The sequence below is a fragment of the Pelophylax lessonae genome (assembly GCF_965119305.1).
Source record: "Pelophylax lessonae genome assembly, chromosome: 8".
Classification (NCBI taxonomy): domain Eukaryota; kingdom Metazoa; phylum Chordata; class Amphibia; order Anura; family Ranidae; genus Pelophylax; species Pelophylax lessonae.
The window spans coordinates 277,563,531-277,707,709 of record NC_138775.1 but is presented as its reverse complement, the minus strand read 5'-3'; the positions used below and the strand labels follow the sequence as shown (position 1 = coordinate 277,707,709).

Here is a 144,179-nt window from a genome sequence, read left to right as displayed (position 1 = left end):
CTTAGTTTCTCCTGCCTCAAGGGATGGCAACATAAAAGTCTAAAGCTGGTGATACATTAAATAAATTTTACTTAGTGGGTGGCCCTGTCAGCATCCTCCCACCTGAAAAATCGAAAAAGTCAGGAAAGTTGTCAGTGGCATTTGAACCAGAACTGAAGTTACAATACTGCCCTAAAGAGGGCAGTATTGTGACTTCAGTTCTGCTTTAGGTTGTAACAGAATAGATCATAAGAACTATATATAGGCAAAGCTTAAGAAGGAAGCTTGTCCAGGGCCTGTTCACACTGCAAATGTATCCCACATCATTACACAGGACCCCTTCCCCTATATTACCCCCATCATTACACAGGACCCCCTCCCCTATACTACCCCTATCAATACACAGGACCCCCTCCCCCATAATACCCCAATTATTACACAGTACTCCTCCTCCATACTACCCCCATCATTGCAAAGGACCCCGTCCCCCATGCTGCCCCCATCATTACACAGGACCCCCTCCTCTGTACTACCCCTATCAATACACAGGACCCCCTCCCCCATAATACCCCCATTATTACACAGAACTCCTCCTCCATACTACCCCCATCATTGCAAAGGACCCCGTCCCCCATGCTGCCCCCATCATTACACAGGACCCCCTCCTCTGTACTACCCCTATCAATACACAGGACCCCCTTCCCCATAATACCCCCATTATTACACAGAACTCCTCCTCCATACTACCCCCATCATTGCAAAGGACCCCGTCCCCCATGCTGCCCCCATCATTACACAGGACCCCCTCCTCTGTACTACCCCTATCAATACACAGGACCCCCTCCCCCATAATACCCCCATTATTACACAGAACTCCTCCTCCATACTACCCCCATCATTGCAAAGGACCCCGTCCCCCATGCTGCCCCCATCATTACACAGGACCCCCTCCTCTGTACTACCCCTATCAATACACAGGACCCCCTCCCCCATAATACCCCCATTATTACACAGAACTCCTCCTCCATACTACCCCCATCATTGCAAAGGACCCCGTCCCCCATGCTGCCCCCATCATTACACAGGACCCCCTCCTCTAAACTACCCCTATCAATACACAGGACCCCCTCCCCCATAATACCCCCATTATTACACAGTACTCCTCCTCCATACTACCCCCATCATTGCAAAGGACCCCGTCCCCCATGCTGCCCCCATCATTACACAGGACCCCCTCCTCTGTACTACCCCTATCAATACACAGGACCCCCTCCCCCATAATACCCCCATTATTACACAGAACTCCTCCTCAATACTACTCCCATCATTGCAAAGGACCCCGTCCCCCATGCTGCCCCCATCATTACACAGGACCCCCTCCTCTAAACTACCCCTATCAATACACAGGACCCTCTCCCCCATAATACCCGCATTATTAAACAGTACTCCTCCTTCATACTACCCCCATCATTGCAAAGGACCCGTCCCCCATGCTGCCCCCATCATTGCACAGGACCCCCTCCTCTGTACTACCCCTATCAATACACAGGACCCCCTCCCCCAGTAATACCCCCATGCTGCCCCCATCGTTACACAGGACCCTCTCCCCTCCCTCCAGAGACCAGTGCCATCTTAAGAGCATTAAAGGCCCCCGGGCAATGCAGTGCACTGGGGCCCCGCCTACACAATCACCCATGAGAATAAAGATGCAAATTATCGATAAGGCGATGTTTATTGGTACAGCAGTGCCAGGCTAATGACAGTTTCCAAGTTTGGCGGCTGGGTCTGGTGAACACGCACACGCACACACACGGACGGGAGTCAAACTTGCCTGTTCCCGTAGAGGCGGAAGGTATTCCTACAGTTGTGGGCTCCCCCTCTACGGCCCAAGTGGCCTGACAGCAGAGCAGGGCTGACAGGTTTTTGCCACCTGCTAAGTTCATTGGCGGGATGCACATGGGAATCTGAACTAATGCTTGCCTGGGGCTGGGTCGCTGGGCAGGTGGGACCCCCCAGGCAACTGCCCAGCGTGCCTATTCGGTAAGATGGTCCTACCAGAGACCCCCTCAAACACTCTGGCGAAGAAGTTCTTCAGCTGGCTGATGGTGTGTGGCTTGTCAGACATGGTGAGAGAGAGGGGGTCAGTGTGACTGTGCCCTGGACTGACAGGCACTCTCCCCAGACAAAGTTTACCCTACCGAGTTGGCTAATTACCGCACAGCACAGGCTGCAGACGTAACACCCAACCAATCACCAGCGCCCCCAACATTCAGTCCCGCCCTCACCTCCTGAGTGATATCCAAATCCACTTATCAACTATTTGAAGGCAGCGTGGACTCAAGAGGCAGCTGCTTTTGGCCCCACAACAAAGACTGGGCCTGGGGCAGCTTCCCCCTTTGCCCCATGTTAAAGACAGCCCTGCCCCAGCTGCACTTTGTGGTTTACTCTGACGCCCCCCCCTACATCATTACAGGACAAAGAGGTTGGGAAAGGAACCGTAATACATAGAAGGGGATCAGGCATCTGACATATCGGGAAGTATACTGGACACAGAAGGTCTTAAATAAATAAATTAACTATTAAAGCAGGGGCGTAACTACAGGGGTTGCAATTGCAACCGGGCCCCATGCTCCAGGGGTCCTGTGCGGCTCCCCTGTACACCTGGATAGGAGGGGCGGCGGGGGCAGCATGTAGAGAAATCACTGTCCTCCTTTTTCCTCCTGTAGCTGCAGGAGGAAAATGGAGGAGATTGGTTCCTCTGTATGCTGTATGCCACTCCTCTCATCCAGTTCGCTTGTGTTCTGCTGCCTCTGGGCCTCTGTGTGCTCCCCTGGTTCCCCCCCTACTGTGCTGCCCCCCCCCCCCCCCACTGTGCTCCCTTCCCTCTCCTGCCGGCTGCTGCAGGGGGTGTCACAATCAAGAACCAGGAAGAGGTCGGTAAATATGTAATTTACCAGCTCCTTCCTTTTCTGAATGGACAGAGTCATAGTCAGTGACATTGAAAAAAAAATAAAATAAAATAATACAATTAAAATACCAAAAACTAAAAACTACTGACACCAGTGGGTGAACTTCCAGGATCGCAAAGGTCACACTTGCGACTGGGCCCTGGCATTCCACCACCGAGTGGAGGCCTAGATCTACGTGATTATGCGCAGCCTAGCCGCCCTGCCGCAGTAAATCTACATGGGGCGGTCGTCAAGTGGTTAATTTCAGAGCTTACCCACAGATCTAGAGCAAATGCACTTGAAGTGCACAGTATATTTGCCTTTAGTAAATCAACCTCATAGTTCATCTTTACTGTGCAGATTTTACCAAAACTGAATAATGTCCTTGCTATAAGTGTAAGTGGAAAACTCTCAGGACATTGCTAAGAACGTTGCTAAGAGAGGTCCAGCTGTTAATGTTCACCTTCACCATCACAGGAGTAATTTAAAGCCCCTCACATGCGCTTTCTCACCCCCTGTGCAGTAGCTCTGAGCTCAGCATTTTAGAGATCACTCCTGTCAGGTATTGGAAGGCCAATAGTTTAGAAAGTACTGTAGGCAGAGGATCAACATTACAGCTAGCCAACTAGTTATGAGCATCTTAACCAGTGGTGTCCAAACTGCAGCCCAGGGAGCAGACTGCAGCCCTTTCCTAGGCTTTATCCAGTCCTTGTTGTATTATTCTTGCCACTGACACAAAGCACTATTGCTCTCACTGACACCAACACTAGGACAAAATTCTTCAACTGATACCAGCAATAAGGCACTACTCCACCCACTGACATCAGCAATGGGACCTTATTACTCTCACTGATATCAACATTGGGCAATTTTTCCTCCAACTGATACCAATGATGGGGCACTATTCCTCACACTAATACCAACGGTGGATACTATTCCTCCCACTGATACCAATCATGGGGCACTATTCCTCCCACTAATCCCAACGATTGATACTATTCCTCCCTCCGATACCGATGGTGGGGCATTATTCCTCCCACTGACACCAATGACGGGGCATTGTTCTTCCCACTGATTCCAATGATGGGGCACTATTCCTCCCACTGATACCAATGATAGGGCACCATTCCTTCCACTGATACCAATGATGGGGCATTGTTCTTCCCACTGATACCAATGATGGGGCACTATAACTTCCGCTGACACCAATGATGGGGCACTATTCCTCCCACTGATACCAATGATGGGGAACTATTCCTGCCACTGATACCAATGATGGGGCACTATTCCTCCCACTGATACCAATGATGGGGCATTATTCCTCCCACTGACACCAATGATGGGGCATTTTTCTTCTCACTGATACCAATGATGGGGCACTATTCCTCCCAGTGATACCAATGATGGGGCACTATTCCTCCTACTGATTCCAATGATGGGGCATTATTCCTCTCACTGATACCAATGATGGGGCATTATTCCTCCTACTGATTCCAATGATGGGGCATTATTCTTCCAACTGATACCAATGATGGGGCACTATTCCTCCCACTAATCCCAACGATTGATACTATTCCTCCCTCCGATACCGATGGTGGGGCATTATTCCTCCCACTGACACCAATGATGGGGCATTGTTCTTCCCACTGATTCCAATGATGGGGCACTATTCCTCCCACTGATACCAATGATAGGGCACCATTCCTTCCACTGATACCAATGATGGGGCACTATTCCTTCCACTGACACCAATGATGGGGCATTGTTCTTCCCACTGATACCAATGATGGGGCACTATAACTTCCGCTGACACCAATGATGGGGCACTATTCCTCCCACTGATACCAATGATGGGGAACTATTCCTGCCACTGATACCAATGATGGGGCACTATTCCTCCCACTGATACCAATGATGGGGCACTATTCCTCCCACTGACACCAATGATGGGGCATTTTTCTCCTCACTGATACCAATGATGGGGCACTATTCCTCCCAGTGATACCAATGATGGGGCACTATTCCTCCTACTGATTCCAATGATGGGGCATTATTCCTCTCACTGATACCAATGATGGGGCATTATTCCTCCTACTAATTCCAATGATGGGGCATTATTCTTCCAACTGATACCAATGATGGGGCACTATTCCTCCCACTAATCCCAACGATTGATACTATTCCTCCCTCCGATACCGATGGTGGGGCATTATTCCTCCCACTGACACCAATGATGGGGCATTGTTCTTCCCACTGATTCCAATGATGGGGCACTATTCCTCCCACTGATATCAATGATAGGGCACCATTCCTTCCACTGATACCAATGATGGGGCACTATTCCTTCCACTGACACCAATGATGGGGCATTGTTCTTCCCACTGATACCAATGATGGGGCACTATAACTTCCGCTGACACCAATGATGGGGCACTATTCCTCCCACTGATACCAATGATGGGGAACTATTCCTGCCACTGATACCAATGATGGGGCACTATTCCTCCCACTGATACCAATGATGGGGCACTATTCCTCCCACTGACACCAATGATGGGGCATTTTTCTTCTCACTGATACCAATGATGGGGCACTATTCCTCCCAGTGATACCAATGATGGGACACTATTCCTCCTACTGATTCCAATGATGGGGCATTATTCCTCTCACTGATACCAATGATGGGGCATTATTCCTCCTACTGATTCCAATGATGGGGCATTATTCTTCCAACTGATACCAATGATGGGGCACTATTCCTCCCACTAATCCCAACGATTGATACTATTCCTCCCTCCGATACCAATGGTGGGGCATTGTTCTTCCCACTGATTCCAATGATGGGGCATTATTCTTCCAACTGATACCAATCATGGGGCACTATTCCTCCCACTAATCCCAACGATTGATACTATTCCTCCCTCCGATACCGATGGTGGGGCATTATTCCTCCCACTGACACCAATGATGGGGCATTGTTCTTCCCACTGATTCCAATGATGGGGCACTATTTTTCCCACTGATACCAATCATGGGGCACCATTCCTTCCGCTAATACCAATGATGGGGCACTATTCCTCCCACTGACACCAATGATGGGGCACTATAACGTCCGCTGACACCAATGATGGGGCACTATTCCTGCCACTGATACCAATGATGGGGCACTATTCCTCCCACTGATACCAAAGATGAGGCACTATTCCTCTCACTGATACCAATGATGGGGCATTTTTCTTCTCACTGATACCAATGATGGGGCACTATTCCTCCCACTGACACCAATGATGGGGCATTTTTCTTCTCACTGATACCAATGATGGGGCATTGTTCTTCCCACTGATTCCAATGATGGGGCACTATTCCTCCCACTGATACCAATGATGGGGCACTATTCCTCCCACTGATACCAATGATGGGGCACCATTCCTTCCACTAATACCAATGATGGGGCACTATTCCTCCCACTGATACCAATGATGGGGCACTATTCCTCCCACTGACACCAATGATGGGGCATTTTTCTTCTCACTGATACCAATGATGGGGCACTATAACTTCCGCTGACACCAATGATGGGGCACTATTCCTGCCACTGATACCAATGATGGGGCACTATTCCTCCCACTGATACCAATGATGAGGCACTATTCCTCTCACTGATACCAATGATGGGGCATTTTTCTTCTAACTGATACCAATGATGGGGCACTATTCCTCCCACTGACACCAATGATGGGGCATTTTTCTTCTCACTGATACCAATGATGGGGCACTATTCCTCCCACTGATTCCAATGATGGGGCACTATTCCTCCCACTGATACCAATGATGGGGCACTATTCCTCTCACTGATACCAATGATGGGGCATTATTCTTCTCACTGATACCAATGATGGGGCATTGTTCTTCCCACTGATTCCAATGATGGGGCATTATTCCTCCCACTGATACCAATGATGGGGCACTATTCCTCCCACTGATACCAATGATAGGGCACTATAACTCCCACTGATACCAATGATGGGGCACTATTCCTCCCACTGATACCAAAGATGGGGCACTATTCTTCCTCCTACTAACCACAGGCACTAATTCTGTGTGTAATATAATTCTGTGTAATTTTCTTTACTCCTTCTGACCACTAAACCTAAGGCTTGTTTAGTCCCACTGATGATGGGACATTTTCTACACCCATTGGCCACAATCTGGCCACCGTGGCCCTAAAGTCTGAAGGGCAGTAAAAGAATCATTTGTTTAGAAAGTTTGGAGACCTTTGACCTAAATGTAAAAGAAAGTTAAGATTTGCTATAGTATAAGTCACATCTAAAAATTGTAATTTTGCATACGCAGAACCCTGATAAACCAACCTAAAAAATAACAGTGCACTTCCTGTATTGTAGTCTCATAGTTATATTTCTGCCGGATACAATCATGTATGTCACTGCAGCCACTGGCTTATAGTCTCACCAGTGTAAGACTAGTGAGGTGACCTGAACAAAATAACGGGGTGGGCAACTACATGGCAGATGAGGTTTAATGTTGAAAAATGTAAAGTAATGTACTTGGGTGCCAGAAACCAGAAAGCAAGCTACTCACTAGGGGGGGAAGCTCTGGGTGAGTCTAGGATGGAAAAGGACTTGGGGGTACTGGTAGACAACAGGCTTGGCAGGGGCATGCAATGCTAAGCCGCTGCAACCAAAGCCAACAGAATACTGGGTTGTATAAAAAAGGGGATTCACTCCAGAAATAAAGAGATTATTCTCCCACTCTACAAGACTCTGGTCCGGCCACATCTGGAGAATGCTGTCCAGTTCTGGGCACCGGTCCTCAGGAAGGATGTGCTGGAACTGGAAAGAGTCCAGAGAAGGGCAACAAAAATAATTAGGGGAATGGAGGACATCAGCTAAGAGGAAAGACTACAAGCACTGAACTTATTCTCTCTGGAGATGAGACGATTGAGGGGGGATATGATATCAATGTACAAATACTGTACCGGCGACCCTAGCATAAGGAACAAACTATTCAGAGAAAGGGAATACAATAAGACACGTGGCCACTCACTAAAACTAGAGGAAAGGCGGTTTAACCTTAAAGTACGTAAGGGGTTCTTCACTGTAAGAGCGGTAAGGATGTGGAATTCTCTTCCACAAGCAGTGGTATCAGCAGGGAGCATCGATAGTTTCAAAAACTTATTACCGTAGATGGGCACCTTAAATACCACAACGTACAGGGGTATACAATGTACTGTTAACAGCAAACACACACTCACATCATAGGTTGAACTGGATGGACTGATGTCTTTTTTCAACCTCACTAACTATGTAACTATGTAAGGTTTGGCGATGTCACTACTGAGCTGCTCACTGTTCCCCTTGCTGGAGAGGAAGCTGTACTTAGGGACCTGTAGTGCAAGGATCTCTCTGCTTCTTCTTTATCCATTCTGTGGATCAGTGTTTCCACCATCTCTCGGTCTGCAGGTTGATCATTACCTATATAGACAACACTGGCAACTAGTCCTCTAATTACCTTTTTGGACACAGCTTTTACAGTACATGCCCTCTTTAAAAATAAATTGTGTTTGATTCATATGTTGACTGAACTGAGCCAGCTTGTACATAGGACTTACTCAAACACACCTAGAGCAGTTGTATGTAGTTGGTGTTGTTGACAGATGCACAATTAAACACATGTTGCATGGGCAGGATGCTGTGTTCCAGGAAGTTGTCGGTTGCAGTGTTGACTTCTCTCACAGACTTTCAGCGAGCAGAGACAGCAAATAAAAGAAAAAAAAGACATATTTAACATTTACACTTATGAATTATGATATTAGGATAAGGCTTTTTATAGAAATAACCTCACAGGATATTAACAAATTAACCCATTTACCTTTAATCTGAAATGAAAGGCGACCCCAACCTAAGCCAACCCTTAACCACTTAAGCCCCGGAAGATTTTACCCCCTTCCTGACCAGGGCCTATTTTGCGATTCGGCACTGCGTGACTTTAACGGACAATTGCGCGGTCGTGCGACGCCGTACCTAAACGAAATTGACGTCCTTTTTTCCCCCAAACAGAGCTTTCTTTTGGTGGTATTTGATCACCTGTGTGATTTTTTGATCATGCGCTATAAACAAAAAAAGAGCATGAGCCTCGGTTCACATTTATGCGAGTGCGGGAAAGCTGCGAATCCGCAGCCTGTTCCCGCATCGCACAAGCACCCCCGGCAGTTCACACTGCCATATACGATACGCTGGGGGTGTCAATGAAATCTTAACGACACCCCCGGTTTGATCGCATATCGCAATGCGATCGTGCAGTTCGCACAGGATCAAATCGCACAAGTGTGAACCGATGTGCGATCCGATCCTGATGCGGCTAGAAAAAAGGGTCCTGTGCGTGTTTGGAGCGGCTGCGGTGCGAATTTAGCCTTACAAACTGTATGGCTAAACTCGCACCGCACAGCCGATCGCATGTAATGTCGGAGCAGTGCGCTCCGACATTACATGCGAACCCCGCACACGCACAAGTGTGAACCGGGGCTAAATTTTGCAAAAATAACAATATTTTTCACATTTTTTTATATGAAATTCCCCCCAAAAAAATGTAAAAATCTAATTTTTTAACATTTTAGGCCAATTTGTTTTATGCTACATATGTTTGGTAAAAAAAAATTGCAAAAAGCGTATTTTGATTGGTTTGCGCAAAAGTTATTGCGTTTACTAACTAAGGGAAAGATTTTTGTCATTTTTTTTAACGAGTAATGGCGGCGATCTGCGTTTTTTTTTTTTGCGGGACTGCAACATTGCGGCGGACAGATCAGACCCTTGACTGACATTTTTGACACTTTTGGGGTTACCAGTGACATTACTACAGTAATCAGTGCTATACATATGCACTGTTACTGTAAAAATTACACTGGCAGGGAAGGAGTTACCTTTATTTGAGAGGGAGGGGTTAAGTGTGTCCCTAGGGGCGTGCTTCTAACTGTGATTGGATGTGGCTTGAGCTGTAAGAACAGAGATCAACGGTCCTACATAGCAGGACCGTATGATCTCCATTCTTACACAGGGGAGAATGACAGGTGGCTGTGTTTAGATTGGCCTCCTGCCTTTCTCCCGCTGTAACGGACAATCGCGAGTGCCCGTCGGACATCGGGTCCGCCGGGCACACCCGCGGGGGGGGGGGGGGTCCGTGAGCGAGCGGGAGCACGCCTCCAGGTGCCTAAATCGTCGTTAGGCAGTCGGCAAGTGGTTAAAGCAGTTGTAAACCACTGGACATTTTTGTTTTTTTCTTACCATGCAGGGTTATGTCATAATGTGCTAGTATGCAACACATACTAGCACATTATGTTAAACCTACCTTAAAACAAAGTTCTTCCAGCGCCTAGGTGTCAGAGCTGCAGGTGCTCCCATCTTCACCCATACGTCTTGCTTCTTGGTTCGTGGACCCTGGCTCTGTGATTGGCCAGAGGCGCAATGACGTCACTCCCGCGCATGCGCGCAGGAGTCACCTTTTACAGCACAGAGCTCTGATATAATGGCATGGGTGGCCATGGCTGCATGTAAAGTAAATATCTCGTGATGAAAGTTTACTTCCTCTTTAAGCATAAATCCCTAAATCAATGTTGCTTTTGTAGCACCGTCCTAGGTAGGTGCTAGCGCAAGAGTATAGTGCTCAGTATATGATTAATCTGGTCTAGGGAGTGTTTCACACTGGTTCAATAGGGAGGCATATTGGACAGTGGAGGAAATCTGAGCAATGGGTACACAGGCTTTGATACAGCCCCAGTGATTGGAACAGACTGATTGTCTCGGTGCATTGTGGGGGTGTGGTATAAAAGCTAGGAGCACATGTGCTGAGGGGTTTTTGGCTGGTGAGCCCCGGAGGGAGGGTGGCGGCTGCCTCCTCCTCTGTAGCAGTGGCACGCGGTCACAGGCAGTCGGTCTGGGGACCGGGTAGGAAGGAGCTGAACCCAGAGGTCCATGAGAGCTGCCTGAGGGGGTAGAGACACTGGAGACCCTCAAAAAACATTATCGTGAGTACAGGGGATTGTGTCTAGGGGCCTGACCTGAGGGGGGCCACCCCGGTGTAGGATAGTCAGAGGATGGGTATCAGCAGGTCAAGTGAAAGGGGGTACTAGGTGTGTATCCCGAAGATAATTCATCCTAACAAGTAATCCTAAATTCAGTGGCAAGGTGAATCAGCAGCCTGGCTGCATCTTCTGACAGGAGTCCTAACCTATTGTGAATAGTTCAAGCTGGAGTATCCCACTCTTCCCATCTCCCATTCCTCCTTTAAATAAAACCACAAAAACAACTACATCCCCTAGACTGTTCCTTGACTGAGCCAGAGAGTAAAGAGTTAAATTGTGCATGCTGTAGTTGATAATGGTAACCCAGGGGGATCCTAAGGTGAACAATCCAGCAGTCCTCAAGGGGGCAGTGCTACATTTTGCTTTAACCACATAACGACCGCCCATCGCAGATATACTGCAGCAGGCAGCCGCTGCTGGGCAAAGTGACGTAGAGGTACGTCACTCACTCAGCCGCCTGTAGGGGGCGAGCATGCGCCGCCGGAGGCGCGCTCCCGCCCCCGCTCGTTCACAGGCATCCCCGAGCGAGTGACCGGCAGCTCCGATGTCCGCGGGTCACTCGCGATCTCCTGCAGGAGAGGGAGAAAGGCAGACGGCTGATGTAAACAAAGCCGCCTGTCATTCTCCCTGATGTAAGTGCAGAGATCATACGATCTGTAGGATCGTATGTCTCTGTGGTTACATCACAAGCCACGCACCCCCACAGTTAGAATCACGCCCCTAGGGACACACTTAACCCCTTGTTCACCAATAAAGTTAACCCCTTCCCTGCCAGTGTCATTTTTACAGTAACAGTGCATATGTATAGCACTGATTACCGTAGTAATGTCACTGGTCCCCCTAAAAGTGTAAAAAATGTCAGTCAGGGGTCCGATCTGTCCGCCGCAATGTCGCAGTCCCGCAAAAAAAATTGCAGATTGCCGCCATTAGTAGTAAAAAAAAAAAACAATAAAAATGACATAAATCTTTCCCGTAGTTAGTAAACGCAATAACTTTTGCGCAAACCTATCAAAATACGCTTATTGCGATTTTTTTTTTACCAAACATATGTAGCAGAAAACAAATTGGCTTAAAATGTTAAAAAATTTAGATTTTTACATTTTTTTGAGAATTTCATATAAAAAAATGTGAAAAATATTGTTATTTTTTTTTAAATTGTCGCTCTTTTTTTGTTTATAGCGCAAAAAATAAAAATTGCACAGGTGATCAAATACCACCAAAAGAAAGCTCTGTTTGTGGGAAAAAAAGGACGCAAATGTTGTTTGGGTGCAGCGTCACACGACGGCGCAATTTTCAGTTACAATCACGCAGTGCCGAATCGCAAAATAGGCCCTGGTCTTTGAGCAGCCAAATCTTCCGGGGCTTAAGTGGTTAAAGAAATGACTTTACTGCTATTCAAATGTAACTCAAGCAAGGCATACCTGTAATAGAAGACAATAGCTAAAATTTTCACGTCTCTGGGTGTCATGCTTGTGGCTGTCAGAGTCTTGCTATGCCTCATGGGACTTGTAGTTCTGCAACATCTGGAGGGCCACAGTTTGCATATCCCTGATCTACATTATCTTCAACGCACTCACTGTCATCCCCTTGACTGACACCCGTCCACTGACCCCTCTTGCTGAAGGGATGGCCCTCTTAAGACAGGCTCTACGACACAGATCTGTACTCACTGTCGGCAGAATCAGATCCTTTCCAGTGTCTCCCTTCCAGTCAGTACTGCAGGACCTCAGGGTTCAGCTTCTCTCTAACTCTCAGGCCCTCTACTCCCTCCAGGACCCCGTTCCCCAGCTGAAAGCCCCCGAGCACATATGCTCCTGGCATTTATACAGTATCCCAGCATGCACTGATGCACTTTCCTCTTGCAATCACCAGGGCTGTAGTAAATGCCTGTGCACTCATTTGTCAGGTTTCCTACCACTGTCCAATATACCTCCCTATTGGACAGCGGTAGGAACTAGTTACACCTGAGCATTATGAGCAGACCTCACTAATAGATCCAGCTCGCTGATAGGCAGGGAGAAATATAGATTTACCTGTAATCTCTCTGGTAAGCAGAAAGACCCAAAAACAATACTCTCTTTTCTAGCACCTACTTAGGAGGGTGCTACATGCAGAACAAACATCATCCCACACTGGACAATCAAGGAGGCTAAAGATCGGCACACGTTTACAACAAAGTAGAAAAAAATATGCCTAAAGTATATCTATATCTATTTTTTTTCAGTTTTGGATAGAGTAAGGATTAGAGCTCCTGACACTTTATTATTTGCTGTCTTTGTTCTGTTGGGAAGTACCTATTTACCCAAAAGTGATTTTTAAGCCACTAGTCAGACCCCTAAGTCTTGGTCCAACAATAAAATCTCCTTGATTAAATTCCCTAATTTTTGGTGTTCCGGATCTTCCTGGTACATTCTCATAATAAAAACGAGGATGGTGGGAGCCTTCCATAATCAGTGCCAGGACTTAATCATCCAGTGCCCAGGGCAAAGATGCCAAACTGTGCCCCTCCTTCCTTATGTGCGAGCCTATGAGGAGGAGGGGGAGAGAGAGCACAGCCTGCACCTCCACCCGTCTCTCTACTCATCTTCTTGCCACTTCCAGCACTGGGCTGACAGAAGTAGTGATGTCACTGCTCCTGTCAGCCTTAAAGTTGAAGGAACTTGCGGCGCCCCCATCTCTACAGTACATGCAGGGCCCGTCCTACCATGGGTCCCACTGGGTCGATTGGACCCAGGCAGCACTTTGAGAAGGGCAGCAAATTGATGCCCAAGATTTTTTTACCAGCAGTTTTGTGTGTCATCAGATTGTGGCGCATTATGGGCGGCATTTCCCCATCTCATACTGCCACCCGTAGTGCAAACTGATGAGTATGAGGAGGCGGAGCATCTCCTCTGGGGAACGTTCCTTATGTGATTGTGGTGTGCGCAATAACGTCACACATTCAGACAAACAAAATAATGCTGGAGTTTGTGGTTTGGAATTGAACATAATGGTATGTCCAGTGTTGGGCATGTAACTTAACCACTTGCCTTCTGTGCACTTAAACACCCTTCCCATCCAGGCCAATTTTCAGCTTTCAGCGCTGTCACACTTTGAATGACAATTGCGCGGTCATGCTACACTGTACCCATATGAAATTTTTATCATTTTTTTCACACAAATAGAGCTTTCATTTGGTGGTATTTAATCATCTCTGGGTTTTTTATTTTTTACAAAAAAAAAGAATAAAGACAAAAAATTTTGAAAAAAAAAAAAGTTTTTCTTATTTTCTGCGAGTAAATTTTGAAAATACATTTTTCTCCTTCACTGATGTGCGCTGATGAGGCGGCACTGATGGGCACTGATGAGGTGGCACTGATGGGCACTGATGAGGTGGCACTTATGGGCACTGATGAGGTGGCACTTATGGGCACTGATGAGGAGGTACTAATATGCCGCACTGATGAGCACTGATAGGCGGCACTGATAGGCGGCACTGATAGGCGGCACTGATGAGCACTGATAGGCGGCACTGCTGGGCACTGAGAGGTGGCACTGAGAGGTGGCACGCTGGGCACTGAGAGGCGGCACTGCTGGGCACTGAGAGGCGCCACTGACGGGCGTCACTGATGGGCACTGAGAGGCGGCACTGATGGGCACTGGCGGATGGCACTGATGGACACTGACGGGTGGCACTGATGAGCACTGATGGGCGGCACTGATGAGCACTGGTGGGCAGCACCATCAGTGCCCACACTCAGTGCCCATAGTGCTGCCAGTCAGTGCTCATCAGTGCCTAGATGAGCAGGCACTGATGGGCACTGACTGGCAGCACTATGGGCACTGATTGTGGGCACTGATGGGGGACACTGATGGCGGGCACTGTGGGCACTGTTGGGGGCAATGTGTGTATGTTTTTTTACCTTGCAGTAATCAGGGCACTGGTGATCAGTGCCCTGATTACATGTCTCTGTGTCCCCAGCGCTGTGAGGCTCCCCCTCCTTCCTCACACTGCAGGCTCCGTGTGAGGAAGGAGCGCCGGCGATGAGAGATGATCTCATATGTTTACATATGAGATCATCTCTCATTGGATGGTCCGACCACGTGGTGAATGGCCGCTGTGATTGGCCATTCACCACGATCTGTGATCGGCCGTGTCCAAGGGACACGGCCGACACAGATTCTCCCCGATGCGCGCTCGCGGGAGCGCGCGGGGAGCCTGCTTCTGGGAGGCCGTTTAAAAACGGCCTCCCGAAAATTCGAGTCCGCGCTGCAGCCGTATATAGGCTGTAGCGCGGATGGGATGTAGTTAAAGCGGAGTTCCACCCAAAAATGGAACTTCCGCTTTAGGTATTCTAACCCCCTGACATGCCACATTTGGCATGTCATTTTTTTGGGGGGGGAGCGGGTACCTAGTTTTGACAGGTACCCGCTCCCACTTCCGCTCGGAGCGTCGCGGCGCCCTGAACGGAAGTTCTCCTCTCCCCCTCCCTCCCTGCAATCTTCTGGGACACGTCAGAGGTCCCAGAAGATTGCCGGCCAATCAAGACGCGCAGCGCGACTCGCGCATGCGCAGTGGGTACCCGGCTGTGAAGCCGCAAACTGTCACAGCCGGGTGCCCACAGCAGTGATGCCGAGGGAGAGGATCAAGGCTTCGGGCGGCCGCATCGCTGGACCGCTGGACAGGTGAGTGAAATGGCTGGAACTCCGCTTTAAAAAAAGTAATTAGTTATAGTTACTAGTTACTTCTCACAAAAAGTAACTGAGTTACCCAGGGAAAGTAACTATTGTGTTACTTTAAAAAAAATAATCAAATATGTCAAATAACTTGTATGCCCCCAATATTAAATATGTTAAATGAATGAAATGAACACTAAATAGAAGCAATTATTATTATAAAACATTTTACAGTAATCTACACTATTTTAATGTTGCTGTGGGACAATGAGACACCTATGTGGTGAATCCTGATTTCTGAGTGGTACCTGCATGGTATTTGCTGAGTGGTACCGGCTGTGTGGTACACTGGTACCTGAGTGGTATTTGCTGAGTGGCACTGGTGGTACCTGAGTGGTATTTGCTGAGTGGTACCGGCTGCATGGTACACTGGTACCTGAGTGGTATTTGCTGAGTGGCACCGGCTGTGTGGTACACTGGTACCTGAGTGGTATTTGCTAAGTGGCACTGGTGGTACCTGAGTGGTATTTGCTGAGTGGCAATGGTGGTACCTGAGTGGTACCGGCTGGCTGTGTGATGGTGGTACACTGGTACTGGCAGTGGTACCTGACCTGAGTCCTGAGTGACTCCTGACTGAGTGGTATTTTATTTATTTTTTTTACTCAACTGGTACTTGCTGCTGGTGGTGGTGGTGGACTGGTGGCGCTGGTGCACTGGTGTCTGGTGGTGTGGCACTGGTGGGGGTACTGGTGAATGGCAGTGGTACCTGACCTGAGTCTGAATCCTGAGTCCTGACTGTGGTATTTTATTTTAATTGTTTTTGGTACCTGCTGGTGGTGGTGGTGTGGCACACTGGTGGGGTCTGACTCCATCCTCCTGTCTGTGACTGTCTGTGCTGTCCCTCCTGTGACTATCCTGACTCCTGAGCAGAGTGCAGTGGCTGTGGACGGTAGTGGTGGTGGTATGTATCGGATCGCCGGGGTACCTGCTTGCTGGCGCACTGTTAACTCCAGTCTCCAGGCCTCCTCAGTCTCCAGGCCTCAGAGAGGAGTCAGTACTGCGAGGAGTGAACCGTGGCAGGGCCATAGAGGAGTAGAGGAGTTACTACTACCTTCTAGTGGTGGTAGATGTAATTGCAATAACACTGCTTAAGTAACGGGAACAGCGTTAGGGCTCTTTCACACGGGCGTTCCTTTTTTTTTGCCCGATCAGGTCCTTTTTTTTTTTTTGTAACGGACACGGATGACACTTGTGTCATCCGGTCCGTATGTCCGTTTTTCATCCCATCCGTTTGCGGATGAAAAACTGACATAATGCATGTCTATGTAAAAACGGATGTCTGCGGATGACACCACTGATATCCGTTTTTGCTTCAGTTCCGTTTTTTGAAAGGAAGAAAAAATAGGGTTCTCCTCCGTTCAAAAAAACTGAACTGAACTGACAAAAAACGGATGTCAGAGGATGATCATCCGATGACATCTGTATTTACATAGAGATACATTATGTCAGTTTTTCATCCGCAAACGGATGGGATGAAAAACGGACATACGGACCGCCCGTGTGAAAGAGCCCTTACTGCGGAGGGAAAAGTAATCAATTAGATTACTAGTTACCCACAAAAGTAACGCTGTTTACATTTAACACTGTTATTCCCATCACTGGGTATGTCATATAATTGTGCATTTAGACAAGGTGCTGTTGCATATTAATCTGACTTCCTCATACATTTAATTTTAGTTTTAATTATCATGATATAAAATAAAAATTGTGTGGGCCTTTTGGTGGGCGTGATTTTTTTTATTTTTGGGGGGGGGCAGCATTTAATTTTTGGACCCAGGCAGCACAATGCCGTGGGCCAGCCCTGAATACATGCTGTGCCCAGGGAAGCCACCCCTTCTGGCCACCCTTTGTCCCAGCCCTGCTCATAATGGAGGCATCAGGTGTGCAGAGCTGGGAACTCAGCACAGATATCTCACCAATAGAGTCCACAAGAGACCAAAGAGATGGGTAGAGGGTTTAACTTTCCAGAACCCAACAAGCACAGTGACCATCAGCTACTATGATCAAAGAATCCAGAAAAAAATAATTGACAAAGCAACGATTGTCTGAGGGTCCTAGAGAAGGCACCATCTCTGTAAATAGGGTGCTACTAATGGACACTCCACAGTGAAAGGCTTTATCTGGCAAATTCAGAATTTAAGCCCATTTTACCCACAGTGCATAATGTACCCTGCCTTTATTTCAGTATCCGTGTCATAAGAATACATGGGCTCATTTATAATAAAATATAAGACATTTCTGCAGAGTAACTCCCTCACCCAGGCCGCAGGATTGACAATACATACAGTAAAAAAATATGCACATTTTTCCACACTTGTTTACTTATGAATTTGGGACACATTTCTGTAAAAGGACACATCCGCTGCAGCTAAGCCAAACTGTATTTCTCTAAATAGGACAGATTTCCATACAAATGTCACATGCCCTGAGGTAAACACATCTTTATACTTCCATCTATGGAATCTATTGAAATATACATTCTGAGATGATATTTGGAACAGATCTCTATAGGATTGTCATGTGTAAGGGTCTCTGTAGGGGACGGGAATACATAGACGTAGAGGCTCTGAGGTAAAATGACCTTAATCTCTCGATATGGGTCAGATGTGTATGGAAATATTGAATGCACCGAAGTGAAATGGAATTTTTTTTTTTTTTTATACGTTGGATGTACATAGATATCCAGGTAAATTATTTTTGTTTGGTTATATGGGATAGCTTTACATTAAAGTACACTATAATACCAAAAGTATTGGCACGACTGCCTTTACACGCACATGAACTTTAATGGCATCCAGGCCCGGACTGGGACAAAAAATAGGCCCGGGCATTTTGGACTGAGCAGCCCGCGAGGGGGGGGGGGCGTGGCGGGGCGTGGCGTTTGTCAGGATGGTTGATGACAGGATTTAATGTTCCAGGATGTGTGGATTCGATTACGGTTCCTTTTTTAGTTTTAGACTGAGTACATGATACAGTAGATGGTCAGGGACTGCAGACGTGATACAAGAGATGGTCAGAGACTGCGGACACGATACAGGAGATGGTCAGGGACTGCAGACGTGATACAGGAGATGGTCAGAGACTGCGGACATGATACAAGAGATGGTCAGAGACTGCGGACATGATACAAGAGATGATCAGAGACTGCGGACACGATACAGGAGATGGTCAGAGACTGCGGACATGATACAAGAGATGGTCAGAGACTGCGGACATGATACAAGAGATGGTCAGAGACTGCAGACATGATACAAGAGATGGTCAGAGACTGCAGACATGATACAAGAGATGGTCAGAGACTGCAGACATGATACAAGAGATGGTCAGAGACTGCAGACATGATTCAAGAGATGGTCAGAGACTGTGGACATGATACAAGAGATGGTCAGAGACTGCAGACATGATACAAGAGATGGTCAGAGACTGCAGACATGATACAAGAGATGGTCAGAGACTGCAGACATGATACAAGAGATGGTCAGAGACTGCAGACATGATACAAGAGATGGTCAGAGACTGTGGACATGATACAAGAGATGGTCAGAGACTGCAGACATGATACAAGAGATGGTCAGAAACTGCAGACATGATACAAGAGATGGTCAGAGACTGCAGACATAGTACAGGAGATGGTCAGAGACTGCAGACATAGTACAGGAGATGGTCAGAGACTGCAGACATACTACAGGAGATGGTCAGAGACTGAAGACATAGTACAGGAGATGGTCAGAGTCTGCAGACATACTACAGGAGATAGTCAAGAGACTGCGGATGTGATACAAGAGAAGGTCAGAGACTGCAGACATGATAGAAGGACACTAGGGGGGCCGGAGAGCACAGGGAAAGCACATAGCACTGGAGGAGCTGAAGGGCAAGGGGGGGGGGGACTGGAGAGAATTAAGGGGGGATTTGGAAAGCATTGCAGGGGGGTTGGAAGGCGCAGGGTGGGGATAGCACTGGGGGGGGGGGGGTGGGCAGGGAAAACCAGGGGGATGGAGAGCATGGGGGGGAACTGGAGAGCACTGGGGGGGGGAACTGGAAATCCCTTAGGGGGAGCACAAGGGGTGGAGAGCACTGGGGGAGCCAGAGAGCATAGGGGGAGATGAAAAGCACTGTGAGCAGGGGGGGCTAAAGAGCGCAGGGGGGAGCCAAGATCACTGGGGGGGGGAGCCAAGATCACTGGGGGGGGGGAGCCAAGATCACTGGGGGGGGGCGCCAAGATCACATGGGGGGGAGCCAAGATCACTGGGGGGGGAGCCAAGATCACTGGGGGGAGCCAAGATCACTGGGGGGGAGCCAAGATCACTGGGGGGGGGGAGCCAAGATCACTGGGGGGGCCAAGATCACTGGGGGGGAGCCAAAAACACTGGGGGGGAGCCAAGATCACTGGGGGGGGAGCCAAGATCACTGGGGGGGGAGCCAAGATCACTGGGGGGGGCCAAGATCACTGGGGGGGGGCCAAGAACACTGGGGGGAGCCAAGAACACTGGGGGGGGGGGCCAAGAACACTGGGGGGGGGAGCCAAGAACACTGGGGGGGGGAGGCGCCAAGATCACTGGGGGGGAGCCAAGATCACTGGGGGGGAGCCAAGATCACTGGGGGGCAGTAAAAGAGGTTGAATAGGAGGGGGATGGGACAGCTCAGCTGCATATAGAGAAATTGAGATTTCCATAGTTCTCCTGCAGCCGCAGAATGCCTGCAGAAGGGAGGAGAACCATCCATCCAGCGGCAGCAGGAGCCAGAATAGGGAAACGTCAAGATCAAATCCTCTAGTCTATAAGCAGCCGAGCCGCCCCATCCCCCTCCTATTCAGCAGTCTTAGTCTATAAGCAGCCGAGCCGCCCCATCCCCCTCCTATTCAGCAGTCTATAAGCAGCCGAGCCGCCCCGCCCCCCTCCTCTTCAGCACACACGGCCGGAGTTCCGTGAAAAAACCCTAGGCTGCACTGCAGGCACTTACCTTCTCTCCCCGCCGCCAACCCCCGCGAGCTGCCCGGAGTCGGACTGAAGGAGCTCCCAGTCCCATCTGCAGCTTCATGTCGATGCTTGCTGAGCTGGCCGCGCCGGGCTCGGGCTGGACATCGGCGGCCGCGGAAAAGAACACACTGACTATTTGAATTCCGGGCCGGCTCCGCGGCCAATCAGCCTTCTGCTCAGGGGGGTGTGACTCACATCCCCCCTGAGCAGAAGGCTGATTGGCCATGGAGCCGGTGTAGCTAGCCTGGCAAGTACACTACACCGGCCGGCGGCCGCAGTGAGGGAACTTCTACTGTCTCTGTGATGAGCAGCCTGAGTGAGAGCAGCGCTGCGGCCCACCGGGACAATGCCCGGTCTGCCCTATGGCTAGTCCGGGCCTGATGGCATCCCAGTCTTAGTCCGTAGGGTTCAATATTGGGTTGGCCCACCCTTTGCAGCTATAACAGCTTCAACTCTTCTGGGAAGGCTGTCCACAAGGTTTAGGAGTGTGTCTATGGGAATGTTTGACCATTCTTCCAGAAGCACATTTGTGAGGTCAGGCACTGATGTTGGATCAGAAGACCTGGCTAACAGTTTCCACTCTAATTCATCCCAAAGGTGTTCTGTCGGGTTGAGGCCAGTCAAGTTCCTCCACCCCAAACTCGCTCATCCATGTCTTTATGGACCTTGCTTTGTGCACGGTTTGGTGGAAGGGGGATTATGGTGTGGGGTTGTTTTTTTAGAGGTTGGGATTGGTCTCTTAGTTCCAGTGAAGTAAAGCGTCAGCATACCAAGACATTTTGGACAATTTCATGCTCCTAATTTTATGGGAAAAGTTTGGGAATGGCCCCTTCCTGTTCCAACATGACTGCACACCAGTGCACAAACAAGGTCCATAAAGACATGGATGAGCGAGTTTGGGGTGGGGGAACTTGACTGGCCTGCACAGAGTCCTGACCTCAACCCGATAGAACACATTTGGGATGAATTAGAGCGTAGCCTGCGGGCCAGACCCTCTTGTCCACATCAGTGCCTGACCTCACAAATGCGCTTCTAGAAGAATGGTCAAACATTCCCATAGACACTCCTAAACCTTGTGGTCAGCCTTCCCAGAAGAATTGAAGCTGTTATAGCTGCAAAGGGTGGATCAACTCAATATTGAACCCTACGGACTAAGACTGGGATGCCATTAAAGTTCATGTGCCTGTAAAGGCAGGCGTCCCAATACTTTTGGTAATATAGTGTATATACAGTGCATTGCGAAAGTATTTACCTTTGAGACTATCACAGTGCAGGTGCATTTATACGGAGACTTAAATACATACAGGAGGATTCTATGTATCATCATTAGTCATTTAGGTCAACATTGGGTCATTCAGAGATCCTCACTGAACTTCTGGAGAGAGTTTGCTGCACTGAAAGTAAAGGGGCTGAATAATTTTGCACGCCCAATTTTTCAGTTTTTTATTTGTTAAAAAAGTTTGAAATATCCAATAAATTTCGTTCCACTTCATGATTGTGTCCCACTTGTTAATTCTTCAAAAAAAAATACAGTTTTATATCTTTATGTTTGAAGCCCGAAATGTGGCAAAAGTTCAAAAAGTTCAAGGGGGCCGAATACTTTCGCAATGCACTGTACATGGATGATTTTTATCTTCCAGTATGGTACCAACCAATATGCAAAAATGTATTGTATACTTCTTATCATTATTATAATACAGGATTTATATCGCGCCAACCGTTTGCTCAGCTCTTTCTCATATGCAGAGATATCAGCCTGGGAGAACAGATAGCATTGTGTGATAAGAAGCAGTTGGTGCAAAGAACGGATGTTTATATCTATAGATAAAGTACAGATACATTTGAAAAATGCAGCTAAAGCAGGCTATACATGAGTCGAATGAGAATTTTCTTTCTAATTTTGCATCATTAGAGGGTTGCAGCAATGGGCAATTTTCTTGTGGTCATCTTTTTGGAAAAATTAACTAATTTTTAATCATTGATGGGAGAATCGTGCAAGAAATATCATTGAAAAATAAATGTGCATGAGCTGTGACCTGAAAAAAAAGAAGATTCCTGGCCACAAAAAAATATTTTCTGTAGCAACATGAGGTGAAATTGAAGGCTTGGTTGGTTGAATTTCGAATGGCCGAATCAAAGGTGGCACCATCGGATCACAAAATGCCCAAAATTTCGGTTTTTCGAAAGACAATTTGCTTGGAATTCTACCCAAATTAAGGCCTTGATGCTTTTGCATTCACAGGGGCTTAGCCATAAGGCCTGCTTATGCGAAGTGCTTCAAGTCATTAGCTGATTGTACGTATCTGTGTTTTTAACCTCAGTGCATTACATCGCTGCTCCAAATGTCTCCTGTGGGCCTAAACTTTCAGCCTAGACATAGTTAGGACATGAGGTAGCGGCTACAGGTGGATGGACCTAGGGCCCTAGCGTAGCGATAGCAGAACTATTTATTTTCATGTAAGCAGGGCTTTTTTTCTCAGAGAATAGGTACAGGAACTCCCCCTTCTAAGTTACTTTGTGTCTCCGCCCTCTACCCACCTCCGAGCACTAACCCTTGGTTCCATCCCTTCCAACCTCCGAGCACTGACCCTAGGTTCCACCCCTTCCAACCTCCGAGCACTGACCCTCGGTTCCACCCCTTCCAACCTCCGAGCACTGACCCTTGGTTCCACCCCTTCCAACCTCCGAGCACTAACCCTTGGTTCCACCCCTTCCAACCTCCGAGCACTAATCCTTGGTTCCACCCCTTCCAACCTCTGAGCACTGACCCTTGGTTCCACCCCTTCCAACCTCCGAGCACTGATCCTTGGTTCCACCCCTTCCAACCTCCGAGCACTGACCCTTGGTTCCACCCCTTCCAACCTCCGAGCACTGACCCTTGGTTCCACCCCTTCCAACCTCCGAGCACTGACCCTTGGTTCCACCCCTTCCAACCTCCGAGCACTAATCCTTGGTTCCACCCCTTCCAACCTCCGAGCACTAACCCTTGGTTCACCCCTTCCAACCTCCGAGCACTGACCCTTGGTTCCACCCCTTCCAACCTCCGAGCACTGACCCTTGGTTCCACCCCCTACCCAGCTTCCAGTACAGCCCCTTTTAGAGAATATAGAGCCAAGTATAATTTTGTATTGTAATGTATAGGATTAGGTTATGATAACAAGAAAAGCAATAAAATAGATCCCCCACAGCCAGCAGCAATAGACCCCCCCCCAGCAGCAGCAAAAGATCTCACAGCAGCCAACATCAATAGACTCTCTAGCAGCCAGCAACAGTGGACCCCTCCCTAAACAGTAGATCCCTTCTAGCACCAATTAACCCTCAATATCAAAAGATCCTCCACCAGCAACAATAGATGGCCATGCAAAAATAGATCCCCCCAGCAACAATAGATCTCCCAGCAGCCAGCATCAGTAGACCCACCATTACCCATTGGAGGAGCCGGAACTGCGTTCCCCCGTGCTCCCGCTGAAAAAAAAGCCCTGCATGTAAGGCTTAAAATAAAGTGGCATGCATTGTGTGGCTAAAGAGGTATGGCCTAAAAAGTGGTACATGTCACTTTTCCGACTCATGTCGGCAGGCGTTGGTATCCTGCATTTGAGGTGTTTTTGGAACACACCTAAAGTGCAAGTCAGCAAAATCCCCCTGACTTTAATTGAACAGTACGCATGGCAGTTCAGAGGCTGCATTTGACCTACTTTGCATTGCAACATATCTGATTAAGGTGCATTTGAATGGAAGGCAAAGCAGGTCAGGCGTAACCTTTTCTTGTCAAACACTACAAACTTACAAACATTAATTTGACCATAAATGGCCAGGTTGGGCAAGGGTTTTCTGATATCAGTAGGCACTTTAAGAACAGTGACCATCAGCTGCTATGATCAAAAAATCCAGAATATAATTGACAAACCAATGATTGTCTAAGAGTCCCAGAGAGGGCACCATACATGGTGTGCTGTGCTGTGCCCAGGGCAGCCACCCCTTCTGGCCACCCTTTGTCCCAGCCTTGCTCAAAATGGTGACATCAGGTGTGCAGAGCTGGGAACTCAGCACAGATATCTCACCAACAGAGTCCACAAGAGACCAAAGAGATGGGTAGAGGGTTTAACTTTCCAGAACCCAACAAAACACAGTGACCGTCAGCTACTATGATCAAAGAATCCAGAAAAAATTAGTGACAAAGCAACGATTGTCTGAGGGTCCCAGAGAAGCCACCATCTCTGAAAATAGGGTGCTACTAATGGGCACTTCATACTGAATGTTTTTTTCTGCCAAACTCTGCCAGAATTTAAAGCGGAATTCCGGCCTGAAAAATAAAATTTGTTAAAAATACCCCCGGGACAGTCAGGGCTAGTGCATTTCAGCAATGATAGCCTCTGAACTGTCCCCTGATTCACTTACCTTTTAGAAGAAATACTTACCTTGAAAATTTCTTGTCCAGCGCTGTCATCTCAGGTGTGGGCAGCTGAAGCCAGGGCGTCCTCTTCGGTCCCAGAATGCCCTGCACCGGCCCCGCTCGTCAGTTCCGGCGCAGGCGCGTCATCCCTGCACAGCTTCGGTGCATGCCCAGAAGCTGTTTAGCAAAGAATGACACGTTTGCGCCAGAACTGACGAGTGGGGCCGGTGCAGGCGCATTGATTCCTGGGAGCAATGACGTTTAGCTCCCAGGAGCCAACGCAAGAAGGAAGTGATGGCGGCGGCCGTGTCCGCAGAGGGAGGAAGAGGAAGTAAGGTAAGTATATTTTCTTTAAAAACAAGGTAAGTGAATTAAAAAAAAAATGAATTATTTAATTGTTTTACAGGTAATTAAAAGCAAGCGGACAGGGAAAAAAATTATTTCAGGGTGGAACTCCGCTTTAAGTCCTTTTACTGACAGAGCATAATGTATCCTGTCTTTATTTCAGTATCTATGACATAAGAACAAACTGTATGTGGTCATTTGCAATAAACAACCAAAAGATTTCCCAGCACACTTACCAGCCAGCCTGCAAAACAACCAAATTGACCCTGTCTAACAGAGCGACCACAGTATATACATTGACATTTGTCTTTTTTGCATATGTGGTCATCGTCATGTCAATTACCACATATATATGTATATATATAATTTTTGCTTTAATCTACTCAGTGGTCTGACATGACGATTACGTATCCTTTTTAAGGTTCACATTTATATATTTGAAATAAACTTAATAGACTTGTTCAATCAAGATGCTAAGTATACTTTATACTAGTTTGGAAAATGTGACTATTTGTATATTTGGTATCCTTAATATTATTATACATATCATTTTTTCCAATGCTCCATTTAGACAATTTTTCTTAATTTTCTCTTTTTTTATTGTTCTTCTCTTCTAGTTTTTCCAAAAATTTATTTATGGTCTTTATTTAGCAGGGCAATGATATTTACAACACTTATGTGTTACTACTGTATGTTGCCTTAGCTATAGTATTCATTGATTTTGAGAGTTATTCATTTATATTTAAAAACAGGTATATACTGCGCTAGATCAAAGAAAAATAGTGTTTTGATATTACCAGCTGCTGGCATAAGAAAGTTGTTGTACCTCAACCCAGTAGAATGAAAACAAGAGTATGCAGCGCTTGGTGGAAAACACAAAAAAATGAGCAATCTATATTAGATACATAGTGTCACAATATATCAATGTACACTAGAAAAACAGTGAAAGAAGAGTCCGTGGAGAGGAAAAACGTCCAACAGGAAGCTCAGGTGGTGTGTTGAATAGATGTGACCTTCACCAAAACACCCAAAGTAATAGCCTCTTACCAGACTTATATGATCCCCATGACAGAGATCATATAGCGCTTGCAACAAGGGCTCATCACACTCCACAGCACTCCTCGATTCTTGTACATGTAAAGGATCACCTCCAGCAAAGAACTGCCTTAGTACCATCAAACAATATCCTCTCGTGGGGACATATAGTCATGTCACATGTAGGAAAAAGAGACCTCGCATGGTGTAATACGTTCAAGATATTACTTTTAATAAGAAGTAGATATTACACTCACATGTGAATCACGACATATAGGCATCAAGTTATGGTCTTGCGGGGATCTCCAAATGAAATGTGCGGTAGCTGCAGCCCGGTCTCCTGAGTGAAGTAACAGGACACTAAAGGGTGTGCATAAAGCAGACGATCACCGGTCCCCTACCGGTTTCATCAAAGTATGACATCGTCATGGGGATCATATAAGTCTGGTAAGAGGCTATTACTTTGGGTGTTTTGGTGAAGGTCACATCTATTCAACACACCACCTGAGCTTCCTGTTGGACGTTTTTCCTCTCCACGGACTCTTCTTTCACTGTTTTTCTAGTGTACATTGATATATTGTGACTAGGGTTGAGCGGACACCTAGATGTCCGTGTTCGACGGGTTCGGCCGAACTTTAAAAAAAAGTCCGGGTCCGTGTCCCGGACTTTTACCGAACTTTTCCCGGACACCGAACCCCATTGAAGTCAATGGGGACCCGAACTTTAAGGCACTAAAATGGCTCTAAAACACCAAAGGAAAGGGCTAGAGTGCTGCAAATGGCAGCAAAACGTAATTAAGAGCATGGCAAGTGCTCTGCAAACAAATGTGGATAGGGAAATAACTTAAAACAACAAAAAAAAACAGAAAAATAAAACAATGTTCTTCTTCATCTCTGAAGGACGAGGCCCATATGGAGTAGGAGGGAGGTTGAGGTGGTGGTGGATGTGGCGGTGACATAGGCGTGCGCACAGGGTGTGCTGGGTGTGCCTGGGCACACCCTAATCACCTAGGGCACATAGCATTGCCAGTGAGGAGATGGGAAAGATCTCCCTGGGACCTGCTCTGCTCTATTTCTCCTTGCCTACAGGTACATGGCCCCGATACATTACTCTCCCTGCTGGCAAACACATGCATGTGTATTTCAACTTTGGGGTGCACACCTTAATGCAATAGGCTGCGCACACCTATGGGCGGTGTAGGTGGAAGCGGCGGTGGAGGAGGACCAGGGCCGGATTAACAGCATCATGGGCTTGGTGCTGAGGATTTTGAAGGGCCTTAAGGGCCGTGCCTTGCCATGCACCCAGAGGAGGAAGGGTGCAGCCATGCATGCCTAATTCAACATGGGATGCTGTCTCTGAAGCCCATAAACACATCCATGCATCGCCAACTGTCCCTCCTTGTCCGGCCTTCACGCTGTGTGGGGAGGTTCTGAGGGTGCTGCCTGGGGAAGCGAGCATAGAAGCCAGACTTCTGTGTTTACAAGTGACAGAAGAGCGGTAACAGTGAATATGGCCAACCCGGGGCCTATATAAAAGGTAGGGGCCTGGAGCTGCAGCTCCAATAGCCCCTACATTAATCTGGCCCTGAGGAGGAGGACGAGGTAGCCAACACTGCTTCTTTTCAAAAATTTTAAATGAGGGTACACCCCAAAAGAGTGAGAAAGAGCAAAAATGGAACAATGGGTGGGTAAGGTCGGTATCCATTGCTATTCTGCATAAGGTACGGAAAAGTCCCGTGGGATCCATGCCTGGTTCATTTTAATGAACGTGAGCTTGTCCACATTGTCTCTGGACAGGCGGCTGCGCTTGTCTGTTATAACGCCCCCAGCCGTGCTAAATACCCGTTCAGATAATACACTGGCTGCAGGGCACGCCAGCACCTCCAAGGCGTAAAGGGCAAGCTCAGGCCATGTGCCCAATTTGGAGACCCAGAAGTTGAAGGGGGCAGACCCGTCATTCACTACATGTAGGCGTGTGCACACATACTGCTCCACCATGTTGGTAAAATGCTGCCTCCTGCTAAGACGTTCCATCTGAGCTGCTGGTGCTGCTGTTTGTTGTGGCGTGCTGACAAAGCTTTTCCACATTTCGGCCATGCTAACCCTGCCTTCTGAGGTGCTGGCGGTGCCCTGGTTGCGTTGGCGACCTCCTCCTCCTCCTCCTCTGCCTTGTGCTTCCACTGTGGCCCCGCTGTCAGATGGGAATGCCAGCAGCATGGCGTCTACCAGCGTGCGCTTGTACTCGCGCATCTTGCGATCGCGCTCCAGTGAGTGAATTAAGGACGGTACGTTGTCCTTGTAACGGGGATCCAGCAGCGTGGCCACCCAGTAATCAGCACAAGTTAGAATGTGGGCAACTCGCTCATGTGTGCCAGGCTGCCCAGAGGCAACGAAAGGCTGTCCTCTGTGGGAGGTGTATCGTCCGTGTCCTCTGTATCCCCCCAGCCACGCACCAGTGATGGCCATGAGCTGGCCTGGGTGCCACCCTGCTGTGAACATGGTTCCATCTCCTCCTCCAGCTCCTCCTCCTCCTCATCCTCCTCATCCTCCAGAACTGTGCCCCTGCTGGACAATTGCGTCCCTGGCGTTTGCGTGTGCAGGAACCCACCCTCGGAGCCCCTTGCGAATGACTGCCCTGAAAGCCTTGGAAATGTTACCTCTTCATCCTCCTCCTCCTCCTCATCCTGTGCCACATCCTCTTCCATCATCGCCCGAATTGTTTTTTCAAGGAGGCATAGAAGTGGGATAGTTAAGCTGAGAACGGCGTCATTGCCACTGGCCATGTTGGTGGAGTACTCAAAACAGCGCAACAAGGCACACAGGTCTCGCATGGAGGCCCAGTTATTGGTGGTGAAGTGGTGCTGTTCCGCAGAGCGACTCACGCGTGCGTGCTGCAGCTGAAACTCCACTATGGCCTGCTGCTGCTCGCACAGTCTTTCCAGCATGTGCAAGGTGGAGTTCCACCTTGTGGGCACGTCACATATGAGGCGGTGAGCGGGAAGGCCGAAGTTACGCTGCAGCGCTGCCAGGCGAGCAGCAGCAGGGTGAGAACGCCGAAAGTGCGCACAAACGGCCCGCACTTTCTGCAGCAGCTCTGACATATCGGGGTAGTTTTTAAGGAACCTCTGCACCACCAAATTCAGCACATGCGCCAGGCAAGGGATGTGCGTCAAACCGGCTAGGCCCAGAGCTGCTATGAGATTTCGCCCGTTATCGCACACCACCAGGCCGGGCTTGAGGCTCGCTGGCAGCAACCACTCATTTGTCTGCTGTTCCATGCTCCTCCACAACTCCTGCGCGGTGTGTGGTTTGTCCCCCAAACAGGCAAGTTGTAAAACTGCCTGCTGTCGTTTACCCCTGGCCGTGCTGAAGTTGGTGGTGAAGGTGTTACGCTGTCCGGATGAGGAGGCGGTAGAGGATGAGGAAGCGGAGTAGGAGGAGTTAGGAACAGGAGGCAAACTGAAGCGCCCTGCAATCCTCGGTGGTGGAAGGACATGCGCCAAATTGCTATCCGCCTCAGGCCCATCCGCCACTGCATTTACCCAGTGTGCCGTTAGGGAGATATAACGCCCCTGACCGTGCTTACTGGTCCACGTATTCGTAGTTAGGTGGACCTTGGCACAGATGGCGTTGCGCAGTGCACACCTGATATTTTCCCCCACTTGGTTGTGCAGGGAAGGGATGGCTTGCCTGGAAAAGTAGTGGCGGCTGGGCACGACGTACTGTGGGACAGCCACCGACATAAGGTTTTTAAAACTGTGCGTCTCCACCAGACGGAATGACAGCATTTCAAACGCCAATAATTTTGAAATGCTGGCATTCAGGGCCAGGGATCGCGGGTGGGTAGGGGGGTACTTCCTCTTCCTCTCAAGTGTTTGGGAGATGGAAAGCTGAACGCTTCCACGGGACATTGTGGAGATGGTTGTTGGTGACCCAGGTGGTGGTGTTGCTGACAGATCGTCTGTTTGCGGGGTGGCAGGTGCCGGTATCACTACAGATGTGGCTGGAGCGGCCGAGACTGCAGCAGAAGAGGAAGCAGGATGAGCCAGAGACGTTTCTTGGTTTTGAAGGTGTGTACTCCACTGCAGCTCGTGCTTTGCACTTAGATGCCTGATCATGCAGGTTGTGCTCAGGTTGAGAAGGTTTATGCCTCGCTTCAAGCTCTGATTGCACAGGGTGCAAACCACTCGTGTCCTGTCATCAGCACATTTTCTAAAGAACTTCCACGCTAGAGAACTCCTTTGAGCTGACTTTGGTGCGCTCGTTCCCTTGCTGCGTTGGGCAGTAGCGGGCGTAGTGTCTAGGGCACGGCCGCTCCGCTTCTGCACCCTGCTCCCTCTTCTGCTGTGCTGGTGGCTCTGTGCGACCACCGCCTCTTCCTCCAAACTACTCAGGTCACCTGCATGACGTTCATTCCATGTGGGGTCGAGGACCTCATCGTCCTCCACATCATCTTCCACCCAGTCTTCACCCCTGCCCTCCTTGTCGGTCTCCACAATGCTGAACGCCGCAGCAGTTGGCACCTGCGTTTCGTCATCATCGGAGACGTGCTGCGATGATCCTTGCATGTACTCATCTTGAGAAATAAGTGGTTGGGCATCGCTGCACTCAATCTCTTCCACTTCTGGGGCAGGGCTAGGTGGATGGCCCTGGGAAACCCTGCTGACAGAGTCCTCAAAAAGAATAAGAGACTGCTGTATGGCTTGGGGCTCAGACTGCTGGCCTGATTTGCAAGGGGGTGAGGTGAAAGACGGTTGGACATTGGCTGCAGGTGCCAACTCTGACCTTTCTGCAGTAGACTGGGTGGGAGACAATGTGAAGGAACTGGAGGCACTGTCAGCAGCAAACCAATCTACTATCGCCTCAACTTGTTCTGGCCTCATCACTTCTAGGGGCGTTTGATGCCCTACCAAATACTGATGCAGGTTCTGTCGCCTACTCACACTTGAGGAAGGTGTTTCACTTGTGCGTGTAGCTGGCACAGATCGACCACGTCCTCTCCTTGCAACAGGAGCTCTACCAGCAGCACCACGACCCAGGCCACGGCCCTTATTTGACGGTCTCCTCATATTTCTGTAATTTAAGATCTTGCCCTAGAAAGGTTTTTATTGAATAGCGGAATAGGAAATATGATCCAAAAAAGTGTATGTATCTCGCACGTACAAAACCACACTAGGCCCCAATTACTATTGTTTCTACCCCTAAAAGGATGGATGAGGAGTAGGAGGAGTATGGAACAGACAGCACCCTCAAATCTTCAGAAGTATGAGATGAACCCCAAAAACTTGGAAAGGTGGATCTCACACGTACCGACACAGACTATCCCGCAATTCAATTGATCCTCAAAGGTTTTTATTGAATAGCGGAATAGGAAATATGATCAAAAAAAGTGTATGTATCTCGCACGTACACAACCACACTAGGCCCCAATTACTATTGTTTGTACCCCTAAAAGGATGGATGAGGAGTAGGAGGAGGAGTATGGAACAGGCAGCACCCTCAAATCTTCAGAAGTATGAGATGAACCCCAAAAACTTGGAAAGGTGGATCTCACACGTACCGACACAGACTATCCCGCAATTCAATTGATCCTCAAAGGTTTTTATTGAATAGCGGAATAGGAAATATGATCAAAAAAAGTGTATGTATCTCGCACGTACACAACCACACTAGGCCCCAATTACTATTGTTTGTACCCCTAAAAGGATGGTTGAGCAGTAGGAGCAGGAGTATGGAACAGGCAGCACCCTCAAATCTTCAGAAGTATGAGATGAACCCCAACAACTTGGAAAGGTGGATCTCACACGTACCGACACAGACTATCTCGCAATTGAATTGATCCCCAAAGGTTTTAATTGAATAGCGGAATAGAAAATATGATCAAAAAGAAAGTGTATGTATCTCGCACGTACACCACCACACTAGGCCCCAACTACTATTGTTTGTACCCCTAAAAGGATGGTTGAGCAGTAGGAGGAGGAGTATGGAACAGGCAGCACCCTCAAATCTTCAGAAGTATGAGATGAACCCCAAAAACTTGGAAAGGTGGATCTCTCTCACACGTACCAACACAGACTATCCCCCAATTTAACTGATCCCCAAAGGTTTTTGATTAAATAGCGGAATAGAAAATATGATCCAAAAAAAGTGTATGTATATCACACGTACACAACCACACTAGGCCCCAATTACTATTGTTTGTACCCCTAAAAGGCTAGGAGTAGGGGGAGTATGGAACAGGCAGCACCCTCAAACCTTCAGAAGTATGAGATGAACCCCAACAACTTGGAAAGGTGGATCTCTCTCACACGTACCAACACAGACTATCCCCCAATTTAACTGATCCCCAAAGGTTTTTGATTAAATAGCGGAATAGAAAATATGATCCAAAAAAAGTGTATGTATATCACACGTACACAACCACACTAGGCCCCAATTACTATTGTTTGTACCCCTAAAAGGCTAGATGAGGAGTAGGGGGGGTATGGAACAGGCAGCACCCTCAAACCTTCAGAAGTATGAGATGAACCCCAACAACTTGGAAAGGTGGATCTCTCTCACACGTACCAACACAGACTATCCCCCAATTTAACTGATCCCCAAAGGTTTTTGATTAAATAGCGGAATAGAAAATATGATCCAAAAAAAGTGTATGTATATCACACGTACACAGCCACACTGGGCCCCAATTACTATTGTTTGTACCCCTAAAAGGCTAGATGAGGAGTAGGGGGAGTATGGAACAGGCAGCACCCTCAAACCTTCAGAAGTATGAGATGAACCCCAACAACTTGGAAAGGTGGATCTCTCTCACACGTACCAACACAGACTATCCCCCAATTTAACTGATCCCCAAAGGTTTTTGATTAAATAGCGGAATAGAAAATATGATCCAAAAAAAGTGTATGTATATCACACGTACACAACCACACTGGGCCCCAATTACTATTGTTTGTACCCCTAAAAGGCTAGATGAGGAGTAGGGGGAGTATGGAACAGGCAGCACCCTCAAACCTTCAGAAGTATGAGATGAACCCCAACAACTTGGAAAGGTGGATCTCTCTCACACGTACCAACACAGACTATCCCCCAATTTAACTGATCCCCAAAGGTTTTTGATTAAATAGCGGAATAGAAAATATGATCCAAAAAAAGTGTATGTATATCACACGTACACAACCACACTAGGCCCCAATTACTATTGTTTGTACCCCTAAAAGGCTAGATGAGGAGTAGGGGGGGTATGGAACAGGCAGCACCCTCAAACCTTCAGAAGTATGAGATGAACCCCAACAACTTGGAAAGGTGGATCTCTCTCACACGTACCAACACAGACTATCCCCCAATTTAACTGATCCCCAAAGGTTTTTGATTAAATAGCGGAATAGAAAATATGATCCAAAAAAAGTGTATGTATATCACACGTACACAACCACACTAGGCCCCAATTACTATTGTTTGTACCCCTAAAAGGCTAGATGAGGAGTAGGGGGGGTATGGAACAGGCAGCACCCTCAAATCTTCAGAAGTATGAGATGAACCCCAAAAACTTGGAAAGGTGGATCTCTCTCACACGTACCAACACAGACTATCCCCCAATTTAACTGATCCCCAAAGGTTTTTGATTAAATAGCGGAATAGAAAATATGATCCAAAAAAAGTGTATGTATATCACACGTACACAACCACACTAGGCCCCAATTACTATTCTTTGTACCCCTAAAAGGCTAGATGAGGAGTAGGGGGGGTATGGAACAGGCAGCACCCTCAAACCTTCAGAAGTATGAGATGAACCCCAACAACTTGGAAAGGTGGATCTCTCTCACACGTACCAACACAGACTATCCCCCAATTTAACTGATCCCCAAAGGTTTTTGATTAAATAGCGGAATAGAAAATATGATCCAAAAAAAGTGTATGTATATCACACGTACACAACCACACTAGGCCCCAATTACTATTGTTTGTACCCCTAAAAGGCTAGATGAGGAGTAGGGGGGGTATGGAACAGGCAGCACCCTCAAACCTTCAGAAGTATGAGATGAACCCCAACAACTTGGAAAGGTGGATCTCTCTCACACGTACCAACACAGACTATCCCCCAATTTAACTGATCCCCAAAGGTTTTTGATTAAATAGCGGAATAGAAAATATGATCCAAAAAAAGTGTATGTATATCACACGTACACAACCACACTAGGCCCCAATTACTATTGTTTGTACCCCTAAAAGGCTAGATGAGGAGTAGGGGGGGTATGGAACAGGCAGCACCCTCAAATCTTCAGAAGTATGAGATGAACCCCAAAAACTTGGAAAGGTGGATCTCTCTCACACGTACCAACACAGACTATCCCCCAATTTAACTGATCCCCAAAGGTTTTTGATTAAATAGCGGAATAGAAAATATGATCCAAAAAAAGTGTATGTATATCACACGTACACAACCACACTAGGCCCCAATTACTATTGTTTGTACCCCTAAAAGGCTAGATGAGGAGTAGGGGGGGTATGGAACAGGCAGCACCCTCAAACCTTCAGAAGTATGAGATGAACCCCAACAACTTGGAAAGGTGGATCTCTCTCACACGTACCAACACAGACTATCCCCCAATTTAACTGATCCCCAAAGGTTTTTGATTAAATAGCGGAATAGAAAATATGATCCAAAAAAAGTGTATGTATATCACACGTACACAACCACACTAGGCCCCAATTACTATTGTTTGTACCCCTAAAAGGCTAGATGAGGAGTAGGGGGGGTATGGAACAGGCAGCACCCTCAAATCTTCAGAAGTATGAGATGAACCCCAACAACTTGGAAAGGTGGATCTCTCTCACACGTACCAACACAGACTATCCCCCAATTTAACTGATCCCCAAAGGTTTTTGATTAAATAGCGGAATAGAAAATATGATCCAAAAAAAGTGTATGTATATCACACGTACACAACCACACTAGGCCCCAATTACTATTGTTTGTACCCCTAAAAGGCTAGATGAGGAGTAGGGGGGGTATGGAACAGGCAGCACCCTCAAACCTTCAGAAGTATGAGATGAACCCCAACAACTTGGAAAGGTGGATCTCTCTCACACGTACCAACACAGACTATCCCCCAATTTAACTGATCCCCAAAGGTTTTTGATTAAATAGCGGAATAGAAAATATGATCCAAAAAAAGTGTATGTATATCACACGTACACAACCACACTAGGCCCCAATTACTATTGTTTGTACCCCTAAAAGGCTAGATGAGGAGTAGGGGGGGTATGGAACAGGCAGCACCCTCAAACCTTCAGAAGTATGAGATGAACCCCAACAACTTGGAAAGGTGGATCTCTCTCACACGTACCAACACAGACTATCCCCCAATTTAACTGATCCCCAAAGGTTTTTGATTAAATAGCGGAATAGAAAATATGATCCAAAAAAAGTGTATGTATATCACACGTACACAACCACACTGGGCCCCAATTACTATTGTTTGTACCCCTAAAAGGCTAGATGAGGAGTAGGGGGAGTATGGAACAGGCAGCACCCTCAAACCTTCAGAAGTATGAGATGAACCCCAACAACTTGGAAAGGTGGATCTCTCTCACACGTACCAACACAGACTATCCCCCAATTTAACTGATCCCCAAAGGTTTTTGATTAAATAGCGGAATAGAAAATATGATCCAAAAAAAGTGTATGTATATCACACGTACACAACCACACTGGGCCCCAATTACTATTGTTTGTACCCCTAAAAGGCTAGATGAGGAGTAGGGGGAGTATGGAACAGGCAGCACCCTCAAACCTTCAGAAGTATGAGATGAACCCCAACAACTTGGAAAGGTGGATCTCTCTCACACGTACCAACACAGACTATCCCCCAATTTAACTGATCCCCAAAGGTTTTTGATTAAATAGCGGAATAGAAAATATGATCCAAAAAAAGTGTATGTATATCACACGTACACAACCACACTAGGCCCCAATTACTATTGTTTGTACCCCTAAAAGGCTAGATGAGGAGTAGGGGGGGTATGGAACAGGCAGCACCCTCAAACCTTCAGAAGTATGAGATGAACCCCAACAACTTGGAAAGGTGGATCTCTCTCACACGTACCAACACAGACTATCCCCCAATTTAACTGATCCCCAAAGGTTTTTGATTAAATAGCGGAATAGAAAATATGATCCAAAAAAAGTGTATGTATATCACACGTACACAACCACACTAGGCCCCAATTACTATTGTTTGTACCCCTAAAAGGCTAGGAGTAGGGGGAGTATGGAACAGGCAGCACCCTCAAACCTTCAGAAGTATGAGATGAACCCCAACAACTTGGAAAGGTGGATCTCTCTCACACGTACCAACACAGACTATCCCCCAATTTAACTGATCCCCAAAGGTTTTTGATTAAATAGCGGAATAGAAAATATGATCCAAAAAAAGTGTATGTATATCACACGTACACAACCACACTAGGCCCCAATTACTATTGTTTGTACCCCTAAAAGGCTAGATGAGGAGTAGGGGGAGTATGGAACAGGCAGCACCCTCAAATCTTCAGAAGTATGAGATTGTGTTCACTGTACCCCACAAAGATTGAGTTCACTGCACCCCACAATGATTGTGTTCACTGCACCCCACAAAGATTGTGTTCACTGCACCTCACAAAGATTGTGTTCACTGTACCCCCCAAAGATTGTGTTCACTGCACCCCACAAAGATTCTGTTCACTGTACCCCACAAAGATTGTGTTCACTGCACCCTAAAAGGATGTTGTTCACTGCACCCCACAAAGATTGTGTTCACTGCACCCTAAAAGGATGTTGTTCACTGCACCCCAAAAAGATTGTGTTCACTGTACCCCCCCAAAGATTGTGTTCACTGCACCCCACAAAGATTGTGTTCACTGCACCCCAAAAAGATTGTGTTCACTGTACCCCCCAAAGATTGTGTTCACTGCACCCCAAAAAGATTGTGTTCACTGTACCCCCCCAAAGATTGTGTTCACTGCACCCCACAAAGATTCTGTTCACTGTACCCCACAAAGATTGTGTTCACTGCACCCCAAAAAGATTGTGTTCACTGTACCCCCCCAAAGATTGTGTTCACTGCACCCCACAAAGATTCTGTTCACTGCACCCCACAAAGGATTTTGTTCACTGCACCCCAAAAAGATTGTGTTCACTGCACCCCAAAAAGGATTTTGATCACTGCACCCCAAAAAGGATGTTGTTCACTGCACCCCAAAAATGATTTTGTTCACTCCACCCCAAAAAGATTGTGTTCACTGCACTCCACAAAGATTGTGTTCACTGCACCCCAAAAAGATTGTGTTCACTGTACCCCCCAAAGATTGTGTTCACTGCACCCCACAAAGATTCTGTTCACTGTACCCCACAAAGATTGTGTTCACTGCACCCCAAAAAGATTGTGTTCACTGCACCCCAAAAAGGATGTTGTTCACTGCACCCCAAAAAGGATGTTGTTCACTCCACCCCAAAAAGATTGTGTTCACTGCACCCCACAAAGATTGTGTTCACTGCACCCCAAAAAGATTGTGTTCACTGCACCCCAAAAATGATTTTGTTCACTGCACCCCAAAAAGGATTTTGTTCACTGCACCCCAAAAAGGATGTTGTTCACTCCACCCCAAAAAGATTGTGTTCACTGCACCCCAAAAAGATTGTGTTCACTGCACCCCACAAAGGATTTTGTTCACTGCACCCCAAAAAGATTGTGTTCACTGCACCCCAAAAAGGATGTTGTTCACTGCACCCCAAAAAGGATTTTGTTCACTGCACCCCAAAAAGATTGTGTTCACTGCACCCCACAAAGGATTTTGTTCACTGCACCCCACAAAGATTGTGTTCACTGCACCCCAAAAAGATTGTGTTCACTGCACCCCAAAAAGATTGTGTTCACTGCACACCAAAAAGGATTGTGTTCACTGCACCCCAAAAAGATTTTGTTCACTGCAGCCCAAAAAGATTGTGTTCACTGCAGCCCAAAAAGATTGTGTTCACTGCAGCCCAAAAAGATTGTGTTCACTGCAGCTCACACACAGAAAAATGGATGTGGATCACTGACACCTGCCTATCTCCAATCCCACACCACACAGCAATATCGATTGTAGTTTGTAGAACACAGTTTCCCTAAAATTCAGCAGACTCTGTCCCTAACAGGATTGAGAAGAGATCGTAGATCAGGATTGAGTGCAGATTCACCCCACCCCCCACACAGCAATATCGATTGTAGTTTGTAGAAGACACTGACCCTATAATTCAGCAGACTCTATCCCTAAAATGCCTACAACTCGCCCTGCCTAAACACTCCGACCTGTCCCTCAATTCTATCCGGACACAAATGGTTTTTTCCTGCCTATCTTTCCCTAATCAGCAGCCAGCACATTGATGTGTGCTCTGTCCCTTAGCTAAGCAGCAGAATGACGCTGCTGCGGCGGCTGCCTCGAACTTATAAAGACTTGGTCACATGCTTCAGACGGCCAATCACAGCTACTAAGACATTTGCAGGCATGGCTGGGATGGCTTAAGGCACACCAGTTAAACGATTGTTGATTGGCTGTTGAAAGCCCGCCATGAAAAGAGCGCCAAAGCATGCAAAACCCGGAAATAAAACGACCGAACACGGATTTTTACCCGAACATACAGTAAAGTGTCCGTGTCCGTGTTCGGGTAAAAAAAATCCAATTATTCGGTACGAACACGAATAATACAGTCCGTGTTCGCTCAACACTAGTTATGAGTTAAGCCTTGTACACACGCACCGATTGTTGGCCGCGAATTTTCGGCCAACGTCCGATCGGCCGATTGTCGGCTTGTTAGTATGATGATTCCGACGACCGACTGCGACTTTTCGGCCGAACAAAATCTGGTGTGCATGCTAAAAAATTTTTGCTGGCCGTCACCACAACGGCTGATTTTTTCGTCAGTCAGTACAGATTTCGGCAGACAAACATCAGATGAGCAAGACTGGGCATGCTCAGAGAAGAAAAAACACACGGAAAGTTAACCAGCACATGACATCACTTCTGAAGTTGGTTGTTGTTGGCCGAGAAAATTAGTGTGCAGTCTAGAGCACATTTCAACCAACACAACAACACTGGACAAAAGACGTTTGATCGGTGCGTGTGTACAAGGCTTAAGCGATTATCTACATCGTGAAACGCGTCAACCTGACATGTCTGTCATGCACTGTCTGTGTGAATTTGTCTATGAGGAATAAAGGATTTTATTCATTGATTTCAACATCTGCCTTGAGTGCCGTCTTACTTTTGGATGTTCTACTATTTCGGACCACAGTATATACAAAGGTTAGGACCGCAGTATACACAGAGGTTAGGACCGCAGTATATACAAAGGTTAGGACCGCAGTATATACAGAGGTTAGGACCGCAGTATATACAGAGGTCCCTTGACATGGGCTCTGTGGCTTACACATATATTTGCAAATGTGTGCAAACAAAACCCTCTGTTTTCGACGTGAACTGTACAGTAAAAATTATGCGCATTTTTCCACGCTTGTTTACTTATGAATTTGGGACACATTTCTGTAAAAGGACACATCCACTGCAGCTAAGCCAACTGTATTTCTCTAAATAGGACAGATTTCCATACAAATGTCACATGCCCTGAGGTAAACACATCTTTATACTTCCATCTATGGAATCTATTGAAATATACATTCTGAGATGATATTTGGAACAGATCTCTATAGGATTGTCATGTGTAGTGATGTAAAAAAAAAAAAAATCCTCTATATTTCTCTGTATATGACAGGTATGCAGGTGCATCTCAAAAACATTAGCATTTCATCAAAAAGTTATTTCAGTAATTCAATTCAAAAAGTGAAACTTGTATATTTTATATAGATGCGTTACACAGAGTGTAATATATTTCAAGCATTTACTTTTTAAAATTTTGATGATTATGGCTTGTTGTTGTTGTTCAGTCGTTTGGGGTGTCCGACTCTTCGTGACCTCATGGACCATAGCATGCCAGGCTTTTCTGTCCTTCACTGCCTCCTGGAGCTTGCTTAACTTCACGTTCATTGTTTCTGTGATTCTATTTATCTTGTTTTCTGTTGTCCTCAGTGCTTTAAGTGGGCCGGTATGCACTGGTACTCAGTACCGCCACTTCCAAATATGGCTCTTGAGCATACCGCCACCTCTCCGTGCGCCTTAGCGTACCAGTACACTCATTTTGGACATCTGCGCCCTCAATTGCCCCCCCCCCCCCCAAGAATATTTCCCACTCCAGAGCCAGACCAGTCACCACCAGTGAGTCCCCCTGCTCCGGAGTCCCAGCCCAGGCCTGGGGGGTGCTCTGTGGGGACCCTGATGTGGGATGGGGGGGGGGGCGACAACATTTATAGGCTATAATAGAGTACCGGCACCTCTTTTGGGCCACTTAAAGCACTGGTTGTCCTCTTCTCCTTTTCCTTCCATGTTTTCCCAGCATCAGGGTGTCCAATGAGTCTTCTCTTCGCATTAGGTGGCCAAAGTATTTGAGTTTCAGCTTCAGGATCTGTCCTTCCAGTGAATATCCAGGGTTGATTTCCTTCAAGATTGACTGATTTGATCTTCTTGCCTTCCAAGGGACTTTCAAGAGTCTTCTTTAACACCATAGTTCAAAAGCATCAATTCTTCGGCGTTCAGCCTTCTTTATGGTTCAACTTTCACAACCATAGGTTGCTACTGGGGATACCATAGCTTTGTGAAAGATAGGAGATCCCCCCCATCCGTGAATAGTGATGAAATGTTTGAAAATATGCCACCAGCCTGTGATTTCACACCACGCTTACCCTAATGCATGGACCCCCTAATAAGGCAGGTCACATTCACTTTGTTAAAAATTGGGAGCTGAATCCAAATCACCAGGAAGATGTTTCCTCAATCAGACGTGACATCATCAGGTCCCGTATGACGAAACGCGTTGGATTTAGCTACGCACACACGCTACTACACATGTGCAGTTGATGTCGGCCATCTTAGTTACTGGACAGAAGGTTGTCATTACTACATGCTTCTCCCAAGGCTTTTATATGTGAGTGTTTCTCTTTTTTTGCACTTGTAAAATGTTAAACGAGGTTATGCTATGTGGGCAGTTGTTTTTCCATGAATCCCTGGTCATCTGAATGCTCCTTGGCGTAACTTTCATGAAGTAGGGACATGGATGCTGCTATATTGTGTTTGGTGCCGTTCATCGGATTGAGGGAACATCTTCCCAGTGATTTGGTTTTAGCTCCCAATTGTTAACAAAGTGAATGTGACCTGTCTTATTAGGGGGTCCGTGCATTAGGATCAGCGTGGTGTGAAATCACAGGCTGGTGGCATCTTTGCAAAGCTTTCACCACTATTCACGGATAGAGGGATTTCCTATCTTTCACAGTGTTTGATGGGACTATTTATATGGACTTTTATTTTATGCATTCATTTATTTACCACTTATAGCGCTGAACTTTAGTTATTCGTGTTTATATAATTTGGTGTCTGGATTGTGCACAGCTTCTGAATATTTCATATATTTTTATCATTTGCGCAGATATATGTTTTTTTTATAGAAACCATAGCTTTGACTATTTGGCACTTTGTCGGTAGGGTGATGTCTCTGCTTTTTATAATATTGTCTAGGTTTTCCATTGCTTTCCTCCCAAGAAGTAAGCATCTTCTAATTTCATGGCTACAGTCACCATTTGCTGTTATCTTGGAGCCTAGGGAGATAAAATCTGCCACTGTTCCATTTCTTCTCCTTCTATTTGCCAAGGAGTGATGGGTCCGGTTGCCATGATCTTAGTTTTCTTAATGTTAAATTTCAGGCCCGCATTTGCGCTCTCCTCTTTCACCCTCATTAAGAGACTAGTTCTTCTTCATTTTCTGCCAGGGGAGGACTAGTCCAGAGGGCAGGGGGGAAATTGCCCCCTGGGCCGCTCTGATGATCTGTAAAAAGGCTGCACTGCTTCTGCCACAGACATGCCTAAATAATTCCTGGTGAAGGGAAGTAAAAAGTCCCAGCTGCTGACCTACTGTGCAGAATGAAGACAAGGACAGAGCGCAGCTCCCCGGTGCTCTCAAACCTCCTGTGCTCCCAGACTCCCCCCAGTGCTCTCCACCCCCCAGTGCTCTCCGGCCCCCCTGCTCTCAGACCCCCCCAGTGCTCTAAGGCCCCCCATTGCTCTGTGGTCCCCCTGTGCTCTTGGTCCCTCTTGTGATCTCATGGCCCCCCCGTGCTCTCAGACTCCCCCCAGTGCTCTCTGCCCCCTGTGCTCTCCACCCCCCACTGCTCTCTGACCTCCCCTCTAGTGCTCTCCGCCCCCCTGTGCTCTCCGACCCCCCTGTGCTCTTGGTCCCTCTTGTGATCTCATGGCCCCCCCGTGCTCTCTGACCTCCCCTCTAGTGCTCTCCGCCCCCCTGTGCTCTCCGACCCCCCTGTGCTCTCCAGCCCTACCCAGTGTTCTGTGCCCTCCTCTGTGCTCTCAGGCCCCTGTGCTCTCAGGCCCTTCCTAGTGCTCTCTGGCCCCCTGTGTTCTCCACCCCCCATGCTCTATCCCCCTGTGCTCTCTTGCCCCCCCCGTGCGCTCTTGGCCCCCCATGCTTTCAAATCTCCTCTCCCAGTGCTCTCCTGCCCCCCAGTGCTCTCCATCCCCCCAGTGCTCCCTGACCTCCCTCCTAGTGCCTCCCCCCCCCCCAGTGCTCTCTGGCCCCTCCATGCTCTCCGCCTCCCTCCCCTGTGCTCTCTGCATCCCCTGTGACCTCTGGTCCCCCCTCATGCTCTACGCCCCCCCCCCCCCCTCTCACATGTGCTATTTCCCTGTCCCCCTCACCTCCGTTAGGAGGGAGAGTGGGGAAGGGACTGGTAAGTATGTCACGGACTGCTCAGTCTAAAATGCCCGGGCCTTTTTTTTGTCCGTCTTGGCCTGGCATCAGGGATGTGCAGCCGACAAATCTGCAGCAACGGTAGGAAGCCATCATGTTACTATGGAGCAAAATCTGGAATGTTTCCAACACCTTGTAGAATCTTTGCCATGAAGAATGAGTCCTGATTCACAGTTGTGCGATGCGGGAAGGCTGCAAATTCGCAGCCTGTTCCCGCATCGCATCCGCACATCTGGCAGTTCACACTGCCATATGCGATACGCAGGGGGTGTCAATTAAATGTTAACGACGCCCCCAGTTTGATCGCATATCGCAGTGCAATCTGACAGTTCGCACAGGATCGGAACGCACAAATGTGAACCACTGTGCGATCCAATCCTGATGCGGCTGGAAAAATGTCTCCTGTGCGTCTTTTGTGCGGGTGCAGTGCGAATTTCAGCCATACAAAGTGCATGGCTGAATTCGCATCCGCACATCCGATCACATGTAATGAAGGAGCAGTGCGCTCCGATATTACATGCGATCGCCGCACTCGCAATAGTGTGAACCGGCCCTGAAGGGAAAAGAGGGCCCAACCCAGTACTAGCAAGGTGTACCTAATACAGTGGCCGGTGAGTGTATATACTGTATACGGAGCAGAGGTATACCTAATATAGTGGCCTGTGAGTGTATATACTGTATACGGAGCAGAGGTGTACCTAATATAGTGGCCTGTGAGTGTATATACTGTATACGGAGCAGAGGTGTACCTAATATAGTGGCCGGTGAGTGTATATACTGTATACGGAGCAGAGGTGTACCTAATATAGTGGCCGGTGAGTGTATATACTGTATACGGAGCAGAGGTGTACCTAATATAGTGGCCGGTGAGTGGATATACTGTATACAGAGCAGAGGTGTACCTGATATAGTGGCCGGTGAGTGTATATACTGTATACGGAGCAGAGGTGTACCTAATACAGTGGCCGGTGAGTGTATATACTGTATACGGAGCAGAGGTGTACCTAATACAGTGGCCGGTGAGTGTATATACTGTATACGGAGCAGAGGTGTACCTAATATAATGATCAGTGAGTGTATATACTGTATACGGAGCAGAGGTGTACCTAATATAGTGGCCGGTGATGGTATATACTGTATACAGAGCAGAGGTGTACCTAATATAGTGGCCGGTGAGTGTATATACTGTATACGGAGCAGAGGTGTACCTAATATAGTGGCCGGTGAGTGTATATACTGTATACAGAGCAGAGGTGTACCTGATATAGTGGCCAGTGAGTGTATATACTGTATACGGAGCAGAGGTGTACCTAATATAATGACCAGTGAGTGTATATACTGTATACGGAGCAGAGGTGTACCTAATATAGTGGCCGGTGATGGTATATACTGTATACAGAGCAGAGGTGTACCTAATATAGTGGCCGGTGAGTGTATATACTGTATACGGAGCAGAGGTGTACCTAATATAGTGGCCGGTGAGTGTATATACTGTATACAGAGCAGAGGTGTACCTGATATAGTGGCCGGTGAGTGTATATACTGTATACGGAGCAGAGGTGTACCTAATACAGTGGCCGGTGAGTGTATATACTGTATACGGAGCAGAGGTGTACCTAATATAATGATCAGTGAGTGTATATACTGTATACGGAGCAGAGGTGTACCTAATATAGTGGCCGGTGATGGTATATACTGTATACAGAGCAGAGGTGTACCTAATATAGTGGCCGGTGAGTGTATATACTGTATACGGAGCAGAGGTGTACCTAATATAGTGGCCGGTGAGTGTATATACTGTATACAGAGCAGAGGTGTACCTGATATAGTGGCCAGTGAGTGTATATACTGTATACGGAGCAGAGGTGTACCTAATATAATGACCAGTGAGTGTATATACTGTATACGGAGCAGAGGTGTACCTAATATAGTGGCCGGTGATGGTATATACTGTATACAGAGCAGAGGTGTACCTAATATAGTGGCCGGTGAGTGTATATACTGTATACGGAGCAGAGGTGTACCTAATATAGTGGCCGGTGAGTGTATATACTGTATACAGAGCAGAGGTGTACCTGATATAGTGGCCGGTGAGTGTATATACTGTATACGGAGCAGAGGTGTACCTAATACAGTGGCCGGTGAGTGTATATACTGTATACGGAGCAGAGGTGTACCTAATACAGTGGCCGGTGAGTGTATATACTGTATACGGAGCAGAGGTGTACCTAATATAGTGGCCGATGAGTGTATCTACTGTATACGGAGCAGAGGTGTACCTAATATAGTGGCCGGTGAGTGTATATACTGTATACGGAGCAGAGGTGTACCTAATATAGAGGCCGGTGAGTGTATATACTGTATACGGAGCAGAGGTGTACCTAATATAGTGGCCGGTGAGTGTATATACTGTATACAGGGCAGAGGTGTACCTAATACAGTGGCCGGTGAGTGTATATACTGTATACGGAGCAGAGGTGTACCTAATACAGTGGCCGGTGAGTGTATATACGGTATACGGAGCAGAGGTGTACCTAATATAGTGGCCGGTGAGTGTATATACTGTATACGGAGCAGAGGTGTACCTTATAACGTGGCCGATGAGTGTATATACTGTATACGGAGCAGAGGTGTACCTAATATAGTGGCCGGTGAGTGTATATACTGTATACAGAGCAGAGGTGTACCTAATAACGTGGCCGGTGAGTGTATATACTGTATACGGAGCAGAGGTGTACCTAATATAGTGGCCTGTGAGTGTATATACTGTATACAGAGCAGAGGTGTACCTAATAACGTGGCCGATGAGTGTATATACTGTATACGGAGCAGAGGTGTACCTAATATAGTGGCCGGTGAGTGTATATACTGTATACGGAGCAGAGGTGTACCTAATACAGTGGCCGGTGAGTGTATATACTGTATACGGAGCAGAGGTGTACCTAATATAGTGGCCGGTGAGTGTATATACTGTATACGGAGCAGAGGTGTACAGAAGCGACACCTGTGTGGAAGGTAATGACAGATTTATTCATGCTAGGCCTCATCCATATGGGTGCTGTGGTCTGTGAATGGACTTTTCTCCCTCAGTACGGGACATATAGAGGATATTATATATATATATATATACTAAAGTAGAATGACCCTCAGTGCTCTTTGTATATTTATCATTCCCTCTGGGAAGAGACATGGAATGTTTATGAATTATTAAGGTGAGTGTTGCCCTCACAGGACTCATGAAGGAGCAGCTGCTGTGTACATAGTGACTTAGTGACGTCACACAGGGGAGGAGCCATGCCAGATCTCAGTTGAGGCGGGAAGCCGTGTGAGGAGGAGGAGCCAGTTAGGGGATCCCAGGTGAGGGGAGCCTGGCCCTGAGTGACAGGCGGGACGGAAGGAGGAGAGAGGGGCGGGGATATGGGCGTGGCCTCCCTCTGCTCACACACCGCACTCACTCACACCGAGTAAGTCGCAGCAAAATGGCGGCGCTGGGCACCGGGCTCCCCCTCCGCTCTCCCGCGGGGCTGGGGGGCTATGGCCCCCCCGGGGTGCCGGCACTGGATCCCGGGGAGATGAAGAGGAGGCTGGAGGAGACTCGCTGGGAGCTGGAGAACCGGAGGAAGATCCTCGTCAGGAACCTGCCGCCCGACTGCTGTAGCCAGGTGATTGGAGGAGTGTGAGGCCGGGGGGGGTGATTGTCCCATCACTGAGGGGGGGCTGGGATCTGAGTCAGGGGACCGGAGAGAGGACTCTGCGAGAGGGGCCCCCGAGGAGTGACTGACCGACCCCTGAGTGAGGGGGGGGAGGATATGAGGCTGTGCTCTGAGGGGAGGGGGGTATGGAGGGGAGGCTGTGCTCTGAGTTGGGGGTCCTGAAGTGGGGGGGGGGGGTATGGAGGCTGTGCTCTGAGTTGGGGGTCCTGGAGTGTGGGGGGGGTACGGAGGCTGTGCTCTGAGTTGGGGGTCCTGGAGTGTGGGGGGGGGGTATGGAGGCTGTGCTCTGAGTTGGGGGTCCTGGAGTGTGGGGGGGGGGGTATGGAGGCTGTGCTCTGAGTTGGGGGTCCTGGAGTGTGGGGGGGGGGTACGGAGGCTGTGCTCTGAGTTGGGGGTCCTGGAGTGTGGGGGGGGGGTACGGAGGCTGTGCTCTGAGTTGGGGGTCCTGGAGTGTGGGGGGGGGGTACGGAGGCTGTGCTCTGAGTTGGGGGTCCTGGAGTTGTGGGGGGGGTACGGAGGCTGGGCTCTGAGTTGGGGGTCCTGGAGTTGTGGGGGGGGGGGTAAGGAGGCTGTGCTCTGAGTTGGGGGTCCTGGAGTTGTGGGGGGGGGGGGTACGGAGGCTGTGCTCTGGGGTGGGGGTCCTGAAGTGGGGGAGAATACGGAGGCTGTGCTCTGAGTTGGGGGTCCTGGAGTGTGGGGGGGGGGGGTACGGAGGCTGTGCTCTGAGTTGGGGGTCCTGGAGTGTGGGGGGGGGGGGGTAAGGAGGCTGTGCTCTGAGTTGGGGGTCCTGGAGTGTGGGGGGGGGGGGGGTAAGGAGGCTGTGCTCTGAGTTGGGGGGGGGGGGGTAAGGAGGCTGTGCTCTGAGTTGGGGGTCCTGGAGTGTGGGGGGGGGGGGTAAGGAGGCTGTGCTCTGAGTTGGGGGTCCTGGAGTGTGGGGGGGGGGGTACGGAGGCTGTGCTCTGAGTTGGGGGTCCTGGAGTGTGGGGGGGGGGTACGGAGGCTGTGCTCTGAGTTGGGGGTCCTGGAGTTGTGGGGGGGGTACGGAGGCTGGGCTCTGAGTTGGGGGTCCTGGAGTTGTGGGGGGGGGGGTAAGGAGGCTGTGCTCTGAGTTGGGGGTCCTGGAGTTGTGGGGGGGGGGGGTACGGAGGCTGTGCTCTGGGGTGGGGGTCCTGAAGTGGGGGAGAATACGGAGGCTGTGCTCTGAGTTGGGGGTCCTGGAGTGTGGGGGGGGGGGTACGGAGGCTGTGCTCTGAGTTGGGGGTCCTGGAGTGTGGGGGGGGGGGTACGGAGGCTGTGCTCTGAGTTGGGGGTCCTGGAGTGTGGGGGGGGGGGGTAAGGAGGCTGTGCTCTGAGTTGGGGGTCCTGGAGTGTGGGGGGGGGGGGGTTAAGGAGGCTGTGCTCTGAGTTGGGGGGGGGGGGTAAGGAGGCTGTGCTCTGAGTTGGGGGTCCTGGAGTGTGGGGGGGGGGGGTAAGGAGGCTGTGCTCTGAGTTGGGGGTCCTGGAGTGTGGGGGGGGGTACGGAGGCTGTGCTCTGAGTTGGGGGTCCTGGAGTTGTGGGGGGGGGGTACGGAGGCTGGGCTCTGAGTTGGGGGTCCTGGAGTTGTGGGGGGGGTACGGAGGCTGGGCTCTGAGTTGGGGGTCCTGGAGTGTGGGGGGGGGTATGGAGGCTGTGCTCTGAGTTGGGGGTCCTGGAGTTGTGGGGGGGGGGGTACGGAGGCTGTGCTCTGGGGTGGGGGTCCTGAAGTGGGGGAGAATACGGAGGCTGTGCTCTGAGTTGTGGGGGGGGGGGGATACGGAGGCTGTGCTCTGAGTTGGGGGTCCTGGAGTGGGGGGGGGATACGGAGGCTCTGCTCTGAGTTGGGGGTCTTGGAGTGGGGGTGTATGGAGGCTGTGCTTTGAGTGGGGGGGGGGTAGGAGGCTGTCCCCCAGGTGGGGGTTTTCGAGGGGGGAGGTTGGAGGCTGTGCCTCTGAGTGTGTTTTGGAGGGTTATGGGGGCTGTGCCCCTAAATTGGGGTTCGGGGAAGGGGGTGGGCATGGAGGCTTTTCCCCTGAGTGGGGGGGGCGTAGAGGGTTTGCCCTACATTGGGGTTCTGGGGGAATAGTGGCTGTTCCCTAGGTGGTGGTACTGGGGGGGGAATGGTGGCTGTCCCCTGAGTGGAGTCCCTGGAGGGGGTGACTGCTCTTCCCTGGGTGGGCCTCCAGGGGGTGATGGCGATTGTCCCCCTCAGGTGCTAAAGGGACTGGTTTCCCCTGTGTGTGAATGTCAGAGGGGCACCTGCCCCCTCATTGAGGGGTCCAGAGGGGTGACTGGGTGTCCTATCAGCAAGTGTTCCCTGAACAAGGTGTGAGAACTGTGGCTGCTCTTTATCCTTTGAGTGTCACAAATTCATCTTGTCCCTGACTGAGGCCCCCCAGACTTGACTGTCCCCTAACTGGGGGTCCTATGGCTGACTCTTCTAATGAAGGGTATTCTGTTATGTGAATGACGTTTCTAGAGAAGTGACTGTTCCTTGAGAGTCCTGGTATCTACTTTCTGTTCACTGGGGACCCCAAAGAGACAATGGTCCCATCCATGAGGGGCCCCATAGAGGCGGTGGTCCCCTGGATGATTTGGACATCCTGGAAAAATTTTGCCGATCAGCTGCAGCGACTGCTGATCAGTGTTTTCTGGGGGGGTGACAAGTCCTGCTGTCAGAGTGCAATGTCCTGCTTGGGGATTCCTCCAATTACCTTGCTTTGTGTGGATGGAGGAATCTGTCCTCTCTGTAGTATTTGCCAGGATGCCAAAGGCAAAGATCACTGCTGTAACAACTTCCTTCATTGTGCTTTTATCTGTCACTATTGTTCTTCCTAATATAGCAGGAGGAGAAATTCTTAATTGGATTTCACTCTCCGGGTGCTGCAGCCAACGCAGATAAATGATTCTGGTGAGGAACATTTTGGCTGCTTGGCTTCCTGTGCTGAGTCTCTGGGATTTGTGTGCCAGGCAGAGGAGTTCTATATGAGCTCTGCCTATGAGCTCTGCTAGAACTGAGCTGTCTCTGCTCATTGACATAGAAGGGAGGAAACTTCTCTACAGTGGAAAATCCTCCCGCTTTCCTGGCTCTGTTGACTTTATTTACCAGGACATGCAATATATCTGGAGCTGTCAGAATCCATGAAGTGTTTGATATTTGTTTAGTAGTTCTGGGAAGGTTGATGAGAGGCCAATCCCATCATTTTTCTTTATTCACTTTGTGTGAGAAAAGTGTTTGCATCAGCAGAATATACATCCATGAATGCTGTGCAATGACAGGTCTACATGACACTAATTCATTTGAGTTATTGTATATTCATGAATCAGAAAACACACCAGGCAGTAATACTGATCTGAATTTTATTAGTAGAATAAAAAGTTAATATTTAAGCATTTTTTTGTTTCCAAAAATAATTTTTCTTTGTAATGGTAAGCCTTTGGCAGGACTGGGAGCACCGTGTATAAAGTGGTTCTACAGCCAAAATGTGGTTGTAAGCCCTTCCATATAGAGAAGTGACTGGCCTCAGGTGAGAGGAAACCTATATCCTGTGTAATGCCCCGTACACACGTGCAGATTATCTGCAGACTTGCCAAAACCATATAATATGAGGTCAAACCTAAACGCTTTCAATTTGTATGCAATCCGGCAGGCCCTTGCACTACATAGAAAAGGTAAATCTGAAGACAAAAGTCTTCAGATAATCTGCACGTGTGTACGGGGCATAAGTTGTACCTGTTTATCTGCAGTCTTCTCTTCTCTACAGTTGTTCAAAGTCAAGAATCTATAAGGCCCCTTTCACACTTGTGCGACTTCAAATTCGCACGATTTACAGCGATTTTTGATACGGGTTTGAGTGGGCTTATAATAAGGGATGCACCGATCCGATATCTGGATCGGATATCGGCGCCGATATGGCCATTTTAGATGGATCGGGGGGATCGGTAACATTGACCGATCCACTGGCCGATCCGGTTTTTGCTTGGTAACGGCTCAGCCATCCCTTACTAGGTGCAGTAGTATTATCTGATATCACTCCGCCTGTGAATGGAGGAGCCGTACACATGAAGCAGCGGTTTTGCTCTGTACTGCAGCCGCTTGCTTTGTGTGTAGCTCCGGATCGGTTCCGGTATCGGCGATTTCACAACGCCAGATATCTGTATCGGGTCCAAAAAAGTCGGCTCGGTGCATCCCTACTTGTCCCTGCAACTTGTCTTTTCCTCAAAATGCCTCAAAATCATGCCTAAAGTAGTGCAGGGACTACTTTGAAGTTGGTTCGACTTGAAGTCGCACAGATATGAATGGGGCTCATTGGAAATAATGAATGACTTTTCATGTGATTTTGCAGTACCAAATCGCATGACAAGTCGCACAAGTGTGAAAGGGGCCTAAAGCTTGTCCGAGCATTCAGTATAAATGAGGCAGAGAGCTGAAGAGCTCAGTGAGGAGAGAGCTGATTGGAGAAAAGACACCCCCCCCCCCTTTGCGCACACAGCTGAGGCCATCAATCAGCTGGAGCTCTTTCCAGTCACCATTTCTTCTCTTGGTGTCAGGAAAACATGTCGGAGGCGATTCATGTTGTTGGCAGAGGAGAAAGACAGCAGACAGGAATGACACTTAGTGCTCTGGATTGCGACAAACGCACAATAGAGCAGTGGTCTCCAAGCTATGGCCCGGGGGCCAGATGTGGCCCTTTGCTTGCCTTAATCTGGCCCATGGGGCACCAAGGATGGGGCACCATTCCTCCTCTGGGCACCAAGGGTGGTGGGGCACCATTCCTCCATTTCTTTACTCTCTTGCACCAGAACATGTTCAACTCCCACTTGCCTGAGTCAGGCTCTCTAAAGTCTGTAGGACTGTAATCTGGCCCTTTGCTTAGAAAGTTTGGAGACCAATGCTATCTACGCGATTACATGCACGCTGTCTCGGCGGTACGCTCTGCCGCTGTGATTAGACACAGCGGGAGGAGCGAGCTTGATTGCCGCCGGCCTCCCGTGATCTTCTGGGAAACTGATAGGCGAGCCGCCTGCCTATGAAAACAAAGCAGGCGGCTCTCCTGTCAGACACAGAGAGATCATGTGTCTCAGCTAAGCTTAAACTCCGATCTGTGTGCCTGTCACAGAGCCCTTCCCCCCCCCCCCCCCACAGTTAGTAAGCACAATTAGGCTTACTTAATCCCTTGATCACCCCCAGTATTAACCCCTTCCCTGCCAGTGGCATACAGTAACAGTGCATATTATTTAGCACAGATTACTGTATTAAGGTCACTGGTCCCCAAAGTGTCATTTAAGCCCCGTACACACGTACCGATCGTTGCCAGAACGATCGGCCGTCTTTTGTCCAGGGCTGTCGTGTTTGAAAACTGCAAAAGACTGCACGCGAATTTTGTCGGCCAACCGACTGCAGAAGTGATGTCATGTGATGGTTAACTTTCCGTGTGTTTTTTTTCTTTTCTGAGCATGCCCAGTCTTGCAAATCTGTTTGTCGGCCGAATTCTGTACTGACCGACAATCGGCCGTTCTGGTGTCGGCATACAAAAATTTTAATGCTTGCACGACAGATTCTGTTCGGCCAAAAGTGCGCTGTCGGAAGCATCATACTAACAAGCCTACAATCGGCCGATCGGTCGTCGGCCGACAATCGGTACGTGTGTACGGGCCTTAAGTGTCAAATTTGTTTGCCCCAATGTTGCAGTCCCGCTATAAATGGCTGATCGCTGCCATCACTAATAAAAACCTTAAGTCCAAAAATCTATCCCATAGTTTGTAAACGCTATAAATTTTGTACAAACCAATTAAAATATGCTTTTTGGGATTTTTTTTTTTTTTTACCAAAAATATTTTTAGCAGAATGCAAATTGCCCTAAACTGAAAAAAACATTTTAAAAATGTTTTTTTATTTAGAATGTTTTATAGCAGAAAGTAAAAATGTTTTTTTTTTTTTTTTGTTTTTTTCAAAATTTTCACTTTTTTCTTTTGTTTAAATCTAAAAACCGCAAAGATAATCAAATACCACCAAAAGAAAGCTCTACTTGTGGGAAAAAAAAAAAGGACATCAATTGTATTTGGGTACAGCGTCGCAAAACCGCGAAATTGTTACAGTAACGCAGTCCTGAGTTGCAAAAAAAGGCCTGGTCATTGCGGGGGTAAAACCTTCCGGAGCTGAAGTGGTTAATATGCCCCCCCCCCCCTCTAAATACTTAGCTGGGTCCTCAATTGATCCAGCACTGTGCACGGCTGGATCTCTTCTCTCCTGTCTACGCAGGGACTCAGGTAGTCAATCAAATGCTTTGAGGTAGCGGGGGGGGGGGGGGGGTGGGCAGGGCCGTGCCCCGCTGTGTCTGTCTATGGAGAACTGTTTAATAGGTACACAGCTCAGGAGCAAGCACGCATGTGTGCCTCCATAGCAAGAAGCTTGGGGAGGGCACACGGAGAAGAGGAGCAGCCAGGAGCCCCAGCGGGGGAACCTGGAAGAGGAAGTTTGGGGCCGCTCTGTGCTCAATACTATTGCATAGAGTGGGATAGTAGAACATGTTTATTATTTAAATGGGGAAATTTTTTTTACCTTTTTAACACTTTAAGGTGGCTACGAATTCTGAACCTTATTTGGTGCTGTCATTGGATGCTCATGCATTTAGCTCTGAGACTGGACTAATTTGTTCCCAAATTCTACATTCACTACGTTCACATCTCTGCATGTGGCTGCGGGAATAGCACTGCTCTGCATGAATGCTCTGGGCTGTCATTCATGAATGGCATCCCTGCTCACGTGAAATCGCAGTGCGTGTACAAAAAGTCCATGCAGTTTCCCTGCGGCTGCGTGCACCTATTTTATTTTATTTTTTTTTTTTGCAGAAACAGGCACGGCAGCCCATTCAAATGAATGGGCTGCGTCAAATGCACAAATCGTGGATATGAGACCCTAAGTTCTCACCAAATGCAGCTTTGAAATCGTGCTACTTCAGCTGCCGGTCAGTGCGATTTTTATTTTTATTTTTTTGTGGGCTTGCTGACCTGTTTGCATCGTCATGCACAGAGCTCAATGCAAGTCGCACATGAAATCACCAAAAAATAGCACAAAATCGGTATAAAAGCCAGAGACACACCGATATGAACAGTTCCATAGTCAGGATGCAACTTGTAATGCGAATTTGATCTGTCAAAGCACATTACAGGTTGCACCAGTGCGAACGGGGGCTAAAGCTGCTGGTCTGGTTTTTTTTTTTTTTGCTCGATTTCAAAGTTAATTTTTGAAAAATATAACTTACTTTTATTAAGTAGTCCAGGAAACTTCCTAATATTGAAAGAAGCTGTTTTCTTTTATTTAAAATAACAAATATTGTATAATGGCTTTGCCCAGAGCTGCCACAAACCTCCTCTTCTCCGATCCCCCGCCGGCGATCTTGGCTCCTCCTCTTCTGTGTCTACCCACATAGCAAGCTGCTTGCTATGGGGGCAGATAATCAGGCTTTATATCAAACTGGGCTGTGTGTGGCTCGGCTCGGCACTGCCCACTCCCCCGACTCCTTTGTCCCAGGATTTAGGCCCCTTTCACACTTCTGCAACTTGGGACTGTAAAGTCGCATGACAAGTCGTACTCCATGATTTACAATGAGTACCGTTCATATCTGTGAGACTTCAAAGTAGTCCCTGCACTACTTTGGCTTGACTTTGATGCAATTTGAGGTCCATAGACCAAGATTGCACAGGCATTGCTTCAAGTCCAATTATAATTGCGCGACTTTAAAGCGGAGTTCCGCCTCCCCCTCCACCCCCTCCAAAAATTAGGTCAGCAGCTACACATACTGTAGCTGCTGACTTTTATTAGGACACTTACCCGTCCTGGAGTCCAGCGATGTCGGCACAGCAGCCAATGTTTCTATCGACTGTCGGGTGCTGCCTCCGCCATTGCCGGTAGGGGAACCCGGCAGTGAAGCCATGCGACTTCACAGGTGAGTCCCTACTGCGCATGCACGAAGCGCGCTGCGCATTTCTATTGGCTCAGCGGAGGAGGGGGCTGAACTTCCGAGGGGCGGCGCTGTATCCCGGAAGTGGGGAAGGGTACCTGTCAAAAACAGGTACCCCTTCCCCCCCCCCCCCCCCCCCTCCTCCCCCTGAAAGTTGCCAAATGTGACACCGGAGGGGGGGGGGGGGGAGGAAACAAAAGAGCGGAAGTTCCACTTTTGGGTGGAACTCCGCTTTAAGGTCTCACAAATGTGAAAGGGCCTTTAACTACTTGCATACTAGGCACTTTTACCAACTTCCTGCCCTGGCCAATTTTCAGCTTTCAATGCTGTCACTCTTTGAGCGACAATTGCTCAGTCATGCAACACCTACGGTAAACAAAATTGTGGTTGTCGGCTCTCTCACCTCCCCTCACTGTGCTCTCAAGCATAAGGAAAGGAGTTAACTGGCAGTAGCCAGACATTAGACATTAGAACTCTTGTTAGGTTTTGATTGCTGTCTGTGCCCCTGTTTGAGATTCACCGAATTTGATAATTTTACCATTATATTTGGAAAAAGATCCCACATTTTGGGTTGACCCCAGAACCGGAATAGAGGGGAAATCTTCCAATGGGGACACTAGTTCTGGTGACACCACTTCTCTCACTTAGGAGGGAATTTCCACTCACTTCCTGTTTTGGCTTTGGGACTGGAAATGAAGAGAAATCTCCCCAATGAGACATAATTTGGAAAAAAAAAAAAAAAAAGTTTTACCTTTTTTAGTGACATTTTAAAAGCTGCCTAAAATTGCAAAAAAAGAACCAGTGGAGGAAAAAATAGTTGGTATGCTTGCCTTCCTTTCACCTCTGTAGTGAAGGGAGTGACCCATCCTCCTGCTGACAGGATCCCAGGAAATGCTGAATAGCCGAAATCTTGTGAAAAGATGCTGGCGTCTTCCTTCCTTTTTATGTTACCAGTGTAAAATGCTTTTAGTGAGGAGGAAATTAAACGGAATAACTTGCTAATCCGTTCTGCAGCATTAGGGACAGAAATCCTTTTTGGTATTTTGAGAGTTCTTATGTACAAAGCTTTTTCTTTTAGCTTCAACTCCATTTTGGGTTACATGGTAGTTGGCAAGTTAAATACAGGCGGTCCCCGGGTTACAAACAAGATAGGGACTGTGGGTTTGTTCTTAATTTGAATTTGTATGCAAGTCTGAACAGGTACATGAGGTGTAGCTCCAACCAAAAAAAAATGTTTTAATTTTTTTTGGATAGAATAGGGAAGGGAAACACTTTGTTTTGCAGTCTGTGTCCCTGTTCAGAAGATTTCACCTCACTTTCTGCCCCCTGTGATAATTCGATTTTAAAAATTTTGGGCTGTTGTGGAAACAAGGATTGATGATAAAGCTTCAGTGGAGACACCTTTTTCACATACCACTTAAAAGAGTGAATTTCTCTTCCTAGGGGGAAATTTCCTCTCACTTCCTGTTGTCTCCCTCCGTTTGTAAGTAGGAGTCATTTGTAAGTCGGAGCTTTGTAACCCGGGGACCACCTGGAAGGTGCTGGAGTTTTTATTTTTTGAAGGACGTAAATGGTAAGATCTTCACATCCACCACTCCTCCTACTTGCACTCAGCTGCAACAACCATTCTATTTTAGTGCCGGCTCACACTTCGCGTGTGCAGCGATCACATGTAATATCGGAGCGCACTGCTCCTTCATTACATGCGATCGGATGTGCAGTGCGAATTCAGCCATACACTTTGTATGGCTAAATTCGCACTGCACCCGCACCAAACACGCACATGAGGCATTTTTTCAGCCGCATCCGGATCGGATCGCACAGTGGTTCACACTTGTGCGATCCGATCCTGTGCGAACTGTCAGATCGCACTGCGATATGCGATCAAACTGGGGGTGTCGTTAACATTTCATCGACACCCCCTGCGTATCGCCTCACAAATGCTCAATAGGGCTTAGGTCTGGAGACATGCTTGGCCAGTCCATCACCTTTACCCTCAGCTTCTTTAGCAAGGCAGTGGTCGCCTTAGAGGTGTGTTTTGGGGTCGTTATCATGTTGGAATACTGCCCTGCGGCCCAGTCTCTGAAGGGAGGGGATCATGCTCCGCTTCAGTATGTCACAGTACATGCTGGCATTCATGGTTCCCTCAATGAACTGTAGCTCCCCAGTGCTGGCAGCACTCATACAGCCCCAGACCATGACACTCCCACCACCATGCTTGACTGTAGGCAAGACACGCTTGTTTTTGTAATCCTCACCTCATTGCCGCCACACAAACTTGACACCATTTGAACAAAATACATTTATTTGGTCTCAGCAGACCACAAGACATGGTTCCAGTAATCCATGTCCTTAGTCTGCTTGTCTTCAGCAAACTGTTTGTGGGCTTTCTTGTGCATCATCTTTAGAAGAGGCTTCCTTCTGGGACGACAGCCATGCAGACCAATTTGATGCAGTGTGCGGCGTATGGTCTGAGCACTGACAGGCTGACCCCCCACCCCTTCAACCTCTGCAGCAATTTCTGGCAGCACTCGGAATTCTATTTCCTAAAGACAACCTCTGGATATGATGCTGAGCACGTGCACTCAACTTCTTTGGTTGATCATGGCGAGGCCTGTTCTGAGTGGAACCTATCCTGTTAAAACTGCTGTATGGGCTTGGCCACCGTGCTGCAGCTCAGTTTCAGAGTCTGGGCAATCGTTTTATAGCCTAGGCCATCTTTATGTAGCACAATTCTTTTTTTTTTTTTTTTTTTTTTTTTTTTCAGATCCTCAGAGTTCTTTGCCATGAGGTGCCATGTTGAACTTCCAGTGACCAGTATGAGAGAGTGAGAGCGATAACACCAAATGTAACACACCTGCTCTCCATTCACACCTGAGAACTTGTAACACTAACGAGTCGCATGACACAGGGGAGGGAAAATTGCTAATTGGGCCTAATTTGGACATTTTCACTTAGGGGTGTACTCACTTTTGTTGCCATTGGTTTAGACATTAATAGCTGTGTGTTGAGTTATTTTGAGGGGACAGCAAATTTACACTGTTATACAAGCTGTACACTCACTACTTTACATTGTAGCAAAGTGTCATTTCTTCTTCGTGTTGTCACATGAAAAGGTATAATAAAATATTTACAAAAACGTGAGGGGTGTACTCACTTTTGTGAGATACTATATGTGCTCTTTTTGGAAATGGACAGAGACTACTTAAACTACTAAAAATTCCAGAAATCTCACTATTGCAGCTTTCAGTGTCAAGCCGAGGGAGGGGGGGGAGAAATGTTTAATCATCTAAGGCAGTGGTCCTCAACTCCGGTCCCCAGGGCCCACTAACAGGCCAGATTTTAAGTATTACCTTGGGGAGATGCAGACTAGAGTACTGCAATCACTGAGCAGCAAATTATATCACCTGGGATGTATTTCAGTTATCTTGCAAACCTGGCCTGTTAGTGGGCCCTGAGGACCAGGGTTGAGGACCACTGATCTAAGGCACATCTATCAAACGCAAGGCCCGCAGGCCAAATATGGCCCACCAGCCCTTGTCATGTGGTCCTGCCACCCACTTTTGCAGCCAGATCGTGGCAGAACTCCATCCTGCCACCTCCGGCTCTAATCAGCAGCAGCTTTCTGTGTTTACATGGGACCGCTTTTCTTTCAGAGGCTTCAGGCTGTAACAGATCCTTAACAGTGGGTACGGCGTGGACAGCTCTCCAGAATCTGAGAGCAATCTCCCTACAAAGGCAAATACACGGGTAATAGAGCGAGTTGCCTGCATAGGGATAGATAGGAGAAAGTAGAGATGTAAGGAAGCTTTGAGGGAGTTAATGTTGCACACTGTGCAGAGCGCGCCCCTGAGGTCTGCGGCGTGCAGAGCGCGCCCAGTTAGGGCGTTTCACTTCACCTCGGGTTCAGGTGTCAGCTGTCAAATTTTGGATAGCCCCTCACTTTCTTTCCATGTAACAACTGCTTTGGAGATACAAAAAAAGGTGAATCTCTCTTAACAGGGATATGGACAGCAATAAAAGCCTAAAAATACTTTAACCCTTTCTGGCTTTATCCAAAACAGGATGAAAAATGTTTTGGCTTAACTTCCTCTTGAAATATATTTTAACCTCTGCAATACCACAATATGTGTATGTATACGTCCTAGTACAACTACAGAATTACTTTTACAGACGGTGGATGGGGGTCCCTCTCTCCTGCTGCCACATTTACTGGGTTTTCAATGAGTGATTGGGGGGCCTGGTAAGGATGCGACCAGCAGCATCAGACGCAGTGAGAGGAACTGATCTTGTTTCTACCACTGTAAGACGTCAGACACTCAAAGGGATGAGGATTTTGTCACTTCCAGTTTCATTTTCTTTTCTTTTTTTGTAAACTATTAACCAGCATATGAAGCAGCAGATCAGTCCGATCTCTGTTCAGTGCTTTGGAGGCCAGAGGAGAGATCAGAGATCTCAGACTCCAAATGTCTCAGAAGTCCTGTCACTTGCCTATGCTATCATAAAGGGATGTTGTTCATCCCCTGTGATAGCAATAAAAGTGAACAAAATTGGTGTACATTGTAAAAATAAAAATTTTGAAGGCGACCGCACCACACGTGAAATATCACTGCAAATGCAAGAGCAATAATTGTAGCTGCAGACCTCCTGTGTAACTCTAAGCTGGTATTCTGTAAAAACCTTTAAAGCTTTGCCTATGGAGAATTTAATGTACTGTAGCTGTTCCAGGGGTGTTTGAAATTTTAAAGCGTGACATGATTGCTTTTTACTCGGCGTAACATCTTTATGTTTTAACAAATAATTGGGTATTGTGTTTGTGTTCACTAAAATTCATTAAAGTGTATGTGTTTTTTTTTTTTTTTTTCCAAAAAACGCTGTGCAAATAATGCAACATCCACCGTTTTTATTATCTAGGATGTCTTCTAGGGCTGCAACTAACGATTAATTTGTCTGTTGACTAATCTATCGATTATTTTTATTTTGTTTTTTTTGATTAGCTAATTAATCCTGTAATTAATACAGACCCCTCAGTAAGCCCCCTCCCTGTACAGACCACTTAGTAAGCCCCCCTCCCAGTACAGACCCCACAGTAAGCCCTCCCACCTAGTACAGACCACTTAGTAAGCCCCCCCCTCCCAGTACAGACCCCACAGTATGCCCTCCCACCTAGTACAGACCACTTATTAAGCCCCCCTCACAGTACAGACCCCACAGTAAGCCCTCCCACCTAGTACAGACCACTTAGTAAGCCCCCCTCCCAGTACAGACCCCACAGTAAGCCCTCCCACCTAGTACAGACCACTTAGTAAGCCCCCCCTCCCAGTACAGACCCCACAGTATGCCCTCCCACTTAGTAAGCCCCCCCCTCCCAGTACAGACCCCACAGTATGCCCTCCCACCTAGTACAGACCACTTAGTAAGCCCCCCCCTCACAGTACAGATCCCTCAGTAAGCCCTCCCACCTAGTACAGACCCCTTAGTAAGCCCCCCCTCCCTCCGACGTGTCGTGGCAGCCCTAGATCAAATACCACCAAAAGAAAGCTCTATTTGTGGGGGGGGGGGGGGGGGAGGACATTTTTATTAGGGTACAGCGTCGCACGACCGCGCAAATGTCAGTTAAAGAACGCAGTGCCGATCGCAAAAAACTGCCCGGTCATTCAGCGGGCAAATCCTTCCGGTCCAGAAGTGGTTAATGGAATTTAAATCATATCTTCCCAGTTAAAACTATAGAAATAAAACAAAGTGCCCCAAAACAAAATACAGGAAGAGGAATTTGCACCCACATCCATATTCAAAAAAGTTAACAATCTCAGCTGTGTGATAAAACAGCCAATCACGAGGGAAGCAGAAAACAGTAGGAATAAATGCAGCCAATGAGCGCACAGATTCAGTCACCCAGCCAATCGTGGAAACCTAGAAGGCTTGGCTATCCGGATTCCTGTGTTGGCAGCGCAGGCCGCAACAGCCAATAAGTAAAGGGAGACAAGGAGCAGCAGCCAATCAGCTCAGCGCTATCAGTAAACCGCTTCAACGTTCGTGTCGCTTCCTGTCAGTGTAAAGTTCGGTGTCCCCCCCCCCCCCCCCCCCGTTCCCGGGTACCTGAAGTAGTAGACATGGCTCAGCCCGAGCTGCCTAATGACCTCCTTCTTCCAGCCCGGTGGCAGAGCCGGGCACTCCATCCTCCGCTTCTCCATCCAGCAGCGCTCACTGTCCTCCTACACCAGCATGTCCCACTCCTGCCGCCTCTCCCACAGTCACAGCGCCACCTAGCAACGCCATACACCTCCGCACCCCGAGCTCCCAGCGGAGGGATACGCGCTCATATACACAGCCAGGGATAGCCGGTGATGCGGCCAGCCAGGGGGCGTGTGACGTCACGTGTTGCCGCGTCGACGCCTTTCACGCACGTCGACGATTTTTTAGTAGTCGACGCGTCGTGGCAGCCCTAATGTCTTAACTATATGTAATTTTAGAGCAAAAAATTCTTATTTCTTTCGTTCACTGACGGACACAGCTCTTCATCTTCTTGATCGTAGAGTTATACTGCCCCCCCCAGGAGTAGAACGCTAGGCAGAGAAAAAGCTTTAACACGCCTATGGGGCAGTACCTGGGGGGTATACTCCATCTTCCTGCTATAGGTATTCGTTTTTTTTTTCTGTGTAGTCATGAGAATGGACCTAGTTCCTTGCTTGGATCTCTGGTCCTGACAACTTTTTCTTTTTACATGGAATTTTTTTCCTCTTTTATTATTTTGTTCTTGTGAGGGCTACAATCAAGTGCTGGACTGGGCGACGAACTGGATAATATAGATCCAGCCAGCGTGTGCATGCATACCACAGCTCTGTGCTAGTTCAGCCGCGACTTAGCCATCCATCCATGCACTCATGGCGGTCCTGGAGTCCCTTGTGTACCGGGTGGAGACTGCTTGCAGGTGACAGGCTAGCAAAAAGTGCCCCCCTCCGCCTTCCCCTGCCTCATCTGTCTCATCAGATCCTGAATCTGATTAAAGCCACCGTGGACTTGGGTCACCCTGCTGGGTCTGCGCGGCTGGAATCCTCAGATAGTGAGGATGATTCCTTCACGTCTGCAATCGCCCACCAAAAGGCGCTGGTAGATGCACTGATTGCATCGGTGCCTGAGACCCTGAAGATGGAGGTCGCGGCTAAAGCTGTGACGAAGGGGCAGGTACCCTTTGGCACTCGCAAGCCATCCAGAGCGCAAAGGTATTTCCTTTCCCTCGCCTATTTTGACAGAATTGTCGCTAAAGAGTGGGGACGACCAAATCGTCACCATGGGGTTCCTAAGCGCTTTTATAGGCATTATCCCTTTGAGGAGTCCCTTCTTAAAAAATGGACTGTGCCAACAGTAGTGGACTTGCCGGTTTCCAGATTGAACAAATGAACCATGAGTCCCCGGCCTTTAAGGAACCGGCTTACTGGAAGGTGGGGGCTATGTACACATTAGTGGGTTTGGCAATGAGGCCGGTATTTACCATTTCCCTAGTGTCACAAACTCTGACCGAGTGGGCTAAGCTCCTATGCCGTGACCTGGAGGGTGAACAACTTCCTCCTGCCTTTGCCGAGCTGGCGGACCAGTTGGTCCAGGGGTTTCAGTTTCTGTGATGCCTCCTTGGATGCTTCTCCCCTGATGGCTCTTCTGTTTTGGGCGGTGGTCATTTGGCGTGTCTTTTGGCTTAAATGCTGGTCTGCAGACCAGACTTCTAAGAAGGCTTTGACTGATCTTCCCTTTCAAGGAAATCGTCTGTTTAGAGCTACCCTGGATGACATCATTAAAGGTCTCACAGGCTACTAAGGGTAAAGAACCTCGTAGACGTGGACCTTCCTCCTTGGCTCATAAAAATTATTTCTTTGGCCCTCAGTTCAACTGTCAAGGGCTCAAACCCTTTCAGGGCCTCCTCTGGCGGCTCCAAATGAACCTTGTCTGGCAAGCCGAGAGCAGGCTTCTCCAGACCTGCGGACAAGGCTCCTTCAGTGTGAAGGTGCGCCCTTACCTGTATCAGGGGTGGGGGGGCATCTTCGCTGGTTTCCGGACCCGTGGCCTCCTCTAGTGCAAGACAAGTGGGTCCATGAAGTTATTCAGTCCGGTTACAATATCAAGTTTCGCTCTTGTCACCCGCCAAGGTTTTTTTCCTTCCAATCTTTGCCTGCCTGCAGACAGGTTACAGGGTCTGTTTGGGGCGGTATAAGACCTGTTCTTTCAAGGGGTGATTGTCCCAGTTCCGACTTTAGAACATTTTCAGGGTTTTTACTCAAACCCGCTCACAGTCCCCAGGAAGGAAGACAAAGTGCGTCCAATCCTGAACCTCAAGGCGCTAAACAGCTTTGTGCAGGTACAGAAGTTCAGAATGAGTCCATTCGAATGGTGGTGGCATCTCTGTCAGGGGGGATTTTCATCAAGGATGCTTACCTTCATATTCCAATATGTGCCAGTCATCGGCATTTTCTCTGCTTTGCTGTGGGAGAGGAACATCATCTGTTGTGGCGCCACCCTTTGGTCTCGCCTCCGCTCCTTGGGTCTTCACAAAAGTGTTGGCTCCGGTGCTAGCTTTGCTATGACAACAGGAGATCATGGTACTGGGCTACTTTGACGATCTCCTTCTGAGAGTGAAGTCCATCTACTCTGGTGGAGAACCTGGAAATCACAATACGAACTCTGAGACGGTTTGGCTGGATTCTGAATTTTTAGAAGTCTGCCCTGGTTCTGTCCACAAAGCTAGACTTTTTGGGTCTGACTCTGAACTCCGCTGTAGCATGAGTGCTCCTTCCTCTGGACAAACTTCAGAAATTCCAGGTTGCAATTTGCTTCCTACTGTCCAACAATTGGTCATTCCTCCAGACTTGCATGTGGGTGCTGGGCCTGATTGTATCTACCTTCGAGGCGGTTCTGTTTGTGCAGTAACATACGAGGTCCCTGCAAAGGGAGATTCTGACCAAATGGCACAAGATTTCTCAGTCTCTGGACAATCGGATCCGGCTGAGTCAGGGAACAAAGGAGTCCCTGATGAGGTGGCTTATCTCTCCAGCGCTTTGGCTGTGAAAATCCTTCCTTCCCTTGTATTAGTCAGTGGTCACCACGGATGCCAGCCTGTCCATCTGGGGAGGTGTCCTCGGCAAGCATTCTGCTCAGGAGTTTTGGACGCTGGAGGAGGCTAGACTACCAATCAATGTCCTGGAACTCAGAGCGATCAGACTCTGCCTGGATCAATGGACGGATCGTCTTCAGGGATGCCCTGTGCGTATTCAATCAGACAATGCCACAGCCGTGGCTTATGTCAATCACCAAGGGGGCAAAAGAAGTGTCCTGGCGGTAGCTGGCATTCTAATTCTAAGGTGGGCAGAACGGTTTGTTCCAGCGCCCTCCACCATACGCATTCCTGGGGTGGAAAATTGGCAGGTGGACTACCTCAGTCGGCAGGCTTTGAAACACTGGGAGTTCTGCAGCTAGGTCTCTGGTGGGGCACTCCTGAGATGGATCTGTTGGTGTCTTGGCTCAACAGAAAGGTGCAGAGATTTGTGGCTCGGTCAAGGATTCGCTGGCATATGCCACAGATTTTCTGGTGGCTCTGTGGGGTCAGTATCGTCTGATTTACGCCTTCCCTCCTCTCAAGCTTCTGCCCAGACTCCTATGCAGGATCGAGGCAGAAGGGATTCGGGCCCCGGATTGGCTTCGCCAGGCTTGGTACTTAGATCTGGTCGCCGATGTTCCTTGGAAGCCTCCTCTCAGGAAGGATCTGCTGTCCGAAGGACCGATCTTCCATCCTGCTTTGACGGCTTGGCTGTTGAATGCCAGGTGCTAAAGGACAGAGGTTTGTCTGAGTCAGTGATTTCTACGTTGTTAAAAAGCTATGAAATCTACTTCAAGGAAGATCTACTGTCGTAGGTGGAAGACGTACATTGCGTGGTGTGAGTCTTTTGGGGTGCATCCTTGCTCCTTCATGGATGGCTCGGATCTTAACATTCCTTCAACGGGGGGTTGAACAAATTGTCCTCGAGTACCATCATGGGCCAGGTATCAGCCTTGGTGGTCTTTGCAATTACTTTTGTTGACTCACTCCCTGCTGCATACTCTTCTTCTTCAGAGTGTCTGACATTTGGTTCCTCCGGTGTGTGCTCTGTTGCCGCCTTGGGATCTTATTTTGGTGCTTTCAGTTCGATTGAAGCCTCTCTTCGAAAATATTTGGGAGATTTCCCTGCTTACGCTGTCCCAGAAGGTGGCCTTTTTTGTTGGCTATCACCTCTGCGCGCAGGGTGTCTGAACTGGCGGCCTTATCCTGTTTACGTTATCTGGTGATTTACAAAGTATGTGCTTCGCCCCTGTCCGGTCAATCCTTCCTATGGTGGTCTGGGACTTTCATTTGAGAAGGCCTTGTGTTGCCTTCCCTGTGGCCCGGGCCTAAACAGCCAAAGGAAATTGCCTTATATGCTTTAGATGTGGTTCATCAATTAGGGTGTACCTGGCTGCTATGGAGTCTTTCAGGAAGTCGGACTCTATTTGTGCTCGGGTTCCTCCTTTCCCTGTCAAGGCGCACTCTACTAGGGCACTTGGGGCCTCCTGGGGGTTTCGTCATCAAGCATCATTGTCGCAGGTTTGCAAAGCGGCCACCTGGTCGTCTGCACACTTTTACAAAGTTCTATAAAGTAGATGTTTGCATCTGTGGATGCTTGGTTTTGCATACTGCTGTTTTGAGGACCTGATCCTCTTTGAGGGTGTTTTTTTTTTTTTTTTTTCTCTTAAGGAGAGCTCCAGTTGTTTTGGTTGAGCCTCTGTTGCGTGGTTGACTGAATTTCTTGGGAAATTTTTGCTGTTTCCCACCCCTCAGTTTTAACACTGCTTTGGAAAGTCCCAATGGTCAAGAATGACACGAGCTGTGTCAGTAAATGAGAGAGAATGGGATTTTTGCCTTACCATAAAATCCATTTCTCTGATCAGTGAAGGACACAGCTCCGATCCCTCTGTTGTGGGGTTATAATTCTCCTGACTCTGCTTGTAACAAAACTGAGAGACTATAGCAGGGAAAGGGAGTATACCCCATGGGACTGCCCATGGGTGTAGCCAGAAGTTTTTTTTTCTGCCTAGTGTCCTACTCCCTGTAGGGGGCAGCAATAACCCAGTGGTCAAGAATGACAGAAGCTGTGTCCGTCAATGAACATCAGAGAAATGGATTTTACTGTAACTCAAAAATCCAATTTTTTTACATGTGTGGCAATTGTCAGAATTGGCCCAGTAGGTACTGTACAGTGGGGAGGAGAATTATTTGATCCCCTGCAGATTTTGTAAGTTTGCCCACTTGCAAAGAAATGAAGGGTCTATAATTTTTTATCATGTGTGTATTTTTAATCGACAAAATATCAACCAAAAATAAAACTCATGATGCAAATGTTATAAATTTGAGTTGCAGTTCAGTGATTAAAATAAGCATTTGATCCCCAAGCAAAATATAACTTGGTGGCGAAACCCTTGTTGGCAAGCAGAGGTGAGACGTTTCTTGTAGTTGGTTACCAGGTTTGCATACATCTCAAGAGGGATTTTTGTACAATCTTCTCTAAATCCTTAAGGTTTCTTGACTTTGGGTTTGGCAACTTGAAGATTCATCTTCCTCCATAAATTTTCTATAGGAATAAGGTCTGGAGTCTGGCTAGGTCGCTCCATGACCTTAATGTTTTTCTTCAGCCACTCCTTTGTTGCTTTGGCCGTTTGTTTTGGGTCATTGTCATGCTGGAAAACCCATCCATGACCGATTTTCAGTGTTCTGGCTGAGGGAAGATTTTACAACAGATGGCAATGTCGGCCTGTACCTTTAGCAGAGAAACTGCCCAAAGCATCATGTTTTCACATCCGCGCTTGACTGTAGGAATGGTGTTCTTGGTAATTTTTCTTCCTCCAAACATGGCGAGTCAAGTTAATGCCAAAGAGCTCAATTTTGGCTTCTGACCACAGCACTTTTTCCCAGTTCTTCTCTGAATCCTTTTGATCATTGGCACGCTTCAGACAGGTCTGTACATGTGCCTTCCTAAGTAGGGAGACCAGATTTCAATCCATGGTGGGGTATTACCAATGGTTTGTTTGGTGGCTGTGGTCTCAGCTGCCTTGAGATCATTCATAAGCTCCTACTGTGTAGTTCTGTAGTTCCTCACTTTTCTCATGATCATTCTTAGCCCATGAGGCGAAATCTTGCTTGGAGCTCCAGACCCAGGACTATTGATGGTTATTTTGTATTTCTTCCATTTGCGAATAATTGCTCCAACAGTTGTCTCCTTCTCACCAAGCCTCTTGCTGATGGTCTTGTAGCCCATCCCAGCCTTGTACAGGTCTACATTCTTGTCCCTGACGTCCTTTGACGGTTCTTTGGTCTTGCCCATGATGGTGAGGTTTGAATGGAAGAAAGATTCTGTGGACAAGTGTCTTTTTATACACGAGTTGTCATTTGGAGCACTTTTTTTAATTGACAGGACTAATGGCCTGAATACACGGTCCGAATATCGCCCGATCATTCGACCACCGACTTTTGAAAGTATTTGTCGGTCAAAAACGTTGCCAACATACACGGTCCGAATATCGCCTGACCGTTGCCGGCCGACCACCGAAACAGTGTTCGTGCGTGATGAGGTTATACAGATTTAAACTGAGCGACCTCAACGCCAACGTATAGAATATTGTTCATTCGCAAACGAGACGACAGCATTTTTCGTGTTTTTCAAACGGTATTTTTCGTTCACAATATCGATATCGCTCATTGATGGCTGGGCATTAACCACTTGCTGACCGCCGCAAGTACATATACTGCGGCGGTCAGCCCCTCACCGGCAAAGTGACGTATGGGTACGTCACTAGCCTGTGAGGCTCTGGGGAGCGAGCGGACCCCCCCCCCCCCCGGAAGCGGTCACGGACCTGATGTCCGCCGGGCACTCGCGATCGTCCGTGACAGCGGGAGAAAGGCAGGCGGCTGATGTAAACAAAGCCGCCTGTCATTCTCCCCTGTGTATGAACAGTGATCATGCGGTTCTACTATGTAGGACCGTTGATCACTGTTCCTACACTTCAAGCCACAGCCAATCACAGTAAGAATCATGCCCCTAGGGACACACATAGCCCCTCCCTCTCAAAGTTAACCCCTTCACTACCAGTCATTTTACAGTAGCAGTGCATATGTATAGCACTGATTACTGCAGTAATGTCACTGGTAACCCCAAAAGTGTAATAAATGTCAGTCAAGGGTCTGATCTGTCCGCCACAATGTCGCAGTCCCGCAGATCGCCGCCATTACTTAAAGGGAAAGATTTTTTTTTTTTTTTTTAGTAAACGCGATAACTTTTGCGCAAACCAATCAAAATGCGCTTTTTGCAAATTTTTATTTTTTTTTAACCAAACATATGTAGCATAAAACAAATCGGCCGAAAATGTTAAAAATTGTGAAAAAAAAGTGAAAAATATTGTTGTTTTTGCAAAATTGACGCTCTTTTTTTGTTTATAGCGCATGATCAAAAAATCACACAGGTGATCAAATACCACCAAAAGAAAGCTCTGCTTGTAGGAAAAAATACGTCAAATTTGTTTAGGTACAGCGTCGCACGAGCGCGCACTTGTCCGTTAAAGTCACGCAGTGCCGAATCGCAAAATAGGCCCTGGTCAGGAAGGGGGTAAAATCTTCCCGGGCTTAAGTGGTTAACGAGTAGAATATTGGCCGCTCGCTGAAAAGAAAAATCGGCTGAAAATTTCTGATCGTGTATTCCAGCCATAATCTGTGTTACCACATGAGCCAGTCTGTGGGAGCCAGAATTGTTGGTTGGTAGGGGATCAAATACTTCAGTGAGTAAAATATCATTTGTATTGTGTTTTCTGGATTTTTGCTTGATATTCTTTCTGTCTTATTTTAAAATACACCTATGATAAAAATTTTAGACCTTTCATTTCTTTGTAAGTGGGCAAAATCTGGTGATTAAGGACTTTGATGGATTGCTCCGACTTTGATTAGAACAGTGAGGTTTTAGAGTTACATTAGCCCACCTGATTTCTTTGCCTCCCACGCTGTTATTTTGTACACTGTAGTCCCAGATGGTGCTTGTTGAGACATCTAGTGTCATTCTTGTTTTGCCTAGCAGATGGATGGGCTGAATTTTGCATTTTAGTGATGAAATGCAAAAGAGAGCTAAGTTTGTAAGATAAAGCCTTCCCTTCCAGTACTGTTCTGTACTACCCCATGTGTGTGTTTTGGAAAGACTGATCTGAAAGCGGTGCTGGCTGCAGGCGGCTTATCGAGTCTCTCATGCAGCATTCCTCTTTGAGGAATAGTTAGGACCTAGGCTTTGTTGGATAGGAAATTTTTCGCTCTACTGCATAGCGTTATATTTTATTTATGTAATGTCTGACAGCTCATTCTAGAGAAATAAGAGGAAACGTCAGACCTGGTAACAGCAAGAATCTATCTCTTTGCTGGAGCTCGGCTTGCATATGTTGTCTCGTACTCTTTTAAGAAGATTTGTATGGCAAGATGTTAGGATTTGTTTTTGCCATTGAATGGCAATCTGGGGGTCAGGTCCCTGGTTGTCGGATATAATAATCATGTTGTAGGTTTCCAGAAGGCTTTAAAGTGTTACTAAACCCACAACAGTAAAATCAGTCTGTATATGCAGTAAAGCATGCTTGTTATACTCCTTGTGGAACCTGAGGGATTAATCCTCAGCATTGTGTAAAAAGGCTGTTTAATCCGGTCTTCTCTGATCCTCCCTTTCTAGTAGATAGGCACCGATCCCACTTTTTTGGTACCGATATTTGGCGTTGTGAAATCTCTAGTACCGATCGGAGCTACACATAAAGCAGGTGGCTGCAGTACAGAGCAAAGCCGCTGCTTCATGTGTATGGCTCCTCCATTCACAGGCGGAGTGCATCTGATATCACTCCGCCTGTGAGCCGGTCCTATACAGGAAGTAGCGGCTCCCATCCCATACTACTACTGCACCTAGTAAGGGATGGCTGAGCCGTTACTCAGCAAAAACCGTATCGGCCCGTGGATCGGTCAATGTTACCGCCCCCCCCCCCCGATCCATTTATCAGGGCCGTATCGGCGCCGATATCCGATCCGACTATCGGATCGGTGCATCCCTACTTTCCAGTGTCCCCAATTCCTCTCCGGATAGTACACAGGGTAGGGGACAAGCTGCACAAGTGCACATTGTCCGTTTTGGTGTTTGTTTTTTTTTTTTTTTTCTTGGGAGGGTGTATGTAATCAGCACAGGGCAATCAGCACTGTTCAGACAAAGTGATGAGGGGGCCTGCATGCTCATAGGACAGTCGGAGCAGTGTGAAAACTCCTACAAGCTGATAGAAGTCACAAGACTGCTATATACTGCTGAGAAAAGGTATTTAGCAGTTTATATTTACTAAAACTATGGCATTTCCATGTACTGTGGGAGACTAGATATAGTGAATGCAGGCTCCTGGGTTTAGTTCCTTTAAGATAATATCAAACTGAGCTTTAGGACTATAATGTGCAATTCACTTGCACAGAATCTTGTGTACACAACTTGCATTGTGTCAGCATGAAATATAGCGAAGCGGTATATGTACCGGAGAGTACAAAAGCCGCAGCCGCCTGCAGTGCGGTCCGTGGCGATGGGTTGTGACGTTGCGGCGCTCCTCTCACACCTGGAAAAAAAAAATGTAATTCACCTGAAAAAGCAATCCATAAGAGAACTCTAGGCAAACTGCAGAATAACTGACATGTATGTGATAAGAAAAAAGTACGCTGGAATATCGGAAAAGCTGCAACCTTAGAAATAGGTATATGGTGAAAAAGGTGTATCAGGTGCGCTAGACTGATCAATAATGTGTCTTGTTATATAATCTAAATATAAAGGCAGATCAACAAAAATGGTAATGCTCTAAAAACAAAAATAGTGGTCAATAAATAAATATAATCAGAGAGGACCAAGTCCTCTAATATTGAAAAATCTCAGTGATAAATGTGCTCAACCAAATGAACCAAAAAGCACAATCAATGGTAAATCATAACAGTGAGTCCTTAACCACTTGCCGACCGCCGCACGACTATCTACGGCGGCGGTCAGCCCCTCACAGGCAAAGTGACGTAGGGCTACGTTGCTTGCTTGTGAGGGTCTAGGGAGCGAGCGCGCGCCGGCGTGGTCACGGACCCCCCCCCGCGCGTGTGACCGGCGGACCCGATGTCCGCCGGCCACTCTGCGATGGGCGGGGGAGAGGGAGAAAGTCAGGCAGCTTGTGTAAACAAGCTGCCTGTCATTCTCCCCTCTGTATGAGAGATGATCATATGGATCTACTATGTAGATCCGTTGATCGCTCTGCATACAGCTGAAGCCACAGCCAATCACAGTTAGAATCACGCCCCTAGGGACACACACAGCCCCTCCCTCTCAAAGTTAACCCCTTCACTACCAGTGTATTTTTACAGTAACAGTGCATATGTATAGCACTGATTACTGTAGAAATGTCACTGGTAACCCCAAAAGTGTCAAAAATGTCAGTCAAGGGTCCGATCTGTCCGCCGCAATGTCGCAGTACCGCAAAAAAAATCGCAGATCGCCGCCATTATGCGTTAAAAAAAAAAACAACAAAAATGACAAATCTTTCCCTTAGTTAGTAAACGCAATAACTTTTTGCGCAAACCAATCAAAATACGCTTTTTGCTATTTTTTTTTTTTTTTTTTACCAAACATAGGTAGCATAAAACAAATTGGCCGAAAATGTTAAAAAATTTTGATTTTTACATTTTTTTTGGGGGGAATTTCATATAAAAAAAAGGGAAAAATATTGCTATTTTTGCAAAATTTGCGCTCTTTTTTTGTTTATAGCGCGTGATCAAAAAATCGCACAGGTGATCAAATACCGCCAAAAGAAAGCTCTGTTTGTGGGAAAAAAAGGACGCCAAATTCGTTTAGGTACAGCGTCACACAACCGCGCAATTGTCCATTAAAGTCACGCAGTGCCGAATCGCAAAATACCCCCTGGTCAGGAAGGGGGTAAAATCTTCCGGGGCTTAAGTGGTTAAATGAATAAAGTCCTTTCAGATCCACCGTGCATGTGACGTATCTCCAAGGTGCAAAACTTCAAACATAATGGGTGAGTGCAGCGAAGACCTCCACCATGAGTGAATGAGCCCCTTAGCAGATGTAATAATACAAGGGCGTGTGTACTATCCGATCCGATGATAATATAGCCCAAGGAAAGCAAGAAAGGGTTCCCACACACTTCTCCCTCTATGGGGGGGGGCAGTAGGTCAGCCTCTTACCAGAATGATAGATGATCTTTGCAAGACAAATCAGCCTGTGTGGACTCCCTCCTCTATTACTTCCTGGTCTTAGGATCTGTGATTCTCTGGTTGCTAAAGCGAATCTCCCCGGTAAAAAAATTAAAACTGCTGATAGTGTAAAACCTTCCAACTGATTTATTGAATAAAAGAATTACACTTGCATTGTGTCCGCTTGAAATATAGCGAGAAGCGGTATATGTACTGGAGAGTACAAAAGCCGCGGCCGCCTGCAGTGCGGTCCGTGGCGATGGGTTGTGACGTTGCGGCGCTCCTCTCACACCTGGGGGGGAAAAAATGTAATTCACCTGAAAAAGCAATCCATAAAAGAGAACTCTAGGCAAACTGCAGAATAACTGACATATATGTGTATGATATATATTGTATATCCTGGTTTAGGTGGAATTTCTGTGATTTGGACACCCCTACCAGATAGAATTTCCAGTTCAGTTAAAGTGGTTTTAAACTCAAAGGGGTTTTTTTTTTTTTTTTTTTCTCTTCCTTGTCTCACTGGAGACACTGGGAGCATTTGGTTCATGCTGCTGTCAGTCAAATCCTGTAAGGAGAGAGAGAGACGGGGGCATGGCTGAGCAATGCTATGTGTGTCTATGGATGCCCACAGCTCAGGTGAGTGCCCCCTTATCATGTGGCTTGCCAAAGGGGCACCCCCAGGGATGAAAGAATGGACAGCACCAGCAGTGGACTGCAGAAAAGGAGATATGGGACTGCCCTGTGCAAAATCATTGTTTAGAGCAGTGGTTCTCAATTCCAGTCCTCAGGACCCACGAACAGGCCAGATTTTAAGTATTAACTTGGGGAGATGCAGACTAGAGTACTGCAATCACTGAGCAGCAAATTTTATCACCTGTGATGTATTTCAGTTTTCTTGCAAACCTGGCCTGTTAGGCCCCTTTCACACTATCCGTCCAGAGGATGACAGCTGTGTGCGGAGACACAGCTGTCAGTTCCCCATACATCTCTATGGGGGAAATCGGATGGGAACGGACCGTCGGTCTCTCAGCGGGGGAGCGATCGTGGTGTCAGGCGGCAATCGGAGCCGCTTGACCCGTGCATCGGCTTCCCCGCTGCCGACGTGGTTTGGGCAGGAGAGCCGCCCTGCCACATTAAAACTGCGGCGGGTGGTCGGGAAGTGGTTAAATAGCTAAGGGGTGGGGTCACCTGGTGGCACCACCCCCTTGTATGCAGAGTGGACACAGTCCTGTCATCCGCCTGCTCGGCTCATTGTGGCCTGCGACCGGTTACCAAGTCGCTTAAGTGGCCCTCGCTCTTCAAAAGGTTAGCTACCCCTGATATAGATACTGACTTATACGTTCATACGCAAATCTATTATCCATAAGGCTACATTCACACCTGAGTGTAGCGTTTTCGCGCGATTTTTGCGGCGATTTTTACCGCGATTTTTGTGCAGGCGTTTTTAGATTGAATAGAGATCAATGGAAAACGCCTGTAATCTGCCCAAAAAGAAGCTCATGTACTTTTTTGAGCGTTGGGCGTTTTGTATACAGCGTCAAAACGCTCAGATGTAACAGGGGCCATTGAAATGAATAGGATTTGTCTTGTTGGGCGTTTTGAGAGCTGATCCTAGAGCAGAAAAACTCCCCAAAAAACGCCTACATGTGAACGGAGCCTAAGAGCTGGATCCCAGGGATTCATTGTCGAAGTGGATCTGAAAAATACAGTATGCTTTTTTGTGGACCTGGGATGAAAGACTATATACCGTATCCCCTTGAAAAATACTTGATGGCTCTTAGATTGGGCAGACCATTACCTAAGTTCTGTATGGATTTATTTACATCTCTGGCTCACGTATTCATTCATGCACGGAAATTGGGTTTTTACCTCGTTTTAGATGTAAAATTGGATGCCACCTCCACTGCTGATAAAAAAAAAAAAAAAAAAAAAATTAAATAAATTAGCTAAATGGGCAATCAGGAAGCGCATATCTGACGCGCTTCCTGATTGGCCAGGAGGAGGATCGGTGTGTCAATAGCGAATTTTCATTCGCTATTGTCACACAATGGGTGGGCTCGGGACGCACTGCTCTGCGCCCCGGGTCCACCCTTTGCATCGCCCTATTGGAGCCTCTGGCTCTAATCAGGTGATGCCAAAGAAAAAAAAATCCCATTGAACTCCAATGCTTCCGGCGCCCCTGCAAAAAAAAAATTAGCTGAATGGCCTGACAGTCATGCCTATCCTCTGGCTTAGTTACTGAATTACAGACCTGGAATGAGCATATGGTTCAGGAATTCTGACTTGTTGCATGCTTGTTCTGGGACCATGAAATTCAAAAGTATTGCAGTCAAAGGCCAAGGGGGAAACTCAATGTATTTCAAAAGGAGGTCAGCTATGGACAGGTTTATGATAGTTCAAGTTCAGCTTCCTGAACCCTCCATTGAGAAACTCTTCCGATAGCCGCATCCTGCTGGAATCAATATGTGTTATTAATAGCCGCGTATAGAGTCGGTAGTGTGGGATGACTGTCTTAATGGATCCTGCAGCTGAAGGCAGAACACCAGATCTTTCCAACTTTCTTCAGGGTTGGGTGGGGACTGCCAATTAAGCACACAATTTAGCAACTTTGCTGAAAATATAAACACTTTCACTTCATTAAAGAAAGAAAGCAAAATGTTTGTCTCATTTCCCAGTATGTAGCTGAGAAGAATTTGCAGGAGCTGTGTCTGTATAAATACATGACGTTGCAGCAATTTCTTAAGTAAACACCAGCTCCATTCCATATGTTCCATCAGCAGTATCTGTTCTCTATCACAGATGGAGTTGTTTTTTTTTAAATGTTTTGTTTATTCTAAATTTACTTTTTTTTTTTTTTTTTTCCTTCTCTCCTAGGATATCCAAGATCTATTAAAAGACTATGAGATCAAATATTGCTACGTGGATAAAAATAAAAAGACAGGTAATTTTTGCTTATGTGGTTTTATATTAAAAGTGGTGTTGCAAGGGTAACAGGACCATATTTGGCTTCCTTTTTAAAGGGGTTAACTGTCTTTTAAAAGATACTGGCAGGTTATTTCACGTAAATGTTTATCTCCCTGGAGACTTCTGTAGTGAGCACTTCAGTCCATAGGCCTGCCTGCATGCCTGCCATAACCATTATAATGGGCTCCCTCTCTACTTATGTTTTTACAGTGGAATGCTAGCTTTCCTCATCATCAAACTCTCTACTTCATCCCTGAGCCTGGGTTTACACTGCCGCCACTTTGCATTTTACATGCGCAACGACTTTGTGGCTTGCATACAACTTTTTTAACAGAAGTCAATGCAAATTTAATAAAGTCGCCCCAAAAGTAGCACAGGAACCTTTTTCCAAGTCGGACTTGAGTCGCACTGCTTAAGACAGTTACATTGCAGTTAATGGGGGTGCGACTTGTTATGCGAATTTGAACTCCAGTCGCATGACCACTTGTGGCAGTGTGAACCGAGGCTGAAGCCTACATTGAACTACTGTGTCTTGGGTACTTCCTTGGCTTCAGTAGTAGGCATTCCTTCCTGGATCTGGGTGGCACTCATGGAAAACATATGTTAGTGCTGATTACTGTAGGCCAGGGTTTCACAACCAGGGTTCCTCCTGAGGTTGCTAGGGGTTTCTTCAGCAATGGGAAATTTATGCACCTCAGATAAGTACTGACACCGACACCATTAAAATATTTAGCTATCTATAAGGGGGGAATTCTTCTCAGTGACCACAAATGTATGGTGCATTCGAACCACCGACAATCACACTAATGTATCATGATTCGTAGATAGTCCTTTTTAGCAGGGGTTCCCTAAGACCAGAAAGTTATTTCAAGGGTTTCCTCTATGTTGAAAAGGTGTAGAAAGACTGCTGTAGGCACCGTACTGCAACACACTCTCGGGGGGTATTTAGGACATTGTCTCGCAGGAAGCCTGTTGAAGAATGCTGGCTTTCGGGACAAGCTTTGAGAGTATGGGGGTAGAAGTTCATTTGTTCCATTAACAATACAAGAAATAAGGCCCTGTGCAATTAGAAGTGCAAAAACAAATGCATAAAAGAATATGTAGTGCCACCACACCGTGCAACCACCACACTTGTTAAATGAATATAAAATAAAAAAACAGCAGAGCGTTCCAGAAAGATAACAAAATGTGCCCATATACTATACATAAGCAGAACTTGTGAGAAAAAAACATTAAAGAAGTACGGCTAAAGCTAGTTTGACTGTACTTCTCATGTTGAACACGGGAGTGCAGTTCGTTCTGCACTCCTGTGACCTGTTTTTAGCAGAAAGCAGGCTAAAACCCACTGTTGACTGTCACAGAGCCAGTCTAGGCTCGGGAAAGAGCATGATCATATGGTCAGGATCCACCCACATGCCTGGACCGGTACCTGGATCAGCCGCTCAGGGAGCTGCTGAGAGACTGAGCCGCCCGCTCCCACCCCCTCCAGCCCATCGCTTCAGTATGTGGGGGAGGGGTTGCCAGAGAGCCGGTGACAGTCGCTAGCTCTCTGCTCATGGAACTCTGAGAACAGAGCGATCAGCGTTGTTTGATCGCTCGTTTCTCCGTTGTAGAGCCTGCGGGGGACAGATGCAGAATTAGACTGATGCTGCATCCACCTAGGTAAGTATAATTCTTCCAAAGAAATGTTTCCCATACTTCTCTTTTAAAGGGTATGTAAGTGTCCAATCTTGCAAAAACCATCCTATACCCCATCCAATTCAGTGTAAATGGCTTCAAATGTAACTTAATATATGCCCATGTGTTAAAGTAGATGTCTGTGTATTGATCAAGTAAGGCGTACAACCATACAATATTTTCAAATAAACCTGTGTCCAATCTTAAAAAAAAAAAAAAAAAAAAAAAAAATTTGCATACACAATCCAGGATCATTGTGAAGAGGGTTCAGATAATTCCCTCCGTATTCATAATTTAAACTCTTCACCATGAAAATGGCACCGATGTGCCCACCACCATACTCCTATGGGTGTCTTCTCACCTGGTCCCCATTATAATAATGAAGGTTAAATGTTCTTTTATGGTCTCAGACCATACACTGGTCCTTTTCTCTCTGGTCTCCAGCCTCCAGTGGGTATAAGATGTTGAAAGGCACAGAAATAAATGTGGACTGCAAACACGGTTTGATTCAAGATCAGTGGCGGCTGGTGCATTGGCGACACCCCCCCCATCAATGCGTCCGGCACCCCTAATCTACATGCGGGGCGCCGGACGCATGGAGTTCAACGGGGCTTTTTTTTTTTGTTAGCCATGTGATTAGAGCCAGAGGCTCTAATAGGCTAAAAAAAAAAGGGTGGGCTCGGGGCGCAGAGCACTGCGCCCTAAGCCCGCCCAGTTGTGTGACAATAGCGATTGAAAATTCATTATTGTCACACGGATCCTCCTCCTGGCCAATCAGGAAGCGGGTCTTGAGACCCGTTTTGCGATTGGCCGAAAGAAGAAGCCATGCCATTGGGCATGGAGGAGGGAGGAGACGCAGAAGACAGGAGGAAGAAGCCGCCTGCTGCTGCAGATATCCAGGCAGGGTGAGTGGGGGGGGGGTCCTGTCCCCTGTCCTACTGTGGTCCTGGGGTGTATGGTGCGCGGCCTGGTGTGGTCGGGGGGGGGGGGGGGAATATGGTGCGGTCCGTCTGCCGCCGGCCCATGGAGCACCAGCCGCCACTGTTCAAGAATAATGAAAATCCACAAATGTGAGCATAAAAGATGCTCATATAGATAACTACAGTCACACTGAATAGAAACCTCGGCAAAATGTGCCCCAGCCCTGCCCAGTGTGATGTCACCACCCACCCGACCCATTACTCGTTTTTCAAACAGGAAACTGCAAAACACTAGTGTCACCTGCCTGATACTTATTATAACAAATGTGTATGAATGCTAATAATGGTTGAACTAAGTTACAAATCTCTTGCGGGTAGAAGTGTTCAGAACAGAACTACAGACAAAACGGTTAAATACATGTTAAAATTTATAAAATATGAAGACTTGACGAGATATCATCAGAAGTATTTTTTTTTTCAGAAAACTCCTAGTTTTGCTAAGGGTAATGTTGTCATGAAGTCAGTTGCAGTGTTTGTGGCTCCTGTGCCGCAATCTACGCCAGGGTGATCACGTCTTTCCTTTTGATAAGGGGGGACATATGAGCTATGACTCACACACAGGTTGTAGACCTGGCTGACTCTTACCAGGTGATTTGTAGAAATCTGCATTCCATCTCCCATGTTGAAGAATGCGTCTTGTCTGAAATCACCACACCTTAACCTGCACTAAAGACAGTCATGTAAGTAACCCCTTGACGTGTATCTGTGTGACACCTGTCGGGTTTTTATCCCCAGGTCCTTATTTGAGGTATTCATTCTTTGTCCTGGTGACCACTGTCACTGAGGGGGAAAATCCAAAATTTTTAGTTGTCACCAGAACAGCATTAGAAGTCAACTTCCAGTGGGGGACAATTATTCTGGTGGTAAGTCTTAGGGCTTTTCTCACTTTGAAAACATTTTTGCCTCACTTTCTTGGGTGTACAGGACGGTAATTAAAAAGGAAATCACCCCAGTTGGATACAGATGGCAAAAAGGTTAGGGCTGTTAACAACCTATACTAAGCATTTGCACGAGTACTTGTACTCATGCAAATGCTCCGATACCGGACAACGATACCTTTACGCTACAATTTGAGTCAATACAAAATGAATGTGCTAAACATGCACTGCAAAGAATCGTGTGATTTGAACAGGAATGCAGTGTGAATCCTGTCCAAATCGCATGCGGTTTCCCGCACTGCTTCTGTGTGAAGCCAGGCTCATCATGGTGACTTCAGCCTGGGTTCACACAGGAACAGTGCGGGAAACCTGAGGACAGGACATTTTAACAAAATCTTCAGCTAGCAGCACTGGGGGGGGGGGGGCCACTTAATATTAATTTTAAGGACTGACCCTTGTGCTGTTTCAAAAAAAAAAAAAAAAAAAGTTTTGACGTACAGTAAAACCGTTTTTGTTTTTTTTTTTTTTTGTTTTTTTTTTTCCTGAATAATGCACACGTCTTAGGGAGCTACACTGCAAAGCAAATGTACTGCAAGAGTACATTGAGCTGCTCGAAGTACAAATACAATTACCAGCTATACATAGAAACAAGGAATGTTCAAAATTGACATTTAGATTTTTTTTTAGCAAGTGAATGTGATCAGCATAGAATATCTAAAACCCCCTAGATTTCCTTTAAACTTTTTTTTTTTTTTTTTATTTTTTTTTTTATCATCTAGCAATAGCATCATTGTCCCTGTGGATTCATTTCTTGTGGGATATTATTATCCAGGCAGCAGGTTTCTCAGTGTTTACTCCTTAGTGGAAGGAAATGCAGGCATATTAAATTCAAGCTAAAGATTGCTTCCAGTACGCTGTGTAATATAACACCTCATTCTGCCTGACCCAGCAGTTATTGATCTCCTGCAGGACCCCGATTCGTACAAATAATGTGGATTTTCCAGGCCACTGCCTTTGGGAAATTAAATATTTATTTAGTCCCGGTTGCCATATTGTGACTATACAGATAACAAAATAAAAGGATGCTGATGGATTCAGTTAATGAAGGTATTTATATCCCAATCATCATAGACCACTGAGCATAATGTAGAACACTAGGGTGGGGGGTGGAATCCTTCCAGGTCAAATATATATTATTGAAGTATTTTAGCAAACTTTATTGCAGATCCTTAACTGCCTTGTGTGCCAGAGATACTGTCAGATGAGCTGGAGATCTCAGATACTGAGAGGTCATACCCTTGTTTTAAAATAAAGTGAAGCTGTGCTATATGTGACCGAATACAGCTAAATAAATATAATCATCTGATGTATAAATGTGCACACTGGTGATAGAACTGCTAAGGTGACAAAAATAAATAAATAAATGAATAAATATAAACACAAAAAATATCAAAGGGTAGTAAAGTCCCAAAAGCAATTGGTGCAACAAAAGTGTATATAGGAGTATAAAGTAGGGCTGCAACTAACGATTATTTTGTCTGTCGGCTAATCTAACAATTATTATTATTTTTTTTTTTTTGCTTAATTGAGTTCTTTTTTTGATTAGCTAATTAATCCTTTGAATAACAAAGTACAGACCCCTCAGTAGGCCCCCTCCCACCTAGTACAGACCCCTCAGTAAGCCCTCCCACCTAGTACAGACCCCTCAGTAGGCCCCCTCCCACCTAGTACAGACCCCTCAGTAGGCCCCCTCCCACCTAGTACAGACCCCTCAGTAGGCCCCCTCCCACCTAGTACAGACCCCTCAGTAGGCCCCCTCCCGCCTAGTACAGACCCCTCAGTAGGCCCCCTCCCGCCCAGTACAGACCCCTCAGTAAGCCCGCCCTCCCGCCCAGTACAGACCCCTCAGTAAGCCCGCCCTCCCGCCCAGTACAGACCCCTCAGTAAGCCCGCCCTCCCGCCCAGTACAGACCCCTCAGTAAGCCCGCCCTCCCGCCCAGTACAGACCCCTCAGTAAGCCCGCCCTCCCGCCCAGTACAGACCCCTCAGTAAGCCCGCCCTCCCGCCCAGTACAGACCCCTCAGTAAGCCCGCCCTCCCGCCCAGTACAGACCCCTCAGTAAGCCCGCCCTCCCGCCCAGTACAGACCCCTCAGTAAGCCCGCCCTCCCGCCCAGTACAGACCCCTCAGTAAGCCCGCCCTCCCGCCCAGTACAGACCCCTCAGTAAGCCCGCCCTCCCGCCCAGTACAGACCCCTCAGTAAGCCCGCCCTCCCGCCCAGTACAGACCCCTCAGTAAGCCCGCCCTCCCGCCCAGTACAGACCCCTCAGTAAGCCCGCCCTCCCGCCCAGTACAGACCCCTCAGTAAGCCCTCCCGCCCTCCCGCCCAGTACAGACCCCTCAGTAAGCCCTCCCGCCCTCCCGCCCAGTACAGACCCCTCAGTAAGCCCTCCCGCCCTCCCGCCCAGTACAGACCCCTCAGTAAGCCCTCCCGCCCTCCCGCCCAGTACAGACCCCTCAGTAAGCCCTCCCGCCCTCCCGCCCAGTACAGACCCCTCAATCTCGCCTGCGATCACATGCTGCTGCTGGAGTGGCGCGTGACGTCTCGTCTGTGTGGGACAGTGGGAAGGATCATCGGCGTTGGCGGCAGTCTGCAGCCACAGAGTCAGCTCAGTTGATGCGCAGCCGCCCCGGGACGCCATGCCGCTCACAGCGACTGACGTAGAAGAGACGGACACTCTGGACTGGAGTGCTGGGGGCGGAGCAGTGCAGCCTGCAGCGGCCCCAATCAATGCAGCGGCCCGGCCGGCAATGCGAGCAGGGGGCGTGTGACGTGACGCGTCGACGCCTTTCACGCACGTCAACGTATTTCTGTAGTCGACTTAATCTATTACGTCGACGCATCGTTGCAGCACTTGTATAAACTCCTCCACCACAACATAAAAAATGTTTTCTTCTACGGTGCGTCTGTCAATATGGCACGCCTGTGAGCTTTACCAGATGATGGTAATCGATAAGCCAACCAAATCAATCCCTGATGGATCCAGATGGAAATGCCGGTAGTGGATATGAATGACAAAGGACCGTCAATATGGTAGATGTCCCACCGTATAACAGACTCAGAGCACATAAGCAGCAACCGTCAATTCTTTAAAGCGGTAGTATCATCGATTTTTTGACATTGCAGTATAGTAATGATCTGTGGCAGCATTATCTTACCTACCTTTTCCGATGCCTGTCACTGCAGCCGTTCTCCTCCGATTTCGATCGCTGCTGTCATCGACGTCATTCGCGCATGCTCAATGCGATATTCTTTTCCGGCAAGATAATTAGCTTGCCGGAATATTGCAGTGTCTAGTGCGGGGCTGCGTCATTTCCTCTCCTAGACGTCAGCCCTGTGCTCCCGCGAGACTCCGACCTATTGGCTGTCCAAATGGTGAATGAAACCAAAATGAGGCTTGGTTTCGGCGTTTACTGTGCATGCGCGGGATTTCGGCAATTATACTCGTACTGTGGGCGGAAAGGCAGGAGAAAACCACAGCAAGGATGGCGGCGCTGTGCTCTTCAGAAAACCGAACTTATAATCTAAAATATTACAGGTTAGCAAAACTTACAATTGATTGCTTTCCCTAAATTAGATTTAAAAATACATTTTACTGGTGCTGAGGTTTTTAATTGCTGTACTATGAGTGAGTTTACTACCGCTTTAATGTGATGGCTGCATTAGTTTCCTTTTTAGGCTTTCTAAAGCACAAGCTCTCCAGCAGAGTCAGTTTACAGGAACCTACTTGTCCTAGAACTGCCTACTGCTGCCCAGACACTTGACTTTCACACAGAGTCCATAATCACACACTTTTTCTCACCATACAAGCAAATGACTGCTCCCCAGTCTGTCCTGACATCAGAAATCTGGTTCCAAATGATTTAAATGATTGTGGTTTAAAATGATTGCTAACTGGAAAGGGTGTGTCCTTACCAAAATCCTATGATTCTTGTCAGTGTTGTGAACAAAAAAAAGGGCAGAGGCATTGCCTGGAAATATTTTTTTTTTGAAAACTTCTTTTTATTGAAAAATTGAGATGTACAAATCATAGCCTTTGGGGATTCCCCAGCTAATACATAAAACTTAGAACTACTAATAACACCTCCTATTATAGAACCCCCCAAAAAAGGGGGAAACCACATACCTTCCATACACCTCGCTCTGTCATGCTCTTAGAAAATCCCTATCAAGCTGTGAGCTAGATAGGGGGAGACCAGTGGATGTGGTGTACTTGGATTTCGCTAAGGCGTTTGATACAGTTCCCCACAAGCGCTTAATTTATAAAATAAGGTCTGCAGGTATCGACAGCAGGGTTTGCTCTTGGATACGGAACTGGCTAAAAGGCCATGTCCAAAGGGTGGTAATAAACAGCGCATACTCAGACTGGGCTGAGGTAGTAAGCGGGGTGCCCCAGGGCTCAGTCCTGGGACCAACCTTGTTCAATTTATTCATAAACAGCATTGAGGACGGGATCAGTAGTTCGTTATCAATTTTTGCAGATGACACAAAATTGGCCAGGGCAATAACTGCACAGCATGAAGCAGATATCCTACAGAATGACCTGGACAAAATTACGGAGTGGGCAACGACATGGCAAATGAGGTTTAATGTGGAGAAGTGTAAGGTTTTGCACTTGGGGACCAAAAACATAAAAACACAATACATGTTAGGAGGGGAACCCTTGGGGGACTCAAAAATGGAGAAAGATCTGGGAGTCTTGGTTGATGATAGATTAGGCAACAGCATGCAATGCCAAGCGGCAGCTTCCAAAGCCAACAGAATATTAGCATGCATAAAGAAAGAGATGTATTCCAGAGATAAGACTATAATCCTTCCACTTTATAAAACTCTGGTCCGACCGCATCTGGAGTATTCTGTCCAGTTCTGGTCGCCAGTCCTCAGGAGGGATGTGTTGGAGCTGGAGAGAGTCCAGAGAAGGGCAACTAAACTAATTAGGGGATTGGAGGACCTTACCTATGAAGAGCGGCTGCAATCGCTCGATTTATTTTCCCTGGAGAAGAGACGTCTGAGAGGGGACATGATAGCAATTTATAAATATCTTAATGGGGATCTCAGGTTAGAAAAAAAGCTGTTCATTCGAAGGAATTGCATGAGGACTCGAGGACATACAATGCGATTAGAGGAGAAGCGTTTTAACCTCAGGCAACGTGGGGGGTTCTTTACTGTTAGGGCTACAAGATTGTGGAATTGTCTACCACAAGAGGTGGTTTCTGCGGGTAGTATGGTGACTTTCAAAAGACTCTTAGACTTACATCTCAAGGATCAGGAGATAAAGGGCTATGTTAGATGATTACAGTCACACACACCTACACAGGTTGAACTGGATGGACTATTGTCTTTATTCAACCTCACCTACTATGTAACTATGTAACTATATGTTGATGAGTTATAAAGAGATTCCCTCTCAATCATCAGGATAATGTATTGGAAGAATATTAACTCGTGTTTAGAATCCTACCTGAAGAAATATAATGTTGAGTCCTTGCAGAGGAATACATTTCTTCATATCATTAACTAAACCTTTATGGGGGGGAATGAATTCAGTCTGTGGACTGATCATCTGTTGTATACTCTGAATCTGTCCACAAGTGCCAGACCCTCTCATATTTTCTAGGGCAACCCCATGACAAATAAGTAGCTTTGTATAGGAGTACAACCTTATTGATTAACCACTTTACCACCGGAGGATTTTGCTGTCTTCCGTCCAGGCCACTTTTTGCGATTCGGCGCTGTGCGTCTTTAACTGACAATTGCGTGGTCGTGCGACGCCGTACCCAAACGAAATTTACGTCCTTTTTTTTTCCCCACAAACAGAGCTTTCTTTTGGTGGTATTTGATCACCTGTGCGATTTTTACTTTTTGCGCTATAAACAAAAAAAAGAGCGTTTATTTTGAAAAAATAACAATATTTTTCACATTTTTTTTTTATATGAAATTCCCCCCCAAAAAAATGTAAAAATCAAATTTTTTTTTTCAATTTTTGGCCAATTTGTTTTCTGCTCTCCATGTTTAGTAAAAAAAATCGCAATAAGCGTATTTTGATTGGTTTGCGCAAAAGTTATTGCGTTTACTAACTAAGGGAAAGATTTCTGTCATTTTTGGTGTTTTTTTTTAACGCGTAATGGCGGTGATCTGCGATTTTTTTTTTTTTTTTTTTTTTTTTTTTTTTTTGCGGGACTGCGACATTGCGGCGGACAGATCGCACCCTTGACTGACATTTTTGACACTTTTGGGGTTACCAGTGACATTTCTACAGTAATCAGTGCTATATATATGCACTGTTACTGTAAAAATGACACTGGCAGGGAAGGGGTTCATTTTATTGGAGAGGGAGGGGTTAATGTATGCCTGGTGCTTACTGACGTGTGGGGGGGGGGAGGTGACTGTGTGACAGAAGGACAGATCGGATGTCCAGCTATGCTGAACACTCCGATCTGTCAGTCACTGTCACTATGGAGATCCGCCCGCTGTGTTTACACACAGCGGGCGGATCTCCAGACTCGATCCCCGACGATCGGGGCAGAGCAGCGGCAATCGCCGCTGCTCCTCCGCTGGCCCGACTCCCGCTGTGAATGAACACAGCGGGAGCGAGCCTCCGGCAAGGGGCGGAGTCCAGCGACGTAGGTCTACGTCGCTGGACAGGATCGCGGCACTTTGCCGCAGTAGCCTCCATGTGAGCGGAGGTAAAGTGGTTAAATGCTTCCAGAAGGGCAGATTGGGGGCTGTGTCTGATTTCCACTTTAGCACTATGACCTTCCTGGCATAAAATAATGCCTGGAAATATCCTAATAAAGGTTAAATCTTTGTTGGCTGTTTGTGTAATTTGACCTCAAGCTGCCTGTGGATTAACAGTGCTCCTTTAACATTAGCAAGGTATTGGGAAGTCCTGTATATTAGCATGTTTTGTTGCCATGGTGGAAGGTAAGTAAAGTTTAAGTGCAGCCGTAATTTTGTGTTCCAGAGATCTGTATACACTTATGTATGTACTGACTCTCGAAGGTTGAATTGGTTGCTATGTGTGAAACTTTGGGGGAGATTTAAGCTCCATTCACACTTGAACAACTTGTCATTCGACTTTGGGCTTCAGTCGCCCCCATTCTGCTCAATGGCACTCTTTCAGATTGGTGCGAGAGTCCGCAGCAATTTTGAAAAGGTGCCTGCACTACTTCGCTGCGGCTTTGGTCCAGAGAATGTAAAGTCGGATCAAAGTCTCAGTTGCACTCCAAAGTCGCACTTGAAATCGCGCAACTTTGCAGACGTGCTAATGTGAATGTAGTCTTACTAAAACTGGTGCTCACAGAATCAGGTCCAGCTGTGCATAGTACCCCATCTGCTGCCAACCTTGGCTTGTTTAAATGAGCTTTGACGCTAAAACCTGGAAGCTGATTGGTTACAATGGAAAGCTGCTGCAGAATTTGCATGCACCAGTCAATTTTAGTAAATCTCCCCCTTTCTGAGTTTCTTTAGCTTGTCAAGGGGAGTTGCTCTGTATTTGTATTCTATATAGAGATGTGCCGTAAATTGTGTTTTTTGCATTTTGCCGATAGAAATAAAAAAAAGTGCAGCTAATGGCGCCAAAAAACACAAGTGATTTTTTTGCTGTGACTTTACAGCAATTTTACTGTGCTTATGGCGTGTTTCATAGGTCATGTGACTTAAAAACGTAATATGTTTACGCTATTGATGCATTCTTGCTGTGGTTTCAAAGGGGGGAGGTGTGTTTTTGGTGCGGCAAGCACGTTTTTTAATACCACGACGGAAGCGCAATGGACCCGTGTGCAGACACATAGAATTTAAAGGGATGCATTTTTTTTTTTTTTAGCTTTTTCTCTTGCGCTAAAGGGTGCCGATAATGGCTGACAATAAATTCATATTTATTTAAGTTCATCATAGTAATTAAAGTCGCGCGCGTGTGTGTGTGTGTGTAAGGATTTCTATAGCGCCAGCAATTTACGCACATATGTATGTGTAATATAATTTTTTTTTTTTTTGCCTTTTGGCAGCTTAAACAGAGTATGTCACCAAGTGTAGTATTAGCTAGCTGATAGCAGCCTGAATATATATTATATGGCCAAACGTTTGTGGTCATCGGTAGGGCTGAAACAACTAATCGATTAAACAACTAATCGATTATGAAAATAGTTGTCAACTATTTTCGTAATCGATTAATCGGTCAGCCGATTAGTTGTTCTGCATACAGAATGCATTATTTGTTTACATATCAGAAAATACAGTGCAACGTACATACAGCTCAGTACACCATCCTTACATGTCAGTAGATGGCAGAACTTGTGTATGTGTGAGGAGCGATGCCTCATGGGATATGTAGTCCTGGGCAAGAGAGAACCAAGTGCATCTAAAGGCAGAGGTTTTTTTTTACCTTGCTATATACCTTGTTTACAATCCCTTTAAGGGCTCTGTGCAGGGAAGATCAGTATCTGAACCCAGAGAAGGTGGAGGATGATAGACTAGAGGTGATATAAGGCATTACAATTACATTAAGAGTTGGTTCACACTAAGTCGACTCTGTACTACTTCGGGGGCGACTTGTGCATTACCATGCACCACGACTTCGGAGCAACTTGCTGGGACTTCACATAATGGAAGTCTATGCAAGTCGCTCCGAGGTCGCCCGAAGTAGTACAGGACCCTTTTTATAAGTCGGAGCGACTTGTGTCGCTCCTATTAGAACGGGTCCTGTAGCGGTCAATGGACTGCGAGGGAGCGCGACTTGTCAGGCTGACAAGTCGCGCTAGTGTGGACCGGCTCTTAGAGTAAAAGTTTACTAGTATTGTGCATTATGTTTAAAATTATTATATCCATGGAAAAAAAAGTCTCCGCTTTTAGTACTACTATAATATATAAATGTTATTTCCCCCTCCACCCTTCATATAGCTTCATGTTTGACTCACAGTTAAAATATCCTGCATATTCGACTTCTGGGCATAATTTTCTTTATATACATATAATTCATATGATACCAGATATAATACTTTCACTGTTTCACAGTAGAAATTATAATTACTGTAGCGATTATCTGCTTTTTTTTTTTTTTTTTTTTTTTACTATAAAAGGCTTTTTTTTTTTTTTATTTTAACCCCATCATGACAGGTGATAAAAAAAAAAGCATGCTGCTGCTACTAAATGTCTTCTGCTGCCCATACATGTATTGGATTTTTGGACAAAAATATTTTGTATCTATATTTATACAAAAATGATTTGTATATTTGTTGAATGGACAAGTGGTGTTTGAAAATTCCACTTGCATTTAACATTCAATTTTAAAATGAATATAACTTCTGAGCAAAAACCACATACACTATTTGAAGATTCGTTTGATCGAGAAATCTTCCATTCTGCTCCTTCAAATTTCCCTGTCACCGTGGTTAACAAACACCAAATGGATCCCACTAATGGTTAGAAAATCAGATAAATGTTTTTATAAATTTTCTAAAAAATGTAGTTTGTGTATGGCCAGCATAAGTGACAGAAGGTGCCGGGAGCTTGTATCAAACTACCTGCCTATTAATAACGGAGTCTGTCATGAATATTATATACCAATCCAGTCTGAAAATTTGCAAAAAAGTTTTTTAGGTCTTTTCAAATTGTTCAAAATGTTTGGTCTCCTAGTCTATGTACCACTTTCAAACCTCCCATAATACATATAACTGTCTCAGAGTGGACTATATAGCTGTATATAGATATTCAAGAATATTAACTAAATTATACACCAACCTTTTTTTTTTGTTGAGGTTTTTATCCGATTAGTCGACTAATCGAAACAATAATCGGCCAACTAATCGATTATGAAAGTAATCGTTAGTTGCAGTCCTAGTCATCGGACTATCGCACTTGTATGATTTTGTTGGATATCCCATTCCAAAGCATTGGGCATTAATATGGAGTTTGTTCCTTCCTTGCAGCAAAAACAGCCTATATTCTACTGGGGAGGCTTTCCAAAAGTTTGTGATGTGTCTTGGGAATTTGTCCATTCCGTCAAAAGAGCCTTTCTGAATTTGGGTACTGATGCTGGGCAAGAAGACCTGGATTGTGGTTGGCATTCCAAATGATGCCAAAGGTTGTTCAGTGGGGTTGAGAACAGAGCTCCCCACAGGACACAAGTTTTCACACCAAACTGGTCAAAGCGGGGTTGATTTACTAAAATTAGAGTGCACAATCTGGTGCAGCTCTGCGTAGGAACCAATCAGCTTCCAGGTTTTATTATCAAAGCTTAAATGAACAAGCCGAAGCTGAATTGCCACCATGCACAGCTGCATTAGATTTTGCACACTCCAGTTTTAGTAAATCATCCCCACTGTGTCTTTATGGAGTCGGCTTTGTGCACATGAGCAGTCATACTGAAATAGAATTGGATGTTCCATAGACCTTTTTCCTGTACTTTGGATGCACAGCGTTGAAATGCATTTGTAATTCCTTGGCATTAACTTTCAACACTTCCCTTCACTTAAATCACTGAACCCCCTTATCTGGTAGGTCGCCCTCAAACTTTTAATTTATTTGATTGTAAAAGGACTTTGGGTTCCTTTAAACCCGGGCGTATGCTGTGTATTTCTACATCCAGCTTAAGCTGAGAGCTGTGATACTTCCACAGCACCCCTCTCCTAGGTCACAATGACATTGGAGCATACAGGGGGCTTGTCACATCTGTTGACTTCAGCACGAAATTTACAGTTGCACATGGTGGACCTAGGTTTGAGTCCCTGCAATTATACCCCCCCCCGCTGGCATCTTGAGGTCACTGCCATCAGGGAAATGACAAACGCGAATGCGTCATTTAAGTCTCAGAGCAGCTGTATGCAGAGAAATGCCTCTATATCTTTAGCTGTGTCTATGCTATAAGCACACAGTTTAGGGTACGCAGTTCAGCACAGGGGCTTAATGGAATGATTCACATGTCCTCCTTGGTACACAGTTGAGCACAGGGGCATAGTATGACATTTTACATGTCTTTCCTTGCTCTCTTTAAAGGGAAGCTAAGAACGATCTTTAAACATTATTATTCAGGATTTATATAGCGGTTTACGCAGCGCTTTACAACTTGAGGGTAGACTGTACAACTACAATACTCTAATACAGTAGAAGTCAAGAGGGCCCTGCTTGTTAGAGCTTACAATCTAAGATGCTGGTTATTTCCGGAGGAGGACCAGTGCTGGATTGTAGTGGGGAGTTCTAGGGAATTGACTCTTGTTACATTTTCTAGTAGGTTCAAATGAATAGAAAATCATTTAAGAAAAGTAAACGTGCCAAGTAACTATTCTAAAAAAAAAACTTGATTTTTTTTTTTTTTTTTTTGTTCTGGTCCCTCTATAGCCTACCAGATGGGGTTAGAATCTCGGTTGGTTTGGCAGGAACCAGCCGAGATTCTAACCATGTATGGGCAGACTCTACCTAAGTCAATTTGACTTGGGTATAACCAGTATGTCGAAATCTTAGGATGCGTTTATTGCCTGGGGCTATACCTGCTAGCAATAATTATGGTGTTCTCCCAGGTAGGACGGCTCCCCATGCCACCTATTACTGGTAGAACACAATAGCTCAGTGGGAGATATTTCCCCCTCAACATGGACTGTGTTGATGGGGGGAATGGAGCAATTTTTCTTCCTGGCAGCCTGTGGTTGCTAGAGAGAATATCATATCCTTTATGGCTGGCTTGGGTACCTAATGTGATCTGATCAGTAGGGCTGCGCATCTTCACTTACCTCACGATTCAATTCGATTACGATTATTAGGGCAGCGATTCGATTCCGCGATGCATCACGATTACTGCCCAATGCCCATGCCCAGCCCATAGTGCACTGCAAACATATAGGTGGTCTCCTAAGGGATGTGATAAATACATGGTGGTGTATAGAGGTGTCCTCGGGGTTGTGATAAATACATGGCGGTGTATGGAGGTCTCCTCAGGGATATCCGGGATGTGATGTATACATGGCGGTGTATGGGGGTCTCCTCAGGGATATCCGGGATGTGATATGTACATGGCGGTGTATGGGGGTCTCCTCAGGGATATCCGGGATGTGATATATACATGGCGGTGTATGGGGGTCACTGCCATGTATATATCACATCCCTGAGGAGACCCCCATACACTGCCATGTATATATCACATCCCTGATATCCCTGAGGAGACCCCCATACACTGGTGTATGGAGGTCTCCTCAGGGATATTAGGGATGTGATGTATATTATATACATGGCATTGGATGGGGTCTCCTCAGGGATATCCGGGTTGGAGAATCTGCGGTGCTGTGACCTAAACGGATAGTCCGGCTCCCCCTCTCCCTCAGTGTGCTCCCCTCACCTGGCTCTGCCACTCCCCCTGGCAGTGTCCTGTTAACAACATTTGTAATAGTATGAAGACTTAGATTAGTACCTGATCACTGATGAGTCACTGCAGACGCCTGAGCCAAGGAGGACTGGGAGTTGGGGTCCAGGACGCTGACTCTGGGTCTCCCTCTGCCCACAGAGGCCTGTGTGAGGAGGATGGACACTTGCTGGAGGACGGTCAGGAGTCAGGACAGACACTCGCTGGAGGAGGAGGACGACCAGCACGCATGTGGGAGCGGGGGATGTTTGCTCTGACACACTCAAGTCTCCCGCAGCAGACTGAGTGTCTGAGAGTAGAGATGACAGTCCTTCCATGCCCGATCCCGCCAGGAAGCCGGGTAATCACAGGCAGTGAGACATTTCCCAATCTGTGCAGCTGCTGATTGGGAAGTGTCTCACTGCATTTGATAAGCGGAGTGCAGTGTCAGCTTACTGGAGGGATCAGGCATGTGTAAAGTGTAAACGTGAACACTGCACACCGTAGTCCATCTCATTCTCTCCTCTCCAACAGTCAGGGACACTCGCTCCTCATGTCTCCTCTTGCAGCGACGCCGGGCGACTGAGGAGGACGTCAGCGGGAGGCGGGTAAAGAGGGCGCGGCTACGAATTTTAAAGAGCCATCGCTGTGCGGAGAGGGAGGGGGCGGCGCTTCATGACGTCATTAGAACATCGATTAAAGCCGGTCGCAGCATCGATGCAGAATCGCGAAGGGTCGAATCGCGATGCATCGATCTTCCGATTTATATTCAGCAGCCCTACTGATCAGTTAGCCACACAGTGTCTGCTGTTTTGACCAGATTCTGTATCCAAGCCTTTGAGAGGAATGTGACGCTTTAGCCAGGCATAGTTGATATGATTTTCTCTCCTGCAACCACTTTGTGTTTGATGCCCTCCCGCAGACCTTTTGTGTTCTCCCGGTACAAGGAGCTGTCCCTGCCGGGAGAACACGGTAATTATTGCTAGCCGGGATAACCGTTGGCAATAATGTCATCTTAAATATCCAACACGCTAGTTGTAGCCAAGTCAATTGATCGACTTTGGTACGTTCAGCCTGCCCATACATAGTTAGGATCTCAGCGGGTTCAACAGGAGGTTTGAACTCTCTATGGCCAGCCTAAGACTTAGGATCCCTCTATGGCCAGCTTTGGTAAATGTAAAGCGCTACCAAGAAAGATTAGCCAGCATAATTATTGCAAATATGACTGCTTCCAATGAATATATACATTATATTACCAAAAGTATTGGGACGCCTGCCTTTACATGCACTTGAACTTTAATGGCATCCCAGTCTTAGTCCGTAGAGTTCAATATTGGGTTGGCCCACCCTTTGCAGCTATAACCGCTTCAACTCTTCTAAAAGGGGATGGCTGTCCACAAGGTTAGGGAGTGTCTTCCCAGAAAAGTTGAAGCTGTTTTAGCTGCAAAGGGTGGGCCAACGCAATATTGAAGCCTACGAATTCAGACTGGGATGCCATTAAAGGTCATGTGCCTGTAAAGGCAGGTGTCCCAATACTTTTGTTAATCTAGCATATGTATATAATGGCTAAAAAGCTGGGCTGGTAAAATTTGACACCTGTATTAAAATTGTATATTTCTCTAATCGTCCATTGACAGACGCAGCAGCAATGCTTCTTTAACCTTTGGTTATGCGTCATCTACAGGAGTAGACCAGGCAGTGAAAAAAATTTTTAGGGGCTGTCCTTCTCGGCATAACCCCCCCACACACTGCTCTGAAATCAGTTTCTTGCTGCCTAGTGAAGAAGTAGGTTTCCTGCTGGGACTTCAGTCTCCATTTTTTTTAATTCTTGCCCAGTTGGCTACGTTTTTAGCCTTGACAATACCCTAACTGTTTGGTTGCGTTCTCTCCCCCCCCCCCCCCCATGCCTATACTGCTTTGGGACGTCCCAAGGGTAAAGAAGCATTATTGCTGCTGCGTCTGTCAATGGACAATAGAGAAAACTGGATTTTTGTAAGGACTTACCGTAAAATCCTTTTCTCTGAAGTCTTTTGACAGACGCAGCACCCGCCCCTCTATTATGGGGATGGCTTGTGTCGTCTTTTCACTGCTTGCTACGAAACTGATTTGGGAGCACAGTGTGGGGGGTTATGCCGAGGACGACAGCCCCTATACGCGTGTCAGTGCATTTTTTTTTCACTGCCTAGTCTACTCCTGTAGCTGGCGCATAACCCAAGGGTAAAGAAGCATTGCTGCTGCGTCTGTCAATGGACTTCAGAGAAAAGGATTTTACGTTAAGTTTACACAAATCCAGTTCTTAACCTTACTGTACACTTCATTTTCTTTCTAAGACCCTTTAAAAAGACTGAGGATTTTCTATCAAAGTTGAAATACGCTATTTCTCTCCTGGTATTTCTTGAAGTAATTATATGAGATTAAGTTTTATTTTTAGCAGGCAATTTAGTAATAATGGGACAATGGATAGCTTGTGTATGGAGCTAGTGCCTTGTGATAATGACATTTTCTTGGAGACCTTGGAACACATTACTGTGCTTTTTAATGACCACCTGTTTCCCCTTGCTCTCATTCCAGCCTTCATCACGTTGTCAAATGGAGAGCAAGCACAAGATGCTATTAACAGATTCCACAAACACCACCTCCGGGACAAGGAGATTTTGGTCCAGCTGCAGCCAACTGACGCTTTGTTGTGTGTGACCAACCTTCCTCCGTTATTTAGCAAGCAGGAGTTCGAAGAACTGGTTCGGGCATATGGAAACATCGAACGATGTCTCCTTGTCTACAGCGAGCTCACTGGACTCTCCAAGGGCTATGGCTTTGTGGAGTACATGAAGAAAGACTGTGCCTCAAAGGCCCGCCTGGAATTGCTGGGCAAGCAGCTGGAAGAATTTACCCTTTTTGCCCAGTGGGTAGACGTCAATCAGCTGACAGCGGATTTTATTCACTCAAAGTGCCTGTGTGTTGACAAGCTTCCCAAGGACTACAGCAATAGTGACGAGCTGACGCAAATATTTTCCTCTCTTCACAAGCCCTTGTTCTGCCAGGTAGAATTAAACATCTGCTTCATGCTCTCCTATTTAAATGATACTCTGTCATGAATAGCTGGAGTGTTGCCGATTATCTGTTTTCTCATAAATCAATGGAGAACAAACAAAAGGGGATATATGAGAAGGTTGACAATGGCTTTAGTGCAATTTAATAGGTTTTATCTTTTTAGATCTGTCTGTTTAACCAGTTAAATTGAACCTGTACTGGAAATATGAAGTACAAAAAAAGGTCAGTGTTCAGTGGAAAGCATTATGAAGGGTCTTAGTATATTTTTAGTTGGTCACCCCCCCCCCCCCCCCCCTCCAAGACCTAAACTTCTGGGTATGGAGAAAATGTGTATGCAACTTCCCACAAAAGCAGTGCATGGTGTCTGAGCAAACAATTACTAGGCCTCTTTTACATGGATTGTGATTTTACATGGAACGTGCTGAAGCTTTGCAAATACCAACTTTTAAGAAATGGAGTCCGCCGCAGCATCTCCTAGCTGAGAAAGACAGCGGGAGGCAACAGAATGAAAGCCAAAGGGCCCTATAATGTCTGTTCAACTTGGCTTTAATTTAAAGTTTGTTTCCTTAGTACAGGTTTATTTTAAAGCTGAACTCTAGGCAGATCTAAAAGACCACAATTAGTTCTGGATTTAATATTTCATTAAAGCAAAACATCAGGAATTTAGTCAGCTTTTAAAATGTTCTGGCTTACAATAGCTTGCGCTCAACACGGTGTATGCCAGCTTGTAGACTCATATTTTACTTACAATTTAGTTTTACTGAGCGCTGACAGTTCACCGATTTTATACTTCTGGTGCTCTGACAAGAGCGATGCTACTTTCTCACACAGCTGCTGCTCTACCCACCCTTCACCTCCTCTGTCCATTCACAGTGGGCTTTGTATTTTGTGAATGGGTTCACAATACAAAGCGCTCAGTGGTTGGGCAAAAGGGGAGGAGAGGCAGGCAGAACTGTATATGACTGCAGTAGCGGAGACCAGAAAATCCAGCACTTGAAGGATTTCTATAGCTGTACTCCTGGTGCTCAGTAAATAAGTCCATGAAGTGGCATACACCTCGTTGGACTTAAACCCCATAGTAAGCTGGCATTGTTTTAAAAAGTGTCTAAATTCCTTGAGCTCTGCGTTTAAATTCTGATGCAAGGAATGTAAGTACTTGACTAGGTACTCAGCCTCTTGCAGACCTTGTACAGCTGAGCTCAGGGTGAGAAAGAGAAGCAGAGCAAGGAACCAGTGTGCTCATGGACTGACACTGAGCTTGCTGATGGGAGTAAACTAGGTGACAGCTATGATCTCCTCACTCTGCTGTTCTCCTTCACTTGTCTAGCCACAGTCTAGTGGTGGGCCATGACATTGTGAGCTCAGAGGGGAGTTAAATGATGTCTGTATTTCAGCCCAGAAGATTTGAGGGTATCCAGGTCTACCTTGCCATTTGTACCACCAGGTACCTTTTCAAATTTCCATCTGCTTCTGGTTTCTCAGTGGAAAGGTGTTAAAACTGAGGGGCTGTGAACACTGTTGTCAACACTGCCTAATCTGTCAGCTACAGCATTGCACTCCTGCTTTGCAAAGCACCAAATGGAGCTCCGGTCCCCTCCAGCCATCCAATCCTCATCAGCACTTGCTGCTGGGGTTTGTGAATACCTAGAACCTCATCTTGTACTTTGGGCCTAGTTGCACACAAACACTTCAGTCCATAGAGCAGTTTAGGGAACATCTACTAAGGGAATTTACCAACACTTTCAATCTGGAATCTGGTGAAACAGTCGTTATAGGTTCTACATCATCAGTCTCCTTTAGCTACCCCAGGTGAGGCCAAGTCCCCTACTCTGTCCTCAAGGACCACTACTGCAACTCAAGACTGAGCAGATTCACCCAGTTCCTTATGAATACAGACTGCGGAAGCTCTAGGTGTCCCAGCGCCATCCCCTGCAGAGTCTCTTATCTTTCTGAGGGCTTAGAACACTGGTCCCTGTGACCATGTCCGACTCGGAGTCCCAACAGTCTGAAGAGACTGTTTAAGGCTCTGCAGTCTCCTGTCACTTTCAATTTTAAGGTGTTATTTCAGACCTAATTGATGCAGTGCGTACTACCCTACAGTGAGAGGATCAGCATGCTGCCTCCAGCCTTTGGGCCTTTCAGAGCTATTACAGCTGCAAAGACCTGCTATTTGAGGTTTTTCCACATGAAGTGGACCCTACCTGGGAGTGTGTTGGAACGGTTGCCCTTTGAGTGGGAAGTTATTAAATGGTGGTTTATACGAACACTGGATTCACATATGACCCATCTTAACAGAAAAACTACTAGACAGGTTTAAGAACTCTTGACAGGCAGTTGGAATCCCTAGAAATTCTAGTTTGCTCTGGCAGGTTCTGCCAACCATCCTCTACTTGCTATGACTAGTCTGTGACAAAATGGGTTGGATTCCTCAAACGATCTCTCCACCACTGCACTAGTCCTCGCTTCTTTTTTTTATTATTTTTAAATAGTTTTTCAAAGTTACAGAAAAAAGTTGTATAAAACAAACAGTAAGGTGGGACTCAATGAACATGGTGACTCGCACATCCATAGAAACTGAAATGTAAGTCACTTCCAGAGAAAATAAGGTTACTAAGAGCATGTGGATATAACCTTAAAGCGAACATGGTAGCCAAGTTCACAAAAGAAACAAAAATAAGAGTAAGAGAAATACAGTAGGGGTCAGGGTAGAGAGAGAGCAGGGACATGAGAAGGGTCAGGCAGACATGGGGAATAATATCCACTTAGTCTCAATCAAGACATGGGAGTGGAGCCATACTCCGAGAGATCCCAAGCATCCCATAGCCTATTGAACTGAGTTACAGCATTACCCAACAGTGCTGTTATATGCTCCATTCAGTTTATTTATGAAATAGGGAAGCCTAGGAGATAAAGTAGCGGGTCCAACAGTAAAGATAGTAGACCTTTTATTTAAGCAGGCTGATCAGTCTGGAGCTTTTATACTTCAGTTTGATGGCTTGTTACAAGCATTAAGAATGTATGTCCTGCGTGAGTCCAATGTCCATACAGGTGCACTGAACACACACTAGTTAAGGTGCTGGAATGCTGATGTGTCATACTAAAGAGCATCGGAGTTTCCTGGCCTTTGCGGAACATTGTTGTCTCTCTACATCTTTGGTGACATTGGATACCCTGGGAATCCAGAACATCTGCCTCGGTGTAGGAGGTCCAGGGAAAGGTTGGCTGGATCCCACTGTTCTGTCTACCTTTGCAGTAGATGCCCCAAGGCCCTTAGAGCCTGTTTGTCAGACAGCTCATAGGGCTTTAAGTCAGAGATTGGCTAAGCCCTCGGATGATTATGCTCCCAATTCAACACGAGAAGCCTTGCAGGTCCTTAGTAGTTTTCCTGACATTCAGATGATGAGCGCATCCATGTAGGCTTACAAGAAAATCCCTTGTCTTGGGTAGCACCTTCAGTTCCTCTTCTTGTCTCCCCAGTGCAACTGCACAAATGTATATTCTCTAGCTTCCTAGGGTTTTCCCCATTCCTGCACCCCTTTCTCCAGCTCCTTCTCTATGCCACTGTTTCTCTCCATGATATCCCCTATCCTTGGGACGTAACAAGCCCTTCTTCATGGTATTGGGTAACCCTTAGTCCTTAGTGTCCCTCCTCTCCAGAGGGATTACCTGAGCTGCTAGGTTTACCAGCACCAGCCCAGAATGTTTCCTACCTAAGGACCCTGGATCCTCACTGTTGCCCATGCCCTGGCTAGTTATCAGAGCATTGGCTGTTTGGCCTAAGGCTTTTTTCTTTCCTGGCATACCCATTGTGAGACGCTCAGGCGGCCTGCTATGAAGAAGGTTGTCTTTGTGGATTCTCGTAGTCAGCATCTTTTGGAGTGCCCGAACAACTGCAAGATTCATGTTGATCAGTCCTTTTTTGTTTCTGGGCTCCCAACGGTCACCTGTGAGGGACGTTTTTCAACTTAAAACCTCGCTGCGATGTTCCACAGTCTCTAAACTTGTTAACAATTTCTCCTCCCTCAGAGCATTGAGGGTCCCTCCTCTCTAGCTTTTCTCCCCCCTATCCTACTTTTTTTTTTTTTCTGGGCTAACTTCAACCATCTTTTCAGTTGTAATGAATCTGGCTTCTTGGCAGTCCAACAGGTCTGCCTCCATGGACTTGGTATGATCTTTTAGCCACTTCTAATGGTTGAGATTGTTTTTCTCTGTATCTGGGTGGCTTTACTCACTAAAGAATGGCTACTGTCTGGCTCTTCAGGATAGATCTTCCACGTTGGAGGCTCCTGCCATTGGCAGGCTTTCCCAGTTCAGGCTCCATCAAAAAGTAGTGAAAGGCCTTCACCACTGTGAGGAGTCCTTCCTGTGACTGAGAAGGTAGTCTGGTCCTTGTGCTTGAAGATGGCGAGTCTCAACCTTGCTTGTAAGGTTTCCATTAGGGAGGATGCCTTGAACTGGTTCTTCTCAACCGATAGCCTCTGGAGAGGTGTCTGCATCTTCTATTATTACTAAAGACAAAACTTTGGGATAGAGTAGAGGGGGATTAGAATAGCTGTCATGTTTTATTTGCTGGCTTTGCCCTCTGATTGTCCTGTTTAGTTATTACAGAAAGTGAAGGAAAATCCCACATTTTGGGCTGTCACCAGAAGAGGAATCTAGTGGGGCATCTTCCAGGGATTCCTTCACTTTGGAGGGATTTCCTCTTTTTACCTGTTTTGGCTATGGGGCAGGAAGTGAAGGAAAATCTCCTCAACTGGATACAGATGGCAAAACCAAAACTGACAGTGTTTTATAAAGCCCCCCCCCGTCCTACTTTAAGGGCTCTTTCAGACGGCCGTTTCGCTGTTTTTCTCCGCTGCGGGACTTTTTTTTTTTTTTTCACGGAGCGGTTGACATTTGTGTCATCCGCTCCGTATGTCCGCATATCATCCCATCCGTATGCGGACATAATGTAAGTCTATGGGCATTGCCAATGTCAGCGGATGACACCGCTGACATCCGATTTTCCTTCCTTTCCGTTTTTTGAACGGAGGAAAAATAGGGTTCTGTTCCGTTCCAAAAAACAGAACTGAAAGGAAGAAAATCGGATGTCAGCGGATGGTATTCCGCTGACATCCGCAATTCCATAGACTTGCATTATGTCCGCAAAAAAATAGGATGATTTGCGGACATACGGAGCGGCCGTGTGAAAGAGCCCTAAGTGCGCATCGGTTCATTGCTGAAGGGCCCTGTTCCTCCTTGGTCTCCTCCTGTAGTAGTCTCTTGCTGGGGACAGAATGTCTCCATGACTTTCTGGGAATTGTCCACCTAGGGATAGATCTTCCATCCTTGGCAAATTGTCAGCCTCTTGAGAAGGGTTCTTTGGATTCGGACCTTGTTCTGTTCTTTATCAGACAAATGTTAGTGGTACTGCTAAGATTCCTCCCCTTGCTGTATGGTCACTGATGGTTCACCTGTGTTTTTTGTGGGTTTCGGGACTCAAGTAAAACCCTTGGTGAGCTGTGGTGTTTATGCTGATACAGGGGTTTCCCTGGAAAGTCTCTCCTAGTGAGAGTCAGATTTTGACCTTTGATCCTAGAGGCTCAAGAGTGCAAAGGCCTTGGGTTGTTTTAGGTAGTTGGGCTGGCTTTCTTACCTGGACCTTCTTTTTTTTTTTTTTGTGGTTGTCCCATACATTGTTTGTTTGTGTTTTTTTTCACACCATGCTGTGGGTTTTGTCTTCCCCATTTATTGGAATAAGTTATGGTCTCATCTTTTTTTGGTTGATTACCACCTCATTCAGTGATCCTTCCGCATGGAATCACTCTCTCCTATGGGTACTCTTCTCTAGGTCTTGAGCATCCGGTTTTTTGGTTGTGTTGGCAAGTCCCCTATTGCTAAAGGGCTCTGGCTCAGATTCAAATCTTGATCCTTCAGGTGGCTCCTGAGCAGTAGGCAGTCTCTAGTTTTCTCATTGGGTCTGTTAACGCTAGTTACTTTGCCCATACCTCAGTTGTACGTTCCAACTATCTGAATTCCTGTGTTCCTTAATAGGCCAGGAAGAAAATAGGGTTTTTGTACTCGCTGTAAAATCTTTTCTTGGCGTTCATTGAGGTTCCCAACCCTGTGTTTATGTTCATACTCTTGTACTGCTTACTACAGCTTAGAGGAGCTTCAAGCTCCTTCAGAAAAAAAAATTAAGTCCGCCTCTACAAACACTGTAGCTGCTAACTTTAGGACATTTACCTGTCCAGGAATCCTGCGGTGCCTTCACCCTAGCCAATTGTTTTCCATTGACTCCCGGGTGCTGCTGCTGCCATGGCTTCTAAGGGAAACTGCCAGTGAAGCCTTGTGGCGAGATCACCCAGGAAGCCGGTATCTGTCAAAACCAGGTACCCGCTCCTCCCTCCCTGGTGAAAGGTGCCAAATGTGGCACTGGAGGGGGGGGGGGGCAGATAAGCGAATCTCCCCCCTTTTTTATAGGTGGATTCCTGCTTTAAGGGATGCTGGATAAAGGAGCCGTTATCGTGGAGCTGGCCCCCAAATTTTTGCTAGTGTTCAGTCGTCCTGTAAATTGTATGACCCGACCGTATGTGATTTCATGTGTTCCTTGGACTCCCAAAGAAGGATTTTGTGGCAAGTACAAAAATCCACTAATTTTGCAAGCAGTGAGCCAACATTTAGTTACACATTTTAGAGTAAAATCTCATATTTACACACCTCACACAGTTCTGCCCTTCCCCTCAGTCGTGATTACTGCTGTGCAGGAGTTTTCAACAGGCTAATACCAAGTCATGTTCAGATAGCTACATTGGTCCTTTATTGAAAAAAATAATTAACAAATAAAAAAAAAAAATGTAACCGTATTTGTTGTCAGAATACACACATAGCGAGGAGGATTTCCCCATTCACCTTGAATGTGTGGATGGGGAAATCGGCTCAGTCGGCAGAAAGAAAAAAAACTGACCAATGTATGGCCAGCTTTAGTCCCAGAAGAATGAGGCAACTCCCCTCCAACATGACATGTTTCTGCCCGCCTGTTCTGCCAAGAATGCATGCTACGGTCCCTCTGTGTTTTTAAACACTTCTCATTGCTTGTCAAAAACTGGAGTCTCACAAGTAGGTGAGATTATATGGGTATGCTCTAGATCAGGGGTCTCCAAACTTTTTAAGCAAAGGGTCAGTTTACTGTCCTTCAGGCTTTGGGGGGGGAGGGGACTGTGGCCAGTGGAAGTAGAAAATGCGCCGGCATTAGTGAGCATAAGCCATGTTTCATCATTGGTTTTAACAGGAGGAAGAAGGCCCCATTTTTGGTATCAATGGCAAGAATAGTGCTATTGATATGGTTAGTGGAAGAAATGGTTTCCCACCTTTGTTTAGTGCCCTGAGGGCCAAATAAAATGCAAGCAAAAGGCCACAGTTTGGACACCACTGCTTCTAGGGGCAGCTCTAGCAAAGGTCTTTGCCAGTGTCAAATCACCTAAAGGTAGCAGCCTATAACCCATGGTCTCAGAATGCAAGTCCCCTGTCCTGCACTGTACTCCAAGATGAGTTTACAGGTAAGTCAAACATTTTCTGTATTTGCTGAAAATGTTCTAAGGCTAAAAATACATTCTGACACCACTTCTAAGGACAGGTAAGCTATGATGGGATACATTTTTCTCTGGTTAAATTATTTCACAAGCACTTATAGCGGAGTATGCTGTATTTAGTTGCGCATGTATGTATGCCCTTTTTTTTTTTCACTTGTATGAAAAAACGAATTGTGATCCAAACCAACTTTTCACCTGTTGTCAAAGGCCTTGGTGCATGAATCTTATATTCCTATGGTGAATCCACTAGAGGGCACATAATATAGCCCACTAAAGAATACTGCTGGTCACTCTAGTACAGTGATGGCGAACCTTGGCACCCCAGATGTTTTGGAACTACATTTCCCATGATGCCCATGCACTCTGCGGTATAGTTGAGCATCATGGGAAATTAAGTTCCAAAACATCTGGGGTGCCAAGGTTCCCCATCACTGCTCTAGTAGGTCATTTGAATGGACGCAAGTAGAACAAACAATGTCCAATACAATTAATCGGCATTGAACTGGTAAAGCTACAAACCCTGCTTTCTTTTCAGTGAAGTTGCTTTTGAATTTTGTATCTTAAGTTAATTATGTGTTGTGATTTTTGTTTGTTTTTTTTTTTTCTTCAGCTGGCAGAGGATGAAGATGGTTATTCTGGTGGTTTTGCGGTGGTTGAATATGAATCTGCAAGGCAGGCAGAAGAGATGAAAGATTGCATGGATGGAATGCATGTTAAAGGAAGTAGGATACAGGTGTCTTACTGTGCACCAGGTTCCCCAGGCCGGAGCATGCTAGCCACGCTCATGGCAGCACAGGGCATGGTAAGGAAGCTGGCTTTTATTTTATTTTTTTTGGGTGCTCCTTTATAGATTCTTTAATGAATTCTGTCTTGTGTTTAGCTGCAGAACAATAGGAAAGGGTTGCTCCCTGAGCCCAACCCAATGCAAATCATGCAGAGCCTCAATAATCCAGCAATGCTACAGATGCTGTTTCAGCCACCGCATCGTGGAAGGTCTGGAAAGCACGGTGAGCTTCTTCCTCCTTTTTTGTAGTTAAAAAAAAAAAAAAAAAAAAAATACTTTGGCTCTGAACAAGTTAGATTAACATTCCTGAATCATTGTGATGTTCTCGCTCTGTTATAGGGTCTTCTGGGCGGCCGCACTTTAATGCAACAGTCAACCAAGCTCTGTTACAGCTCCACAAACTTAATCAGGTGAGGCTTTGTGTTTAAAGCAAATCTTACAATGACATTTCAAGTCTGCATGAATAAATTTAAGGTGTGATCTTACAGCAATGGCCTCATTTTTCAAAAATCAATAAAAATGTTATTAGTCATTGAGCTCCAGGCATGTTGCTTTGCCTTGGCCAAGGTGAACATGTTCTCAGTTTCCTCTCCCCAAGGCATCAGACTGCAACATTTAACTTTGTACTAAGTTACAAGGTGAGAAGCTATAGAAAGGGGTGTTTTTTTTATTTGAACAAAGCCAAAAATTGCACAGGCACCAGGGTTTACATGATTTTGCCATCTCAGAGCTGGCATTGCAGTCTAAATAGATGTTAAAATTATGCCACCCTTCTGGAGAGAAAAACAGACACCTGTGTTGGGGTTAGTGCAATGATCCATGGGTAATAAGTACCTGGAAGTTACTTTTTATACATTTATTCATATATAATTTGGTGCTTTGTAGTAGATAAACCATTTGAAGACCAAGCATTTTTTACTTTTTGTTTAAATTAGTATTTATTGCTAAAAAATGACTGACACCCCCTCCCAAATGCTATATATATATATATATATATATATATATATATATATATATATATATATATATATATATATATATATATATATATATATATATATATATATATATATATATATATATATATATATAATAATTATCAGCAGATTTTGCAATCAATGCAATTTTTAATGTCGCATGGTATTTTCGCAGTGTTCTTTAAACGCATGTTTTTGGGTAAAAAATAGTTTCATGAATTTAATTAAAACAAAACACAATATATACCTACTTTTTTTGTAAAATATGAAAGATGTTACGCTGAGTAAATGCCTAACATGTCACGCTTTAAAATTGCACACGCTTGTAGAATGGCAACAAACTACGATACTTAATCTCCATAGGCGATGCTTTAAAAAAATTTTTTTACAGGTTACCCGTTTAGAGTTGGGAGGTTTAGCACTACAAATATTGCTCTTGCTCTGTTTGTGACGATACCTCGTGTGTGTGTGGTGCGAACACAGTTTACATTTGCGTGCATGACCTATGTATATGGTCGCTTCTGTGTGCGAGCACGGAGGAGGGATGGGGCACTTTATAAAAAAAAAAAAATATATATATATATATATATATATATATATATATATATATATATATATATATATATATATATATATATATATATATATATTATATACTGTTCCTTTATATTCTATCACTTTTATTCATATTACAAGGAATGTAACCATCCCTTATAATAGAAATAAGAATGACAGATCCTCTTTATGGAGAGATCTTTTTGCGTTATAAAAAAATAAATAAATGCTGGCTTCCGCCCTGGACTGGAAGGAACTTCATGGCGTCGCTCGGTTCCTCCAAGGCCATAGAGGCGATCAAAGACTATCTAGTCTTTTATCACCTCTTTGACCAGCCAGCTGCACCGTTGGATTGTTTCTCGGTTCACCAGTAAACGGTTAGGCGCGAGAAACACCAGCCAGTGGTGGGGGGGGGGGGAGGTAGGTAATGTCCCCTCCTGCCGCTTCTAAAAGCGATCCAGCAGCTCATGAGCGCTCGGAGCACTTTCATGAAAAAGCCAGCCCCAGGCTAAAAAAACAATACCTGGGTTATGGCTGATGGCTATCCCCGGTAAACCACTTCAAACTGCAATGTATATATGATGGGTAAGGGTTAGATCAGGGATGGGGTTAAATGTTTGGTTTTAAGGGGTATTTTAAAACAAGTGAAATGCAAGCATTTACAGTTGGATATAACAAAGTACATGCAATGTCTTCTCTAAGGGTCAACACACTCTTACCCATTTATTTTACTGATACTGAACACTTGTTCCTGCCAGTAACAGTGGTATGGCAGTGCTTTCTAGAGAAGGACAAGGACATTGGAAGGTGGTTTCTGAAATTACACCAATGTCGTTACCCATTCCTCCTACATATTACATACTACAAGACTGCTTTGGCATGCTGAATTTGCTTCTCGCATCACATTGTTGTTACTGGACCAAGTGCCTAGCCATTTCCAGTGTAGCGTTGTTGTACTGTGAACTGACACTCCTCGGCCATGAAACGCTAAGGGTTCTCACCAGCCCCCACTTGCTGTTGCAGCCACTATTGTGATAGGAGACAGAGTGCAGTCTTATGACTGCTTCTAAATACTGGGGGGGGAGGGAATCTTCTTTCGTTCATTGAAGGACACAGCTCCTGATAGTCATGAACATTGGGTTATACTGCCCCCTACAGGGGTAGGACACTAGGCGGAAAAGAATTCTGGCTACACCCATAGGCAGTCCCTTCCTCTCTGCTATAGCCACTCAGTTTTTTTTCTTCCTAGTCAGAAGTAAGGACCTATTTCTTTGCAGGGATCTTTGGTCCTGGCAACATTTTTTAGATAGAATATATTTTCCTCCTGGATTTTTTCCTGTGAGATCTACAGTCAACTGCTGGACTGGGCGATGGGCTGGATAATCTGAATCCAGTGGTCACCCCAGTCTGGCCAACAAGCGCGTGCAGACCTTGGCTCTGCGCTAGGTCGGCCATGACATAGCTTCACTGGATGGGGGCTGGCCTGCGAGGTAAATGCGCCTCGGTCGCATACTACAGGGTCTCGGCCCGAGTAGCCGCATTCCTCCTGGCCGACAGCCCCCCCCCCCCCCCAGCTCCATTTCGATGGAGAGGAGGTTCTGTCTGGAGCGGTGCCCATCTGGTTCCTGGTATGAACGGACTCCCCTCCTTCCTGCAGGCACACCCATTTGCCAAGTCACTCATCCTGCCTCCCCTCTCCCCCCTGGGGCTGTTTGGGTGGTCTGGCCACTTTCCTGGGATGGGGGCAGGGTGCTAACTGGGGATGGGGGTCGGGGGGGGGGGGGCGCCGGCGACCGGACGATACTGTGCGGCGGGGAAGGGTTGGGTTTGGGTTGTACCTGGTGGGGACTCCTGCCCGAGCCTCCCGTCCTGCCTGGATCTGCCATTGAAGCCTGGTCTCCTTCTTCTTCTTCTTGGGGCCTTGTGGTGCCGGGCGGGGCTGCCATTTTGTTGTAGCCTGTGTTTCTATACACGATGGCCATGTTTGTGTAGTTCGGCGGCCACTTTGTTTGCCATTGAAAATAGCGGCGGCTAAGGCAGTGGAGCCCAGTGGGTGGCGATTTTGTCGTTGGTAGCCCCTGGTGCTGACTCCTGGATCATTTTACTTCCTGACCGCCGCAAGTGTAGTGCAGATTCTCCTGGTGGCTGCAGTGCCGGTTTCTGTGGGTGGTGAGTCTGGTGGAGTCTACCTATCTGCAAAGAATGGCTTGGTGCTTTGTGCCTGGTGACCGGGTGATGCTGCCAGCGCGATGGGGGCTATCCCTTAGCAGTGTGTTACACTTTTTGTGGGGTCCCCCGGGTGACTCATGGAGTCTGTAGAGCACGTTTCCCCACCTGATCTCCTCTGAGTCTGCAGTGCCCTCTGGGTCCCAACCATCCATCCACCCATGAACTGACGGCGGTCCTGGAGTCCCTTGTGTCCCGGTAGAGGTTGACTTGCGGGCGACAGGCTAGCAAATGGCGCCCCCGACTTCCCCTGCCTCATCTGTCTCCTGAATCTGATTGGGCCTCTGCGGATGTGGGTCACCCTTCTGGGTCTACAACCAATGCGCCTGGAATCCTAGTGAGAATGATTCCTCCACGTCTGCGACTGCACACAAAAAGGCGGTGGTGGATGCACTGATTGTATCTGTGTGTGAGACCCTGAAGATGGATGACGCAGCTGAAGCTGAGATGGAGACGCAGGTGCCTTTTTGCACTTCCAAGCCATCCAAAGCAGCAAAGGGGTTTCCTTTCCCTACCTATTTTGACAGAATTGTCGCTAAGGAGTGGGGACAACCAAAGTGTCTCCATGGGGTCCCTAAGCGCTTTACTATTCGTTAACCTTTTGAGGAGGCCCTTCCTAAGAAGTGGACTGTGCCACCGATGGCGGACCCTCCGGTTTTCAGATTGAACAGGGCAACCATGATTCCGGTGTAAGAGTCCCCGGCCTTTTAAGGATCCGGCTGACCAGAAGGCAAAGGCTGTGGCCCGCACTATGTACACTCTGGTTGATTCGGCAGTGAGGCCGGTATTCACCATTGCCCTAGTGTCTCGAACTCTGACCGAGCGGGTTAAGCTCCTGCACCGTGACCTAGAGAGGGAACGGCTCCCCCCTGCCTTTGCTGAGCTGGCGGACCAGCTGGTCCAGAGGCTGCAGTTTATCTGTGATGCCTCTTTGGATGCAGCTACCCTGATTGCTCACGCCTCTGTTTTGGCAGTGGTCCTTCTGTGTATTTTTTTGGCTCAAGTGCTGGTCTGCGTATCAGACTTCTAAGAAGGCCTTAATTTTGAGGCAGAAGGGATTCCGGTCACCTTAGTGGCTCCGGACTCCCCTCACCAGGCTTGGTACGCCGATCTGGTGTGGCTAGTCAGCGACGTTCCTTGGCAGCTTCCTCTCTGGCCCGATGTTCTGTCCTGCTTTAGTCGCTGGCTTTGACGGCATGGCTGTTGAACGGCAGGTGCTAAAGGATAGGGGTTTATCGGAGTCTGTGATCCTACACTGTTGAAAACTGGGAAATCTACCTCTAGGAAGACTTACCATTGTATGTGGAAGACTTGCATTGTGTGAGCCCCTTGGGGTTCTTCCTCGCTCCTTCTCAGTGGTTCAGATCTTCACCTCCCTTCAATGGGGGGGGGTTGAACAGAAATTGGCCTTGAGTACCATCAAGGGCCAGGTGTTGGCTTTGGCAGTAGTCTTCCAACAACCTTTGGCCACACAGTCCCCTGGTGCGTACCTTTTCTTCAGGATGTCTGACATTTGGTTCCTCTAGTGTAGGTTCCGTTGCTGCCTTGGGATCTTAATTTGGTGCTTTCAGCTCTACAGAAGCCTCCCTTTGAAAATATTCAGGAGATTCCCCTGCTTAAGCTGTCCCAGAAGGTGGCCTTTTTAGTGGCTATCACCTCTGCACACAGGGTGACAGAACTGGCAGCGTTATCCTGTCGTTAACCTTACCTGGTTATTCAGTGAGGAGGTGGTTCTTTGCCCCTGTCCATCGTTCCTTCCAAAGGTTGTCTCTGATTTTCATTTGAATATAGACATTGTGTTGCCTTCCCTGTGTCCCAGACTTAATCTGAAGGAAATTGCCTTGCATGCTTTGGATGTGGTCCGGGCAATTGGGGTGTACCTGGCAGCTACAGAGTCTTTCAGTAAGTCAGATTTTGTGCTCACAGATGGGACATCCAAAAAGGGGTTATGCGCTTCCTCTGCGACAATTTCCAGATGGATCACACAGACGGTGGCTCAGGCCCATTCCATCAGGGGTCAGGTTCCTACTTTCCCTGTCAAGGCGCACTCTGCTAGGGTGCTTAGTGCCTCCTGGGCCTTTCGTCATCAGGCGTCAGTGACGCAGGTTTGCAAGGTGGCCACCTGGTCGTCGGTAAACACTTTTACAAAGTTTTATAAAGTGGATTTGTTGGCATCTGCAGATACTACTTTTGGCCGCAGAGTTTTGCAGGCTGCTGTTTAAAAGGATCCTCTGAGTGTGTGGCTTTTTTCAGGTGGACTCCAGTTGAGCTGCTGTTGCCTGGTTGGCTAATGTTTTGCCCTGGGAATTTTTTTATTCCCACCCCTCATGTTTAACACTGCTTTGGAACGTCCCTATGGTAATGAAGATCAGGAGCTGTCAGTCAATGAATGAAAGAGAAAATGGGATTTTTGGCTTACCGTAAAATCCATTTCTCTGATCATTGACGGACCGAGCACCCACCTCCTCTGGAGTTATATTTCTCCTGACACTGCTTGTAACAAAGCTGCATGGCTATAGCAGGGAGAGGGAGTATACCCCCTGGGACTGCCCTTGGGTGTAGCCTGAATTATTTTCTGCCTAGTCTCCTATTCCTGTAGGGGGGCAGTATACCCAATGGTTATGAATATCAGGAGCTGTGTCCATCAATGAACATTAGAGAAATGGATTTTACGGTAAGTCAAAAATCACATTTTTTTTGTAAACCCAATTAAGCAATTCTGCAGCATAGAGGATGTTCTTTGCTGCTGCTGTTTAAAGCTCATCTCTGAGTAAGAACAATTTTTTTTTTTTTTTTTTTTAATTTTATTTTAGGCAGGGATGTAAAGAATGTGTTCCCTCCAACATTGGCAGTTTTTTTTTTTTGTTTTTTTTTTAGTTGTTGTCCATTAGAACAAAGTAAACCTTTTTAAAACTAAAACATTTTCAGCAGGTAGAGTTTTTGATAGAAGAGAATGTATCAGTCTTTTCTGCCAAAAAATAGTTTTTACTCGTCGGCTAGACATTATTTTATTTTTTTTTTTTTTTAACGTGCACACTGACTGCAATGCATGTGTACAGTCATGTCATCTGTAAGATGCCTGAAATGGATCTGGGTGCCGAGATAATGTAACGCCAGTGTGCATGCACGTGTTACAACATCAGAGCCTGCCCAATGGATGTAGTAAGAAGACAGCGTACCCAGGAGCAGAAGAAAATAGCATTGCATAGGCAGGGATGGAGTAAATGTCGAGCTTGGACCTTGCATCACTTGAGCAGAATGCATTCAGGGGAAATTGTTATAATGTGTAAGTAAATGCAGGCTGCCCCACCATGATTTTATCCTGCTTTAAAGGCTGTTGCTTCAGTACTGTATATTCATCTATAAAGTCTAAATATAGTGTAGTGCAACTCCAAAATAACAAGGTGAACAACATTAAGGCCCCTTTCACACATCCGGACTGTTTTTTTTTTTTTTTTTTTTTGTTGCTAGTAAATACCTTTTTATTTTCTGCTTTATCCTCTTCTCACTTCCGGGTCCGGTCGGAGATTACGTCATTCGGCGATTCGCAGTGTGTGCTGGGATGTATATCAGGGCATGAAATCTCACATTATTACACAGGAGATGAGCTGCACTGCGTGCTCTGCCCCGCCTCCGCCCGCCTCTGCCCCGCCTCCTCTCAGTGAGCTGTAAGCATGTATTGTATTGAGGCCGTGCTCCGCCCCGCTTCCTCTGTGAGCTCAGTGAGGATATAATGCTTTCAGTCCTCGCTCACTGAGAGGAGGCGGGGCGGAGCACGGCCTCAATACAATACATACATACAGCTCACTGAGAGGGGGCGGAGGCGGGGCAGAGCACGCAGTGCAGCTCATCTCCTGTGTAATAATGCAAGATTTCATGGCCTGATATACATCCCAGCACACACTGCGAATCGCCGAATGATGTAATCGCCGACCGGACCCGGAAGTGAGAAGAGGATAAATAAAGCAGAAAATAAGGTATTTACTAGCAAAAAAAAAACAAAACACTTTCCATTGGTAAAAGTTGTTTTTAAAGGGGATTACATAGATCTAAAGTCACTAAATGGGTGGAACTCCACTTTAAGAATGGGCCAAAATCATCATTGCAAACTGATCTGTTGGTTTTATCATTAGGGAGCTTTCTGCTCAGGTCTTTCCTCTGTTGCAAAGCTCCACCCACCCCTGGGAGCGCCTATCTTCCGCACAGCGGCACATGCACAGATGGATTTCTTCCCACTTCTCCCATGGGCCCACAGCAGGCATTCTGACGGGAAAAAAATCTATTGCATCATTCTGCAACATTTGTGGTTGAAGATGAGCTTGAAGCTAGGCATGTTCTATTAAGGCAAACTAAATAAAATGTATGGAAAGCGTCTGCAAATTTCCTTTTTTTACATCCTTTTTTTTTTTTAATTGCACAGAAACCTGGGAGTCCCCGGGGTGAAACAAATAAAAATAACCTACCTGGCACAATATTTATCAGGAAAAGGAAGGAGATCTTGGGAGGGAAAAGAAACAGCGGAGGTTCGGAGAGGAGGACAATGATATTTTTTGTTTGTCATTTCTCAGTGTCATGTTCCAGTAACATGTGAGAGGCATTACGTCCAGCTGCCTTGTGCTGTCAGCGCTTTCAGAAATGCCTGGCACAAAGTGTCTCTTCTCCTAATGGGTTGATCACAAGCAGTTCAGAGTATAAGAAGTTGAGAGGATAAAAAGATATAACGTTTCATTATGCCTGCCTAAATGGGACCCTGTCAGAGTTCTTATGTCACTTGTTTGGCGGATTATTTCGTTATCTTCACTGAATGGGACTGACCTGATTATTTGAATTGCATCTAAAGCCATGGGATTTTTTTTTCTTCTTTTTAGGTTTTGGAAAGGATTAGACACTTCCCCTTGTCTGAAAGCATCACACCCTAACAAAGACTTTTGTGACTACTAAAGATAAGGCTCCATTCACACCTGAGCGTATCGTTTTCGGGCATTTTGTGCAGGTGTTTGGAGGCAGGCATTGGCATCTGACCAAAAATGCTTGTAATCTGCCAAAAAAGAAGCTTATGTACTTTTTTGTGCTTCACAAAACGCTCATTTGTGAACGGGGGGCCATTGAAATGAATGGGATTTTGCTTGTTGGGCGTTTTTGGAACTTTTACGAGCTGAAAAACGCTCAGGTGTGAACAGGGCCTTAAAAGTAATCCTCTAGAATACATTGTATCTAAAGCCACAACTTTTTTTTTTTTTTTTTTACGCTTTGGATAGAGTGGAAAAGAAGTTCCAACATTGGTTTATTTCATGGTGAAAAATCACTGGGGCACAAAATAAGACGCAATCCAAAGCTTTCAGTTGTCAGAACTGGAAAATGGGTGCAAATTTTCTGATGTAGACTCGTGTTCAGTGACGGCTGACTAAAGATCTCCTTCACTTTTTGTTGTATCTGCAGGACAGAAAGTAAAGCCCCTTTCACATTATTGCGTAGCGGGAAAAAGTGACAATCTCATCATGTTTTTTTTTTTTGTGCCATTGAGCCTCAGTTCAGTCACATCGCATATGATTTGCACAGGAATCACGCCGCATTCCTGTGAAAATCGCATGCGAGTCGGTGCGTTGTGATATGATCCTGTTTTGTATGGCTCAAATCGCACCATAGCCACATGGAAAAGGTGGAGGCAACTTTTTTTTGTGCTGGAATCAGCTTGCATGGGTATTCATACTCATGAAATCCAATTAAGGCAAGCTCAATGCGTTCTGCAACCTGCTTTTGGGGTGTTAACTTTTAATTGACACCTGTAGCAGATCGCTTGAACAGAGTGATTGCTATGCGATGTGGGAGGTGCATCGATTCCTGTGCGTTTCCCACATTGCATCAGTGTGAACTGGGATAAGGACACTCAAACGCATGCAGAGATTGCCACATGATTTGGGTTCCTGGGCAGAATTGCAATCCTGCCCGTGATCTCAAATTGCAAGATGTGAATGGGGCCTAAGGCTAAGTTCACACCTGTGTGGCCATTTGGGCAGCAATTTTGTGCAGGCACGAAAGCCCATTCATTTGAATAGGCTGCCATGACCCGCGATGTGCAGAAAAGTCTGCCATTTCCGGTGCAGGCGGCATGCTATTAGGATTATTGGCACTCTCCCTTTTCTGTGTGGGTGGTTGCGGCTGCCAGTATTTGTGCGGGTCCTACAGCGGCACCATCTGCACAGATGTGAATGGGGCCTAAACGAAGAATCCCCCTCCATTTGTACACAGAAGGCAATAAATACTCCTTACTCTGTAAACTTAAAAAAATGAACAAAAGAAAAATTTAGATATTTTCATCTCACTGTGTAGGGTTGTGGCACTGTAAAAAAGTAAACAGTCGGCCTGACCCAAAGGTGAGCTTCTAATTTTGTGTAATTAACAGCAAGTTCTATTTTTCTAGGGCTGACAACCACATGATTCCTGATTCCTGATTTTGTCCAATTGCTGCAGCCAATTGGCTGAATAATGTCGTGCTTCTTCGATTAGGCTCTACATGTAGAATATACAAAGCACTTTAACAGGGTACACTATACAGGATCTAGTTGTATTAATTAAAGCGTATATAAACACCAGAACAAAAATTGCAGCTTACCAGTCTTTCAGATGGTGGTGGCTTTGGATTGGAATTACTTGAAGAATTGAGCGATGGTGATTTGTGGGGAAATTCATTACCAGACACTGAAAGTAACGACAGCGATGATTCTGCGATTGAGCTCAGTGATGTGTGAATTTTGTGCTCTATTGACTGTGGTATGGATTAGGCAGCACCCTGAAGATTCCCATTTACTGGAGCACCTGGTATGAAAGTAAACTTTGAACTAGACAACCCCTTGGCAATTATTTCTGACCGAAGAGGTTATGCTACTCTGCATCGGAAGTTTTCAAGAAGAAAGTGGGAACCAGTGACCTAAGAGGACATTTGGAAATTTCTGGGCCTAATACTTCAGGGAGTGGTGGGAAAACCCCCGCAGAAGTGGTATTGGAGTTTACTAATATATTACTTGCCACTCCATACTTTGGCACGGTCATGTCAGATTACAGATTTTCCCTGATCATGAAATATTTACACTTCCAAAACAACAAAGAATTTGATGAACTATTCATCCTGCACCAATGTGAATCGTCCACTGGCTACATTTGGAATTCAGTCAATTACACTGGAAAAGGAACAAAATTCAATCCAAAATACAGCAACTATGGAATGGCAACTTCTTCCGTTCTTCACTCATTGAGCCATTGCTAAATCAGGGCTATTGCATAACAATCGACAACTTTTATGTCTCCTGATATTTATGGCCCCATTCACATTGCCGTGATTCTGACTGTGATCCCGAACCATTACAAGTTTAGGGACGCCGTGGGATTCCTGTGACTTGCAATGGCACCCAAAACATTGCACGATTTTACAGCGATTTGGCAGGCGGCAAAATTGAGACGCGTTTGGAGTGCCATTGCAAGTCGCTAGAATCGCACGGGCGTCCCGCAACTTGCAATGGTTTGGGATTGCGGGCAGAATCTCGGCAATTCTGCTCGTGATCCGAAACACCTATATGTGAATGGAGCCTATGAGTTTCTTCTGCAAAGCAAAACCGATGCCTTTGGAACGGTTAGGGCTAACTGGCGCAACGTGCCGCCAACGTTTGGCAATAAGAAGCTGAAGACTGGAGAAATAGTTGCCTGGCAGGCAAAATGATGGTACTGCGATGGTGTTACAAGAAAGATGTGTGCCTAATGAGTACAGTTCATACTTCCACTGTTATGGTACGCACAAAAGGTGGGAAAGAAATTGTGAAGCCACAAGTAGTGATAGACTACAATAACACCATGGGAGGTGTTGACAGAGCTGACCAAGCAATGACATTCTACCCAACAATGAGGAAACGGCAAAAGTGCTACAAGCTCTTCAGACCTCTTCTTGAGCAATGCTTGTGGAATGCCTACATTTTGCTTAGTGTGACAAGCCTGTGATTCATTGACTTAATTTGGAAAGTTGCTGAACGTATCTTTTAGAACCACCAAACACCATCAATGGCTGTGAATAGAGCTGGACGTCATGCTGTTGGCGTTGTCAACCCGGAACTCCTGACTGGTCATCACTTCATGGACTACATCCCACCAACCGAGAAAAGTCGGCACCTACAAGGATGTGGGGGTTTTGTTGCTCGACGCGAGGTGACAGTGGAAAAAAAATCCAAAAGGAAACCAGGTTCCATTGTCCTGGTTGTGATATCGGAGTTTGTGCAGTCCCATGTTTCAAAATTTTTCATACCCTGGATGTTTACTAAACCAATATGCAGTGTCTAGTATTACAGTGATAAGTAATATTGCACCCATGTTTGGACAAATGTCAGTGTTTTTGGTTTGATGGCATTATTGAATAAAATGTATTATAATTTATGATTTCGTATTTCAAACTTTCATATCCAGGATGTCTACTAGACTCTTGTTTGGACAGATTTAAGTGAGTTGTTCCTAAGAATTACAGGCCTTTAAATTAAAACCAATTTCCATGTACCGCTTTGACATTCAAAAATACTGACATAATCGGACCCCCAGGGACGTTTTGAGCAGTCAAGAAATGTTTCTGCTTTCTAGTCTGGATATGTATTTAAAAGCCAAGTTTAAAATTTTGCGTAAATGCAGCAACACTGATCTCACCCGTGATCAATGTCTGTTTTCCTTCCCTTGCGACAAGGCCTCCATAGCAATGCAAGTGCGGTCAGTCTGATGCAGGTGCAGTGCACAAGCTCTTGCAGAGTATTCACAGCTTGGCACTGGAGCTACAGGCCTGGCTGAAGGAAGTGCTACTGATCTTCAGAGTTGGGATAGGGAAGAGGGATCTCTCCTCAGCATAGTCCTGACGTTGTGGCATATGGGATTTGTAATAGCTTTTATTCATTGTTCAGCCATAATGTGGCTTCGCCGCAATAAATTAAAAAATAAAAGGGTTCTCCAGGGGGATGTACCCCATGATTCAGGTGGGGGTGCATGGGACTGTTTAAGTCTTGAGAACTGGGTATGTGACCAGGTTTCATGTTACACCCCACATATGGGCGGAATTTGAAACCTGGAACAAAAGGTGGACTTAAAGCGTTTGTTACCCTAAAAAGATAAATACGTGGATCCTGTTCCTTTTTAAGGTATGAAAAGCAGCACAGAGCTTGTGCTGTGTAATTTGGCCCCTTGTATCATATAAAATACCTGGTGGATCCTGCCTGGTTCTGCCCTCCCCCCTGTAAACTGACCACAGTTCATCAGGGCTGCTGAGCCCTCACATACTGGTCAGTAGACACGTCTGTCGTCCGCAGCTCTCCTGTCGTCCTCTCCACCTCCCTGTCTGTGATCTGTGTCAGTGTCTGCCCCTCCTGTCCTGCTGAAATAGCTTGGTAATTTTCAGGCAATCCCCTGTCTTCCATAATCTTTGTTCTCTTGTGTATGTGCTTTATTAAATTGCTGTTCTATACTATATTTCAGAGCGGCGCTCACATGACCGCCCGCCCCTCTCCTCCTCTGCTCCCCTTGTCCCGACGGTCAACGGGGGATTCTCAGCCCCTCCTGCTGTAGTTGTCAGATCGAGAGGGAATGGCAGGTGGTCACGTGAGCGGTGCTAGAAAATAAGGTATACAACAGCATTTTTTAGCACATACAAGGGGCACATAGCATTATGGAAGACAGGGGATTGCATTGAAATTACAAAGTGGGTTGGATTGGAAATGGTTGAATTATTTGCATTCACTCAGTGTACACATACAGTAAACTTTGCATTCAGTGTATGCTGTAGTGTTCTTGATTCCCTTATAACTGAACCATATTTGTTAAGCGCACATGGCAAATAGGCTTTTCTGTATCTAGTAGGTCTAAAGAAATTTGGGCAGGGTGGGGCAGTAGATATCATTGTTTATAAATCCATTGTCTGCTTTTGCTCCTCCACAGAAACCAGGTCTCGCAGGTAACCAGCTTCTTCAGAACTACTCCCATTTACAGGTGGCCCATCAGCAGCTTCTTCAGCTCAAGAGTGCACAGTCTAATAACAGTGTAAGTAAACGCATGTGCATGTTTATGTATGTCTTCCTTCCCATCAGTAATCACCTGAATTATCACCTGTTCTCATTGGTGCTAGAAACCCGGCCTGCTGGGAGAAGCTCCAGTCTCCATCTTACAGTCCGCCATGGGGACGGCGCAGACGGGATCAGTGGAGGCACCGCAAAAAAGTAATACTGGTTTTCATAGTTAGCATTGGTAGCTCTAAAAGTGTGGTTTTCATAGTTAGCATTGGTAGCTCTACCAGTGTGCAGTATTGTATAACTTGTTGCATGAAGAGCTGAAATTTTAGTGTGGCCTGTTCATACATGTATTCTCACTTCCTGCTCTGTACAGATATGGCTTGGGTTCCATTATGTGCAGAAAGCATGAAGTGGCTATAAACCCATTAGAGCCGTGTGAGAATAGGAAAATCGGAAAATCTATTTTTATTTCACTATACATTCTCAATAAAAAAACAAAGGTATCAAAACATGTATCTCACCAAATGAAGTCCTATCAGTTCTGAAAAAGGTGATGTATAGAACTTTGGGATCTACTACAATCGCTAAAAGGTATAATGTGTGGAACCAAGTCACTGCCAAAAAGAGGAAAAAAGGCTCTGGGTTAGGTCATTTTTAATCTGGAGCAAGACAATCTAAGTTTCAGAAACTGTTCATAATTCCTTTACATACTCCATTCTTGGTCTGGATCAGCCACTGGTTCCCAAGTCACTCATCTCTGCCCATTTTGAAGCCATTTCTGATGAGTGATCAAAGAAACCTAAACCATTTTTTTACCTTCATGCAAGCCTGATCATTGGAGAGGAGAATGGCTAGAGAACTGACCATGATGTACTCTCCTGCTTAGCGTAGTCAGTTTTTAATTGGAAAGCAGAGGGACTGGCTGAAACACCAGGGATTTTACACAACGGGAGCAATACAAAGAACAGGATATTTTTTCGTACATGGTACAGTATGCACGTATCGGGAATATAAACTGTTAGGGTAAAAAACACTTTGACTGATCACTACTGTTCTCTCCTTGTGCAGGGTGACTAGTCTTGTCTCCTCCCTTTTACTGTAGTTTTCTGCAGGCAGCCTGTAGTGGGTGGAGCCTGCTGGGCCCCTCCCACAGATCTGTTGTCTGCACAGGATATGTACAGCAGAGTGATTTCACTGCTACATTTATATATCTGGGTTTGCAAAGGCATTTGTACACAAAGTGGTTTTATGTTTGGCTCTTGAAGAATATGGTTAAATTACAGTTTTTTGTCTATTGCTCATCTTTTAAAATTGACTCCCATCAAGTTGTCAGCTGTTTAGACTGTGAATCTGTACCATTATAAATGTATCTTTCGTAGTCCAGTAAGTGGGCAAAGTGATGCAGGGAACTATACAGCTGTAACTGAATTCTGGTGTCACCTTCCTGATTACAAAATTTATCAGGGGATTGAAAATCACTGACAGTCTGAACAGATTTCAAGTATTTTGGCAGCTAAAACTACCTACATATAGTTTAAAGTGTAACTAAGCCAAAACTTTTTTGGCATGGAGAGGGATTAGAACCCCTGTCAGGTTTTTATTGCTGTATGCCCCCATTAGGGAGTTTCACCTTCTCTATTTGTCCTTTTTTAATATTATTACAGAGGGTGAGAAAATCCCAAATTCTGTTTTGTCACCAGAACAGAAATAGTGGAAGTCTTCCTATGTTGACATTAGTTTTCTTGACCCGTTAACAACCAGGGATTCCCTACCTCTGGAGGGGTTTCCTATCATTTCGTGTTTTGTCTATGGGACAGGAAGTGAAGGGAAATCTCCCCAAATGGGACATAGTTTGCAAAAAACTGGTTATAACACTCCTTTACGCTATCGAAAAAAAATAATTGCCTTTTCAGTTCTATTTGAAACTATATATTTAGCTGTGTTCTTAAAAGTTACATATTTAAGAAAAATGACAAGGAAAATATTATTTTAAGACATCAAATATCTAGTCATTTGTAATCTATGGTGCTTACTGTATTGCTGTTGTAGTATGCTGACACGTTTTTATCATAGTTGGGCTTTCAGACTGGCATTTCAGTTGTGTATTGTATTCCAGCAGACTTGTTGCCGTACCTGCATAATCCGCAACTGAGCACTTCCCTATCCCGGCTAGCCCAAGATAACCAGTCTGCACTGGCTCTGAGCGATGGATCTCTTCTGAGTGGACAATCACAGGCCGGTACCACAGACATTTCGCACATGGTGAGAGCTGTGCTTTATCGGTTTTATGTAACTTCAGTTTGGCCACACCTTCCAAAATCCATTTCTGGAAAAGTGCGCCTGAGGTAGAAGAATGGCGCTCATTCATTCCCTTTAGCATCAGCCTTCCATCAGGATATGAAAAGGAATGTGTGCGGTTTTGATGATTTATGGAACCAAGTACCCTCCTTAACCACTTCCAGACTGCCCGCCGCAGTTTTACGTCGGTACTTGGACTTTAAATACCGGTGTTATGGCAGCAGATAGCTGCCATAACCTTGGTATTTGCTCACAGGGCGGGCTGTCCTCTTTCACATAAGTTGCCCCAGCGGCGGATTCGCCTCGCTCTCCCGCATTTCCCCCTTCCTCGCTCTCTATCCACTTTACCACCGGAGGATTTTGCTGTCTCACGTCCAGGCCACTTTTTGCGATTCGGCACTGTGCGACTTTAATGGACAATTGCGAGGTCGTGCGACGCTGTACCCAAATTAAATTGACGTCCTTTTTTTCCCACAAACGGAGCTTTCTTTTGGTGGTATTTGATCACCTGTGCGATTTTTACTTTTTGCGCTATAAACAAAGAAGTGAGCGAAAATTTTGAAAAATTTTCACATTTTTTTTATATGAAATTCCCCCCAAAAAAATGTAAATAAATTTTTTTATCATTTTTGGCCAATTTGTTTCCTGCTACATATTTTTGGTAAAATAAATCGCAATAAGCGTATTTTGATTGGTTTGCGCAAAAGTAATTGCGTTTACTAAGGGAAAGATTTATGTCATTTTTTTTTTTTTTCTCGGTACTGCAACATTGTGGCGGACAGATCGGACCCTTGACTGCCATTTTTGACACTTTTGGGGTTACCAGTGACATTTCTACAGTAATCGGTGCTATAAAAATGCACGGTTACTGTAAAAATGACACTAGCAGGGAAGGGGTTAATTTTATTGGAGAGGGAGGGGTTAATGTATGCCTGGTGCTTACTGACGTGTGGGGGGAGGTGACTTAGTGACACAGGGACAGATCGTGGGTTCAGCATGCTGAACCCTGCAATCTGTCACTGCCTGTCACTTAGGAGATCATCCCGCTTTGTTTACACAAGCGGGCGGATCTCCAAACTCGATTCCCCGACGATCGCCGCTGCTCCTCCCCTGGCCCGACTCCCGCTGTGACTGAACACAATGGGAGCGAGCCGCCCACAAGGGGTGGAGTCCAGAGACGTAGGTCTACGTCGCTGGACGATAACGAGCCACATTGCCGCAGTAGCAGCAATGTGAGCGGGGGTAAAGTGGCTATCTCTAGCACTTCCTCCCCCCCTTTGTGGCTCTCCAGCGATCTCTTTCTGACACTGCTGCTTCTTCCCTCCTGCACTTCCAATTGTGCCAGAGAGAGCATGAAGGAGCACCACAGGGTGAGTGCTTTTCTCTGGTGTGCTCTCCCTCTTGTGCTTCCTGCTTTATGGGCACTCCCTCTGTAGTCAACCAACAACTCAGGAATAGCATAAGAACTCCATACACATATTTGTTTAGTGTGTGTGTATGTATATGTGTATATATATATTTTTTTTTTTTTTTCTCTAAAGACTGTTTACAATACTGTACTGTGCTTTATCAGTTGTTGCGGTGTCATAGGTTTGCTCATACTTGCAAAAGATTGTGTGTAAGGTATTGCTGATACCCTCTGTTTTTTTTCTGAAGTTTGTCTTTCTTTTGCAGAACAAGACCAGTAACCAGATATCGCTGTTGGGAGAGCCACCAAAGGACTTTCGGCTTAGCACTAACCCTTACTTGAATCTGGCAAGCGTGTTGCCTGGTAAATTCTATATTTGTAGTAGATCCTAGTACTTGAGTCGCAGGTAGGCAGTTAATCACATAGACACATAGGAGAAAGCTTGCAACTCAGTATAACGTGGCTTGCTTAAAGTGGTTGTAAAGTCACACTACTTACTGCTGTCCCCTCTGGTTTATAAAGATATATAAATTTCAGTGTGTTTTTTTAAATACCTTTTTCTCACACCGCCGCTGTGCTGTCACGTCTTGTGAACCCCCTCTGTTGACCTTCCCCCGATCGAAGGAGAGCAGCGGGAGCTTAAATTCCCCTCTGATGTCATCCAGCACAGTGGGATCATGTGGCCACCCAGCGGCGGTGTGAGGAAAGGTATTTAGCATTTTCATTTCCAAAAAAAAAAAAACCACTGTAGTTTCCAACTTTTTTAGACCAGAGGGGATACAAGTCTGTTTTGCATAATGCAGGGAATAGTGGAAGGAGGGGTGAGCAGATGATGTGCTCTCACTGACTAGAACATGATGGTCAGGGAGGAATTTGGAGAGGGGAGAGACTCAGAACACACAGCGGGATAACAGAGGCATGTAAACTGACCATGGTATCGTTGATCAGCAGCCACGGATTACTGTGGTTCGCACACACGGGGACACAAACAGGCAGGATCAATCGGGTATTTTGCAGCATAGAATGGGAGAAATAACACCGCAGAAGCACTATGCTGTGTACCATGCTTTAAAGCAGTGGTTCTCCACTCCTGTCCTCAGGACCCACTAACAGGCCAGGTTTGCAATATAACAGAAATGCATCACTGGTAATATAATTAGCTGCTCAGTGATTGCAGTATTCTAGTATACCTAAAATCTGGCCTGTTAGTGGGTCCTGAGGATAGGAGTTGAGAACCACTGCTTTAAAGGAACAGGATAATTTATTTAGAGAGAAATGTTACTCCACTAAATCTAATTTTAATCTCTTTAAAAGCATTTTAAAAGAATTTACCATTGTACAACTTTGATGATCAAAATCTTTTGTTGCATTTTGTGCAATTTTTTTGCTGCTTTGCGTGTAGACTTGATGCAGTGAATGTAAGCACATGAAAGCTGGCTGTTGATTTGGAGGAGCAGCTGTATGCAATTTCTTTCCTTCAGCTAAACTGCCATCTTAAACACTGTTATTATGAGACACAGATGCAGCTCCATAAAAATGAGTATGAAGTACTAGTATGTCCTAACTGCCTTTTTTATACATGTGGTGCCCTCTGAATTGCAATCTGTGTTCGAATTGTTCGTCAGAGCATTTGACAGGCAGTGCAGTGGCATTATATCTAATTCCCACCACCTGTTTTATCCTCATAAACCCTGCATCAGCGTGCAGCAACCTGTGTGCATTGAATGGGTCGTGTTTGGTGGGCTGTAAAGCGCTGTGACGTATTTACACCCCCTTCTGCCTTGGAGGGGGTGCAGTAAAAACACAATTCAACTGCAGATTTCTCTTTCATTCATTGGCAGGCACAGCTCCTGATGTTCTTAACTATTGGGTTAATATTGTCCCCTACAGGAGTAGGACACTAGGCAGAAAAAAGTCTGGCTACACCTATGGACAGCCCCAGGGGGTATACTCCCTCTCTGCTATAGGTACTCCATTTTTTTCTGCCTTGTCAGGAGTAAGGATTTAGTTGCTTGCTGGGATCTCTATTTTTAGATACATTTTTTTCTCTTGGATAGTTCCTTTGAGATCTACAATCAACTGCCGGACTGGGCGACAGGCTGGATAATCTAGATACAGTGGTCACCCCAGTCTGGCCAGCAAGTGCGCGCTGGGCAGCAGTTTGCGCTAGGTCGGCAGTGACATAGCTCCACTAGACGGGGGCTGGCCTGCGAGTTAAAACACCTCCACAGGTTGCACACGATCAGGTCTCGGCCCGAGTCGCAGGGTTCCTCCTGGCCATTTCAATGGAGAGGGGTTCTGTCTGGAGCGGAGCCCACCCAGCTCCTGGTATGGTGAGAAGCTGTCTACCACCCCTCCTCCTCTCCCCCTGGAGGGTTTTGGGGTAAACGTGGGCCCCTCCTTGGGACGATCGGCTGTTCGGGGGGGGGGGGGGGTATTTGTACCTGGTGGGGGTTCCTGTCAGGGCCCCCTGTCCTGCCTGGGTCTGTCCTTGAGGTCTAGGGATCCCTAGAAGCCTCGTGGGGCTGCCATTTTCTTGTAGCCTGTGTGTTTCTAGGCACTGCGACCAGGTTTGTGTAGTCCAGCCATTTTTCGGTGGTTTGCCATTGAAAATAGAAGCAGCCATGACACTGGAGCCCTCAGGGTGGCGATTTTTGGCGGCGGGAGACCCTCATCCCCTGATGCTTACTCCTCCTGGATCCTTTTACTTCCTGATCGCCGCAGTGCTGTTTCTGCTGGGTGGTGAGTCTGGTGGGGTTCTCTCCCTCTCTGCTGAGGATCGCTTGGTGCTCCGTGCCTGGCGACTGGGTGGTGCTGCCAGGACGGTGGGGGTGTCCCTTGCAGTGTTTTACACCTGTTTTGTGGTGTTCTCCTGGTGACTCATGGAGTCTTTGGAGCACATCTCACCTGATCCCCTGGTTGCGGGGCCTGCAAAAAGAGCCCCCTGCCTCACCTGTCTCATCGGATACTGAATCTGATTCGACCGCTGTGGACGTGGGTCACCCTGCTGGGTCTGCAACCACAAACCTGGAATCCTCTGATAGTGAGGATGCTTCTTCCACGTATGATTCCGGTTGAAGAGTCCCGGCCTTTAAGGATCCAGCTGACTGGAAGACCGAGGCTGTGGATCGCAGCTCGTCCAGGGACTGCAGTTTATCTGTGATGCCTCTTTGCATGTGGCTCCCCTGGTGGCGCGACTTTGTTTCGGCAGTGGTCCTTCGGCGTGTCTTTTGGCTCAAATGCTGGTCTGCAGACCAGACTTCTAAAAAGGCCTTGACTGATCGCCTGGGACGTCTTCGCTGGTTTTCGGACCCATGGACTTCCCTGGTACAAGACAAGTGGGTCCACAGTCATATGGTCCCCCGTTAAAATTCTTTCTTTCCAACTTGCGCCTGTCCCTGGACCACTTAGTGTCTGTCTGAGGCGGTACAAGACCTGTTGCTTCAAGGGGTGATTGTCCTAGTTCCGACTTCGGGTGTTTTCAGGGTTTTAACACAAATTTGTTTACAGTTCCCAGGAAGGAAGGCAAAGTGTCCAGTCCTGGACCTCAAGGTGCTGAACTGCTTTGTGTGGGTGCGAAAGTTCCTAATGGAGTCCAATTCGCACAGTGATGGCAGGGGGATTTCGACATAAAGGCTTCCTACCTTCACATTCCAATATGTGCCAGTCACCAGCGCTTTCTCCAGTTTGCCATGGGAGAGAAGCATTATCAGTTTGTGGCGGGGGATTGCGCTGCTGAGCTAATTTAATCTTCTGCGAGCAGTCTCTCCTACTGCTCTGGTGGAAAACCTGGAGATCACAATACGAACTCTGTGGAAGTTCGGCTGGATTCAGATTTTTCAGAAGTCTGCGCTGGTTCCGTCCACAAAGCTGGACTATCTGGTCCTGACTTTGGACTCAGCCTTAGCCAGAGTGCTCCTTCCTCTGGACAAACTCCAGAAGTTGCAGACTGCAATTTGCCTCCTGCTGTCCAGCAGAGGGTCATTCCCCCCCCCCCCCCCCCCCCCCGGACCTGCATGTGGGTGCTGGGCCTGTTGGTGTCTACCTCCGAGGCGGTTCCATTTGCACAGTTCCATACAAGGTCCCTGTGAAGGGAGATTCTGGCCAAATGGGACAAGACTCCACAGTCTCTGGACAATCAGATCCTTGTGAGTCTGAACGAAGGTGTCCCTGATATGGTGACTTTGTGCTTCGGCCGGGCGAATCCTCATCCCCTTGTATTGGACAGTGGTCACCACAGATGCCAGCCTGTCCGGCTGGGGACATGTCCTCGGCAAGCATTCTGCTCAGGGTATCTGGACACTGGAAGAGTCCAGAATCCCGATCAATATCTTGGAACTCCAAGCGATTAGACTGGCCTGGACCATTGGACGGATCGTCTTCAGGGATGTCCAGTGCGCATCCAGTCGCACAATGCCACGGCCATGGCTTATGTCAATCACCAAGGGGGCACAAGAAGTGTCCTGGCGGCTCTGGAGGTAGATGGCATTGTAAGGTGGGCAGAACGGTTCGTTCCAGCCCTCTCCGCCGTACACATTCCCAGGGTGAAAAACTGGCAGGCGGATTACCTCAGTCGGCAGACATTGGCCCAAGGGGAGTGGTCCCTTCTTGCAGGGGTGTTTCATCAGTTGTGTCTCCGATAGGGCATCCCCCAGGTGGATCTGTTGGTGTCTCGGCTCAACAGAAAGGTGCAGAGGTTTGTAGCTCGGTCAAGGGATCCTCTGGTGGATAGCACATATGTGCTGGTGGCCCTGTAGGGTCAGTATCGTCTAATTTACTCCCCCCTGAAGCTTCTGCCAAGATTTCCTTGCCGGATCGAGGCAGAAGAGATTCCAGTCATCTTAGGGGCTCCGGACTGGCCTTGCCTGGCTAGGTGCGCCGATCTGGTTCGGCTAGTCGCTGACGTTCCTTGGCAACTTCCTTTCAGGGTGGATCTGCTCTCCCAAGGCCCGATCTTCCATCCTGCTTTACAGTTGCTGGCTTTGACAGCTTGGCTGTTGAACACCAGGTGCTGAAGGATAGAGATTTATCTGAGTCTTTGATTCCTGCACTGTTAAAAGCTAGGAAATCTACTTCTAGGAAGATCTACCATCGTAAGTGGAAGACATGCATTGCGTGGTGTGAGTCTCTTGGGGGTTCATCCTCGCTCCTTCTCGGTGGCTTGGATCTTGACCTTCCTTCAATGGGGGGTTGAACAGAAATTGGCCTTGAGTACCATCAAGAGCCAGGTGTCAGCTTTGGCGGTCTTCTTCTAATGACCTTTGTCCAGAGTCCCTGGTGCGTACCATTCTTCAGGGTGTTCGACATTTTCTTCAGTGCGGCCTCCGTTGCCGCCTTGTGACCTCAATTTGGTGCTTTTGACCCTCCAGAAGCCTCCCTTTGAGAATCTTCGGGAGATTACAATGCTTACGCTGTCCCAGATGGTGGCTTTTTTGTTGGCTATCACCTCTGCGCGCAGTGTGTTGGAACTGGCGCCGTTATCCTATCGTTCAGCTTACCTGGTGATTCACAGAGTTGGGGTGGTTCTTCTCCCCTGTCTGTCGTTCCTTCCAAAGTTTGTCCCTGATTTTCATTTGAATGAAGACCTTGTGTTGCCTTCCCTGTGTCCCAGGCCCAAACTTCTGAAGGAAATTGCCTTGCATGTCTTGGATGTGATCCTGGCGATTAGGGTGTGCTGACAGCTACATAGTCTTTCAGGAAGTCGGACTCATTATTTGTGCTCATGGATGGGCCTTTATAAAGGGTTGTCCGCTTTCTCTGTGACCATTTCCAGACACAGTGATTCAGGTCTATTCCATCAAGTGTTGGGTTCCTTCTTTCCATGTTAAGGCGCACTCTTCTAGGGTGCTTAGTGCCTCCTGGGCCTTTCGTCATCAGGCGTCAGTGACGCAGGTTTGTAAGGCGGCCACCTGGTCGGTGCACCCTTTCGTTAAGTTTTATAAAGCGGATGTGTTTGCATCTGCAGATGCTTCTTTTGACTGCAAGATTATGCAGGCTGCTGTTAAGGACCTGACCCTTTTTTTGAGTTTTTTTTTTTTTTTTTTTTTTTTTTTTTCCGGGTGGGCTCCAGTTTTGGTTGAGCTCCTGTTTGCTAATGTATAGCCTTGGGAATTTTCTTGCTGTTCCCACCCCTCATGTTGAACACTGGTTTGGGACGTCCCAATGGTTAAGAACATCAAAAGCTGTGTCTGTCAATGAACAAAAGAGAAAATGGTATTTTTGACTTACCGTAAAATCCATTTCTCTGATGTTCATTGACGGACACAACACCCACCCCTCTGTCGAGCTGTAATTAATCTGACAGTACTTGTAACAAAACGGAGTACTTATAGCAGGGAGAGGGAGTATACACCGAGACTGCCCATAGGCGTAGCCAGACTTTTTTTTTTTTCCTGCCTAGTGTCCTACTCCTGTAGGGGGCAGTATAACCCAATAGTTAAGATCAGGAGCTGTTGTGTCCATCAATAAACATCAGAGAAATACATTTTACGGGAAGTCAAAAATCCCCCTTTTTTTTTTTTTCTGTCCCCCTCAACCACAAATGTAAACGAGGCATAAAAGCTGCTGTTCTGTTATTTCCTATGGCACTCTGGGCCATCGGTGCTTTCAGGACTTTCAGGACTTTGGATGCAATGTCGTGTCCTCCTAGAGAACTTTCATGAGATTTTGAAGGGCATTGTCACACTATTTTGTCACTGACAGCTACTGAGACATTCTGCAGAGCAAATACTTACCTGTTTCCACGCCTTGTTTCCGCACTGTCCAGATGAGTGAGCGGTTGTGCTTTTACTGACTGAAATGCAGATTCTCTCAGCAGTAACAACTCAATCTAGCTGGCAGGGAAGCAGTGCATGGTAACACGTAACTGTTTGCTCTGTTGAGTCACCTACAGCTGGATTGGCTAGTGTGACATGGCTCCTGATGGGGGTAATGAAATGGGACTTTGTGTGAATGGGAGGGGTCTGAATTGTTTGGTCTGTAAATAAAACGTATTTCTGTTAATGTTCAGGAATGCCTGCTCGAGGTATCCAGGCTCATGCAATGGATGGCTTATTATCTCAGGAATCCACAGGACAGTCAGGTTTGGAGAACTATTTCTCCTACAGCCAGCAATACGGGGATTACACTCAGGTAACTCATTCACCTCTCACTGACTTTCTCTGTATCAGTGAGTACAGAGGCTGAATAAATTCACTTTTTTTTTTTTGCAGGAGGCTATTCAGCAGTGGTATGACCAATATTCAGGATACAGCAGTACCCAGGCAGATGTTCCTGGGGATAGCAGTCAGGTGAGTAGGGAACAGTTAATTTTTTTTTTAAACCTCTGGTCGGTGGGACATACTTTGTTCTGCAATTATCGATACTTGCCTGCTTGCATTTTTTCTATTGAATGTACATTGAGCTGCGCATATGCAGCTCAGCGTGCGTTCCAAACACTGGCTGTGCCGCAAAGACTAACTCACGTGTGCATGCGCAGGAGGACACCATCCCCTGCTAGCCAATCAAGAGACTAAAAACCTAACACCCAGGGAGAAGATGACCGTGGCCGGTGAGATGTAACCACAATGGAAGGTAAAGGTGCGTATATCGGGGAGTTTTTTTTGGTTTAAATGCAGTTCTGTTTTGGACGCCATTTCACAAAAAGAATGTTTGGGAACTGGAGAGTTCAAAGGACAACTAAATGAATAAGCAGCATAGAAGAATGGACTGCACTAAATTCATTCTCCAATGACGAGAGGTATTTTGAGTCTGGTTCGCACTTGTGCTACATGCCCTTTGACTTTGAGAGCACATGTCGCATGAGAAGTCTTGCCCCATTTTAGTGCAATGGAACCGTTCTAATAGGAGCGTCTTGAGTCGCTCCGACTTAGAAAAAGGTTCCTGCACTACTTTTGGTGCGACTTCGGCACGACTTGCATTGACTTCTGTTAAGCACTTAAGGACCAGACCTATTTTTGACACTTTATTACAAGTTAAAATCAGTATTTTTTGCTAGAAAATTACTTGGAACCCCAAACATTATATATATATATAGACCCTAGAGAATAAAAAAGATTGGTGCAATACTTTTACACCGTATTCGCGTGTCGGTCTTGCAAATTTAAAAAAGCCCTTCCGCGCGCAAGCTCGGAGGGATGGGGGCGCTTAAAACATTTTTTTCTTCTTTTACTTTTTACTGTCTTTTTTTTTTTTTTTCCCCTCGATCACTTTTATTACAATTACAAGGAACGTAAACACCCCTTGTAATAGAAATAAGCAGGACAGGTCCTTTTTAATGTGAGATCTGGCGGTCAAGAAGACCTCCGATCTCACATTTACACTTAAAAGCAATATAAACAAGTCATTTAAAAATAAATAAATTTGGCCCTTCAAGGCCGCTGGGTGGAAGTGACGTTTGACATTGCTCCGGTCCTCCAAGGGCATAGTCGAGTGGGGGGTTATCTTGCCCTCACTCGACTTCCTGCCCATAAGGAGAGGTGATCAGATCGTTTTCCCCGCCATCGATGGCTCCGGGGAGGGGGGTGGGCACCTCTCCCACCGCCCAAAAAAGTGATCCTGTGGCGAATCCACCGCTGGGACTACTTTTATGTTAAAGCGGATCGCTTACCATGTAAAAAAAAAAAATAAGCGGAACGCGCTTTACTGAAGGCCCTGATGGTTTCAGTGCGGGATACTTGGCTGATGAGCCCGCAGCGGCAGGGACACGGTTGGCTTTTGGATTTTCTTGGTACCATCAAAAGCAATCTAGCCAGTTAAAATATAGGTGCACATGTAATCTTTCCACTTTATAAAACTCTGGTCCGACCGCATCTGGAGTATTCTGTCCAGTTCTGGTCGCCAGTCCTCAGGAGGGATGTGCTGGAGCTGGAGAGAGTCCAGAGAAGGGCAAATAAACTAATTAGGGGATTGAAGGACCTTGACTATGAAGAGCGTCTGCAATCGCTCGATTTATTCTCCCTGGAGAAGAGATGTCTGAGGGGGGACATGATAGCAATTTATAAATATCTTAATGGGGATCCCAGCTTAGAAAAAAAAGCTGTTCATTCGAAGGGATTGCATGAGGACTCGAGGGCATACAATGCGATTAGAGGAGAAGCGTTTTAACCTCAGGCAACGCAGGGGGTTCTTTACTGTTAGGGCTACAGGATTGTGGAATTCTCTACCACAAGAGGTGGTTTCTGCGGGAAGTATGGTGGCTTTCAAAAGACTCTTAGACTTGCATCTCAAGGATCAGAACATTCAGGGGTATGTGAGATGATTACAGCCACACACACACCTACACAGGTTGAACTGGATGGACTATTGTCTTTATTCAACCTCACCTACTATGTAACTATGTAACATGTTGAACCTGGTCAGTTGGAAGTTTTAGTGCAGTGTCATTTCTGACACTAAGACCAAAGATGTACTAATGCAAGGCCAGCCAAAAGCGCATCTGTTTTGCACTTCGTCCCTATTTCGCATGAATTTGATGTTTGTATGCTTTTTCGTTCCTTCAAATGTGTTTTGAGCGCGCAGCATGTATAATTTCTGTGCACAGTGTGGGTGGACATTTTTGACAATCTATATTTATCTTTACATCTGTTGCTATGTTGGGAGCAGGCAGGAGACTTGTACCAGACTGCAGCAGAAAAGGAGAATTATTGGGTATAACCTCTATAATTTCTTTGACAGAAATTGTAAAGTAACTGTTTTCTAATTTTTTCTACTGTCCACAGCAGTCTTCCACGCTGGGTTACGGAGAATATAGCGCATATGTCCAGGCTCCACCCACATACTATACAAATGCACAAAGCTCGTACCAGGTTGGATCTGCACTGTCTGTAGATAAGGTAGGGTTATGATACCAGTATAAAGTATACCCATGTGTGGTAAAGTAAAAGAAATGATTTCTGAAAATGCTAGGTGCCTGACTCTAATGCTAACTCTTTGGCTCCAGTACTTTGAGTCAGACCCAGAACAAGCAGGCATATCGGAGAAATTTGGACCTGCTTATCTGTTATGAATTAGTCACTTAATATGACCCTGTCACCACAGAATCACATTTTTAAAAAAAGGGCTACCTGTACTAGCCTTTCAATGGCCTCTTCAAGCATTCGAATTGAGTGGAATGTTTGCAGTCCCTGCTAGTTGCTGTGGTTCATCCTGTTGCAAGGGGCAGACTTGATGGACCACTTGGTCTTTTTTCTACCATCACTGTGCTGTCAGATGTTTGCAGTGGTTGAGGTGCAAGGAAGCAACCGCTTTCCTTTACATGGGCCACCAGAAAGGTAAGTACTGTATTTTCTGGCGTATGACTAATTTTGAACCTCAAAAAAATCCCCCAAAAATGGGAGGTCGCCTTATACGCCGAGTAATATTTCCAAGGTAACTTAAGTATAAGTATTACCGGTAGATCATGTAATAGGGGGGTCATCTTATACGCCCAGTCGTCTTATACACCGGAAAATACGGTAAATAAAATTCTCTTCTTTTACAGATGTCCTTTTTTTTTTTCGGAGGGGGAATTACCCTGTGGTGTGAGATACAGACCTATAAATTGTTTAGCAGGCAGGACCGATACCCTATGTGTCTTTCAATCCTGTATTTAGCAGGGTTCAAATTTCATTTTTTACTATTAAACAGGGGTCTGTCTTTATCCAGCCCTTGGGGGCACTATTCTTCCCACTGACACCCAACAATGGTCCACTATTTCCTCCACCGATGCCAATGATGGGATACTATTCCTCCTCCTAATAGGGGCATTAGTCTTCCTACTAACCCCCCAACTCTGAGGCCATAATTTCAGATGCCAGGCCCTGGACGTTTTCTGCCCCCACTGGTCAACATCCGGCCCTTCTAAATTCTGAAGGACAATAAACTGGCCCTTTGTTTAAAAAGTTTGGAGACCCCTGCTATAAAATACAGTTCTTAGCTGCACATATTTGCCAGTATAGTGTTTGTTGTCCAAAATCCATGAGAATTCTGGTGGTGGATAAAAAGTAAAAAAACTACAAGAAGTCAGAAGTGTCTATCTGGCTTTCTTCACACCTCATGTAATGAGTTCCCTTTCTCTTGGAGAACCGGGAATCCCTTTATGTGATATGTCCATCCTCATGGGTTTAACTGTGTCCCAAACTAAAACCTGAAGATGCGAAGGGTTCCGTGAACAAATTGAGCTCCTACCTACCTACACTGACCACCAATGCAAGAGGACATTTCTACTTTGACCACTATTTACGGTCTGTCTTTTTCTTTTCTTTAATTTTAAGTATACTGAAAATAATTTCAGTGTATTGAGCAAGGTGGTGTAAAAATTTTGTCCTGTGTGGAAAGTAATAGGTATTCCCTATTTTTTTTCAGTGTTTTAATGAGAAGGAAATAATGTAACTCTTGGTGAATGAAAGAATACAATGTTAATGGAGTATGGGAAATAGGGTTAAATTATTATGACTAGGTATTGGCTATTGCGAGATCACTTTATGTGGCATGCAAGTTGGTAGCATCTCATTGGGTTTTGCCTAACCAGCTTACCCTTTTTCCCCCCTGTTCAAACGGAGTCAGACTTTTGAAATTGTGCGACTTCATTTGCAGTTGCACGATATCAAAGCCGCATTTCAGTGTGACCTCAGGTGCTACTTCATGCACAGCTGTCTATGCAAGTCACACCTGAAAATGGCAAAAATAGTACAGGAACTTTTTTTTTTCAAATCCATGTGGCATTGCAAAGTTGGCGTTACACCGATTTGAGCAGTTCCATGGCCAACAATAGGGTGCAACTTGTCATGCGATTTTGAACTGTCAGATTGCATGACAATTCGCCGCACCTGTGTGAACGGGGCTTAGAGATTGGAAAGAAACATATTGTGTTTGAGAAGTATACATATGCCCAACTTAATGCTTCTCCAAGAATTAGAAAAAAAATAATCTGGAAAAAATTGATGCAATGCGTTCTACCAATGTTTTTTTGCGTCTCAAAAAATTAGAATATCATCAAAAAGTAAATTTATTTCATTCAATTCAAAAAGTGAAACTCGTGTTATATAGATTAATTAATTCAGGGTTATTTTATTTTAAGCATTTTTCTTTTCATTTTGATTATGGCTTACTAGTGACAACCCAAAATTCAGTATCTTCAGTAAAAGGATTTTTAATACAGAAATGTTTGTTTACTATGTATGTCCATGATCAGTATAGTATGCACTGAAGTCCTCTAGAATTTCCTGGTAGAGGGCTGCGCTGACTTTGGGCTTGATAAGAGTGGACCAACACCAGCAGATGTTCACTGACTGGAAAATTTTGCATTTCATTTGGAAATCAAGGGCCCAGAGTCTGGAGGAAGAGTGGAGAGGCAGTGCTTTAAGAGCCACCACACACAGATGCATCTAGGTCTAGGACATGGGCTACAACTGTTATGCCCCGTACACACGTGCAGATTATCTGCAGACTTTTGTCTGCAGACTTACCTTTTCTATGTAGTGCAAGGGCCTGCCGGATTGCATACAAATTGAAAGTGTTTAGGTTTGACCTCATATTATATGGTTTTGGTAAGTCTGCAGACAAAAGTCTGCAGATAATCTGCACGTGTGTATGGGGCATTACATTCCTTGTGTCCAGCCACTTCTGAACCAGAGACAACATCAGAAGCTTCTTACCTGGGCTGAGAAAAAGGACTGGATAGTTGCTCAGTGGTCCAAAGTCCCCTTTTTGGATGAAAGTAAATTTTGCATTTCATTTGGAAATGAAGGTCCCAGAGTCTGGAGGAAGAGTGGAGAGGCACGGAATCCAAGTTGCATTAGGTACAGTGACGTTTCCACAGTCGGTGATGATTTGGGGTGCCGTGTTATCTGCTGCTGATAGCCCACTGTTTTTTATCAAGTCTGAAGTCAGTGCAGCTCTACCAGGAAATTCTAGAGCACTTCATGCTTCCCTCTGTTGTCCAGCTTTTTGGAGATCCCCCCCCCCCCCCCCCGGCCCAGCGGTGGACTGTTTCTGATGTCATCACGCCCAGAGCAGGTGTATTCCACAAGGACAAGTCTTGTGTGTGGAGAATTGGGTATATATCTCTAGTTTCCAAACTATGGCCCTCCAGTTGTTCAGAAACTACAATTGCTATCATGCCTAGTCATGTCTATGAATGACAGATTTTCCCCAATGCCTTATGAGACGTGTAGTTCTGCAACAGCTGGAGGGTCGTAGTTTGGAGATCCCTGCGGCCTAGACAAAAAAATGAACCTTGGAGTGTGGGCACAGTCCCACTGCATGGGAAAACTGTTTGTGCCGGAGTAAGAAGAAAAAAAAAATTTGGAAATGTGCATATAGGATATTTAGGAGGTTTACGGAATTGTTTTACTCACATGCTCTTGAAAATCATTGTGGTGAAATATGAAGATATTAATGAAATTATATTTTTTCACTCTTCTAGACGATGAGCACTGAGAAAAGGCCGTACATTCTCTCCAGCCCAGAAGTCGGCAGCATCGGATACACACAGCAATACACTCCGACATCTGGGGACAGCTACGCTGACTCTTATGTTAAGAGGAAAAAGGTTTATTAATATTGATCTTTGTTCCAAACCATCACACCCAAAGATGCACAACCTGGGTTCTCGTGTCTCTGCAAGCCATCTTAGTCTGGCGCTGAGTCAGTTGTATTTGCCTAAAACAAAAATCTATGGTCACTCAGGCTGAATTGTTATATGAAACGGTCACATTCTTCCTGAAGATTTTTAGAAATTTTCTACCCTTAGCTGTGTCTTGGATGAATAACTAATTGGTTTCATTTGTTATATTCTTGCTATGGCCTGCACACATTTCAGTTTTTTTTTGTAAATATCAAGCAATAATAAAAAAAAATCTAGTAGGTCTACTTTTATACTTGGTCCAGGTGGTCTCTTTTCATTGTTCTCACATTTGCACATGAACAGTCTACATTAAGGAAGTGGGCTATAATATATGGCCAAATTTGTGGATATCTGTCCATCTCACCTTTAAAGCGGAGTTCCAGCATACACACACACTCGCCTGTCCCACGGTCCAGCGATGCGCCGTCTTCTACCTCTCTGCTCTGCCGGCATCACTGATGCGGGCACCCGGCTGTGACAGTTTGCGGCTTCACAGCCGGGTACGCACTGCGCATGTGCAAGTTGCGCTATGCGTCGTGAATGGCCGGCAATCTTCTGGGACCTCTGACATGTCCCAGAAGATTGCAGGGAGGGGGAGAGGAGAACTTCCGCTCAGGGTGCTGCGGCGCTCCGAGCGGAAGTGGGAGCGGGTACCTGTCAAAACTAGGTACCCCCCCCAAAAAAAATGACATGCCAAATGTGGCATATCAGGGGGTTAGGACTATTTAAAGCGGAAGTTCCACTTTTGGGTGAAACTCCGCTTTAAGCTTGTTAAACATCCTATTCCAAAACCATGGCAGTTTGCAGCTTTAGAAATCCTACACTTTTTCATTCATTAACTGCCACAACTCCTGATCTTAACCATCTGGTTATATTGCGCGCGCCCCCCCCCCCCCCCCCACCTACAAGAGTAGGACATAAGGCAGAAAGTCTTGCTATGCCTATGGGCAGTCCCGGGTATAATTCCTCTCTGCTATAGCCACTCAGTTTTTTTCTGCCTAGTCAGGAGTAAGGACCTAGTTCCTTGCTGGGATCTCCTGGGAATTTTCTTTTTTAAATATTTTTTATCCTGGATTTTTTCCTGTGAGATCTAGAATCAACTGCTGAACTGGGCAACGGGCTGGATAATCTAGATATAGTGGTCACCCCAGTCTGGCCAGCGAGTGCGCGAAGACCTCATCTGGGGGCTGGCCTGCGAGTTTGCCTGGGCCAGTTTCTGAGGCCTGAGCCGCCATTTTCTTGTAGCCTGTGTGCTTAATGCACGGGGGCCATGTTTGTGTAGCACGGCAGCCATTTTCTGGTGGTTTGCTATTCAACATGGTGGCAATGACAGTGGAGATCTCTGGGTGGCGGTGGGGAGCCCCTGCTGATTCCTGGATCTTTTCATTTCCTGATCGCTGCTTGTGCAGTGCAGATTGTCCTGGTAGCTGTGGTGCCTGGTTTCTGTGGGATGGTGAGTCTGGTAGGGTCCTCGCTCTACTGAGAATCGATTGGTGCTTTTTGGCTAGCAACCGGGTGGGCTGCCCCTTAACAGTGTTTCACACTTTTGGGATCCCCCTGGTGACTCATGGAGTCTTTGGTGTACTTCTCCTCACCTGATGCCCTCTGAGGCTGCGGGGCCCTCCAGGTCCCATCCATCAATCGATGCACTGACAGTGGTCCTGGGGTCCTTGATGTCCCAGGTTCAGGTGGCTTTTGGGCAACGTGCTGGCACAAAGCCCCCCCTATCACCCCCCCCCCCCCCACGAATCAGATCCTCAATCTGATTTGGCTGCCACGGACGTGGGTCACCCTGAATACTCAGATAGTGAGGAGGAATCCTCCACTTCTGCAACGGCGTTCGTGGTGGATGCACTCATTGTAGCTGTACGCGAGACCTTAATGGAGGATGAAGCTGCAGGGGGGGCACAGGTTTCCTTTAGCATTCACAGGCCATCCAGTGTGTAAAAGGTGCTCTCTTGCCCCTCCTATTATGACAGCATTGTCACTAAATAGTAAGGACGACCAAAGTGTGCCCCTTGGGGTTCCTAGGTGATACCCCTATCAGGAGTTCCTTCTTTAAGAAGTGAACTGTTCCACTGGTGGTGGACCCTCCAGTTTCCAGCTTAAACAAAGCAACCATGATTCTGGTTGAAGAGTTCCTGGCTTTTAAAGGACTCAACTGACAGGAAGGCAGAGGCTGTGGCCTGCAATATGCACACCCTGGCTGGTTCAGCATTGAGGCTGATGACCATTGCCCTGGTGTCGCAGACTCTGACCGAATGGGCTATGTTTTTGTGTGGGGACCTGGAGGGGGAGTAGGTGCTAAGAGGTTTGTGTGAGTTGGTGATTCTAATGCTGTTAAAAGCTAGGAAATCTAGTTCTAGGGAAGATCTACCATTGTACGTGGAAATTGTACATTGCGTGGTGAGAGTCTCTTGGGTTCATCCTCGCTACTTTTTTTCGGTGGCTTGGAGCTTAAGCTTCCTTCAAAGCAGGGTTGAATGGCCCTGGTGGTCTTCTTTCAATGGCCCTTGGCCACACACTCCCCTGGTGCATACTTTTCTTTAACCACCTCCCTACCGGCCCATAGTATATATACGTCCTGAGTTTAAAGCTAAATACCGGTGTTATGGCAGCAGATAGCTGCCATAACCCTGGTATTTTTTTAAACTGCAGGCGATCGGCTTTCTGAGAAGGGTGGTCCCAGCGGCGGATTCGCCGCTAGATCACCCTCCGGGATGGCGGAAGGGGTGCCCCCCCCCCTCCCGCCGCGTCCTGGTCCTTTTCCCCGCTTACCGGACCCGCCGGCAGCGGGGAAAGCGATCGGGTCCCGGATCCTCACATACAGGATGTCGAGTGAGGGCAAGCTTGCCCTCACTCGACTCTATTGTCTTGGAGGACCGGAGCGACGGCAAACGTCGGCTTAAAGGTCCCTTTTTTTTTTTTTGTCCTTTTTTTTTTTTTTTTTTGTCTTTTTTTTTTTTTTTCCTTTCTATCTTTATTAGTGTACTTGTGAGATCTGAGGACTTTTTGACCCCAGATCTCACAAAAAAGAGGTCCTGTCGTGCCTATTTCTATTACAAGGAATGTTTACATTCCTTGTATTAGAAATAAAAATTATCAATTTTTTTTTATTTAAAAAACGGTGTAAAAATAAAAAATAATAAATAAAAATAGTAAAAAAAAAAAAAAATTAAAGCGCCGTGTCCCCGTTGGCTTGCGCGCAGAAGCGAACGCACACGGAAACCCCGCCCACATATGTGAACGGTGTTCAAACCACACATGTGAGGTATCGCTGCGATCGTTAGAGCGAGAGAAATAATTTGAGCCCTAGACCTCCTCTGTAACTCTAAGATGGCAACCTGTAGAAATTTTTGAAGTGTCGCCGATGGGGATTTTTAAGTACCAAAGTTCGTCGCCTTTCCGTGAGCGTGCGCAATTTTGAAGCATGACATGTTGGGTATCTATTTCCTCGGCGTAACATTATCTTTCACATTATGGAAAAAAATTGGGCTAACTTTACTGGATTCTTATTTTTTAATTTAAAAAAGTGTTTTTTTTCCAAAACAATTGCGTTTGGAAGACCGCTGCGCAAATACGGTGTGATAAAAAAATATTACAATAATCTCCATTTTATTCTCTAGGGTCTCTGCTAAAAAAAAAAATATATAATGTTTGGGGGTTCTAAGTAGTTTTCTAGCAAAAACAACTGATTTTAGCTTATAAACACCAAATGTCAAAAATAGGCCTAGTAGGCAAGTGGTTAAGGGAGTTTGGCACTTGGCTTCCCCAGTGCAGTCTCCGGGACTCCATTTGGTGCTGAGTTCTCCAGAAGCCTCCTTTTGAGAATCTGGGATTTTCCCCTGCATACCAGGTCTCAGAAGGTGGCCTTTTTTGGCGATCACTTCTGCATGCAAGGTGTCTGAATTGGCAACATTATGGTGTTCACCTTACCTTGTGGTTCTTTGCCCCTGTACCTTGTTCCTTCCAAAGGTGGTCTCTGACTTTCATTTGAATGAATACCTTGTGTTGCCTTCCCTGTGTCCCAGGCCTAAACAGCTGGAGGAAATTGCCTTGCATGGGATCTGAGTAATTAGGGTATACCTGGCAGCTATGCAAGTCTTTCAGGCTCTCCTGTTGTGCTCATGGTCGGGTACTTACTTCCGCTGCAACCATTTCCAGATGGATGGAGATTCAGGCCTATTCCATCGGGTCAGGTTCCTCCTTTCTCTGTCAAGGTGCACTCTACTCGGGCACTCAGTGCTTCCGGCCATCAGGTGTCAGTGATGCAGGTTTGGCAGGTGGCCTTCTGGTTGGGTGCACACTTTCACAAAGGTATAGAAAGTGGATGGTTGGCATCTGCGGATGCTTCCTGTTGGCTGTTAAGTTTTGCACGCTGCTGTTTAGAGGACCTGGTTATCTTTGAGGGTGTATTTTTTTTTTTTCCCCTCAAGCCTCGTACACACGCAACGTTGATTGGCTGTCTTTTGTCCAGTGTTGGTTGAAATGTGCTCTAGACTGCACACAAATTTTCTCGGCCAACAACAACCAACTTCATAAGTGATGTCATGTGCTGGTTTAATTTCCGTGTGTTTTTTCTTCTCTGAGCATGCCCAGTCTTGCTCATCTGATTTTTGTCTGCTGAAATCTGTACTGACGGAAAATCGGTTGTTCTGTTGCCGGCCAACAAAAATTTTATAGCATGCACACCAGATTTTATTCAGCTGAAAAGTCGCAGTCGGAGCATCATACTAACAAGCTGAAAATCGGACGTTTGCCAAAAATCGTTGCGTGTGTACGAGGCATAAGGTGACCAGTCATTGATCTCATGTTTACCTTGTTGGCTATAGTTAGCCATAGGAATTTTTTTTTTTCGTTTTACCTTACTTACCAGACCCTCAGCACCTCATAGGCAGGACGTCGAGTGAGGAGGGCAAGATGTTCCTCACTCGACTTATGGTCTTGGAGGACTGGACCGACGTCTAGCATTATTTCCTAGCAATGAAATTAGAGTGCATTTTCCACCCCAAATGATGAAGAAAAACTTTTTTTAGTGTAGATGTGAGGGCTGAGGTTTTTTGACCTCAGAAATATGCATGACAGGACCTCTTTGTAATGTGAGATCTATTACAAGGAATGAAATCCCTTGTAATAGGAATAAAAATGATACATTTTTTTAGTAACTGTAAAAAAAACTGGATTTTTTAACTTGCTGTAAAATCCTTTTCTCTAGTTAATTTTCTCTTCTCTAGTTAATTAATAGATGCTCCTCTGATGCATATCATTCTCCCCCTACAGGAGTAGAACACTAGAAAGAACTTCTGGCTTTGCCTATGGGCAGTCCCTGGAGGTATACCCTCTCTTCCTGCTTAGGATGTTAGTTTTGTAGTAAAGCAGTGTCAGAGAAAAGTACACCAACCCACTGTATCCGTCAATGAACCTAAGAGAAAAGGATTTTACAGTAAGTCAAAAATCCAGTTTTCTCTATCGTTCATTTACAGATGCAGTCCTCTGAGGCATATCAGTAGGGATGTTCCAAAGTAGTACCTAAAGTGAGGGGTGGGAATAGCAGAACAAAGAAACAGTCCCCAAGGTCAACCAAGCAACACAAGACGCATCAGAACAACCAGGCAAAGTCCACCTGAAAACAGAAAAACAGCCCCAAGGGGCACCCTAAACCGCATCCTCCAAAACCTTGCGGCCAAAGGAGGCATTTGCAGATGCCATCCCATCCACCTTAAAAAAAATTTGGTAAAGGTGTGAATGGACAACCAGCTCACTGCCTTCCACAGATACCTGATGGGGAAAAGCCAAGGAAGGACTAAGCACCTGCGTAGAGTGTGCGCCTTGGCACGGAAAGCTGACCTTTGATTTATCTGGAAATAGTCACAGCACGCAGCCCTTTCTTTGGGCCATCTGTGAGCATAAAGAGAGTCAGACTTGTGAAAAGACTCAGACCAAATACACCCCCTAATCGCCCAAACAACATCAAGGATATGTAGAGCATATTTCTTAGGATGTTTAGAACACAAGGAAGATAACACAATGTCCTCATTATAGTGCACACTGGAAATCACCTTCGGCAGGAAAGATGGCTCCGGCCCAAGTACCACCTTGTGAACCAGCAGATAGGGAGAACGACATCACTGCCAGCTCTGACACCCTGTGCACAGAAGTGATAGCCACTAAGAAAGCCACAGCAGGGGAACCTCCCAAATATTCTCAAAAGGAGGCCTCTGGAGCACCCACAGCACCAAACTAAGGTCCCATGGTTAACTTAGGTTGCACAGGACGAGCCAAGCGTTGCACCCCCTGGACGAAGCTATGCACCAGGGAATGGGCAGCCAATGGCCTGTGGAAGAAAATAGCCAGGGGCCAAGACTTGACCCCTTGATAGTACTCAAGGCCAGCTTTTGATCAACTCCCCGTTGTAGGAAAGCGAAGATCCGAGCCACTGAATAGGAGCCAGGGTGGGTCCCTAGGGACTCGCACCACGCACAGTACGACTTTACGTATGATGATAAATTTTCCTGGAAGTCGCCATTCTGCACGTTTAGCAGAGTGGGAATCACAAAAGCCAGGTGCTGAATGACAGGGGTTTGCCTGCTTCAAACAGCCAAGCCGTCAAAGCCAGCAACTGTAAAGCAGGATGGAAGATAGGCCCCCTCAGACAGTAGATGCTTCCTGAGAGAAAGTCGCTATGGGGCGTCTGCAACAAGCCTGACCAGGTGGGCGTATCAAGCACGACTAGGCCAGTCCAGAGCCACAAGAATGTTCCCCCCCCTTTGGTGATTGACGTAAGCCACAGCCGTGGCATTGTCTGATTGAATGCACACTGGACAACCCTCCAGACGGGCGGTCGGTCCAGTGCATCAGACAAAGCCTGCTCGCTCTCAGCTCCAGGACATTGATAGGCAATCAAGATTTCTTCAGGGATAAGACTCCCTGAGCCCAAGTTCAGGACGGACAGGCTTGCCCTCCACATCATGGCGTAGCAGCTTCACCCATTCAGTCAATGTTCAGGTGACAAGGCCTTCTCAAAAGCAGGGCGTAGCGCAGTCCCCCACCATAGCGTACATGTTGCAGGCTACAGCCTTTGCCCTTCTATCCTCTGGGTCCTTATTCCAGTGGAAGATTCCCCATCCTTTAACAGTAGCCTTGTTAGCCAGTTTTGGACCAGGATTTGCCCCCTTCGGCACTGCGTTACTTTAACGGACAATTGCGCAGTCCTGCGACGCTGTACTCAAATAAAATTGAGGTAGTTTTTTTCCCACAAACAGAGCTTTCTTTGGTGGTATTTGATCACTTGTGTGATTTATTTTTTGCGCTATAAACAAAAGAGCAGTAATTTAAAAAAAAAAAATAAAAAATTTCACATTCTATGACTTTCTCAAAGAAAAAAAAAAATCAAAAAATTTAACATTTTAAGACCAATTTGTTTTCTGCTACATATTTTTGGTAAAAAAAAATTGCAATAAGCGTATTTTGATTGGTTTGCGCAAGTTATTGGGTCTACTAACTACGGGAAAGATTTGTCTTTTTTTTTTTTACTAGTAATGGCAGCGATCTGCTTTTTTTTTTTTTTTTTTTTGCGGGACTGCGACATTGCGGTGGACAGATCAGACCCCCTGACATTTTTGACACTTTTTTTTGGGGGGTACCAGTGCCACTACAGTAATCAGTGCTCAAAATATGCACTGTTACTGTAATGACACTGGCAGGGAAGGGGTTAACAGTATAGGTGATCAAGGGGTTAAATGTGACCCTAGGGGGAGTGATTCTAACTGTATGGGGGTTGGGCTTCTGAGATGACAATAGAGACATGTGTTCATATATAGCAGGATCACATGAGCTCTGTAATCATCCCAGGAAGGACGGTTGGCTGTGTTTACAACAGCCGACCGTCGTCCTCTCAGCTGGGAACGATCGAGAGTGTCAGGCGGCAAATCGGAGCAGCCTGACACACGCATTGGCTTCCCCGCTGCGAGCCCCCTAGCTCTCCCCAGGCAAATGACGTATGCATATGTGGTTTTGAATGGGAGAGCCACTTTGCTGCCATATTTATATCCAGTCAGCAAGTGGTTAAGTCTGGGGACGGGGGATCCGCCTAAGGATGCACTTCTTCACCAGAGACTCTTCAAAGGGGTAGAGTCTAGTAAACTGCCTAGACACCCCGGGAGAACGTTTCAGCCTCTCCCATTCTTTGGCAAGTAGGCCAGAAAAATAAGTGGGGAAGGGAAAATACTTTTCCACCCTTGGAGGCTTATGGGTGCCGAAGGCAACCGCTTCCCAGGAGCGATGACAGCTACATCCTCCAACTTTAGGGTTTCACGCACCGAAACAACCAGTGCGTCCACCAGCACAGCACCTTATCCTGCGCAGAAGCAGAAAGCGCCTCCACACTATCGGGGGGGGGGGGGGACATGGAGCGGGGTACCAGACCCGGATCGGGTACCCACTTCTGCGGTGGCTGAGTCAGAATCCAGAGGCAGCAGGGGTAGGTGGGAGGGGTAGGTGGGGGGGGTCGTTTTTGTGCACCCTGCCCTCTAAAAGCCACCTCCACCCAGGACACAAAAGCTTCCAGGACTGCTGAAATCTCAACAGTGAACAGTTGAGATCCAGGGGGGTGGGGTGTCACAACAGGACAGAGGGAAACTCAGGAGTGGGAGGGTCTGATCATCCCAGGGAGAGGGCCTGCAGCCACCCCAAAATTTTTAAAGTACAATTAAGTTGCCATTCCATGAGCGTGCGCAATTTTGAAGCATGACATGTTGGGTATCTATGTACTAGGCGTAACATTATCTTTCACATTAAAAAAAATAAACCAGTAAAGTTATCCCAATTTGTTTTCTATAATTAAAAAAGTAAATTTTTCCCAAAAATATTGCGTTTGGAAGACCGCTGCGCAAATACGGTGTGATAAAAAAAATATTGCAACGCTCTCCATTTTATTCTCAGCTTAAAAAAAAAAAAATATATATATATAATGTTTGGGAGTTCTAAGTAATTTTCTAGCAAAAAAAACTTGATTTTTAACTTGTAAACAACAAGTGTCAGAAATAGGCCTGGTTCTTAAGTGGTTAACACTGCTTTGGGGGCATCCAACTGGCTAAGATCAGCTGTGTCCATCGAACATCAGATAAATGGATTTTACAATAAGTCAAAAATCCCATTTTCTCTTTTTTGTTCATTGACGGACACAGCACCCACCCCTCTGTGGACAGACACAGCACCCACCCCTCTGTGGACAGACACAGCACCCACCCCTCTGTGGACAGACACAGCACCCACCCCTCTGTGGACAGACACAGCACCCACCCCTCTGTGGACAGACACAGCACCCACCCCTCTGTGGACAGACACAGCACCCACCCCTCTGTGGACAGACACAGCACCCACCCCTCTGTGGACAGACACAGCACCCACCCCTCTGTGGACAGACACAGCACCCACCCCTCTGTGGACAGACACAGCACCCACCCCTCTGTGGACAGACACAGCACCCACCCCTCTGTGGACAGACACAGCACCCACCCCTCTGTGGACAGACACAGCACCCACCCCTCTGTGGACAGACACAGCACCCACCCCTCTGTGGACAGACACAGCACCCACCCCTCTGTGGACAGACACAGCACCCACCCCTCTGTTGAGTTGGATTTCTTCTGACACTGCTTGTAATTAAACTGAGTACCTATAGCTGAGAGAGGGAGTATACCCCCTGGGACTGCCCATAGGCACGTATTCAGACTTTTTTCTACCTAATGTTCTACACCTGTAGGGGGGGCAGTATAAACCAATGGTTAAGAAGATCAGGAGCTGTGCCGGTCAGAGAAATTTCCGGTAAGTCAAAAAAATGGATTTTTGTAAGATCTTACCGTAAAATCCTTTTCTCTTAGCTCATTGACAGACGTAGTCCTCTTTGATTCACATCAATTGGGTTATGCTGCCCTCTACAGGAGTAGGACTAGACAGAAAGAAAAACGTTCTGGCTCCACCTTAGGGGCAGTCCCAGAGGGTATATCCTCTCTCTCTGTGCTACAGGATGTTAGTTATGTCACAAAGCAATGTCAGAGAATTTAACCCAACCCAACTCAAAAGTAGAGGGGCGGGTACTAAGTCTGTCAATGAGCTAAGAGAAAAGGATTTTACGGTAAGATCTTACAAAAATCCATTTTTCTCTGTCGCTCATTGACAGACGTAGTCCTCTTTGATTCACATCAATTGGGACGTCCCAAAGCAGTGCCACAAATGAGGGGTGGGATTGACAGAAATCAAAATCCAATCTAGAAGGCCCAACCGGTGCCAACTAGAAGTTTAAAGGCTCATCAGACAAAAAAAAAAAAAAAAGGGGATGAGACTTAAATAAAATTTCAACAGAAAAAACCCTCGAGGTAGACCTCCAGTCTCCTCAAATTGCGGCCTGCAAAAACCTTGCGGCCAAAAGAGGCAT

General features: G+C 46.4%; 1 protein-coding gene across 3 annotated transcripts; it reads left to right on the top strand.

Annotated features, from left to right (window-relative positions):
* Window positions 1-46,786: 46,786 nt before the first annotated feature.
* On the top strand, window positions 46,787-134,003 carry RAVER2 (ribonucleoprotein, PTB binding 2). Of its 3 annotated transcripts, none has more exons than XM_082264998.1 (14): window positions 46,787-47,035; window positions 75,231-75,297; window positions 93,815-94,284; window positions 102,476-102,667; window positions 102,746-102,872; window positions 102,989-103,059; window positions 116,362-116,463; window positions 116,549-116,639; window positions 118,552-118,694; window positions 120,405-120,501; window positions 127,148-127,269; window positions 127,350-127,427; window positions 129,858-129,971; window positions 133,544-134,003. In XM_082264998.1, exons 1-14 carry the CDS (start codon window positions 46,853-46,855, stop codon window positions 133,676-133,678), a joined length of 1,992 nt encoding a protein of 663 aa, XP_082121124.1. In that variant the 5' UTR covers window positions 46,787-46,852; the 3' UTR covers window positions 133,679-134,003. The 3 variants fall into 3 exon arrangements, with proteins under 3 accessions (XP_082121124.1, XP_082121125.1, XP_082121123.1); XM_082264999.1 differs by having other exon boundaries at window positions 118,549-118,694; window positions 129,861-129,971; XM_082264997.1 differs by having other exon boundaries at window positions 118,549-118,694; window positions 133,544-134,002.
* The last annotated feature ends 10,176 nt before the right edge of the window (window positions 134,004-144,179 follow it).

What these genes read in the sequence shown, in the direction of transcription:
- RAVER2 (XM_082264997.1), top strand. Translation starts at nt 46,853, where the DNA reads ATGGCGGCGCTGGGCACCGGGCTCCCCCTCCGCTCTCCCGCGGGGCTG. An exon ending in ACAAGCCCTTGTTCTGCCAG is followed by an intron (nt 94,285 to 102,475) that starts GTAGAATTAAAC and finishes TTTTTTCTTCAG; the next exon opens with CTGGCAGAGGATGAAGATGG. An exon ending in AGCTCCACAAACTTAATCAG is followed by an intron (nt 103,060 to 116,361) that starts GTGAGGCTTTGT and finishes GCTCCTCCACAG; the next exon opens with AAACCAGGTCTCGCAGGTAA.